The sequence below is a fragment of the Astatotilapia calliptera genome, chromosome 18 (genome assembly GCF_900246225.1).
Source record: "Astatotilapia calliptera chromosome 18, fAstCal1.2, whole genome shotgun sequence".
Taxonomy (NCBI): Eukaryota; Metazoa; Chordata; class Actinopteri; order Cichliformes; family Cichlidae; genus Astatotilapia; species Astatotilapia calliptera.
The window spans coordinates 18545601-18670150 of NC_039319.1; the positions used below are offsets into that span (position 1 = coordinate 18545601).

General features: G+C 40.6%; 8 protein-coding genes, 1 non-coding gene and 1 pseudogene across 16 annotated transcripts; 7 read left to right on the forward strand and 3 right to left on the reverse strand.

Moving 5' to 3' along the window:
• The first annotated feature begins 599 nt into the window (after positions 1 to 599).
• On the forward strand, positions 600 to 4412 carry LOC113010789 (cell division cycle protein 20 homolog; annotated as a pseudogene).
• Positions 4413 to 5525: 1113 nt separating this feature from the next.
• On the reverse strand, positions 5526 to 8995 carry LOC113011282 (elongation of very long chain fatty acids protein 1-like). Of its 2 annotated transcripts, XM_026150749.1 has the most exons (8): positions 8639 to 8995; positions 7994 to 8087; positions 7607 to 7797; positions 7431 to 7511; positions 7215 to 7271; positions 6999 to 7104; positions 6745 to 6884; positions 5526 to 6627 (listed from the first exon to the last, which is right to left on the reverse strand). In XM_026150749.1, exons 2-8 carry the CDS (start codon positions 8052 to 8054, stop codon positions 6319 to 6321), a joined length of 945 nt encoding a protein of 314 aa, XP_026006534.1. In that variant the 5' UTR covers positions 8055 to 8087; positions 8639 to 8995; the 3' UTR covers positions 5526 to 6318. The 2 variants fall into 2 exon arrangements, with proteins under 2 accessions (XP_026006534.1, XP_026006535.1); XM_026150750.1 differs by lacking the exon at positions 7215 to 7271.
• Positions 8996 to 13641: 4646 nt separating this feature from the next.
• LOC113009973 (bcl-2-related ovarian killer protein homolog B-like) lies at positions 13642 to 25724 on the forward strand. 2 transcript variants are annotated; one of them, XM_026148694.1, is made up of 5 exons: positions 13642 to 14296; positions 14717 to 15031; positions 15838 to 15966; positions 22784 to 22947; positions 24680 to 25724. In XM_026148694.1, exons 2-5 carry the CDS (start codon positions 14809 to 14811, stop codon positions 24803 to 24805), a joined length of 642 nt encoding a protein of 213 aa, XP_026004479.1. In that variant the 5' UTR covers positions 13642 to 14296; positions 14717 to 14808; the 3' UTR covers positions 24806 to 25724. The 2 variants fall into 2 exon arrangements, with proteins under 2 accessions (XP_026004479.1, XP_026004480.1); XM_026148695.1 differs by lacking the exon at positions 13642 to 14296 and adding an exon at positions 14321 to 14555.
• Positions 25725 to 26288: 564 nt separating this feature from the next.
• Positions 26289 to 35382, reverse strand: thap4 (THAP domain containing 4). The gene is made up of 5 exons (XM_026148696.1): positions 35126 to 35382; positions 28250 to 28403; positions 27816 to 27925; positions 27047 to 27150; positions 26289 to 26918 (listed from the first exon to the last, which is right to left on the reverse strand). The coding sequence occupies exons 1-5, from the start codon at positions 35148 to 35150 to the stop codon at positions 26802 to 26804; spliced, it is 510 nt and encodes a 169-aa protein (XP_026004481.1). The 5' UTR covers positions 35151 to 35382; the 3' UTR covers positions 26289 to 26801.
• A 66-nt stretch (positions 35383 to 35448) lies between these two features.
• Positions 35449 to 41108, reverse strand: agxtb (alanine--glyoxylate and serine--pyruvate aminotransferase b). Its single transcript, XM_026148693.1, has 11 exons — positions 40750 to 41108; positions 40130 to 40322; positions 39941 to 40005; positions 38306 to 38406; positions 38148 to 38218; positions 37977 to 38061; positions 37755 to 37853; positions 37502 to 37571; positions 36478 to 36573; positions 36139 to 36267; positions 35449 to 35810 (listed from the first exon to the last, which is right to left on the reverse strand). The coding sequence occupies exons 1-11, from the start codon at positions 41023 to 41025 to the stop codon at positions 35703 to 35705; spliced, it is 1293 nt and encodes a 430-aa protein (XP_026004478.1). The 5' UTR covers positions 41026 to 41108; the 3' UTR covers positions 35449 to 35702.
• Positions 41109 to 48031: 6923 nt separating this feature from the next.
• kif1ab (kinesin family member 1Ab) lies at positions 48032 to 72961 on the forward strand. Of its 4 annotated transcripts, none has more exons than XM_026149088.1 (49): positions 48032 to 48438; positions 49518 to 49689; positions 52985 to 53058; positions 53313 to 53492; positions 53613 to 53681; positions 53938 to 54116; positions 54199 to 54310; positions 54607 to 54684; positions 55748 to 55813; positions 55908 to 55925; positions 56011 to 56089; positions 56182 to 56260; positions 56597 to 56739; positions 56910 to 56948; positions 58007 to 58206; positions 58402 to 58481; positions 59332 to 59407; positions 59511 to 59590; positions 59685 to 59791; positions 59874 to 59957; positions 60092 to 60272; positions 60360 to 60432; positions 60538 to 60628; positions 60715 to 60863; positions 61279 to 61457; positions 61639 to 61776; positions 61860 to 61978; positions 62088 to 62173; positions 62308 to 62443; positions 62581 to 62764; positions 63098 to 63188; positions 63340 to 63458; positions 63544 to 63599; positions 63841 to 63949; positions 64069 to 64135; positions 64232 to 64316; positions 64415 to 64520; positions 64642 to 64665; positions 64776 to 64890; positions 64975 to 65108; positions 65400 to 65461; positions 65556 to 65701; positions 66828 to 67016; positions 67146 to 67217; positions 67884 to 67993; positions 68618 to 68737; positions 68869 to 69061; positions 69168 to 69286; positions 69533 to 72961. In XM_026149088.1, exons 2-49 carry the CDS (start codon positions 49584 to 49586, stop codon positions 69588 to 69590), a joined length of 5160 nt encoding a protein of 1719 aa, XP_026004873.1. In that variant the 5' UTR covers positions 48032 to 48438; positions 49518 to 49583; the 3' UTR covers positions 69591 to 72961. The 4 variants fall into 4 exon arrangements, with proteins under 4 accessions (XP_026004873.1, XP_026004871.1, XP_026004870.1 ...); XM_026149086.1 differs by having other exon boundaries at positions 58076 to 58206; XM_026149085.1 differs by lacking the exon at positions 56910 to 56948.
• A 3561-nt stretch (positions 72962 to 76522) lies between these two features.
• Positions 76523 to 80460, forward strand: espnlb (espin like b). Its single transcript, XM_026150000.1, has 5 exons — positions 76523 to 76552; positions 76907 to 77039; positions 77251 to 77369; positions 78568 to 78747; positions 78838 to 80460. The coding sequence occupies exons 1-5, from the start codon at positions 76523 to 76525 to the stop codon at positions 80458 to 80460; spliced, it is 2085 nt and encodes a 694-aa protein (XP_026005785.1).
• Positions 80461 to 83998: 3538 nt separating this feature from the next.
• LOC113011267 (ras-related protein Rab-6B-like) lies at positions 83999 to 90446 on the forward strand. The gene is made up of 8 exons (XM_026150728.1): positions 83999 to 84214; positions 86262 to 86320; positions 86906 to 86959; positions 87377 to 87482; positions 87636 to 87747; positions 87903 to 87996; positions 88691 to 88757; positions 89413 to 90446. Exons 1-8 carry the CDS (start codon positions 84145 to 84147, stop codon positions 89475 to 89477), a joined length of 627 nt encoding a protein of 208 aa, XP_026006513.1. The 5' UTR covers positions 83999 to 84144; the 3' UTR covers positions 89478 to 90446.
• A 521-nt stretch (positions 90447 to 90967) lies between these two features.
• On the forward strand, positions 90968 to 99701 carry aire (autoimmune regulator). 3 transcript variants are annotated; one of them, XM_026150985.1, is made up of 14 exons: positions 90968 to 91062; positions 93170 to 93357; positions 93525 to 93699; positions 95163 to 95303; positions 95456 to 95521; positions 95597 to 95740; positions 95882 to 95997; positions 96098 to 96219; positions 96297 to 96366; positions 97807 to 97941; positions 98066 to 98187; positions 98762 to 98840; positions 98957 to 99055; positions 99555 to 99701. In XM_026150985.1, the coding sequence occupies exons 2-14, from the start codon at positions 93211 to 93213 to the stop codon at positions 99636 to 99638; spliced, it is 1500 nt and encodes a 499-aa protein (XP_026006770.1). In that variant the 5' UTR covers positions 90968 to 91062; positions 93170 to 93210; the 3' UTR covers positions 99639 to 99701. The 3 variants fall into 3 exon arrangements, with proteins under 3 accessions (XP_026006770.1, XP_026006772.1, XP_026006773.1); XM_026150987.1 differs by having other exon boundaries at positions 99558 to 99701; XM_026150988.1 differs by having other exon boundaries at positions 95882 to 95976.
• Positions 99702 to 115605: 15904 nt separating this feature from the next.
• On the forward strand, positions 115606 to 115688 carry trnal-uaa (transfer RNA leucine (anticodon UAA)). Its single transcript has one exon. It is a non-coding gene; the product is annotated as a tRNA-Leu (tRNA).
• The last annotated feature ends 8862 nt before the right edge of the window (positions 115689 to 124550 follow it).

The following is a 124550-nucleotide window of genomic DNA, read 5'->3' on the forward strand; positions in this document are numbered from 1 at the left end:
TGACCAAATGCCAAGCAAACAAGAAAATGACTTTAAATCTAAATGATAGTGCATAATAAACAATAAATATTTTATTTGTTCAATACTAAAGATGTTTGTTTGAGGTGCCTCCTTTAAGCTGTGGTCCAGACCTGTGTACAGGTGTGTCAAGGTGACTGAAAACCAACGTGTACACATCAGTCAAAGAGCAAAGACACAATATATTATCAGACTATGAGAAGATTTTTGCTTAATCACTCAGCAAATATTTATATTTAAACTCTCCCTGAAATTAATATTTACCAATATTAGATTCTTAAATAAAAAAAATAAAACCCAATATTTATTTATTTATTTTACTAGCCTTCAAATACAGAAAAATATACTTGATAGCGGTCTCGTGTTTTAAAGTAAAGCGTCTTACAGGTCTTTAGTTTTGTGTCGCTCTTTAAATTATACCAGCGCAGACCTAAACTACAGATAGAGGGCGACACCTTTAAGTGGAGAGGTTTCTTTTCATACGTTAAAGAAAGTATCATTGACCAATCACGTAACGTATTCGTAAACGTCACCATAGCAATGCGCTGAGCTTACTGCAGCTTCTTGAACTAACCAATCGCATGAGCGCTCTGTGGATTTAAACGTCGTGGCGTCATACGCACGAATTCAAAATCGAGAGAGAGACAAGAGTTTGTGCTTCTCTGCATTTCACGTTTTCTCGACGAGGTGAGGTCATTGTGTTTGATTTTGAAATTGCAGAAATATACTTTTAAATTCAATCACTAGTTTTAAGTTTGTTTTTGTTTATTACGTGAAATCATTTTTAATCGGTTTAAGCGATGGTGCTAACGCGTTCTTTCATTGGATTCATGCTACACAATCGTTTAGCTTGGTCACGTTAAGCTAACGTTCAAAACAAGAATAGAAGCATAGCGAAGTTTTTCAATCGGACCTGACTTACTTTTAAAATGAAGACATTTTTGACAGATGCTATCCTAGCATTAGTCTGAGCATCGTAGCTGTCAGTAAGCCTTTTATACTGTTTTCAAATCAGATACGGACTTACTGTTATCTGTTGTGATGTCCAGGTCTATGAACGTTGATAAAATGGCGCAGTTTGGGTTTGAGAACGACATCCACGCATCTTGAAGCTGGACATGCCGATCACAAACGCTCCCATGGCGAGGTGGCAGAGAAAGCGAAGCTCATCAAACACATCCGCCCTGAGCGGCTTGTCGCGGGAAAGTCTGCTAAGTGTCCCTGAGCTCATCAAAAACACCAAGCAAACGCCAGGTAGTGTATTTGTCTGCATTTATTACTCGTATTCGGGGAAAGCTTTGCAATGTTAACCACTGGAAGTTTTTTTTTAAAATTATTTTTTATGGGTCATAGGCAAAACAAGAAACAAACCCCATCAAGATGGGGGGTGATCGTTTCATTCCCATCAGAACAGCAAGCAAATGATGTGGCAACTTTCCTTGCTGACAAAGGAGAATGGAGCCAGCGGACACAAACACATCAGTTACATCAGTAACCAGTTGTGTAACAACAACTTAAGCTTCTATTTGTACAAGTAGGATATCAATCAGTGTGGCTCCCTGTGTCTGAAGGAACCCAGAAAGCGTGGTCTGTGTCACTGAATGGATACAACGTTGAAGATGCAAGATCCTCCATCTTGGAGGGAAACCACTTAATGCACCAGAAGGTAGAAATATGTTGCATTTTATAAATATCTGCTGTATTGAAGGCAATTCTTTTATTCATTGTCGCTCTGTCTTGTTTACAGGCTACCAAAACAACCTAAAAGTCCTCTACACTCACACAGCAACCCCTGCCTCTATTAAAAAGTCCAGATACATATCTTCAACTCCTGACAGGATCTTGGATGCTCCTGATTCTTAGAAATGATTTCTGTAGTTGGGCCACTTAAGAGGATTTTACATCTCTATACAATTGACTTTATTTAATTGCAATGAATCTTTAAATGATGCCACAAATTTACAGAAAGGCAGAGAAATGGACGCTGATCAATAGATTCTAAAAGAGCAATCTTGTATGTTTTGGTTTGAAGTCCTTATTCGTGACTTGCATGCTGGAATATTTAAGTCAGACTTCTTACTAGGAAAGTTGGAGCAGCCCTCCAACCTCATAAGCTAAGATGGCAGTGCAAGTCATTTTTGTTTCCATTGTTGTCCATGACTGGCTGTAATAAACGCTATCCAGATCACGACAAGGCTCCGTCATGAATGCGCTGCAGCATTTAAGAGAGAGAGAGAGAGAGAGAGAGATCTCTATCTCAGAGCAACACCATTCCCAAGTTGTTTTCCTGTTTATATATGTTCCCGTTTAATAAATAGGAACCCAACTGAAATTTCAGTGTTGCATAAACATCCCTAGTTTTAGTAATTAAGAATAACTTTAACATGCAATATTAATTTAGGCTTTTTTTTCTCCCCCTCTAGATTTGAATCTACTTGATTGGAGCAGTAGAAATTTCTCGCTGTTGCTCTTCATAACAGTGTTTACCTGTGGATGCCACTCAAGGAGACATCCTTCTTCTCATGAAGATGGAGCGTGAAGAGGACTACATCTGCTCCCTGTCCTGGACCTAAAGAGGGAAGCTACCTAGCTGTTGGCACAGTGACTGCAAGGTTCAGGTCCGTGTGGAGATCATCGTGCCACTTGAGTCCAAATGAATATGGGACCATATCAGAACCATGTGTTTTATATATATTTTTTTATAAATTGTATTGATTTCCATTTAGTTGTGGGATGTTGAAAATCAGAAGCGCTTGCGCAGCATGGCCAGCCACACAGCAAGGGTTGGAAGTCTGAGCTGGAATGACCATGTTTGTCTCCAGGTAAAAATGTTTCTCCTACCAAAGACAGTGGTGATATCTCCCTGGTGTTTTCCATTTTTGCACTCAAGTGGTGTTTCTCCTCTTTCACCACCCCCTGCAGTGGCTCCAGATCTGGACACATCCACCACCATGATGTGAGGGTGGCAGACCATCACAATCGGCACCCTGACTGCTCACGCACAGGAAGTGTGCGGCCTGAAGTGGTCCCCCTGATGGGCGATACTTGGCTAGTGAGGCAATGATAACTTGGTGTGCATATGGCCCCGTGCAGCAGGGGGGCAGTGCTGGCAACGACAGCCAGCTGATCCGTTGCTGGAGCGAACATCAGGGAGCAGTCAAGGTGAGTAGCAAACAGAAGTTCAATATGCTAATTTTCTCTTTTCAGTTTCCTCTCCCTCCTGCTCCTTGTGAACATTTAATGAAGACTGAAGTTTAAATATTCTCGTTGCCACTTGTGTATGGCCTTTCATTGTTCTAGGCTCTGGCCTGGTGTCCATGGCAGCCCAATATCCTTGCATCTGGAGGTGGTACTAGCGACCGCCACATCCGTATCTGGAATGTAAACAGTGGCTCCTGTATCAGTTCGCTTGACACTCAGTCCAGGTAACTGCATCCTTCCAGGGATGTCAAACTAATTTTACATTGTGGGCCACATACAGCTCACATTGTTCTGAAAATGGCCCCGATCAGTAAAACTCCGTTTTCTGGCAGTGTAAAGAAGTTAAACATTTAAATCTCTGAAATCTCTTAATATAGAATAAAATTTCAACAGCATTTCTCAGTTTTTCTATATTGTAGAATAAAGGTCTCGCCCAAAATTTCCACTTTTTGTTAATGCATAACAGATTTAAATAGTTGTAGAGGATTAAAATGAACATTTCTGTATTTAATATTTAAGTGCATATAGTATTGAGCTACTATAGTGTGGAATGAATGGCGATGTGGAAGGTCTTTATCAATAGGAAAGCTGGTTCAAGTTCAAAATCATTTCTTTCACTTCAAGAACTGTCCAGTGGGCCTAATGGAGACTTTGCTTGGCCGGTTCTGGCCCTGCACCTGTTTGACATCCCTGTTCCACACAGTTCGGTTTAATGGTCATTCCCACTAAAATGTGTTTGACTACATGTCTCATCCATCCAACTTTTTAGATCTCATCCCTGGTGTTTGCACCCAACTACAAGGAGCTGGTCTCTGCTCATGGATATGCCCACAACATGTTGTTGTCTGGAAATATCCCTCTCTCAGTAAGTCGCAGAGCTCAATGGTAAACAAGTCCCGTCCACATAAAGGCACATCCAGTGAACTGAGACCTGCTGTTCCTCCTTTCTCCTGGTATAATTTGTTTTATTTTTCTTTAAGGGCCATGACGACAGAGTTCTGAGTTTGACTCTCAGTCCGGACTGCTCGACTGTTGCTACTGTTGCTGCAGATGAGACGCATTCGCCTGTGGAAGAGCTTCGAAATGGATCCATTAAGAAGAAGGCTAAAGAGAAGATGGTGAAATCAACCAGCAGCGTCATTCATCAGTCGCATCAGATAATTTTCTTCAATGAGATTTTACATCTGTTATGAGTTTGAGTTATTTGTGATATATATTTTTTCTTAATTTATCCACAATAAAGGAAACCACCTGGTGTTCTGTGATGCTCCAGTTGGTGGTTTAAAGTGTTAATGGCCGTGTGTGTGGTACTAGTGATTTTTGTCAAGTCAGTTTTTAAAATGTATAGCCTAGGTTTTTTTTTTTTTCTTTTAAAATCTGGATGTTCTGTATACCTGGGTTATAAAATAACACTTCACCATATCGGCTTCCCTTTGTGTTGCTTCATGGTTGCCAGGACCAGTTTAAAGTTTACTGGTGTGTTGTTTTTCAAATACATCCTGCTTATGATGTAGAACTAAATCTGCTGTTCATTGTCAGACTAGAGCTGGCTTTTGTTACATCACAAAAGTTGATCTATTATAACGGATCACTTAATCTGCTGTTATTCTGTAGTGTTTGTTGATAAAATGCAACCAACTTTGTAGATGTGTCTCAAGTATCTAAGGCCTGAGGATGTATTTCATTGAACTTTTTTTCCCCACTTAATGTAAATACAAATGCCCAAATATTGCCACAAGGTGGCTCACTCTGAATTCAGAACTGAGTGCTTGCATTTAAGTTATTTAAAAGGAATGCTGATTGGGTTCACATGCAGAATTTCCTAAAAGTATGTCGTCATATTGCAAAAATAAGCTGGTTTTGCTGTCAACTTTTTTTTTTTTTTTAAATTGATGTGCAACTGCTACGAGTACAGATTATGAAAGCTCATGTTTATAAATCATTGGCTTTTAGAAAGGTCCCATAATGTTATCTTTAATTGACCAAGAGTTAAAAACCAGCATAACAGGCCCAACCTCTGTTCCTCAGAGGGCACATACACGTTAAAACGGGTCCCCAATCCCAGTCCATGAGGGCCAGTGTCCCTGCAGGTTTTAGATGTGTCCTTGATCCATCACAGCTGGATTAAATGGATAAATTACCTCCTCAACATGTCTTGAAGTTCTCCAGAGGCCTGGTAATGAACTAATCATGTGATTCAGGTGTGTTTGACCCAGTGTGAGATCTAAAACCTGCAGGGACACCAGCCCTCGCGGGCTGGGATTGGGGACACCTGTGTTAAAGTAATCAATAGCAGCAAACATTGATGGGTTTCAGTATATTCAGACTTCTTTAGTTATAATTCAGAAACAACCAACAGCATAGAAAGCCTATTAACTTCAAGCACAGTGTGCAAAGAGAACAGACCATACAGAGTTGTAAAACAGACTGGATTAATACAGATGAACATGCACAGCAGTGTATGTGCACTTTAAAAACAACACAAAACTGTAATATACAGTATAACATTGCTCTCCCACAACTCTCAAAATTGAAATTTAGTTTAGGTGTAACACTTTTCGGTCAGTGCACACCATAACTGTTTTTCAAGTTACGCAGACCTTTAAATTTAGTTTTATTTCAAAGATAAATAAAAAATAAAATAAGAAAAAAAACCTTAAATATTTGACATTTACAGTGAAATTCTTTGTGGGGGGCTAACAGATAATTGCAGTTATTTACATGTTCTAGTCTTGTGTGACAACTGTGCCGTACTCCCAAGCAACAAAGCCCATGTTAGCAAAAACAGCAGTGTGGGTCGAGCCCGAGTCGAAGAATAACTATCAGTGACAAAAAATAAGCACCAATCTTCATACAGTATTCATCACAGTTACAACTTACAAACACAACGTGGGCAGGTAGAGATCACCATTCACGCCCCAAGAACACTGGATGTGCTTTCACAAAAGACTAGATTTACAAAGAAACTACAGTTTAGATGAAGCATACTGAAATTGATGTCAGTCCAATATGCCAGTAGATATGAATGATGAATTTAATGGTGTTAATTCGAACTGACAGTCTGTGTGTCTCTCTCATTTTCCAGGCAGGGTCACAGAGTTAGACTTCCTTGACTTTGCCCATGAAGATTTTGCCGTTGGTGCAGTGGTGACTGTTGCCATTCTGAAGGTGCTTTCCGTTGGCCACCACAGTGAACGGTTCGCTGGTTGAGCCGTTCTGTTTCGACTTTTCGGGCGTGAGGGGAAGTCTGTTGCCTTTTATGTAGGCCTGCACCCAAAAGTGGGAGAACAGGAGAAAGAATAAGACCCCATACATCCAGATCAGGTGGATCCAAAAGGGGACTTGATAGTCACACTTTTCCATGAAGTAGTATTGGCTGATGTGAATGGAGACCAGAATGAACTGCGTCTGAAAAACAACCACCCCTCCCAAACATTAGTTTTTGTAAAACAGTTGAGCTGTAGGCAAAAATCAGATATGCCATTTATTTGAATTTTTTGCTGTGGAAAATACAAAACAACGTACAAGCTGGATTGCGGTCATGTACTTCTTCCACCACAAGTATTTGTGGAAGCGAGGCCCTGCAGCAGAGAGTGCGTAGTAGGTGTACATGATAACATGGACTGTTGCATTCACCATGGCATGGAAGGAGCCCATTCCTCCAGCTTAAGAAGGGGGTAATAAAATATTATGTTAATGTACAGATGCAACATCTCACAGAAAAGTTGTGCTGGTCTTGCACTGTCAAACAATGCGTTTACATGCATTTGTAAGCTCACCGGGTGTCAGGCTGACGCCCCACCACCACGTCCAGGGCATAAAGGAGTGATGGAAGACGTGAAGAAATGTGATCTGACCTTGTTTCTTTCTCAGCACAAAGAATACCTGCAAAAGCACACATGGGATCAGTCACGGTTAACTGATCAAAAGGCCAAAATAATATGGGAAGATTTAAAAAAAAGAAAAAAAAAGAAAGAAAAAGAAAATGCACCTACTGTGTCAAGAAGCTCAATGAATTTGGAAAAATAAAACAGCCAGGCCACCCAAATCATCTGTGGAAAGGAAGAGGGCTGTGATGTCAGATATCTGACACTCAAGCAGAAATAAAATAAATTACATTTAAAAGACCCAAAAAAAAAAAAAAAAAAAAAAAAAATTTAATTATTAGCTTGAGACAATGAAAGCTCCCCTGTAAAAATTTACTGACTTACCCTAAGAGCCTGTGGGCTGGTGGAACGGTCAATAAGGTCGCATCTCCATGTGAAGGTGGTGGCCCATCCAGACATCATAAACTAAGTGTAAAAAAGAAAAAAACCACACCAGCAGCTTTTAGCACTGACATCACACCTGTAGTAAAAGAGCGCAAACAAATACCTTTTCGTCTTACCTCATACACTATGTAGGCATTCAACAGAACCATGGAAACATTGTAGATTATCATGGCGGTGTTGAGGTGGAAAGGTTTGCGATTTGCCATCACGCGAGGCCCCACGTACACGGAGAAGGCAACGTAACCCAGGAGGATGGTCGTCATGTGCACGGGGCTCTGCATCAGAGGGTAATCTCTGACTCTGGCATCTGGAAACCGCATACAGGAAACACAGGCATGTTTTAGTCCTTGAGTCATGGTTCCATACTGGAATATCTGGGTGGGTCCACCGGCACTTCAGGTCATACATACTTTTGTGCTGTTTCACACCTGATGATGATGACGAAATAAAATGTTCTGATTTGAGCAGATTGTAGGTGTGAAGAGAGAAATGAAGACACTTACCAGTTCTTGATTGTAGATAACTGTGGAACTCAACAACGCTTGTTATAGCCTCTTGCAGCATGGTGACTGCTTCCTCTTTACCCTTTCAAAACACCTGGAAAAAAACAACGAACAGTACAAAAAGACAAAGAGTCAGAGAACAAGAGATAAAGCGGAGCTGAAAGAGGTTGGTTGGGCAGGTGAGCAATAATATGACTGCTCAACCTGCTGACTCAATGACTGAACAAACAGGAGACAGCTGGATGGCCTCAACAAACACCCCTGAGTGCCCTCGGCTCCAATTTTTCAAACAGATATACAAGGAAAAAATGAGAGCGAATTTAAGAACTTCTTTCACAGCTCAGACTTTTTAAAAAGAAGAAGTCCTTCATAGATATTTTGGGCAGAATTGTGAAACGTGATTTCAGATGACAGGTTTTAAACAATGAAATGCTCATTGGGACTAACAGAGCAAGTCAAACAGGTGAGGCAAAGAACTTGGCCCATGTGGCCAAATGAGTGAATGAAATATGAGCAGATCATGAAGCTCAGGTAGTAAAATTGTAGAACGAGACACGATCATTTATGTTGTTTTGAACTAGTTCAAGCTTATTCTTCAGTTTTGACAAGAAGGTGAAAAGCTACAAGGTGTAACAAGTGACTCACCCTCTGAGCACTCCTGTATGCGAGGAAAGCAGCTCCTCAGCCACAGCCGGCAGCACTCAATCCAGTGAATTCAACAGATCTGCGACACCCGTGAGAGCGATCAGGAGAAAAACCAGAAGCATGAAGGGATTTTCCGTGGGTTGAAGCCTCCAGCTGTCCTCTGATGTATGATATTTACACAATTACACAGAAAACAGACCAACAATAGCTAAAATGCTTTAAGGAAAGACCGATAAAGAAACCGAGAGAGAGAGGGAGATGAGTAAAAGTGACAGAAGAGCTATGACAACTATGGGACTGGGCTCATTCAGCTCAATTTAAACCCCATGGCTCTACTTTGTAGTTTCACAACCACACCCTGTTTCAGTGCTTGGCTCCACCTCTCTGTCCACACTGAGACTGCCTGTGATTGGACTGCCTCATCAATAAGTGGTGAAGGCGATAGGGTGAAAGAGTTAAAGGCCCCCTGCATAAGACACCTACAGCCAAAGGCGACTACCTCCATTGTTACTTAATAAGTTCAGTAAAATGCAAGAAAACAAACAGAGTTATGTGAAAAAAGTGAACTGATATAAAAATACAGATTCCCAAAAGCCATGAAATAAATAAAGTAAAGAAGTACATGAGGATAACATAATAATGTTATCCTTCATACTTGATTTAGGTTAAAGGTTGCAAACCCACACAATACACTTACAAACCTAACGACACATTTGGATTTGCCCAACCCTTGCAGCTATTTGACAGGCCCTCTGGTGCCTCTGGTTTGACCTGTTCCCCAAGCACCGGCGATGCTGGGCGTGAGGCCTGGATAGTGTTAGAAATTTACTCGGCACCACAAGATTAGACGGAGAGGCAGGAATGAAAGGCATCCATGCACATGAAAGAGGGCGAGAAGGAAGCAGGGAGAGGCAATCAGTGCTGTCTGTTTACATATTGTATGACACTTTAACACTAAGTGCACTCAAGTGAAAGCATGAAAACATAAAGTGGAAAAAAAAAGTGAAATTCTTTTGGAAATGCAACGCATTGTGTCAGAAAGTAAAGACTTTCCAACATGGGCAGTTTTAGTTTCAGATAGAGCCCCTTAAAAACTCGACAGGTGGCTTCCTGAATGTGCCATTCACATTCATGGCAGGCACCATATTGTAAGTGTAATATCCTGATCTTGTTAACATATTAACAGTTCAGTTTCACCCAGAGACAGGGCTCTTACAAAAGTGAAGGACTTCTTCTAAAAGCATGCTAAATTCATGGGCACTGTCAGTTTCACATGCAGCCAGAACTCTATGCAATGACACTTATATGTTAAATCATCCATGCATTGGTGGAAATGTGACAAAACCTTGAACTTAAAATGATCATCCAAACCAAGTCTAACTGTGCAGGGTGAGAGCAACATGTTGCTTATTGGAGTGTTTTTGCCCTTTTTAAGCATAAGCTGACATGAATGTGAGACTTGGTGTTTTTGTCTCCAGCGACGTGGTCAGCTGTTTTCCATTGCTGCCATATTCCTAAATAATACAGCACACTCCCTGTCCATCTTGGTCCTGTGACTGTTAAACACTGACTTTAGTTTATCGCATATGAGCTAACAAACCGGCAAACAAGCTGACATTCAGTCCCACTGCGCAGCGCAGATAATAGTTCCCCTCACTTTGCCAATTGTGGAAAATTAGGCAGGATGGGCCTCATCTGGATGTGGAAAAATGAATGAATGGATGTGGGGGGGATTCTTTAAATTCTCAGCTCTGTGCTTTATGTAATAGCAGTGAGGATTGCTTAAGAAATCATATGGTTGCCCATGCTCATACATTCTCTCTTCAGTGATTCGGTCATTTGTGGAAGCTGGCACTCCAGAGCAGTTTGTGCTGTTTGTGAAGAAACACAGTCGAGTTCACATGTGGTTAGCAGTGGCCGAGTTATGTAATTCATTACGTTTATGTATATATACCCCAACATTATCATTTTTAATCCATTGCTTGTTTGCAGCCCATCTAAACAAAACTGTAGAGACATTACCAAACACTGGAGCTGAAAGGCACTTTTCTTTTTCTTCTCCCCTCCCCATGGATGTGAAAATTCAGGTTTGTGATACTGATCATATGTGTGAAAAGGTTTTTTCTTTCTTATCACTGTTTTCTTACAATAAAATCACTTATCTGGCAACTGTTTTGCTAATAACTAAGACAGGTGCCTGTCTGCAATGGAAGATAACTGGAGTCTGAGATCTTAAGTAACATTTCAATGGCAAGCTTTAGGTGAGGAATTTCAAAAGCCTGACAAAACCTTTTCATATTGTGGGTATTCTAGAAAAATCCATTCAGTATGAGTTCAAGCTTGGTTTTATTTATTAATTGTTTTGGATTTGTTCAGTTAATTTTGATCATGTAAACAGTATACAGGTTGTAATTTAGAAAAAAAAAATACTATACAAAATACTGCAAAACACATTATAGTCTCACTTTACTTATTCTGATTCCCTTTACATATAGAAAAGTATTTAAGTTGGACTTTTAATAAGTTATTGCAGGTGTCTGACCCTATAAATGTATTTATTTATTTTTTCTTTTTGATCATGCATTTAAATGTTAAAGCCTTGAAAACTACTTTATTGTGCAAAACTGACTGAACCAAGAAGCCACACCGAAAATCTTTTGAGATCATATGTTCCCATTCACCTGAGTTTGGACAAGTAAGTGCACTCCCAGTGAAAACAATGACTTAACTTTATAATGCTTCATCTAATCCTTATGTGAATAAAGCCTGCATCAGCAGCAATCAACATGCCAAGAGAGATAAACACTCTTTCAGGGAATCACCATGCAGAAGTCTAATCTGTTTGCAGATTATTAGCTTGGTTTTGAGGAGGAACGGCCATCATTCGTCATTCCTAATTTCTTTTTTTTTGTCTAAAGGGGGGTAAAAGTGCAAGTGGTGTGTGATTACTTTCTGAGTTACAGAAGAAGAAGAAATTCAAAATATGTGTGTGTTGTACATTTATGACTGTGCGTTTGTCTTCCTGAAACTTTAGTTTTCAATCCCCTCTGCTGAAGACCTAAAGGACAAGATGTTTCTTTTTTCCACAAGAGTATAGAATAACAAATAAATTACATAATGTGCAGCAAGAAGTTATTCAGACTGACTATGTGCCAGAGCTGTATCAAACTAAAAAAAAAGGTCCCCAAGTTGCTTTTTGTCTGTCAAGTTTTGCAATTATGTTTTTGGCATTAAAAAATGTTTTCTGTTTATTTTTTGTATCACTTTGGTTCTCGTGGGATTTTATTTCACTCCGAGGTCTTTCTCTAAGCTTTCTGTCTAGACAAACACAGTGACACGATGTTCCTTTGGCCTCTGAGCATTTAGTCCTCATGTCTGGAATATTTATACTGTCAGAGTTTAACTTGGCAGATGTTACATAAACATTAAGCATGTGTAGTGTGATCATCTGAGGCATGGTGTACTTGTTTGAGCAGGAGCTCATTTGCAATCCTCTGCTGAGATTTGACTTTGCAAATCATCTTTCTGTGCATTTTGCTTACAATAAAAAATCTTTCTCTTTATTCGGTTCATTTATAGGGATTAAAAAAAAAAGGAAATGTGAAAGGACGTAGGTTAAAACTACAGCTACACTTATACAAAAAAGTCAACATGTAAGGAAAATTACATCTTTAACCGATTGAAATATAGAATTATGATAAAAGAGAAAAAGCAAAGATACAAGAGACCGTTCATAGTTTCACATCCAGCTGTAGTTTACCCTTTTATAACCAGAGCATCTTCACACTAACATTTATCACAATACTGAATTTTTGTATTTGTTTTTTACAACTTTTTTTTTTAACAGTTTCAGTTTGCTACACTTAAAATCCAGTTTTCTCTTGAGTTCCTGTGTCCACATTGTTTGAATCCGTGTTTGCACAAATTGCTGTTTTGCTTTTATGTAATTCTCAGTTGTGGATATTTTAAGAGGATAAATGGCTCAGGTCTTCAAAACACAGGAGAAACAGCAACACTGCAGGGAAATTAATGAAGCCAGTTCAAAAAAAATCCTTTGGATTAGTTTTTATAATTTAAAACACACGAGCAATTTAAAAGCAAAGTAACAAATAACAGTTTTTCTTTTCTCTTTTTTGAGGATGACTGTTTGAAATGAATTAACAAAATATTTAATTTTACATACTTTAAAAATTTTTTTTACAGTCTTTTCAAATAAAAAAAACTTACATTTAACCAATGCCTTTCACCTGTTATTTTTCATATAGTTTACATTGTAATATTTATTCCTACTTAGAGTGCTTGTTTTCTAAAAAGCCAAACAAACTAAATAAAAAAAGCCACACACACACACATTTTCATATCTTGGTGAGGACATTGCTTTCCTTAGCCCCTTACTAAAACTGCAACCATCAGAAATGAATACCTAACCCTAACCCTAACCTTTACCCTGACCATAACCCAATTGTAACCCTAACCCTAAAAAAACAATTTTTGAGCCTCAAAAACGCTTTCAAATTTGTGAGTACCGGCATTATGTCCCCAGAAGTGACTGTTGTCCCCACAAGTATAATGGGATACTAATTTTTGGTCCTCAAAAAGATGTTTAAACAAGTACATCCACACATCCACACACACACACACACACACACACACACACACACACACACACACACACACACACACACACACACACACACACACACACACAGCAGAAAACAACAACAACAAAAAATATCTTGTCTTCTTTGACTGAATAGATGACAGAAAATATAAAGACATTAAGAGTTTTTTCTTTTGTGTTCCATGACTGTAGCAAATATTTCTTTGTATTTGTACTAAGTATGACAGTGCAATGACAATAAAGAGTTATCCTATCTTATCTCATTATCTTAGATAGATAAATAAATAAAAAGATCAGGATGCAATGCAGTAAATCTACATAGATATTACCAAACAACACCCACGAGCAGAGCGGGACATCTAGCGGCGTGAAGGAGCTCTGCAGGGGATTGACAGTGGCACAATTCTGGCTTCAGGAACAGTTACATAAACTTTGGCAGGTGATCGTCTCCTGAGTCACACCTGTGCTCAAATCACAGCATAATGGTGATTTGCATCAGTGTGTTGAAGGCTGAATATTAGAAGAAATTCAAACGAACTGGCTATTCTATTAAAGCCGAGCTAATCGCCCCTCAGATTTGTGAATGAAAGTAGTTACAGTTGAATTGTCTCCCTCTGTCCGCCGGGGTGAGAAGCTGCTTGTGGTGGGAGGGAGGCGGCGGCTGTCAAACTCCTTATCCGGGCTTTTCCCGGCTCTGAAACGAGCACACCCACCGCGCGCCAATGGCAAGGTGGAACAACAGGTAGGCGTCCTCCACCCGCCTCCCTCCCTCCCCTCCGTCGGTGCGTCTCGGAGAAGCAAGTGGACCCACTATCCGCTGCGTGGAAATGAGAGCAGAACTTCGCCCGTTGTTTGCTTGATTGTCTGGGCCGGTTTGTCTGCACAGTGGAGGAGTTTTTATGCGCTTGCTCTGACAGTCCAGCTTTGTTTGAAAGACCTCAGAGATTCGCTCTGAAACGTCTGCTAATTAATAAATCGGATAAATCGCGTTTGCGACATCAGGCGCAGGTGTTTGTCATCATGTGGATATGCTGATGGTAAGCGTGGTCTTTTTCTCGCGTGTTAAAGCGGTTCAGGGATTTAAAATTAGGGTTAAGTTGTGACTGCAGTGAAAAAAGCTCGATGGGTTTGTGCGTGCGTGCGTGTGTGTGTGTTATATTGAGACTGGGAAACAAAATATTTCCTCAGTCATTTTGTGGTATCGCCGTTTGTTGTTGCATAATCCAAGAAGTGTAGCAATAAGTTGACTATCCCACCATGTGACTCACAACAATAACGCCTCCATCATATTCTTATGTAAGTTTCTGCTCCTGTTTTAGAATCCAAATGTCTTTATACACTCACCCACCATTCTTGTGAATTAAAAAAAAAAGTGTGTAGTAGCAGCAGGGATTTTTAATCACCTGCTTCGTTTTCCTCTTATCTGACCTCTTTTCATCTACTCCTATTCCTCACAGCTGCCATATTATCTTCACCACTGAACTCTGAGCTGATTGGAAGGGGTCAGAAGCTCTCTGACTTACAGATCCCCCTCACCCTGCATGAGGACATGGAGGTCCTGCGCAGGTCTTCAGTGTTTGCTGCAGAGGTCCTGGATGTGTTTGACCGATCACTGACCGAGAAGGAGCTGGTGACCCAGTCTAAGGCGCTGTGCAGAGACTACATCTTGTCGAGGCTCAACCAAAACGGGTTGGGATGGTCTAAAACTGAACTCAATTTTTCTCCCTCAAACACAGCGCTGGCTGAAGTGTCTATGGTGCTTCTCTGTCTTGGTAAGTTTCCATAAATGCCACCTTATCGATGACCTCTGAACTATGATTGCCTTGCTTCATTATTAGTGCTGTCATGAAAATAGCATGACATAAAAAAAGGATAATGGGTATCTTTGGGATGTTTTTTCTTCTTCTTGTCCAACAACCATACTTAAAATGAAAGGAAATGTTGTGTTTAAGCATCTCAGAAATGATTGACATTACATTTCATGCATTTGCAATCTAACATGCATTCCATTTTCACGATCTGCCGATTAGCTGCTCAACTAATTGATTATTTGTTTGGCCCATAAAATGTCAGAAAGTAGCAACGGCTGTATTGAATTTACACCTGCTTTCAGAGAATGGTAAAGAAACCAGAAAATTGCGAATGATTAGAGACTGAATTTGCTGATCACCTACATTATGATCCTGTGTCTGGAGTATTTGCTACATTTGCAATATATTAAAGCAACACATTAGGCTTATACTCCACATGTCTATACAGCCTGTACTGAGCATTTGAAGCTCTGATGAGCTCAGACCAAATGATGAGTCGAGGATTATATCTGCATGTGTGAGAAGAGCTTGAACCAAAACCAGGCAGCAGCGGTCCAGCCCTCCTCTTCACATCTATCTTTTCTCAGCACACGGGTATCTGAGGGAACTCTTGTCACGTGAAATGTTTGAATTCAATATTCAAGCAGGTTAAAATGTGTGACGTGGTACACGTTCACCTGTTTTTAATCTCCTTCGCTCAGATTCACTTCCTAACAGACTTTTCTCCTTTTCTTTTTTTTTGTTTCTGCTCTCCCTCTGTTACCTAGGCGATGAGCTGGAGTGTATACAGCCCAGTTTGTACAGGAACGTGGCGCGGCAGCTCAACATTTCTGTTGCCATGGAGAACATGGTTTCGGATGCCTTCATCGGTGTAGCAACAGAGATTTTCTCAGCAGGTACAAGGCTGTTATGAAGCTCAGTGTTGATGATGCATCGCAGTAGAAATTAAAAGAGCACAGGAAGTGACCTTCACTGCTGACTGCTTATGGAGGCACTGACTGTGAACCTCTGCAGCTTTCACCAGGCTCATTCGGCTCAGAGTGAGTGGGTGCGAATCAGATGTAGGTGGAGTGAGACTCTATCTGAAACACATAATTAGTCTTACATCCAAGTTTCTATGTTTAGACATTAGTTTACTAAATTGAGCCCAAGTTTGGGATGTGGATGCTGAACATAAAAGGGCTTCTTGGTAGCGTTGTCGTGTCTTGCTAAGAGAACTCAAACATTTTTCTTTAATTAATATAGAGTAGTCCTGTGACAGATTGGCGACCTGCACAGGGTGTAACCTGAACTGGATAAGCAGTAGAAAATGGATGGATGGCTTAATGTAGCATAGTGTTAAAGTGTAAGCCAGCATGTCCAATCTTGGGCCTCTCAAAACGATGCACAGGAAGGAAAATTAATGCAGAGCGGCAGGGGATAATGGTGTTGCCTAAGAAAAGATTTTAGATTCTCTAGTTGGTTTTTGGCTTTTCTGAGTTTTGACCTTCCTGAGCCTACATGTTCTTAGGTTATCTTTGAGTTTTCCTCCATGTTGCTTCTGGTTTCTTTCTGTAACCCTACAATGTGTATGTTACGTTAGGGGTAGCATGCTTCTCACCCGCTGTCAGCCGGGACAGGCTTGAGTCTGGTTGGATGGGCATTTAAGAAAATAGAATGAAGGCCGGATGGCTGTATGAGGTTGAATTGTAGTCACTGTTAGTCTAAGAAAGCTAGCTGCTAACTCCATAGTGTGCTAACGAAGACGATTCAAAATCTAGGAGACACAAATCCCTGGGTGAGTTCCTTCAGGATAGTTATCGAGTGTAGATGTAGGTGTGCTGATCTGTCCGCTGTGGTGAAGTCTTCCAAATAAGGCTAAAGCTGAAAGAAGAATCATTTAGCCAATTATAAGATATGTAACATAATTCTGGTGCTTAATTTTGTCTGCATTTTCTTGATTTTTTTTTTTTTTTTTGTTCTTAAATTTTGTACTGATACAGAAGCAACTGCTGTTGTGCACAAAGAAAATCACAATCTCCAGCTGTGCTCTTTGGTGGTGTGATTTATTTATTTATTTATTTATTTATTTTTGAACTCTGAGTAAATCTTGTAATTGTGTCCTCACATAGTTCAGGTGTTGTTTTTGGCAAATAATTCATCTGGTGGTTGTTGTTGTTGTTATTCTTCTTCTTCTTCTTCTTCTTCTTCTTCTTCTTCTTATTATTATTATTATTATTATTATTATTATTATTATTATTATTATTATTATTATTACATCCAGTCTAACATAGACACAGCCTTACTTTAATACCCTTATGTAAAAATTTGCAGGCTACACCAGTGGAGTTCTGGGATGATACCAGCCATAATTTTTTTTTTATCATCAACAATTTTTATTTATTTCATTTTAAACTTCAATAGCAGAACTTAAATGCATAAATAAATAATTAAAAAACAACAACAACAAAAACAAACAGAAAAACAACAACAAAAAAAACCAAACAAAAAACAAAAACAAAGGGAAGTTATCCTATTCTTTCTTCGCACACCAATCCCCACACCACCACTCTGTCATTACTCCTCTGTTCTTCAAGTTACAGAAAGCCAGCTTGTGAAGATGGACCAAATACAATCATATTGATGCAATTTATCTAATAAACCATAAGTCACTTTTTCGTAAGACGCCAACTTAGCCATTGTCATTAGCCACTCTTCATAGGGAGGGGGTTCTTTTTCCGTCAATGTCTTAGCAGGACCTGTTTGGTCGTAGTAAGAGCCTGAATAACCCATCTTTTTGTATAACTGGAAAAACCTCCATCAGAAAGTTCTGTGGTTATACCAAGTATGGACAGTTTTGGTGAGATACCAAATCTCCTTTTCAAAACACTGAAAATTACCTCCATTATGTTTTCCCACCAATCCCGAAGTGCCGAACAGCTCCATAAGATATGTAAAATCGAGGCATTTTGACCATCACATCTCCAACATTCGTCCGTAGAGGCCAGGTTCCATTTATACAATTATTGCGGTGTTCGATGCCACCTATGGATTATCTTAAGTTGAATAAATCTACTGCCTGTTTCTTTATACATAGTATTAACATTTTGAAAACATGAATCCCGTTCAACTGAAGGATATGTCCAATGCCATGTCCTGGGCCCAGTAGCCCTTAACTTTAAGGAGCGGGTCAGCTGACCGTTCTTGCAATAAATGATAAATCTTAGAAGTGATACCTTTACCCAAGGATGATCTTGAGAGCACGACTTCCACAGGGCTGCCCACAGGACAACTCAAGGGGGTTCTCAGCCACTTCGATAATGAACTATGTATTTGAGCTTATCTTCAGAATTGATTATGCTGCAACTTATATAACTCCACAATTTTATCAAAGCTTAAAAAACATTTGGTCCCACAGTCAAATAAATCTGATACATAAATGATGCCTGCCTTACGCCACTGTAACCAGTCAACCGATGTCCCTCCAATTAAAATTCTTTTATTACTCCATAAGGTTGTCGAAGGAGATTTAATAAAGTCCCAGCGACCCGCCCTATGTAATTTACACCACAATGTCTTCGCATTTGCAATTATAGGATGGGTAAGTTTATGACTGGTATCAAACAGCTCCTTCCAAGGAGAAATACCGCCATTAACTTCCGTCTCTATATGGGACCAAATGGGTTTAACAGTAGATAACCAAGCTCTAAGTTGTTTCACATTCATCACCCAATAATACCATTCGAAATTAAGCAATGAAAAACCTCCTTGTTTTGCACTCGCTTGAAGTTTCTTAATACTTAAACAATGTGGTGAGCTACCCCAAAGAAACTGCTGGATCAAAAAGTCTAGATCTTAGTCTAGATCTGGAATATGTAATAAAATATAAAAGGTCATGGGTGCAGTCATCATCTTAATACAGCTAATTTTACCCCATATTGTGAGACGTACCCTGGACCATCTACCAAATTCCATTTTTATTCTTTCAAACATTGGCTCCATATTTGCTCGAACCATCTTAGTGTAATCCAAGGTAATTTGTATCCCCAAATACCTCAAACCATTCACGGACCACCGAAACTCCCACTGTTTAAATAAAGTATGAGGGCAGTGTCCTGACATAGGCATTGCCTCTGATTTATCCCAGTTGACGTGATACCCTGAAAGCAGCGTAAAGCTTTCTATACATTCTAATAGGGCTGGAATAGACTTCCCAGGCTGTGTCATAAGTAACTACATATCATCTGCATATAATAGAAGCTTATGTTGATTATTATCCATCAAAATTCCAAATATATTTACATTATTTCTCTGTTTTTGTGCCAAAGGCTCTATAGTAATAACAAAAAGCCCGGGGCTAAGGGGACAGCCTTGTCTTGTGGATCTCTGTAAAAGAAATAGATCTGATATGAGCCCATTCGTCAATACTCGCGCTGAAGGCGAATCATATATCTTTATCAACCTAATAAAATTGTCACCAAAACCAAACTTTTCTAATGTCTTAAACAGATAATCCCACTCAACACAATCAAAAGCTTTAGCAGCATCCAGCGATAGGGCCACTGTTGGATGTACTGAATCATAAACATAATTTTGCAAATTAACCAGCCGCCTAATATTATCTGAACCATAGCGGTTTGGAACAAAACCAGATTGGTCTGCATGTATTATTTTCGCCATTACTACTTTTAATCAACCCGCTAAGACCTTTGCCAAGATTTTTTGGTCAGAATTAAGCAAAGATATGGGGCGTTAACCACTTGGGTCTAAAGGGTGTTTCCCAGTTCTAGGAATAAATGTCCAGAGTGCATTGACTGAGGTAAGGAGATACCAGCCAAAATTTTTAAAATAAGTTGGCCAATAGGTGAAAATATTTTTGTTGTTTTTGTTATTTTAATTTGTGTTTATTTACTCTTTTTTTTGATAAGATCTAGTTGTTTGTTTTTTTTTTTTTTTTTTAAAAAAAAAGTGAACTTTGAGTCTTTGTTAGTTATTCCAAAGTTAATGAGCTGGGAACAGATAAACATCCTCTGCTTCCTCTGCTAAATGTCATCCTGTCTCAATCTATGCTGATGTAGCTTAGCAACATCTTCTTCCTTGCACCTATTCTTCTTCTTGCTCTTCCTGTGGAGGCTCCACAGCAGGTCATCTCCATCTCACCCTATCCCTAGCATCCTCCTCTGTCACAGCCTCTCCCATATTAAGTCATGTAAATAACACTGTGCCATCTGTGAAACTTCTCTGCGGTCTTGCCCTTTTCCTCCTGCCTGGCAGCTCCATGTTCAACACCCTTTGCCCAGTATATCCACTATCCTTCCTCTGCATGTGTCCAAGATTGTCACCAAACTGCTCTGCCTCAGCTCTCCCTTTCTGATGTACTTGTTTATTTAATAAAAACATATGGTCAGTGAAGGAAACGGTTTCCAGGGCCTAATCCGTGGATCGACTTCCTTCGAGGCGTGGACGTCTATCAGCAGAGAATGTCCCTTAGTCTGTAACACAGTCAAATATATTCTCAAGTAATATTCAAGCATGCCATTCAGCGTGTTAGTACGAGCTCGGGAGCAGCTTGGGAGAACAAGAAAACAGAGACTGCTTCAGGTTGTCTTCCCAAATTGACTCAACTTTATTCACAAGTACAACAGTTTATATAGAGGGTAAAATTCATGAGACAGCAGATTTATCAGTTTAAACCAGTACAGACCAAGATAAGGCAGCGTCTTCCTGCCCATGGGTGAAGAAGCATCCTTTGTGTAGTTTATCAGTTCAGCTATAATTGTGATTATCTCAGCGACATATTTTCAAGGCACAAAACGAAGAGTTCTTACATTAGTGAAATCTGAAACAAACCATTTGGCCTTCAACAGGCGTCTAAAAGATTAAGAAACTAATGTAGCTGAGGGAGTGATCTCTGTGGTATTTCAACCTTGTACCAGCCTGTGATTCTCACACATCAATTCTTGGGTCAAAGAGAAAAATAACTAAAACAAAGGGGCCTTATTGAATGACAGAGTTTTCCTGTATAATGTCACTATAAAACAATATCCAGTAAATGCTACCATGGTACTAAAATACCTAACAGTCAGCTATTCCTGTGGTTCATTAGATTAAAACCAAGGAGAAGATGGCTTAGGACAACAGCAGCTGGCTCTGGCTTGAATGTGGAATTTCTTACTTGATTCACAGTTGTTACCTCTGGATAAACAGCCCAAGTGGTTCTTCCTGTTATTCCTGGCTAGGAGTGATTTGTGCTAATCTAGTGACAACATTGCAGAACAAATGTGTCAAAAAGCCTGTTGGTTAAATTCTAGTTGAGTCTATTTGGGTGAAGTCGATCATGCTGGTCTTGGTCTTGTGCCTTTTTTTAAAAAAATTCTTTTATTTATGTTGTCTTGACAACAGATGTGTTTTGTAAACCGTCCAAAGAAGGAAAGACATTTTGAAGGATCCAAATAAAGAGTGACTTTATGTCCTCTGTATGCGCCTCGGGAATAGATTAGAGAGTCTGGTAAAACTTTGACGCGGGACCAGGAAAGATCAAACACAGACTTGGTTAATGACATTTTCATGCTTGTGTTCTGGATAAATGTCTGCTCTTTTTGACGTCACGAGGGTATCGTTTTTAGAAACGGCGTGGGATTCCTCCTCAAGAACAACAAACTGGTGAACCCAGGCAGCCCCAGCCCTCTGGGACGGGTTGGAACTTGACTATAAATAAAGAAAAAAAAAAAAAAGGCATGTGTGTTTTTCCTGCAGTCTCGAGATTGTTTTAAAACCACCCTTTAAGCTTTTAGTTAGTCATTACTTTGTGGTGGACATAAAGGAATGACATTTATATGGCATCTGTGGATCATATCTACATATCTTCCTTTGGAAACAGTCATCTGTTCTGTGGTCGCCTTCAGTAAAATCAACACGGCTCATCTCTCCTCCATCCATCTTCACCTGCCTCCCACTTCTGTTCTTTCTCTTTCCGCCCTCCTCTCCTCCAGCTTTATCCCCGGCAATCTTGTCTCTATTCTTGGCCCGCTTCTCAGTAGGGAGGGAGACATGACGTGCTCTGACAGCTTCCACGGACAGTTATCTCATTTAAGCTCTATCCTTTAATAGCCACACTCAGAGGCTGTGGCTCAGCTCTAAGGAGCAACCATGACAATGCAAGCAGGGCTAAAGGGGGCCAATGCCATTAAGCCCTGCACTGCATCAATGACGTTCGTTATAACAATCCCTCGTTGCACTGGAAACTTTGCCTGGAGTGGCCGGATGCCGTCATTTATCATATTGGACTGTTTTGAGGTCGGTGCCTCTTGGGTAACGGGACAAATACTTGGTCTTTTTCAGCTCCGCTGCTTCTGCTCCATTCACAGTTCAGTTTTGAACCTGTTGACCTTCCCGTATCTGAAACTGCGTCAGTGGCAGTGCAGTCTAAACCTGTTTATTTTACAGCCTGGCGTGGCCTTATCGATAGCATTAACACCAGTTTGTTGACTTTCATATTTACAAGGTGCACCAACTGCCCTCTGTGCTTCCTGTCAGGTCACAGAATATGAGGCTGGAAAGCGATGGGTGTTGCTTTGTGTGGGAGGGGATGTTTATAGTGGGGTAAAGATGGCAGTTTGATTTTCGGTGGCTGCAGATAAACAAAATCCAGATCAGCTTGAACTGTGGAAGCACAGATACACAGATATAGAATAATTAAACATAATCCACTGGTGTCTGTTTTTTTTCCTGTAGGCATAACATGGGGTAAGGTGGTGTCCATGTTTGCGGTAGCTGGAGCCCTGGCAGTGGACTGTGTCAGACAAGGCCATCCGGCTACAGTGCACATCTTAGTGGACAGTCTGGGACAGTTTGTCCGCAAATTCCTGGTTCCCTGGCTGAAGCGACGGGGAGGATGGGTAAGTTTCTGCCTCAGCAAAATTTTGGGCAAACATGAAATGCATAAAAAGTTGACATTTGAGATACAACAGCGATTTGCATTTGCTAGTTTTGTGTGTGTGTGTGCAGGGGTGGGGTGGGGATTTGAATTTGATGCACTGCTTTGTGCATGACAAACATGCTGATTGTCCATGAAGCTCCGTCAGCTTTCAGTCGTCTTTCAGCAGTCTGAGATATGGGGATGCTATTTGCTTACTCTGGCTTCCTGCTGGATGATTTGATGAAAAGTTTCTGCTGTAAAGTGGATCATTCTCATGCTTGATTTAAATAATATTCAAACTCTGTTTTATTTTACTTTAGTGTATGTGTGTCTGTGCATCTTCCGAGTCAGACAGTATTTTTACTCTTAGTGGACTGACAAAAGAGACAACAGATTGCAATAAGAAATGCCACTAGTAAAAAGGCATTATGACATTTAACTCATTTGATTTCCTCAGTAACATTAATTTTACAACTTCTTTCTTTCAGACTCACAAATTCAGGTAGAAAACAAAAACTGTAATACTAATGACATCTATAGACTAGAATTAAAATACTGAGATCCTCACATACTGGGGAAAATAAAATATGAAATTTCATTTAAACAGTTAATTTTATTTGTAACAATACAATGCAACTTTATTTATATAGTACATTTAAAACCGAAGGTACACCAAAGTGCTTCACAACAAAGTTAAAACATAGAAGACAAAAGGCTCTAAGAGAGTACCCCCCCCCAAAAAAAGTACAAAGTAAGAAATAAAACATTAGAGCATAGTTTAGAGGATACAATTACTGAGTATTCATAAATATAAGGTGGGAGTTTTTATACAGTGGAACATTAGTAGAAGATAACATAAGGGTAAAATAATATAGGGAATGTGCACTAACTGAAAACGCTCGGTCAAACAGTTTTTAACTGAGATTTAAATGAATAGATGGAATCAGAGGCGCGGATAGCAGCAGGAAGATTGTTCCAGAGGCTCGGGGCTGCCAGGGCAAAAGCACGGTCACCTCTGGTCTTTAGCTGGGATCTAGGCTGCACTAAGAGTAATTGTCCTGATGATCTTAGAGCTCCCCTAGGGTTATGTGGACTAAGGAGTTCAATGAGGTAGCACGGCGCAGCATTGTTTATGATTTTAAAGGTAATTCCAATAACTGCAATTTAATCACACATTAAGTGTGATTTTTAAGTACTAAAAACTCTGTTCTTCTCTAAAATGCATCTAGTCTGCTCTTTTCCAGCTCCTATGTCTATTCGTGGACTGTACCAGGGTAGTTTTGCATGATTCACAGTTCAAAAATAATCCTTACTGACCTTAGATCAGTTCTCGTAGTAGCTCCTCAGTTCTAATTCTCTTCCTTTCTTATGATTGGCTGTTCCCAATTGTGACTAGCCAGACCTGATGCAAAAGTCTGCTATCAGTGACATCATACAGATTCAAGAGTAGGAAAAAAAAACCCTCATCTGAAATGGAGTGTGCAAAGCATCTGATGCTTTTTGGCTCATAGGAATTACTTGCACAAACACCTCCTGTTCAATATGAGTGTCCACCATTGCTGCAGTGCATTCTGAAAGTGTATGTGTAAAATTTTTTATATATCAGAAAATAAATGGAAGCACAAAGTTTCCCTTTTAATATTTATACTTCAAGAAATTTAACAAGTTTGTTTGTTTGTTTTTAAATATCCCTTTTATCTCATTTTGTTAAGGTGGAGATCACAAAATGTGTGGTGAAAAAGGATTTTTGCCCTGAAGAAAACTGGCTGTCCTCTGCCTTTGAGTCCCTCAAGTGCTTCCTCACGACGATGTATGTCTACATCATGAAGGAGCCGTGAACGAACAGCGTGTGGGAGGTGGGACGGTGGGGGTGTCATGTGTGGGATTAAAATCTCAGACTTGTCAATAAAAAGCTGGAGTGGAGAGGGTCGCTGTGATTGATGGGGATTGAGCCTGCCGGTAGATTTCAGTTGCTGTGTATGGCCATCAGCAAATGTTTGACCAACAAATGTTTGTGTTCTCTCAGTGTCGGCAGAGCCCGTGAAGTGGTTACCCTTCATCCAAAGAGTAGTCACCGTGACATTTAAGGGCATATCACTCCGCCTCTATGTATTATCTTACTGCTTTAACCGGTGTAGTAAGCAAGGCTTCTCCAGTGTTGTAACGTGAGGCTGTTCATACTCCAGAGACAAACACTCAGACGTTTTAATGTGGTGTTTCTCAGAATATTCACACTTAAAGAGGCGAAAACTGTGTTTGTGATGAAACTGACGCTCAGCTGGCTGGGTCCTGTTGTGAGGTTTGAGTCTGGAAAAAGTGAGTTCACGCCTCAAGAGTAATGTCAGGTGGATTCAACTGTTTACACTTCATGGAGTAACTCTATTGTACTTCACCAAAGCACAAAGAGTCTCTTTACAAATATGATCCATTTAAAAATAATGAAGAGAAACGTTGGATCTCATTGCGCTCATTTTTGGCCAAAGAACTCGAGGAATGGTAATATATATATATATATATATATATATACTGAATGTGCATATTTTTGTGGACACTGATTTCCTTTTAGATTTGTAAATAGTCTATTTATGATTTTATTTTTTTATTTAATGACTTGTATTTCAAACCACTGCAGTATGAGGACGCCACTACAGCAGCTGTTTAGGATGATTGTGTGTGATGGGTGTCACTTTAAGTGTGAACTTATAAATGTGTCTAAAAGTTTTTATGAAACCTATAATAAACTTCAACCTTCACAGACGGGACTTTTGTGATGCTTTTGTTATAACAGGCTCATCCTTACCCTTGCTGTGAGGAATACGAGGTGGTAAAGAACAGCCCTGTAGGGTGACGAGGTGAGGGTGTTTATTGCTGCCTGGGTCATTGAGGAAGAGTTGGATTTGGTTAAAAAGAAGCGGCTTAGATAATTTTGAAAACCTGAGGCAGACAACTGGTGGAAAAAGTGTTAACAGGACCCCTTTGTTGCAGGGAATTAGTCGCTTCCTTTACCCAATTTGTCCCTCTTCTTACAAAGGCAAGAAAACGGAGTGAAAAATAGAATTTTACACGAGGATTTATAATATCACGCAACTAAAGACATCAGAGCTTTAACTGTTCCTCAAGGTGCTCCACAATCTTAGCTCTGTGTTTACATTATATGGCGCTTTCTATTTAAAAACCATGGCTGTAACAGTCATCGTGTGTCAGCCTGCAGTGTCTTCTCGTGTTTCCAGCGCCGATGTTGTGTGTTGCAGTGCATTAACACACGCTAATCAGATTTGTATCATCCATCAGGACAGAAACGCATTAATAGACTCAAACAAGCAAAGACAAAATGAGTAATTTAATTTATCCAGCACACGAAGCTCCCCCCACGCAGACATGGATGTCTGTGAGCACATATGTGAAAACAGTGGCCTTAAATAGTCCTTTTTTTTCTACATAGTGCCACTCAGTAAAAGAAAAAACCCCTGAAGCCCACATTCAAAGGACAGTGCAATGTCTCCAGCTGCTTTAGCTTACAATTTTATGATAGTGCAGTGACAGTCACATATAGTACTTCTATTATCTTCACATTGAAATAGCTTTACAGATTAAATATACACCATGAACATCCTGATATTGTCTGTGATGTTTAACTAGTGGTTAAGATTAAGTTTGATTATTTCAGTTCAACAGGTTATACCACAGCCTTTTTACCACATAACAGTATAGAGGTATATCTCTGTAGATTTGTTTATGTTTTTCTTGCACAGCTGGAATTATTGATCGAGTGTTTCCAGATATATTTTTATATCTGGAAACTTATTTCAGTGCATGAGAAGCCCTCCTGCTTGCTCAAGACGATCGACGGTAGGTGATGCGCAAGTGCTGCATCAGGGGCTGGTTGTCTGTTGCCATAGAAACTGTCTGCTCCAGCTTCCCGTCAGACCGGAGCTGAAACACTCTGCAAATCTAAAGAGGGGAAAGCGAGCAGGAGTCACTTTATTGATCACAAGAGGTTTGATGGCCAAGTGTCATATTTAATCCTCTTATTTCTGCAGCTCAGTGAGTGCGTCTTGCAGACTCGGGATTAGCTTTACCTGCTTTACGTAAGGCTCTTTTGCAAAAGAGGTTCGGGCTAGTTGCAGGGACTGCAGGCTCAGCTGCTGCCCTGTCAGCTCTCCCTCCTCGATTTCCACCAGACCTGCAGCAGACGACACAAGGGGTATCGTGTGGGTATTGAAAGAAGGGTAAATCACTGGAAAAAAATAATTAATTTGCCACAAATGTGATCTAATAAAAGCTTTTTATCACTGCAGTAAGCTTTGAAAAAATACTGTTTGAAATAGTTTTCTTTCCTGTGGTTATTGAATGTCATAGCAGGAAAACACAGATGAGTAAAACACATTTACTCGGCCCTGTAAGCTTGAATATCAGGAAAAGCCAGCCAAACGCAATCCAGACATTATTGTGTTGTTTTTTGCACTGAGAGACACTTTTGGTCCCCTAAAGAGGATTTATCCAGAGCAAAAAAAGAAAATTACCAGCACTGTAATAACATTTTTAAACATTTTGTCAGTTCACCTTCATTTAAAAATACTGGTGGCCACCAGTGCTGAGACCAGTGTTACCCCTCAGCCTCCTGGTGGACACATCAATGGTATCAGTTTCAAAATCCTGTGACGACAACACCCCATCAGGCTGTAGGGCCTACAGGCTGTTACTGGTGGTTACTGGTGATGACGAGCGAGGCTGATGCACATTTACAAAAGGTACATCGGGACTCATCACATCACATGACCTTTACAACTGAACCAGAGTCCAATCTGATGAAAAAAAAAAAAGTGAATACAATGACGTGAATTTCACCTGAGTTCTGTGCAATGATGAAGGCCACTCTGTTAGTCCCCGGCTGCATTCGAACAAACCCGCACTCTCTGTGCAGGGGCTTCTTAGACTCGGCATGAAATGCATTGAACCTGTAAAACACGACATCAGTGGGAGATCATGTGACGTCCGGTGACGAGCTCTTGTTATCGGCAGATTTTATTAATTTTATTCCAGTTGAATTTAAATGAAATACACAAACTTAAAACTTACACAAAAGACATTTTCCAGCGTGTTAAACTTAAGCATAATTTATGAGTCTGTTCTCTTGAAACACTGAACTCAAAGTCACACAGTTCACTCGTAAGATATTCTGACGTGCAGAACAGCCAGTGACCTTGCAGTTATATTGACTAAATGTTCCAATCTATAAATATCTGTTATTACTTGATTTGCCACTTCTTCATATAACCTACATGAAGTTGATGACTGGTTGTCCTACATGACTGAAATGCAGCGTCTCTGTGTAACGGAAAGGTTTTATGGTGGGGAAGGAGCCCTCTCCTGGTTCATCACACTCCCAGGTGCCCAGAAGCCATTCCAGAGGGAGGAGGGTGGGGTTCAGCTCCACTGATGGTTAAAAAGATAAAGCACAAGACACAAACAAACAAATTACGCAGCATTACTATAAAAAAAGAAAAGAAAAAAGAAGCTTCATCATGTAATCATGTAACAGAATCATTTTCTGAAGGATTCAAACTGGATTTGTTTGATTTGCTCCTTGGGCAGATAGACTTAAAATCTGAACCATCTTCAGTTAAAAGAAAAATGTCATGGCATGATAATGTTTAATACCAAATATATTTAACAGAAGCTCTCTTTAATCAAAAAGATTAGGATTTTTAAACTCTTTAAACTTCCACTAGAATTTTTTCTTATTACTTAAAAAAAACAGTCAGAAAGTCAAGCACAGAACACGTTTTTGTGTATCAGATGGGCAGAGATAAAAGCAAACTGCACACACTTTGTTAAGTAAAATAACCCACGCTCTTTGTTTAACTACGTGCAGACTCAAAGACCATTTAGAGGCAGGGAAAAAACCTCCGACAGGAACGTTCAAACTTGCATACATCTATTTTTAGGGAACCAGAAGAAGGAAAACACAACACTACATGCCAAACAGTAGCTTCCATCCAAAATGGCTTTAAAAGAAGGAGCTTTTTGGCCAGTTTCAACAAATGTGGAGATTTTGTAGCAAGAAAAAGAAGTCTGAGGCTAAATCCCAGGAAAATATGTCACATTTAGAGAAATGGGTATAATAGAGAGCCAGATACTTGGACAGGCAGACTTTACCAGAGAGAAATGTTCCCAAGCAAAAAAAGATGAGCTAAATTTGTCACGTCATTCAATGCAGTGGAACAAAGCATTAAAAACAAATTAAGATTTACTGAGACTGATAATATCCACAAATTACTCTTAATCAATTTTAGGAAGCATGATGTACATGGCATGCATTGTCTCCAAGCAAACCGCCAACAAACATGACTGGGTAAAGAAAACAAAACTATATCTATCTATCTATCTATCTATCTATCTATCTATCTATCTGTATGGAGAGAGAGAGAGAGAGAGAGAGCGAGAGCGAGAGCGAGAGAGAGAGAGAGAGAGCCTGAGAGGTTTTGCAAAGAATAATTGGAGAAACTCCCCAACAGTAGGTGTGCCAAGCTTGTAGCATCAAGCTCAGAGACTTGAGGCTGTAATTACTGGCAAAGGGGCTCAAGCTAACTTTTTTTTTTCTCCACATTTTTTTTCCGGGTAGAATTTTGAACACTGGATTTAATCCATGTTGTAAAAAGGCTGTAACTTGATAAAATGTAGAATAAGTGAAGTGCTGTAAATACTTTCTGGATGCACTGTAAGCAAAATTATTGTAGTCACCACATAGGAAGGAGGAGACATCTGTTAATTATTTTATTAACTGTAACCCTTATTTTCCAACTCTTTACAATGTCACAGCTTTTTAAGCTGTAATAATAAAATGATGATTTTAAGGCAAATGACTGGAGTGTAAATGTGCCAGTTTGTGAAGGGGAATATCCGCTGCATAGTGGAACTCTTCATGGTGACTCGAGCGCACTACAAATCTCTGGCATTACAGCAAAGCTGCTTTTTCCATAAACTCACCGTTTCCCATTTTCTTTGTGATGTTCAGCCATGTTTTAGATGTTACAACACCTCTTTATTTGAGCTTTGAGAATTAAAGTTTACCACCATCTTCTGATACCTTAGGGTATTTACAACCAGGTGAAACCAGTGGAAGAATCCATGGACAACACAATACTGCTGGAGGAACATTACCTACAAAACAACCTGAAACCAGCTAAGCAACAATTATTATGCAGAAACATGCATGTTCTATTGAAATTACACAACAGGGAATGAAAGCGTGGCAGTAAGGTAGCATGCATAGTGCTGTTAATTATCTGAAAGCAATATTCCTGGTGGAAAAAAAAAAGTTTTTCTTTAAACTAACGATACTTTCCAGTACCACATTACCAAATCAAAAGTCTCATAGTTTATCACAAGATAAACTTCACCATTACTGGCTATTTCAATTTGAGGAATTGAACAATGTGATGTGATCCAATAATATAAAAATTCATTTTAAAACACTACCTCTCAATCAAGTAAAATAAACTGCAAAAAAGGTTTTGATGATTTGGAAATAAGTGAAGCTGCATTTATGAATAACACAATATGAGAACATAATCTGGTCCCTTTCATTGGCATTCTGGATAAAGCAGAGGCAAGTCAAACAAGATGGTAAATGGAAATTTCCAATCTCACTAAAACCTCGAAGCACCTTACAATATGAGCCATTCACGTGTCACACAGGGACACTTCAATGTGAAGAAGGTCAATTCCTGAGCCAAAGCATAGAGGAGCTTTCTGCTTTAAGTTCTGTTTTTCCTTTGAGTTTGCAGTGTGAGTCTGGTCAGGTTTAAGTACCTAAACTACTCAGTAGGATTTAGTGGAGAAAAAAAGAAAAAGAAAACAGGTCATGGAATTTGATAAAATATGTCCTTTCAACAAGCTAAACGACATCCTACTGGTTTTGTGGACAGAAAGCCTTGAAGGTCATCTTCTTCTAAAAGTGCAGCTGAGGTGTATCATCATAGGGAAAGGGCTGAGCGTGGAAGAAAGTCAACTAAGGCTGCACGCTACGAGAGCGAAACAGTAAACACATCAAAAGAAATTCACTATTTTTCCATTAGAGACAAGAAGTGGTGGCTGGGGTACCACTGTGCCCATTCTGAGAAATGAATGTTAAACCAGTCTCTGAACGAAATCACTTTATTTACCTACACGCCCTCTCTTATTATTCTTGCTTGGTGTCTTAGGTCCTCCCTTAGAGGTGCGAGAAAAATACGGCAACGCAACAGGCATTTAACGTGTTATTTTAAAGCAACGTCAATTTGAAAACACAGCTAGAGTTAGTGCTCCTCCTAAACAATAGAATTTAATTTATCTTCACACCCATGCTACAGACTCTGTTAAGTGAACTGAAGAACCCGTTTAGCTGCCCTCAGTGTTCCAACTTAAACACCTTTGATTCTTCTCCACTTGTCTCTCTGGTTTCTAAAATTTACCAGTCCCTTATATAGTTTCACAGCTGATCTTATGTTTTACCAGCTCCGTGTTTTTTCACCTGTTCACTTGGTGGATTTCAACGGCACCATTTAAAACGTGCAGAAAATGCAGCACACGTGCCTCATGGGTCCACTTCTGCACCCAGAGTGATATCTTTTGTTTTTCTCGTGATTTGCCTTTGCAATCTGAGACAAATATTTATGTAGTGTCTCCTTCCATATGTGTGTATAGCTGCAATCGTGCATACTGGTTCATAATTGTGGTTTAAGGCAACTTTTTTTTTCTTTGAATTTGTTGTAAAGGTGGACTGACTTTTGTAAGTACCCTTTAAAATTTACATTTAACGGGTATTAGTGTTGATTTTAGTTTAGTGGACACAGTCTGTATGATGTTGTTTTTTAATGACATAGCAAAGTGACTTAAGCCAAATGCTGACTTGACAAAGTTGGTTGTCCATCCAGTTCATCTACTCTGGTCCCAACCCTGTTGTTCACAACCGTTATGAATTTCAACTGCAGGTTTGAGAGAACGAGTTGCAGCAAGAAAGCCATTGCTAAGATGCCAGAATAAAACAAAGGGACTTGCCTGGGCCATGAAACACCGCTATTGGAGTACTGAAGACTGGAAGAAGGTATTATGGACTGATGAATCAAAATTTGGAACCTTTGCTTCATCACACAGGATCTTTGTACAGCTTCGAGTAGGCAAAAGGATGGTTCCACAGTGTGTGGCATCAACTGTCAAACATGGAGGAGGAAGTGTGATGGTCTGGGGCTGTTTTGTTGGATCCAAGGTCGGTGACTTGTACAGAGTAAGAGGCACCCTGAACCCAAACAGCTACCACAGCATTCTGCAGTGCCCTTTGGTATGTGCCTAGTATGTGCCTACAGCAAGATAATGACCGAAAACAAACCCAGTGTCTGGGCTAGTAATCAACAATGTAATCAATAGTAATCAACAATAGGGCCGTAATGATGCACTGAATACAGATCTTGATTCAAATGTGCTGTATTCATTTAGTCTCACATTAGAGCAAAGAACTCCACATGCATTAATCAGCGCATGCTTGATTGTGCACACATGGTCAGCACTCGCATCTAAACTGCAAAATATTTACCGTTCAGCTGTGTGCAGGACCTCAAAGTTATTTCAGATCTTCGCTGCACTGCTGCGTCTCAGCGCACTAAAGGTCAGCTCTGCTGCGTAATTCTCTTTGGCCTCGTTGAGCCACTCCTGCGAAAATGCCTCCAGACCTGCAGGTCAGGTCACAGTGAGGTATCCAGGTCGAGCAGTGACCCACATTTGGGAGCTGCTCTCGTAAAGGGTTTATGCCTCACTGTTCCTTAGTAGTTTCTTGTGGGATTTCTGTTACTGAATCTTATATGTAGGAGGTGGTTCTTGAAGCTGAAATTTTCCATCCATTCGCTTCCGCTTATCCTTTTCAGGGTCGCGGGGGGCGCTGGAGCCTATCCCAGCTGTCATAGGGCGAAAGGCGGGGTACACCCTGGACAGGTCGCCAGTCTGTCGCAGGGCCAACACACAGGGACAGACAACAATTCACACTCACATTCACTCGCACATTCACACCTAGTGGCAATTTGGATTATCCAATTAACCTATCCCCACAAGCTGCATGTCTTTGGACGGTGGGAGGAAGCCGGAGTACCCGGGGAGAACATGCAAACTCCAGACCCCGGCCTGATGGTGGAATTGAACTCAGGACCTTCTTGCTGTGAGGCAACAGTGCTAACCACCATGCCACCGTGCTGCTCAGCTGAAATTTTAGTAAAAAAAACAAAAACAAGACAAGACAAAACAAAACAAAACAAAACAAAACAAAAAAATCCACCTCTTTGTCCAATGCTTTGCTGTTGTCATAGAAAATAAAAGGGCACTAATGCAGTCAGGGAGCCTTATTAGCTTTTAAAACACATTTATATATTTCCATCCAGGAGGAACGAGCCTTCAATAATAATAATGATAATAATGATAATAATTAAAAAAAAAAAAAAAATAAAAAATAAAAAAAATCACACTGCATCCTACACTACAGTTGCGCTGTCCTGTGACAAGACTTTGAAAGTGCATGATGAATCTTCTCTGAATATGCTACATCGCTGGTCAAACCAAAGCCCTGCGTGACCGGCTCATTTGGTTTAATGATGGAGGGCAAGAAGGCAGAAGTGGTGTCCCACAGGAAGAAAAAGAGAGAGATAACTGAAGCAATTTTGGATGCTCAGGGCTCTAGAGTGTGACCAATTTGGTTGCACATGCGACCTAATTTCTCAATGGTGCAACTAAAAAAAAAATCCTAGGTCCAACCGGTGCGACCAGCCGTTCAAATAAAAAAAGAAAAAAGAAAAGTATCCTAAACTGTGAAAGTCTCTGTGTGGTCAGACACACATTTTGCCCATATCGTGGTCTAAACCAGTCAGAGTCAAAATTGAATCGAATCGTACTGATTATATAAATCATTGACAATACCCAGTCCTAGTAAAGAGCCTAGGCTGTGGATGTAGCTGTGGGTAATGAGAAAAGAACGATTTATAACTTTTTTATTAAGTTAAGGCCCGATCCATGTGAAATTCACAGCCAGTGCTCTGACACGGAACCATCAACCTCTCAGGTTATGCCTAACACTGGTCTGGAGACGGCATCAGATAGTGAGCCACATACGATCGACTCCGAGCCAGACCCCACTGAAAGTAAAAGGGGGAAAGTGTATATGTAGTGTATTTCAAAGAGAGTGGTTTGACCCGTTTCCCTGGCTAAGATACAGTAAAGCTGACAACATGATGAACTGCTTTTACTGTCATGAGTTTGGAAAGACCATGGCAGTCCTGCTAATACGTTCCAAATCGAAACGCTAAAAACGCACAGTGTATCCTGAAAACACATTATATGATGTGATAAATGCACTACCCAAGTGTCCCCTCTCCCCATGCCTTTTTGCAGCAGGCAGCAGCAAACAGGCCTTCAGAGGAGTCCGAGATGATGATTACGTTTGACATTGCCTACAATATTGCCAAAGAGTGCCAAAGCACTTAAGCACAAGCACTTTTTCAGTAACTTATCTTTCTGGTAGAACTGTGCTCCAAATAAAGAATTACAAATCAATATTGTCTGTATGGACAGAATTTTTTTCAAGTGAACATGTAAAACTGTGGGGTTAAGAGATTCGGTTGAAAAATTTGGATGCACCTCACATTTGTGCTGGTGCACCTAAGAAAAAAGTCTAGAGCCCTGCACTAGGTGGCGTAATGTTGCTGCAAACGAAGGTCTTCGTTTTACAACAACCTCTCATGTAAATCGAAACCTTAAATCTAAACGCTGTTGATATGAAAGATAAAACTGAGGACTTGTCCTCGCAGGACCGTCACAGGAGCAGCTCGGTCCTTCCGGTGGTAGTTTGTTTACTGTTAACGAGGCTAACTTTGAAGTTAGCTTGGTTAAGTTAAAGATAGAAAAATAACTGTGCAGTTGGCTTGAGTTAAAGTGCAAAGAGAGTTCGAATGACACGAAAACAAAGATACTACCCTTATAAACGTCTGATCCTTTATAAGTAACATTAAAAGTCAGCACAGTTAGCTTGTGCTTACAGGAGCTGATGACGATTGAGAATAATACTACCAGTATTAAACTGTTAAAATGTTGTTGTTGTTGTTTTTTCAATTTAAAATAAAAATAAAAAAATAACCTACCCGTGTTATTGACAGGACAGGCCATTAATTAAGGAGGCTACAGTCGGTTTCGGAACAGCCAAACTTAGCCAGTACTACAGAAACGTCACTCCACGCACAGCGCGGTGTTGACGCAGAATGATGTAGATTTACGCAAGGCATCCTGGGAAACGTAGTATGCACAGAGAAGTACTCCCTTCTTTTTCTTCTTTCGTCTGCTCCCTTTAGGGGTCGCCACAACGGATCATTTGAATCCACCTCATCCTGTCCCTAGCGTCCTCCTCTGTCACACCAGTCCAGCTGTCATTCCTCTTCTCTCCAGAGCATACCATGCAGAACAGGTGTTTGATAAAATAAAGCTCACTTTATTGACATTTTCAGTGCACTCACCATGGGCCCAATAATATCTGTTTATTTATTTCATCATTAGCCTACTTATACAAGAAAAAACTGTGTTTTTCTAAAATCCCTGTAGTCATAAAAGCATTCCCAAAATGTATGCACAGTTCCAACTGTCCTTCATACGGACACTGAGTGTTCTTTTCTTTAAATTCCCTAATGAATTAGTACATAGTCAGTGGTTTAGGAATATAAGCTCTTAAGGCTTGCTTTTTTTGCAGTTTTTCAGAGCATCTGCCAGGGCGTGCAGTGCCATGTCAGCATTAGTCTTCTCACAGTTGTATCCCATCAATCCAATCCTCATCACCTAATTAAATGAGAGATGGAAAGCACATTACATGAGTATACTCTGCAGCAATTCAGCAGGATGATTCAGAAAGCTGCTCAGACACCAAAGTGATGACTTTGCTGTTGTTAAAAAGCCATTGTAATTAAACCTGTCACACAGTACCTGGAAATGGTCCTTAAACATTATATCTTTGTTTGTCTGGATTAGTTTGATTCAAGACAAGATATGCATGTTAATTTAAGAGAAAAGGACAACAGGACAGGAAGCTGAAAAGCTAGAACGCCCTGAAACTACTACTACACATCAGAATTAGTTACCACCAATAATGACTGTAAAATTAACTCACCATGCCAATGGAAGGGCCCAGTCCTCCTGTCATCTCCATGTGGTGATGTTTCATGATATATGTCAGCATCTCCCTCCAGTCGTAGCCTTCAGGGATAGCAATGGTGGTGACGGAGGGAAGCCTCAAATCCTGCAGGACACATATAAAAAATGGCTTTCGTCGCAACACAAGGAAAACTGCTCCAGTGAGTTTAAAAGCAACACAAATATAAAGCTAAGTTGTACAGTGTTGTTTTGTTTGTCTCTATTATTTTGTTTCATGTAAATATCCCCTTTATTCTCTCTGTGTATCTATGTTTTCATGGCACCATGATGCTATTTTCTTGCATTTCTGTCTCACTCTTTCGGGGACGAATAGCTTGAGGCCCAGATCCTCCAGTCCTCTGTACAGGTAGGCTGCTACCTCCTTGTGCTTCTTCCAGGACTCCTCCAGCCCCTAGAGGGAGACAAAGATTTATTGTGTTTAGAAATAAATAACTAAAAGGGTAGGGACTTGATCATTGATAGTGTTCCTGTCAGTAATACCAACTCAGAGGTTACTAAACAGACAACGATTATAACATTTATTTTGTTTGACTGGGATCACTCAGATGCCTGGAGTCTAAAAGATCATGTAACTACCAAAGGAAGCATGCACATTTTGCCTCACATAATTTACTCCATTAGTTAGCACAAACATAAAAGAGAAGGCAGTTCACTCACTAAAATACTGACTGTATAACATACTTTTCAGTTAGATAATTTCAAAAGACAACTCACATCCTCAGTTCTCAAAAAGCTGGGGCACTGTGCATTAATTGGCAACAGATCAGTAACATGATTGGGTATAAAAAGAGCATCTTAGAGAGCAACATATGTTTCCATGGCTTCATATTAGCAGAGCCCTGCAGTCCAGACTTGTGACTAAACATCATGAAACAAAAGACATGACAAAGAAGAGCCAGGACGGTCGAGGAGCTAGAATATGATATTAGACAAAAATGGGGCAGCCTTCCTCTTGGTCTCTTTAGTTGTCAGACGCTTATAGGCGGCTTTTAAAAGAAGGGATGCTACACAGTGATAAACAGTACCCTATCCCAATTTTGTTGAGACATGTTGCTGCCATCAAATTAAAAAATTACCCTCTTTTCATAAAATGGTCCATTTTGTCAGTTTAAACACTTGATATGTTTTCTGTGTTCTGCTGTGAATGAAAAATGGCTTTATGATACTGTAAATCATTGCATTCTGTTTTTATTTGTACTTTGCATAGTTTCCGAAACCTTTTTGGAAATCTGTGTTGTATACAAAGAATAACAGTATCTAGAAATTACAGATTTTTTGTTCAGAAATGTGACTGAAGAAGTTGGGAAATATCCCTTTACCCTCTCAGCAAGAATGGCCAGACTCTCTCTCAGGGCGAAGAATCCAGACACTGGACCGGTGTGGTGGTATCTAAAAGCCACATGACACAATGACACTTTTACAATTCAAGGTTTAGTAGCTTGAATAATATTTTTGAATTTTTTTTTCTCATTCTAGGAGTTTTCCTGCAACATTTAACTTTAAACTAAAGTTTAGAGGGTATTTGGAACTACCAACAATCAGCTTGTAATCAGTTATCTGCTGTGGACTTACACCCTTGCTGGTTTGCCATCGCAGCCCCAGTAGTTGGACAGATGTGTCATATCAAAGAGGTAGGAGACTGGTTTTGTTTTCCTGTTAAACATCTTGTGGCTGTGCAGAGGAGATAGCATTGCCTGAACTACTTTTTGCTTTTTTGTGTGTTTTTTATTTTAAATATTTGTAACAATTTAGGATAAGATGCATGCATAACCACTCCACCGTCTCCCTCCTTACCATGCTCTGTCATTAAAAGAGATGGGTGCTGTACCAGGAGGTGCATTCAGAGCCTTTTGAGAACCAGAGTAGAGGATATCGATATCTGGAAACACAATAAAAGACGGATTAAATCCCACACAGGCGCATCTGATGGTAGGAGAGGAAGTTGATCTTTCATCACCGCCTTACTTTGCTTGTCCATAAAGATTGGTGCCGCACCGAGTGAAGCGACTGTGTCGACCAGGAAAAGGCAGTCATGTCTGCGCGAGATGTAACAATGAGGAGTGAGAAATATGACACTATAATCTGTTATGCGCTGTTTTAGACTGATGTGGTGGGAGGCTCACTTTCTGCAGATGTCTCCAATGCCATCAACTGGGTGACACAGACCAGCAGAGGACTCCCCGTGTGTGAGGAAAAACAGGACAGGCTTGTGCTTTTTTATGGCCTACGGCGAGATGTGAAGACAAATTTAATCATGTGTGCATGGTGTAAGTGAATCTTAGTGATTTACCCAACTTAACCCTTACATACTGTTCAAATTTCATGCCTTCACAGATTTGTTTCAGCCACGCCAGGCTTTCCCTCATAATATACAAAATTTTAAAGTACAGCTCTATTTAGGATGTATCGATAGCCTGTCTGACATAAATAGATGATTAAACCTTAGTTAATGTTTCAGAAGTTTTATAGCACCCTTTTTTGTAGAAAAAAACATCTACTATCACATAATACCATTTCTCTAAGGCATGAAGACACTAACAGCCATAATGATTTGAATATATTTTATTGAAAGTGACTATGGTAAGAACATCCTGAAATGCTAGGATTTCTTATACAACTCTTTATAACCATTACAACACTCATCACTGCTATATGATTAAAAAATCTCAATCACTACCATATATTATATAATACCATAACAATGAATATTAACAATATTCATTTAACATTAATTAAAACTTTGAACACAAAATGTGCTTATTACAAACTAGTCTGTTTGTTCACAGCAGTGACAGGAGTGCGTGGGACCTGCACATGTGTTCACACACTCTCTGAAATGGCAGCTCAGGTGCCTTTATTATCTCATGATGCCCTTCAGGCCTATTTTGGTCTTGGTCTCTGTTCTAATCTCACTTAGGGCAGAATAAATAGATTTTAATAATCATGGGTGGCATGCTTGCAGGTGTAAATGTAACATATTTTCCATTATTTAGAGTTTGTCTTACTGTCCACTCAAAGTGCTTTGAACTGAAAGTTACACTTTAACTATTCATTATAACAAATACCTCATATACTTATGGCCAGTGTAGAGTCACCAGTTAACCTAACATTGATGTCTTTGGACTGCAGGAGTATCCCAGAATACCAAGGAGACCATGCAACATGCACCCCAGCCAGGATTTAAACCAGGAATCTTTTTTTCTGTGGGGCAACAGTGCTAACCACCCTATTTTAAATCTTGTGTCAAGGCACCATGTCTAAATTCACCCTCTGACCACTCTAGGTTTTTTTTCCAATTGTGCACAAAATATCACTGAATACTGCAAAGCTTGTTTTTACTACTTCACTGTTTTGAGATCCCCTCCACGATCCTTCACAGACCAGCAGGACAATTCTGGTGACAGTGTCAGAGGACAGTGTCATGGTCAACCTTTAACTCTGTCACCACTGGCCCATACAAAAATACAGACAGACGTGTATTTTTTGTGTCTTTGTGCACACAGACATGAAACACACACACTTGGCAAGTACAGTTTCACAATTTCAAGATTCCCTAAAACCAACGTTTTCCTTTATTTGACCAACACTGACATTTTACAATACTCGCTTTAGGTATATTCATCAAAGTTAGGGCAGAAAGAAAAGACTTGAACAATATGTAAGGATTAAAAATCTCACCTTTAGCATCATGGGCTCGGGCGGATATTTTTATTTTATTTTATAGTAATAATTTCTCCTTCAACAATATCTTTAAATACCTGCTCAATTTCCGTATTGGTGAAATATCCTCCAGGCGTTTTTACCATTCTTTGTACATTGGCACCTACAGATAAAAACATATTCTCTGTAAGCTACTGAATAAATACATAAATTGGCTAATAGTTAAACAATCGGTATCAATGTAGTGTACTTATTAAGTGTGCGTAAACCTGTGCGTAAACGCTTACCCATCCTCTCTGCAATTTCTGCAACGCGCTCTCCCCAGATCCCGTTGATGGCTATGAGCACGCTCTCTCCGGGCTCCACCGTGTTGAATACCGCACACTCCATAGCCGCGTGCCCGGAGCCGCTCATAGCTATAGTCATGTTGTTCTCTGTCTGAAAGGCATACTGGATTCCTTTCTTGATGTCATTCATGATCTGTGACACGAAGTGAAAATTGGAAATAATTTCAAGTTTAATTTGTCAGGAATGGTCACTGTTGACGCTCAGGTGGGCTGTGCGTAATTACGCACAAGCTTATGTCCTAAGGATACATTTGGTCTTTTGTTGTTGTTGTTTTTAAAAATAAATTTTAACATGAAAAAAAGACAGAGAAGAATTTTTGGTCTGAGTTATTTGTGTGCCAAAAACAACTTAAAATCAAAAATTTCAATCTAATAAAGCAATTTTAGTGGTAAAAATGATGATTAGGCCTTGCCAAAGCAAAGATGGAAAACAAAAATATCCACTGGTCACAAACTTACAGAGCTAGTCCAGATTCACCACATTAGGAAGCCGTTCCTATTTCCCAGATAAAAATAATTTGAATTTCCAGTATAAATTAACTCAAACAAAAAGCACTTACCTCATACATTTCTGGGTGCAGATGACCAATTATTGGTCTGGACCCTGCAGCTAAGATGCGTGGAGGAACGTTCGACGGTCCCGGTCCGAACAGGTAACGAAGAGGCACCTCCAGTGGTCGCAGCATGCATGCCGGCGGCGGTATAGTGACGGAGGACATGGAGCGGTCCTGGCGCAGCAGCACTGGCGCGCTCCTCGCGGCCAGCGGACCTTCGAGGGCCGCTGATGTCTGCTGGGCGAGCAGGGCGCCCCGGCTGAACAATGCCCGCTGCATCATGGCTGATGACCCGATACTGAGAAGCTTGCGCCCGGTGAGGTCACTTATGCGAGACAGTTAGACTGAACCGGAGTGTGTGACAAGGTGAAGATTTAAAACAAACAGGTCTTTGACCTGCTGGCCACGAAGTGTTGTGCGTCACACTTAAGGGTTGGCATCTTGTGCATGACGACACACCAAATAGCAATGCATGTAGTAATGAGAATGTACTGTTCTACACATTTATTTATTATAGCCTAGTTTTTGTAGCTTCCTGTTCTCATGCTAGAGATAGTGGAAGCTTTTAAACTTTTTTTTAACGTTTTAAACTTTAAACTTTAAGCCTCTCATATCATAATTTTATAAGGGCCTTTTAATGTTGGAAAAACTATATGTGGAGATTAAAAACCATTTTGGGAAACCTTTCATTGCATTAGTAATAAACGTGTGTGGGTAGAACTATTAAACATCCTAGTGACACAAGTTATTCAATACTGTTTAGTGTAATTTATACTTAAGTTATGTCTGGCCAAGACTGTCCTGTAAAGACTCAGAGGTCTACTACAGCTTTTACAGTTTGGATCCACCACAACTGGTTTTGGTGACTCATTTCTGGTCTAAATCAACACACTTGACTCTTGAACTATGTGGAAAAATGAAGTCCTACACTTGTCAGCTTAGAACCAGTTGAGGTGAGTTTGTAGGTTAGTTGATTTTGTAACTGCAAGTATTCAGTCTGTAAAGAGGAGTTTCCTCTCAGAGAGCCAATCTGCTCTCTCAGAGGAAGAAGTGGGGCAGGGAAACAAACAGCCACACACCTACCAACCCACCCACCCACCCATCCACTCATATGAACACAACATACTCCAACAAACAACTCGGGCTTATTATCTAATGTGTATGAGTATTGACATATGCTATTATGTGGGGTCGTTGTCTTGATAAGAAACAAAAATATAAATGATCATATGGTTATTACACAAGTGTTTTCTTGTTTCCAAACAGAACAGCAACCTATAGATTTACTGGATATCGGAAATCCAGATAAAGGAGGCAGGATAGAGATATTATATTTTTAAATTAAGAAAAAAAAGTTGTTATAACTTTCAGAGCTACTGGGCACTCTTCACTGCTTCCTCCAAGCTGAACCTCAACATATCTTATTTGTAGTGAAACAGCGTCTATGCTTCAAGCAACAGATGCATATTGGACAGCAATTTCCAAAGCATTAAGTTGAACATATAACTTGATCAGGAGTTGTTCTGTCTGACTTTATAAACGTTTCTACAAATTGACTACAAATATAATCTAGTGTTTGATTCCTTTGCTTTACTTTGACTAATTCTGCAGCATTTCTCAGTTTTTCTTCAGCAGGGTCAGTAGAAGGTTCTGGGTAAATAATTAAACCACTCGTAAATAGGTGGACTTGGTTTATCCTATCACTGGCCTTTGCACTGGACCCAACACTCAAAATCCACTAAAACAGAGCAGCAGGAGGAGGAGGAGCAGGGGAATGATCAACAAAATAAAGACTGTGAGCTCCTTCCCATCTAACCACAGTTAGACTTTTTGAAAATGGCTGTTTTTATGTTTACTAATAATCACAATACTTGCTAACAGTTGTGATGAGAAAGTAGACCCTTAAACATGATTTTTATCACAGTCCAGTGCAGCCAATAGCATGCTATATTTTACTTGAAGCATGTATATTTTTCCCCTCAGTCTGTACTTTACCCCATTCACTTCCCCAAAACATCATGGGTGACCAACTCCTGCACTGGGGTGGACCCTGATAAGTTCTGATTGATTGCACCCTTGATTCTGCTTATGGGTCAGACTCTGTATTGATTGTCTGATTGATTCAGGTGAGGGAGGTGAAAAGGAGAACTACACAAGTTTACAGTGTCAACACAAGTACAGGAAGTGCAGAATTATTAGGCAAGTTGTATTTTTGAGGAATAATTTTATTATTGAACAACAACCATGTTCTCAATGAACCCAAAAAATTCATTAATATCAAAGCTGAATGTTTTTGGAAGTAGTTTTTAGTTTGTTTTTAGTTTTAGCTATTTTAGGGGGATATCTGTGTGTGCAGGTGACTATTACTGTGCATAATTATTAGGCAACTTAACAAAAAACAAATATATACCCATTTCAATTATTTATTTTTACCAGTGAAACCAATATAACATCTCCACATTCACAAATATACATTTCTGACATTCAAAAACAAAACAAAAACAAATCAGCGACCAATATAGCCACCTTTCTTTGCAAGGACACTCAAAAGCCTGCCATCCATGGATTCTGTCAGTGTTTTCATCTGTCCACCATCAACATTGCGTGCAGCAGCAACCACAGCCTCCCAGACACTGTTCAGAGAAGTGTACTGTTTTCCCTCCTTGTAAATCTCACATTTGATGATGGACCACAGGTTCTCAATGGGGTTCAGATCAGGTGAACAAGGAGGCCATGTCATTAGTTTTTCTTCTTTTATACCCTTTCTTGCCAGCCACGCTGTGGAGTACTTGGATGCGTGTGATGGAGCATTGTCCTGCATGAAAATCATGTTTTTCTTGAAGGATGCAGACTTCTTCCTGTACCACTGCTTGAAGAAGGTGTCTTCCAGAAACTGGCAGTAGGACTGGGAGTTGAGCTTGACTCCATCCTCAACCCGAAAAGGCCCCACAAGCTCATCTTTGATGATACCAGCCCAAACCAGTACTCCACCTCCACCTTGCTGGCGTCTGAGTCGGACTGGAGCTCTCTGCCCTTTACCAATCCAGCCACGGGCCCATCCATCTGGCCCATCAAGACTCACTCTCATTTCATCAGTCCATAAAACCTTAGAAAAACCAGTCTTGAGATATTTCTTGGCCCAGTCTTGATGTTTCAGCTTGTGTGTCTTGTTCAGTGGTGGTCGTCTTTCAGCCTTTCTTACCTTGGCCATGTCTCTGAGTATTGCACACCTTGTGCTTTTGGGCACTCCAGTGATGTTGCAGCTCTGAAATATGGCCAAACTGGTGGCAAGTGGCATCTTGGCAGCTGCACGCTTGACTTTTCTCAGTTCATGGGCAGTTATTTTGCGCCTTGGTTTTTCCACACGCTTCTTGCGACCCTGTTGACTATTTTGAATGAAACGCTTGATTGTTCGATGATCACGCTTCAGAAGCTTTGCAATTTTGAGACTGCTGCATCCCTCTGCAAGATATCTCACTATTTTTGACTTTTCTGAGCCTGTCAAGTCCTTCTTTTGACCCAATTTGCCAAAGGAAAGGACGTTGCCTAATAATTATGCACACCTGATATAGGGTGTTGATGTCATTAGACCACACCCCTTCTCATTACAGAGATGCACATCACCTAATATGCTTAATTGGTAGTAGGCTTTCGGGCCTATACAGCTTGGAGTAAGACAACATGCATGAAGAGGATGATGTGGACAAAATACTCATTTGCCTAATAATTATGCACTCCCTGTATTTTGTCCTCTGAGTCCAAACAAAAAGTACACAGTTAAAAAACAGCCTTGCATGTGATTCAGGCATGGAAAAGCTTCACAGCCATTTGTCTGAGATCCCCTGCTTCAGTTAGTTGCCAACAAATTTTACAATTAGCTACACTCTGCTCAGCACCTCTTCTCTCTGTATGTCTGTATCACTCTCTGGGATGAGTCTCAAAACAATGATTAATGTGAAAGTAAAGCTTGGTGAAAGCATTCTTTAGGGATGTGTCCACTTTTAGGATGGGAATAAATATTTTTTCCTTATCAAAAAGATATGCAGGCAAAGCAGAAATATTTCCAGGATACTTGCATCTTGTTGTGCGGTCCTTTGGGTTCTTCATTCAGATCCAGCCAGAGTTTCAGGTCATAAATCCACTATGACTATGAACTGCTGAGACAGCTTTTCTGGATTAGCTTGCATCTCATCTTACTGAGTCACTTAGTGAATTTAAAATGACCTTTAATGTTTTCATTTTGAATTTACTGAACAAAAAAAGGCAATTTTCAAAAAGACATTCCTGTTTGTTTGTCATTTGGCATCCCATTTTATACTGTCTTTGCCATAGTTAGCAGAATTTGAGAGTGACCACTAATCTCAGCTGATATACCCAAGATATAGTGGTAAAAAAATGTTTTTCATTTACCTTTTAGGGCCCCAGCTGTGTGTGGGACGCTGGGATAAAGGCCTGGGCTCTCGCACCTTCACGCAGCTGACTGACCATGACGTAAATATACTCCATGACGTTCAATTTGTCCTAAAATTTTCTTCCCCTGGGCACCCTCTGTGTTCACCGAACATGTGACAAATCATGTGACACTTTTTGGCTTTTACTTCAGCTTTGTTAAAACTATTCTGACACCAGACGTCATCCTGCAGGTTTTCCAAAATTGTCATCTAACAATAATGCTACTCACACAGGCTGCCCTGCACCAGTTCTAACTACTCAGTTTAGCCTGCACTTGTTTAAACTGTCCAGTACTCTCACACAGTCTTTCAATAACCTATTATCATTCAATATGTTGTATTTTATAGTACATAAATCACCAAAATATCAACATCAGCAACAAATCCTGCACAGATCAAATGTCTGAGTAAAACAATGTAAAATGAATCACATGGACGTCACATGGAGCCCAACCTTTATATTTCTAGTTTTTCAAGCTTGATGTTCTTCTCCAGCCTCTTTAGGGTGCAGGCAAATTGTGTGCTAAACTGCACAGAAACAATTTGTGTGCTTGATCATATTTGAGCTATTTGAAAGATTGAATTTGAAAATTATCTGTTTTCTAAGTAACTGAGTTTATGCTTTTTCCGGTGACAGTGGGGGGGACATTGCTTAAATTTGTTGAGTTAGTATCTTCATAGCACATTGAAAATGAACCTATTTAGTATTGTTGTGTAATGCAGCAGTCTGTCAGATGAGTTACTCAATAATCCTGGGTGAAAGGGAAGTTTTGAGCAATAGTGAACTGATAATTAACAGACCTATAACAGATTCACTCCAAACAAAGTGCAAAAAACATCGAAATGACAGTTGACTGAGGTGCATGTGGCCACCAGTAGGTCAGATGTCAACTGCAAGAGGAGAGGACAACTTTCATGAGAACACAAACATTTTGTCACACAGTCAACAGACAGCACATGTGTGAGCATGTTTGTGATTCTGGCCCACATGGAACCTCATAGGTAAACAAGATGATGTACAAACAAGAAAATAGAATTAAAGTTTCACTCAATGGACAATGATTCATCTGATAAATGACCAGCACTGACAGACAGTCTCTTGAAACAGACTCAGATTGTTCCAAAATAAAGTCCAGTCACATGTTCAGCTGACAAATTATAGGTATGTAAAGATTATTGAGGCACAAATATCAAACCTCTTTCAGAAAGTTACAGAAATTGTGAGACGTCTCTGCACCATCATGACCATTTCAGAGCCACTGGAGCTGAAGCTTTGCCTTAAAGGCATTTCTGACATCCTGGCATGAATACTGTGGCAAGAAACAGGAGATAATTTAGTTATAAAAACACAACTAACTAACTATAAGAAATTATTTGTCAGCATGTCAGTATGGATGGGTGACAGTGTATGTGGAAATGGAAAGAAAGAACCCCATTGGCTGACAACGCTATTCAGTGGAGCCAATCAGTTACAGGCAAATATGTGATTTGCGTGCCCAGACGTGCAAACACACACCCACGTGTCTAGTTTGCTATCCTCCAGTAAACTCCTGCAGGACAAAGTGCAGCATATCCAAAACAGACAATTAGACCCATGATTTTCTAACATTGTAGTGGAACAATACTGACAGACACTGACATGCGGTTTCTGCCACTTTTAGCTGCTGTGTAAATTAGCATTTTGTCCCAAACTGGAGTGCAAAAGTTATGGTCCAAATGAAGGACGCTGGAGGCAAACTTAACAACAAAAACAAAAAAATCATATATGAGGCCGTAAACACAGCACAAAATAGAGAACACAGAAAAAACAAAGCAATAAACAGACAAACACAGGAGATCACAGAGTGACTCAATCACAGAGAGAGGCACAAGACACTGAGACAAGGGAAGACAGGACTATTTATACACAGAGCGTGATTAGGGAAGTGCTGAGGGAACCAGCACAAGTGCGGACAATGGAGGAGGAGTTGGAACAGGTGGTGACCAGGGCGTGATGGTTCTGCAGTGATGTTACCTGCTTGTTTTCTGACTTCCTGGTTTTTATAAATCCTAAATTTGCAGTGATTTTTCTGCACACCTCATTTACCATTGTAGTCTGATTGAGCAGAGAAGAGATGGTATTATTGTGGAGTAGAAACTAAAAGAATTGTAAGCAAGGCACAAGAGACAGCTATCTAATAAAATAAAACAAAACTGGAAATGACCCAAAAGATAACTAATAAGCATAAACGCGAGAAACTAACACCTAATGTAGCGACTACAGGAAAACAAACAAAATGTCGCTGAGAGTTCGAGGTTGGGTTTTGTTGACTTTGTCTGACACGCTGCCAAAAAAATACACACAAAAAATAACACAAAAATGATTTATTCAATGAAATTCAACTCATAATAATGTGCACAAAATATATTCAAAATAATCACAGCAACCAAAATGAAATAGTGGTGAACAAAAAAATATGGACACACCCAGGAGTCTATATAACTCCACCCTTTTGACCTGGTACCTTCTTACCAGCCTGAGAACAAAGAACATAACAGAAAGTCATCCAATCCTCCCATTAATCACTCCATCTGTCAAATCTACCAAATTACCACTGTCAGATGCTTTGGTGAATAGAGACTTCCTTTACATTCGTCTGTTTGTTTCGTTGTACAATTTCTGCTCAACTTTCATGTAAATTTTGTGCTTGAGTCGAGCTTCGTGTCTGATTTGTGTCTCTCCAAACCTCCAGACTCACGCTTTGTCAGTCATATTTGCGTCTCTGAGCTCTCTCCTCTCCATCTCCTCTCCTCTCCTCCTGTGCTGCATCGCTTTGCCTCGTGGCCGCCCGCCACTGATGATGCTGAAGCTGATGTCATCACCGCCTCCCAGCATCCCTGGCACAGCTGCACCGCCATTTTCCCTGCTTTCAGACTGCCTGACGGACAGACTGACGGCCGGCCGTCGGAGCATCCCGCACCCATCCTCCTGTTTATCCGTGCGGCACCCCGCTCCTCCCTCCACACCACTCCAAGTCTCCCACTCTTTTCTAACTGACGCACCGCTGCTGAAGCTGAGGCACGGCGGATTATCCATGTATGGGTGCGTGAGGGGAAATGATGCTGTAGGCTAACCAAAGGATAGAGCGAAGGACCAAAATACGAGCTGCAGAGGAGAATCGGAGGAGGCACCAGAGGATCCTGCCGCTGTTTTGAATGGGAAGGGGGATCCACCATTTGCGGCTGTCGAGTCTGAGTTGCTGAGGTAAGACACGGCGTGTTTTTTCAGGGCAATAATGGGTGTCACGCCTCGGTGAGGACAGGGTATTTTTGCGTGTTGGTCATTTCGAAGCTTTTGTGCGCTTAAGAGACGCTGCGTCAGGGTGTTTGGGGTATGATTCTGTGTTTAAAAAAACAGTCAAAAAACACAAATCTGCCATCTTACTGAGTGAATTGGACGAGCAAAGGCGTTGATAAAGGCTGGGACTGTCATGTAAGCTGTAATAATGTGTGCTGACCTCCTTTCTGACGCAGTCTGGGATGAATTGGTGTCTGAGCTGTGTATGTTTACGCGGCCTGTCGTCGAGGTGCGGCAGGCACAGCAAGATGGAGGAGACATTATTTACATGGCTTAGGAAATATCCAGGAAATGTCATCGGTTAAAATTCTTCTCATCCTCAAATTTATAACGTATCAATAATGGCTTATTGTTTGGATGTTAAGCAAGATTTCCCCCCTTGTTGATCGACGGGGGCTTGGATGTGACGGTGGATGTGCGGTGTGCTGTCTGGAAGCAATGATACGTTTATGAATTATTGTAAATTAGCTCATTAACTAAGAAAAAAAATTGTAGGGGTTAGAAAGAAAAAAAAAGGAATATCGAGCTTATTTTGGAAGGCGCAGTGAGAAGCGCCTCATATTTCAGGGTTGTGCATTATTTTCATTGATTTGAAGCAGTCAGGCCTTCATCCATGGCGGTGTTGCTGGCAGGGAATAAGCAGCCATTTTACTGTAGAATTGCAGAGACGCTGATGATCATCCTGCCAAATGTTGGTCCAGCCATTTAGTCAGTAGGAACTGGGTGTTTCTGCCTGAAGACAAACTGACTGTGATTCAGGGCCTAAAAATGGAAAATGGTGTCATGTGTATGTCTCAGCTGTTTGTGGCTAAGAAAGCTGCATCACCATTATTAAAAAAACAAAATGACAAAAAAACAAGTCAGAAATATTAAAAGATAATGTTTAATTCCTGGATTAAATTCTATAATATGGAGTCTTAATGATTTATGGTGTCACATGTGCTGTCACTGCTAATGAACTCCTCTGTCATTGTCTACCTGTGCAGGTGCCAGGTGCGCACTGGCCACGGGGATCTCCAGCTCTTCTGCTCACTCACACGTAGACCTGCAACATGGCGGGGGCTTCCGTGAAGGTAGCGGTGAGGGTCCGACCCTTCAACTCCAGAGAGATCGGGAAGGAGAGCAAGTGCATCATTCAGATGTCTGGGAACACCACGAGTGAGTATACGAGAGTTCAGCTGGTAGCGCCGAGACTTCTCAGTGAAGATTTAGTCAGACTGACTTTAATGTTTGAGAGTTTAATTATGCCTTTTAACTGAGAGAGGTGCTTAAAATGTAGTTATTGTGCAAACTTATAAAGTCGATTTACACATTTCAAGGTTAAAAATAATCCTTATTTATCTTACACTAGGTGTCAGTTTATCTGCTTTCTGAAACTACACATTTTAGCTCATTTGCCTTAAAACCAGCCTGTTAGGTCTGAGCCATCATAACCCTAACTCTATGAATATATAATTTGTTTGTCTGTGTGTGTTCTCCCCAGTCTTGGCAATCAAGTAAAAAAAACCAAACAAACCCAAAACAGTTCTTCTAACTGACAGCCATCCAAAACTATTCACATTTGTTCCAGAAGAGTCATTTTTCTTTTCTCCAAAATACAGAATTAGGGTTGGGTGCACGCTTGACTCATCACCAATGATAATGTAGATCTCGGAGGGTTAAGTCCACCCTCCCTTTTAACCCAGCTTTCTTCTGATTGGCTGCCCCTCGCAAATAAAAGGTTGGAACAGCAAGTGGATAAAGTATCTTTGCTCACAGCCTGTGATGACCAAATCCAGACTATCCCCTTTCAATGACATCATACAGAACCAAGAGTAAAAAAAACTCTCAGCTCTGGTGCTCTTTATTTGAAACTGTATCCACACGAGCATCCAGCCATGTAAGAGAATATGTATGACCAAAAAAATAGGTAAAAGCATTAAAGACCCACTTTACTGAGGATCTAACACTGAATATGTTAACCCAGTGGCACTGCTTTAATTGAAGTTTACCTCTATTACTTAATTATTCATTTCGTCATTGACATTTTGATTAATTAACTTTATAGTTCTCTTTAAAAAAAAAAAAAATCAAAGCCCTCAGGTGTAGGTGTAGAAATGCAGCATGAGGTGGAAACTTAAACCTGTGGTTCACTTAGACTGAAAAGCACCAGAGAAGCACTGTGATGTGCATTTAATCTTTAAAGAAGAACGCCAACTTAGCTTTTCATTGTGGAACAATAAGTGTGTGTTTTAAGAAAGGTAAGTGGCCTTTTTTGTGGAAAAAAAGACAAATTATTATTAATTGCAGAATATTTACATGTGTTTTGTCTAAAAGATCAGTCGACTGAAAGCTCTATACTATATAACCACCAACTTTAAGTCAAGTTGTGTACTTTTTCAGGACAAAATGCAAACAGAATACTTGGAAAAATGCTGCAATCTCTAAAACAAAAATCCCTTAATGTAAGAGATTAAAAGAAGCATTCAGCATTTCTGACTAGTTTGTATGAGGTGTTTATGGAGCATTTTTGTTCTGTTTGTGCTTCAGAATAACAGGCTTTATGTAAATGTAGGCATAATTAATAACAAGAAGAATATTGAATATTCATTTTTAATTGGCCAGTAGGATAAGGCTGTTCTTAGCTTCTTAATTTTACAGTAAACTGATTATATAGCGCTCTATTTTTAAAACAGACAGAGCATATGACACGTGTTTATGTGAATAATTACAGCAATTCGATTCAGTGATTACGAGGTTGCGTCTGAGGTGCTTCACTGAAAGTCTGAGTTGTGTTTAAAGTGATCCTCTGATGCTGTTTTGGTCTCATTTCTGTGACCCACTTTGAAGCATTTTTAGTGTTTCACCTCGTCTCGCGGGCCGCATTGTCCTGCGGCGGTATAACAGCGGGCAGGGAGGCATGCAGCATTTTGGCAGCTCGAGACGGAAACAAAAGCTTCAGTCAGGCCTGAAACTCGTCAGTGTGTGTAGGATGTAGCGACAGCCGCGGCTCTCTTCTCTCATCATACGAGCTGCATGGACCAACAAGGGCCCGTTGTTCTGGTCGAGTCCAGACCCGAGGTCAGCTGATGTAAGGGTGCAGGAGAGAGCAGGCGCATGTCAGCCTGCTGTGCCTGTTTTTAATGACCTCATTAAAAGCCAGAAGATTCAGGCTTGCATTACTTCAGCTCGGTAACTTCACATGTATCGAGTGCTAAGAGCCTTCGCTCCTCTTAACAGGACTGCTTCACTGACGCTGCTGCTTTATTGAACTCGTCCACAAGGGGTGATACGGTTTATTTAATTTGCGGCCAGAAGAGCAGCTGCTCCTCCTCAGAAAAGAGAGCTGTGGTGTATAATTGCAAAAGCTGTTATTGAGCAGAACTGTAAATCCTATCTGATCCAGAATGTTCTCATTTTTTGTGTTTTTTGGTAAATATAATTCAAAGTGATAGAAAAAAATATGCTTACTGGACACTTTACTAGTACCAAGTTGTTGTCAGAACTGCCTTAATGGCCTGTGGCATATATTCAGCAAACTGCTGGAAACATTTCTCAGGAATTTTGGTGCCTGTTGACACGGGCCAAGGAAATATCCCCCACAACTTTATATCTCCAGCAACCTGAGTCAGGTGTATCCATGCTTTCATGTTGTTTATGTCAAATTCTGACCCTACCATCAGAATGCGGATATCGAGACTCATCAGACCAGGAAACGTTTTTCCAACCTTCAATGGTAACAATTGTCCCATTTTGGTGCACTCAGTTTTCTGTTAAGCTGACAGAAATGGAAACCAGTGCAGTCTTCTGCTTTTGCAGCCCATCTGCTTCAAGGTTCCCCATCTAACCTTCCATTCAGAAATACTCTTCTGCATACCTTGGTTGTTACAAGCTTTTATTTGAGTTACTGTTGCCTTCCTATCAGCTCGAAGCAGTCTGGCCATTTCCCTCTTTGACCCTTGCCATTCACTGAATATTTTCTATGTTCTGGGCCATTCTTTGTAAACTTGGGGACGATTGTGCGGGAAAATCCCTGGAGATCAGCAGTTTCTGAAATACTCGCACCAGCCTGTCTACCAACAACAATGCCACATTCAAAGTCACCTAAATAACCTTTCTTCCCAATTTTGATACTCAATTTGAACTGCAGCAGGTCATCTTGTCTACAGACATAATTGAGTTGCTGCTCACTGCTCTGGGTGGAAACAATCATAAAAATAAATAAAAGAAGAAAATCAAAGCAAACCCACGAGCATTTAAACACAGCATGCATACAGAGTGTGGGTACGCGACAAAATTAACCGGTCACAAAGACTGTGTGATAAAATACTGATATAGATTCATAGCAGATATGAAATGTTTCACAGTTTCCTTCTGGCTTACTGTATGTAAACTAAAAAAGCCAGATAAGGAAGACAGAATGAAGAACATTCAGCTTTCGATGCTTCTAACTGATCTGTTTTGATCTTTTTAGCAATCTTGAATCCAAAACAGCCGAAAGAAAACAAGAGCTTCAACTTTGACTTTTCCTACTGGTCACACACCACGGTGAGTCTTACAGCTTTCATCAAAGGAAATACATCTGCATTAGAATATAGAAGGCTCTGCTCTTAAACAAGTCCCCAGTGACTAATCCCTCTAACTTTTCTTTTCTTTTTTTTTTTGCCTGCAGCACACTGTTTGATATTTAATGTGTGTTAGAATAATGAATATTCATGCTATTAAAAAATGCTAATTTTCAACCCCCCCCCCCCCCCCCCCCCCCCCTCTTCGTTATCACTCCGCTATCTCCATGTCTGCAGCCTGAGGACGTCAACTATGCCTCCCAGATGCAGGTGTACAGAGACATCGGAGAGGAGATGCTGCTCCACGCCTTTGAAGGCTACAATGTGTGTATATTTGCATACGGGCAGACGGGTGCAGGCAAAAGCTACACCATGATGGGCCGACAGGAAAAAGACCAGCAGGGAATCATTCCTCTGGTAAAGCAGGAAGCAGTTTTAAATACAGTTTAATGAAAGACAATTTTGTGCCGATTTGACTCCAACACAGAAGTTTGAAGTCCTTAAGTTGTAAAGTGACAGTGGCATTTTGTTTTCTAGCTGTGCGAGGACCTTTTCACCAAGATCAATGACAGCAATAATGACAACAGCATGTCCTACTCAGTGGAGGTGAGTCATGCTAAACTCTGATATGCCTTTTGGCAGGCTTTCCTGTTTGCATTTAAAGAAATTTTTTTCAGGTAGTTTGGCTGAAACATGTGAAACAGAAGCAGGTTATATTGGAATTGTGTTGTTTTATCAGATAGTCAGAAGCTAATTCATTCATTTTTAATCTTATATTGTTCCTGTAGCAGCAAGTCACTTATTATAACGAATTAATTAGTCATTAAACATCTTTTATGACTGCCTTCTCTTCTCCCTGCAGGTGAGTTACATGGAGATCTACTGTGAGCGTGTGCGTGACCTGCTGAATCCCAAAAACAAAGGAAACCTGCGTGTCAGAGAGCACCCGCTGATGGGACCTTATGTTGAAGATCTATCAAAGCTAGCCGTCACCTCCTACAATGACATCCAGGACCTGATGGATTCTGGAAACAAGGCCAGGTAAAAAATTTAAGATCAGTTGTTTAGATTTGATAATTGTTATTTTTAAAAACCCATGAGCATGTATTTTTGTTTTTTTCAGGACTGTGGCTGCTACCAACATGAACGAGACAAGCAGCCGCTCCCACGCCGTCTTCAACATTATCTTCACTCAGAAGAAACACGACATGGAGACGGACAACACGTCAGAGAAGGTCCGGTGCAAATCACCCACAAACGAAGATTTTATTTTTCCATTCTTCTGACTACAAACAAATCAATAAGGAGAGTTGAGGCAGAAATGATTTTATGACGTTTTATGGCCTGTTAGGAGGCCGCGTATGCGGTGCTGCTATCTGTTGAACGTGTTTCTGTATTGACTGGTAAACCACACTTTACTGCCAGCTCTCCTTTTCAGCTCCGGGTGGATTGTGTTTGCTGCGGTGGATATTTAGTCCTTTTCAGAGAGGGTGAATTATTTTGAAAAAAAAAAAAATTATTGTCTTCTTAGGTCAGCAAGATCAGTTTGGTTGACTTGGCTGGCAGCGAGAGAGCAGACTCAACTGGAGCTAAAGGAACAAGGCTGAAGGTGAGATGATGTTGCTGTTTCAGTGCTATGCAATGGCAAGCAAGTCTTTTCTTGAAGAAGTTGTTCATTTTCATCTAATTTCTCTAAATATTTGTAAAATTTGACAAAATAAGTATTTAATATTCCCTTTCAGGGGGTTTAATGGTTTTACAAATGATTTTGAGTATTTCATTACAGATTGTAAGGTTAAAATGTATTTTATAATCTTCTAAAACAAAGGGCACACCAAGAAAAACACAATAAGTAACGCACCACAAATGTAAACATTGTGGAAGAAAATGATCATGGAAAAGTAAAAAATGAATAAATACACAAGGATAAAGAAGCAAAGTAAAAAACTGATTGAAAAGCTCATTGCCTATATTTTAAAACAGACTCCACAGTTTTCTACAACAAAATAAGAAACATAATTTAAAGTTGAACTCATAAATATGCACTGATTGGTACCTAATTACATCTTTCAACAAACTGATCCATTTTCATAAACGTAGAATTAATAATACATAGCAGCGGGTGCTGATTTTGGACACGGCCACGTTGCTTACTCTGAACTCTCTACTCAGATTAGCTGTGGTTCTTTGAGCCCCGTTCTCCATGTGTCCGTAATGGCTTCAGCTTCATTCTTCCCCGACTCAGATGTCCCATCCTGAGCCTCTCCATCCTGCAACAATTTGCCAACTTCAGTTGGAGTCTTCTATATACTCATCTCTCAACCTTATCTAGCTAGCTCATGTTATAGCAGCATTTATATAAAAAAAATAGTATAAACAATATGTGTCACTATACACCCAGGCCTGTTGCCATTGTTTAGTGCAGCATTTTACATTGATTTCATTTGGGGGTCAAATTTACTCCGCCATTGGTTCAAGGTATAAATGATTGAACGCCCCAATCAATTTCATCTTCTTTTGAGTTACATGACTTTTAAAATGCCAAATGAGTAAAAAAGACTCCTTTGGTGGTTTTAGTGCTAATTTGAAGTAATATATCTAAAATGTACTCATGATTAGATGGAAAAATACATGAAATGGCTGATTTCTATATTTTGTGTGTGTGTTTGCAGGAAGGAGCAAATATCAACAAATCCTTGACCACTCTGGGAAAAGTGATTTCTGCTCTGGCTGAACTGGTATGAACTTTTACACTTTGCTAAAAATCTTACTTTAAAATCCTATTTTGTGTGTTTCAATTACAAATGCTGGTGTTTCTTCTTCTCTTTTTAGGACTCTGCACCAAACAAGGTTAGTATACAGCGGCACGCAGGGTATATGGAGCATCTTTTTTTAGGGTAAACTTCAAATATTATTGTGATTCCTTTGTTGATAGAACAAGAAAAAGAAGAAGGTGGAGAGTTTCATTCCCTACAGAGACTCGGTGCTCACATGGCTGCTGAGGGAGAACTTAGGTATGCAAATGCAACCAGAAAAAAAGAGGTTTTAGCATAAGAAAAAGATTTTCTGTGTTAGTTAATGAAATATATTTGTGTATCTGTTTTAGGAGGAAACTCTCGCACAGCCATGGTGGCTGCCCTTAGCCCTGCTGATATTAACTATGATGAAACCCTAAGTACCCTTCGGTAAGGAAAATATATTAAAGCTCTGTTTTTGGGATCATTAAATTTGACATTTTTCACTATAAATGCATTTTAAAGCTAAAGTCACACTGTCATACTGCAGGGTCAAGCAAATAAATAGAAGTGCTGATTAGATTAGATTTTAAACTCTGCATACATCTGCAGAAAAGTGGAGTTCATGTCGCTCTGTCGGGTAAAACCATTAATGGACACTTCACAAACGTATTTTTCTGTTCAACCAGCTGTGAGACACCATCCTCACTTATATTTCATATTATCTGCTCACTGTTATTCGGTACAGAGAGGCTGAGGAATGATAACTTATCGACCACCTTTTAGGTACGCCGATCGTGCCAAACAGATCCGCTGTAACGCCGTGATCAACGAGGACCCCAACAACCGGCTGGTGCGCGAGCTGAAAGAGGAGGTGGCTCGTCTCAAAGACCTGTTGTACGCACAGGGCCTGGGCGACATCATCGAGAGTGAGTGTCACAGCAGCTCACGCACACGTGGCACACACGTGCACAGGAAGCTGGTAGTTAAAAGCTTTTGTGCAGGTTATGTTTTTTCTCTCAGTACATTGGAGACAGAGGATTAACTTGGGATGTGAGCGCCACTCTCACACAGTCTCTTCTCTCCTCTGTCCTATCAGCGTATCGCTGCACTGGTCCTGTCATCACTGGTTTGAAATGTGTGTATAACTGTAGCAAGCCTGCGCTTTGCAGCTAAAAAGAAATGAATCCCGAGCCGACTTTCCTCCTCCACCACACCAGAGACCAAACTAACAATCCTGAGAGAGTGTACATGGAGTCAGACGATGCACAATTGATTAAAAAAATAAAACGAACTTTACAGAACAACTAAAATTATCTTTGTAGTTAAATCTTGTTAAAGCTGTAATCCATTGGCTAAGAGAAAAAAATGGCCTCCTTTCTTTTTTCCATGGTGTTACATGTTTCTTTTACTCCCCAAACCTCGAAATACTTTTAGCCACAAAAGTATGTGACCCCACAGTGATACTTTGTTTAAGAGATGCCGATAGGAGAACAGCGGAAACTGTCAGATTCAGGGTTGTCTTGAATCTTGCTGTTATTTAACAAGATTAGTGACCATGGAAGAAAGGACTGACTGAGAGGATGCCATTTTAGATTGTGTTTTGCAGTCTGGTCCTCTGTGTGTGGAGCTGCTGCATTCGATGCTCTGAGTCAGGTGCTTAGAGGCCTGCACCGCCGGGATCTTTGCTACAAACGCTGTGCTAAACAGCTTAAAAACATCAGTTCTTCTTTCACGAAAATAAAAATCAACACTCTATATTTGGTCCTCATGCATTGTAGTGATGTATCTATTATTTTTTTGAGTACACTTTGTCCTAACCATGCTTGCTTGCGAGCTTGTTGTGTGTGTTTGTGTGCAGTTCAGTGTCAGAAAAGAAAATCCCTCTGGTATTTAGCATTCAGTCTCTGACATTGTATGCCGTGTCAGTTTGAGTTGCTCTCTTTTTTTCTCCGTCTGCGATGGCTTTGGAAAGCAAATACGTCTGCTTCTTTGATCCATTATTTGAGCTTTCTCTTCTTTTTTTGTTACCCTCCCTGTTGTTCCCTTATTTTATTTTTTTTCCTTTTAAATCCGTATCCCTGCGTGGTCCTCTCAATCCTTGATGTCTTTCCTTGAATACCTTGCGTCTGCTCCTACCTTCCTTCCTTCCTTCCTTCCTTGCTTTCTTCCATGCAACGCCTCTCTTTCTGGCAGACCTGTGCGATTACAAGAACTTTGTGAATAATCGCCAGGCTGTCAATCAAAGGGGTGATCTCTCCACAGTGACCCATGCCATGACGGGAATGAGCCCCTCACCCTCGCTCTCAGCCCTATCCAGTCGAGCCGGCTCCATCAGCAACCTCCACGATCGCATCTTTAGCCCGGCCAGTGAGGAAGCCATTGAAAGGCTCAAGGTAGGAAAAAATAGGGGATGACGATGCATAGATAGAAAAAGTTCACCGGAGCAAAAGTGGATCTGGGTTGTGTGAGTGGGAATGAAGGGAGGAGAGGGGCTTAGGCATTTGGTGGGAAGACTCCTTGATGAATACGAGAATGAGCAGAGGTAATACTTCCATTTTGAGAGCAGGCTGTTTCTCCATCACCAACAGGAAACCGAGAAAATCATCGCAGAGCTCAATGAGACATGGGAAGAGAAGCTGCGCCGTACTGAGGCCATCCGTATGGAGAGGTTTGTCCAAGCTCTTTATGCTGTTTGATATCCACGAATGCAAAACCACCTGAAATTATCATTAAATTTAACATTTGCGTATCTGCCTGGCTTTTCAAGGCAGTGCACCTACAAGTAAAAAATCAATTGTCCATTTTTGATTGGACTTATTTCAAGGACATGTTACGGCAGTGCGTATGAGTGTGGCAAATTACACATTTTCCTAATGAGCAAAAAATCTCTGTTTTGATGCCAGGAGGCAGCACAGATTGTTGTGTCGGGAATGCATCTCGTGTAAATATCTACCAAATCAAATTGCCTAAATTTCTTTTTTATTATACATTGTGGAATTTTCAATAGAAGTTCACAATGTTTTTGGCCATATGACAAAAGCAAAACTAATTATTACACCATGAGATTGAGATCTCTGAAAGCTTTTAGTGAAATTTCCCGTTCATATCCCTCTGAGGATGAATTTCTCTCACTGGCAAGTGATCCAAACGTCCTTCCTCACAACTGAAAAATAGTTCCAACATTAAGGCTGTATTGACATCGTTCCTGAAGGAGGTGCTTATACAAGTCAAATGTGTTTGTATAGCATTATCAAGCATAATTCAGATTGTTTTACAGAGGACTACAGACATGACATGATGTGCTTTTACCCAAAGTTTTGCAAATCATGGAACTCATCGATTACAAAAAACAAAGAAGCACATGAAAAGTGTGAGATTTTATACAGTTTGTATAAGGAACACAAAACATTATGCATTGCATGGATAGACTGTCAGTTTAATGAAATAAAAAGAAATAGCATTATTGTAAATTTCCATCTGAGTTCATGGATTGACTCCAACTCTGATTAACTCTGTAGAGAGGCACTGTTGGCTGAGATGGGCGTTGCCATGAGAGAAGATGGAGGCACAGTCGGCGTCTTCTCCCCCAAAAAGGTACAGGTCCTCAGTCTGTGCCACGCACTTGCCAAACAACTTCTCAACCTCTTGAACGATCAGACCAAACTCACACAAACACTGAAACATATTTCTCTTTCAGACGCCTCATCTGGTGAACCTCAACGAGGACCCACTGATGTCCGAGTGTCTGCTCTATTACATCAAAGACGGCATAACCAAGTAAAGAGTTCTATAAGTTCAATTTGACATGAAATCCATCCGGATACTGTGCAGTTTTTAGTAATTTCGATATATGTTTTTAATCTTCCTTCAGGGTTGGCCGTGAAAATGCCAAAACTCGCCAAGACATTGTTCTTAGTGGCCATTTTATCAAGGATGAACACTGCACCTTCAGCAGCACCACTGGCCCTCAGGGAGAAGGTAAAGTCTCTCCCTGTAGACAAATCTGCTAAAAAGATCCGTCTTTCCAGTCACACGTACATTTAACGCTTTTCTGCAACAGGATGCGTCATTCTCGAGCCGTGTGAGGGAGCAGAGACTTATGTCAATGGCAAGAGAGTGACCTCACCTATTGTCCTGAGGTCTGGTAAGTATTAGATTGTCTTTGATTTTCTAATAAATTTGGCAAGTCCTGAAATATGTGTCTATTTAAGCAGCGGTGTAATTTTTAATGCTTGAGTCAAATGTTTCAACATTCATGCTTCCTGCTGCATCTTTAAGGAAATCGCATCATCATGGGCAAGAGCCACGTGTTCCGCTTCAACGACCCCGAGCAGGCTCGTCTGGAGCGGGAGAGGACGCCGTGCGCCGAGACACCCGTGGAGCCCGTCGACTGGGCCTTTGCTCAGCGAGAGCTGCTGGAGAAACAAGGCATCGACATGAAGCAGGAGATGGAGCAGAGGTGGGTGTGGTCGCATGACTTGTTTTAATGGTATGAATATATGTCTTGGGAAAGTTCCTTGGTGTTGATGAAAATGAAATGTTGCAGGCTTCAGGAGCTTGAGGATCAGTACCGCAAAGAACGAGAGGAAGCCAGCAACCTGCTGGAACAACAGCGGCTGGTGGGTGCTCGCATGATCGCCATCGATCATAAAAAGTACTAATCAGTTCTAGGTGTTATGTAAATCCGCACCTCCTCTTGATCTGTACTGCATGTTTTCTTCCAGGACTATGAGAGTAAACTGGAGGCCCTTCGGAAACAGGTGGACTCTCGGTACCTGGAGTCACCTGAGGAAGAGGAGGAGCCTGAAGAGGAAGGTGATACTATCACTTTAATTTTTTTTCTTTTAGTTTTGGCATCAGACTTTCATTTTATTCACATCAAGTTCTCGTGTACCCTCCAGTGCCGTGGACGAAGCGCGAGACCGAGCTGGCGCTGTGGGCTTTCAGAAAGTGGCGTTTCTATCAGTTCACGTCCCTCAGGGATCTGCTCTGGGGCAACGCCATCTTCCTCAAAGAGGCCAATGCAATCAGTGTGGAGCTGAAGAAGAAGGTTAGATTGTTGTAAGATATATGCTTTGGCAGTGCAATGATATTTTTTGTGCTATGTTTCATTGCACATTGTGTTAATTTTGTTGTAAACAAACAAAATGCAGGTCGTTGCTCTATGAGGTCTGAAAAACTCGAATTTTTCATTATTTCCCTGACTTTAAATATGTGTCTTGTACTCATTGACATTGACATTACTTTGCATGTTGTTATTATTAGTTATTTATTTTTAACTAATAAAAAAGGCACATGAAGGATTTAGGTCTTTGACAGATGTCATATGTGCAGTTAAAGTATTTAGAACAAATACTACAATTTCTCAGCTGTTCAATTTTCTCATTTTCGTTTTGGATTACTCAAATAACTGTGAGCTGCTGTTCTAGTCTAAATTATGATGCAATCTCGTGTTTTCTTCACAGGTGCAGTTCCAGTTTGTCCTCTTGACAGACACTCTCTATTCTCCGCTGCCCCCTGACCTGCTGCCTCCCAGTGAGGCTAAAGAGAGAGAGAGGCGACCGTTCCCTCGGACGATAGTGGCCGTCGAAGTGCAAGATCAAAAGAACGGAGCCACACATTACTGGACTCTGGAAAAACTGAGGTACTCAGAGGTTTTGAGAGTCTGGCTTGAAGCTCGTTTCACGGTCACAATTTAATGGTCATCCCTGTAGAAAACAGTGCAGTTCTTTTAATTCAAAGCACTGGTCAAAGTAGCTGACAGTTGATACACATGTCTGCATATCAGCAGATACTGACCTGTTGTTTTCTCCTGGCCCTTGTAGACAGAGGCTGGACCTGATGAGAGAAATGTATGATCGTGCTGCGGAGCTGCCCAGCAGCGCCGTGGAGGACTGTGACCACGCCCTGACAGGAGGCGACCCCTTCTACGACCGCTTCCCCTGGTTCCGTCTGGTCGGCAGGTCAGTAACATTCACAGATTTAAGTTCTTTTACTGCACAGTGAGGACGCCCACAAACCCATCATCACTTTCCCTCCTCCTCAGGGCTTTTGTGTATCTGAGTAACCTGCTGTATCCGGTCCCTCTGGTACATCGTGTGGCCATTGTAAGCGAGAAAGGAGAGGTGAAAGGCTTCCTTAGAGTGGCAGTGCAGGCCATCTCAGGTACAAATAAAAATTAGCTGTCAGATGCTGCACACGTCCTCTTGTGTTGTTTTGTCTTTCTGGAAATGCTTGTTAACTATACTGTTTGTGCTTTTGTGTCTCTATTTAGCTGATGAGGAGGCGCCTGATTACGGCTCTGGCGTGAGGCAGTCAGGCACCGCCAAGATCTCCTTTGAAGACAAACAGTTTGAGAAGGTACGTCTGGGCTGGTGTTGTGCAGCTGAGTCCTTCTTGTCAGATTAAAGTGGAAATTTGGAGCCTGAAAAAAGAAATTCTAGTGTTCTGCTTGTAAAAAGAGGCAAAAGCTGATGATTTTATGTTCTGTTTAGTTTCAGACTGAGTCGTGTCCCGCAAGTCTGTCGCACTCCAACACCTCACAGGAAGAGCTGCGAATTGTGGAGGGAGAAGGACAAAATGCTGAGACTGGAATCTCTGCAGATGAAGTTAACAACAACACCTGTGAAGGTGAGGGGAGGGCGACGACAGGGACACGGTGGTCTTACTAGAAATACCTCATGAACGGAAATATATTTCCTAGCTGGCACATCTAATGTCAAAATGTCAATGCGTTTCTGAGTCTCAGCTTCTTCTGTGCCACGCAGCCACACTGGATGCTCCTCTAAGCCCAGTAAAGAGTTTAGGTCTGGGTCTGGATCTTCCTCTGGACCTGTCTCCAGAGAAAGCGCTGTCCCACCTCAAGATCGGCAGCACTTTCACCTTCAGAGTTACCGTCTTACAGGCCTCGAGCATCTCTGCAGAGTACGCCGACATCTTCTGCCAGTTCAAGTAAGTTAAAGCAAAGTTCCTGGAGTAACATCGTCTACCTGATGTGAATTTCATTTAACAGTTCTCGCTGAATGCCTCTCCTAGTTCTCTCTTTTGTCTTTATGCAATTAGATACAAAGATTTTACAAATTTTACCTTACAGGTCACATGAATTAATGGTTAAACTCTAATCAAACTTAATGTATTTTCTAATTTACGGATTAAAGTCTTTGTCATTTGAGAAGCTGACAGTGAAATAATCTGTGCTGTTGTTAGCCAGATGCTTTGGGTGATATAATGTGTAGGAAAAACAAAAAGGCAGGTCAGCTGATGAAATGACTTCACTGTTTTCAGCTTCATCCACCGTCATGACGAAGCTTTCTCCACTGAGCCGCTGAAAAATACCGGCAGAGGGCCGCCACTGGGCTTCTACCATGTCCAAAATGTAAGCAGCATTAAACGCTTATATTAACAAAGACAACTGATTACCTACTGTTCACTTCCTCTTGTTATTTGACATATTATGTTAGCAGTCCATTTCTACAAACAGCTTTCTCAAGGGTTCATTCGAGTATTTTTCTCTCTGCCTCCGATAGATCACAGTGGAGGTGACCAAGTCCTTCACGGAGTACATCAAGACTCAGCCCATCGTCTTTGAGGTGTTTGGACACTATCAGAAACAGCCGTTCCCTCCACTCTGCAAAGATTTAATCAGGTCAGGAAGAAATCTGACCGGGTGACTTGAGATAATTTGATGGAAAAAAAGTTTTTCTCACAGTTTCATGTTGGGGTTTTTTCAGCCCACTGAGACCTTCCAGGAGGCAGTTCCCTCGGGTAATGCCGTTATCCAAACCAGGTTAGCAATGACATTTCAGCCACCACAATCTAACTTCTATACATTAATCTAATGATCAAAAAAAGGGGAAATTAATAAATGAATGAATGAATGAGTGCTCTGCAGGCTCCTCTGATTCTGCCTGTTTCCATTTTAATGAAATAATTATTTAATTCAATCATCTATCGATGATTACCGTGTGTGCTTGATTTAATATTCTTAGCAACAAATGAATGAATCTGCATCCTCTTCATTCATCCAGTGCCTGCCACCAAGCTCAACACTCTGACTCGCTCCACTGCGGGACCCTGTCACGCCAAATACGATCTCATGGTCTTCTTTGAGATCTGCGAGCTGGAAGCTAACGGAGAGTGAGTCCTGTCTGTTCCTGTTGCTGCTTAAATATGCAAAAGGGAAAGCATACACATGCATCTCACTTGTTATAATGTTATAATACGTGTCTAAAAATGGATTATCCCTCTGCCTCCAGTTATATCCCGGCTGTTGTTGACCACAGAGGTGGGATGCCCTGCCATGGGACGTTCCTTTTACATCAGGTCTGACCATGTTTACCTCTGCTGTCACACTGCTAAGTTCTTCATTTTAACCACTGAGAAACTAAATCCGCTCCTCATCTTCTTGCGACTCCACAGGGCATTCAGAGGAGGATCAGAGTCACAATTGCTCACGAAACAGGAAATGATATTGAGTGGAAAGAAGTGAAGGAGCTCGTTATTGGTGAGTACGATATACGTGGCCACGTTTGTCAGATTTTTGCAGGAAGAGCTCAAAAATCAAAAAAATGACCAGTCTAATTGTCACTTGTTTGCCCGCAGGTCGTATTCGAAACACGCCCGAGGCTGATGAGACCATCATAGACCCCAACATCCTTTCCCTCAACATCCTGACCTCTGGATACGTCTGGCCAAAACATGATGACAAGTAGGAATTTGTTTTTCCAGTCTTCCTTCAAAGCATTTTTCTCTTTGTTTGCTGAGTTGAAACTGTTGAAAGCTGGAGAGAAAGGTTCATAACTCACCTTATTTCTCTTTGTTAATCGCAGTGTCTCTCTGGGAGTTGATCACAGGTACCATGTTTTTCCATCTTTGTTTCTTAAAAACAACATGCAACAATGTCCATTTGTTCCTTAAGCTTTTCATGCAATGAAAGGCTAGATGCTGTTTTTCCTCTCTGTAGAACTTTCTACCGATTCGAGGCCGCATGGGACAGCTCCATGCACAACTCTCTGCTTCTGAACAGAGTCACACCCTATGGGGAGAAGATCTACATCACCCTCTCTACTTATCTAGAGGTGGGAGAGTGTTCGTGCATTGTTCTGCAAAATTGTAATTTTTTTTTTACTTTACTTTATTAATGTTTTGTATATTTGGGCTAGATGGAGAACTGTACTCAGCCGACAGTTATCACCAAAGACTTCTGCATGGTGTTTTACTCCCGTGACACAAAGCTGCCGGCATCCCGCTCCATCAGAAACCTCTTCAGCACCGGCTGCCTCCGGCCCTCTGAGAGGTACTGGATTAAGGATTTTAACTAGGGCTGTCAAACATAAGGATGGGGGGGCCAAAAATGGTCTGACCAAGACTCCAATCCAGCCCACTGTACAGCTTTAAAAAAAAAAAAAAGGATATTTTCTGTGACTTAATGAAAACTTTCTATTTAGAAAGTTGGGAGGCTGTGATTACACATTTATCATGTAGTTTCACTGGTTTGGCACCATTTCAGATCAAAGTTCTAGGTTGATGCATGCTTCAGAGTTTAAGATTTAAGTTTACGACAACCTGCTCTGCTTTCTCTCCTCAGTAACCGTGTCACTGGAGTCTATGAAATCACTCTCTGCCACGTGGCTGACAACGGAAGTCCAGGTGCAGAATAAAATATAAATCAATAATAAATGAAAATGGCAAAAACGTTTGTTTGTCCTTTGTCGTTCTAAATGCTTCTGTTCCCCTTCGTCAGGCATGCAGCGTCGTCGCAGGCGCGTGCTGGACACCTCGGTGGCTTACGTGAGAGGCGAGGAGAACCTGGCTGGATGGAGGCCCCGCAGTGACAGCCTCATCCTCGACCACCAGTGGGAGCTGGAGAAACTTAGCTTACTGCAGGAGGTCAGTGGAATTATTGGAATTATATTATAGTTTATTTTTACAGTGCTTACATCATAATAGTCTCTTATATCTTAGGTTTTTCTTTGGACATTGGATGCTTTTGCACTCTTTATCAGTCCAGTCCTGGTACCTCATCATTGTGACTGGAGTGGGTTTTTTTTGTTTCGTTTTTTAAGACTCTTAACCCGGAACTATGAATCATTCAAGCATAAAAAGCAACTAACCCAAGTGATAAACCGGTGTTTACATATATTAGACAACTTAGGAAAGAAATAATTATAATATTTGTGTCTTTAGGCATTTTGTTACTAGCAGCCAGTAACAGAAGCACTTCATTTGTTCCCATCTCTTTAGTTGATAGCAAGAAAAATCCCAAAGATAACATGGTTTCACAGGTATGAAGTTGTATTTTGCACCAATAAGATTAATTCCAGGGGGCCACAGTAAAACTTGGGGTTGTGTGCAGTGTGCCCGTAAAACATTTTGAGGAAACTGGACATGTGGAGGCCAGAAAAAAAAAGAAATGTCAGGCATAAAAACTATCTACAGCAAATGAACAGTGAAAGTCAGAAAGTCATGCCCTTATGAAATATGAAAAAAACCAGCAAAACCATTCTTAATGAAGGGAAATCTGGTAACAGATCTCGTAGAGCGATGAATCCAGATTAGACATTTGTGGTTCAAGTTGTCGTCAAAATGTGTGCAGGAGATCAGGAGAGAGGGACAACACTGAGTGTCTACAGCCATCTGTAAAACACAGTGGAGGCTCTGTCATTGTTTGGTGCTGAATCTCATCCAGTGGTGTTGGAGATCTTGTTAAAACTGATGGAATTATGAACTCAGAGAAGCACCATCAGATTTTCATCCACCATGCAATACCATCTGATTGGCAACAGTTTCATCATTCAGCACAGGATAGATCCCAGACCTCAATGTTATTGAAGGGGATCATCTTGACAATAGAGCAAGAGCCAGCCAACATCCAAAGAAGAGCTTTGAATATCCTTCAAGAAGCCTGGAGAACTATTCCCGAAGATTAGTGAAACGACTGCCTACTTGACATGTGCTAAATAAACTCCTGTTGGACTTTGTCTTTCAAGTGAAATTCCCTTACATTCTTCTAAAGGTGGAAAAGACCAGGCACTATTTGCTGCTGAGGGAGAAGCTGGAGGCGACTCTGCATGCGGGACAGGATGCACTCTACAAAAATGGCGACATCATCGACTTTGCAAAGAGTCCCGTCCTCAGCCACAGCCCCAGCAGCAGCCCCGCCCCCGACAGCCCCAACCAGAGGCAGAGGGAGCTGGCTGCTAAGGTGACTGCTGCTCCCCTCATCTCTATTTTACACCTCGGTTTATTAGAGATTTATTTTCTTTCTATTTTTACACACAGCTTCATTCAGCTTCATGCTTTTAAATTGTTTTTTATATTTTTCACTTTCCAGTGTCTGCGTCTGCTGATGCACACCTTCAACAGGGAGTACAGCCAGGTGAGCAGCAGTGCCAGTGAGAGCAAGGTGAGCCCCAGCCTAGGCCCTCTATAACCCAGTCCTTTAGTCCTTCTGAACCTAATGTTTACAGCCTTCACTAAATATTTAAGCCCCGCAGTCCTTCTTTCCAGTCACTCCCTCTGCTACATCTGTTCTCATTCTTTCATGTTTTTTAAACACTTCACGCTTCCTTGTTGCAAAGAATTTCATACTTTTCACCTCTCCTCTGTCTCTATAACCAGATGTAATGTTTAACCTGGCTTAAACATTACTCAGAGATAGTTGCTGGATAAAACATGCCTAATATGACAACCATTTCTTTCAGTGCTGACTCAGGTCTACTGATTACTCTTTTACACCATGCATCCCCTCCTACTTTCCTCACCCCTCACTGTCCCTTCTTCTTAGACACTGTGAGGCTTCCACTTACTTAATAACTCTCCTGCATGTCCTCTTTAACATCAGCGAGGGGCTCTTAGACATACCGAGGATTTGTACCACAGTGCTGCTTCTGTAGTACATTGCTAGAAGATGACAAACTGATCAAGCTGTTCTCTGAATGCATGTCTGTGTCGTTTGTGCTTAATTGTTTGCTGGATTGTTTTGTCTTTGTTTGTCTCTCTTCTTGTCTTGCGTGTCCTTGCTGTTGCTCTGGTTTCTGTGTGTGCGTGCTTGCACATGTGTGCGTTTTAGCTTTCTGAGATGTCTGCGTCTCTGATGAGGGAGTCATCCTCTTCTACACTGAGCACGCTCACCCCGTCCTCGACCTGCCCCTCACTGGTGGAGGGACATTATGACATCAGGTGAGGAAAAAATGTCATTTTGAATACATCTTACTCGCTTTTTGGTGCTTTGTTCAGTGAGCAGTAAGTCTCATGTGGGGCCAGGTAGTATCAGTAAAAGCAAAATGCTGTTGTATTTTCTATAATGTGCAGAATTTGTTTTTTTAGAAACATTTATGTCCTCAGTTTTTTCAGTGTAGGCTCTTAGATTACGAATGGCAGGTGATGAAAACACCACAGAAGACTTTTTTTCTGTTTTTTCAACAGTCACAACATTTAGCACAACTATGCAAAATAATTACTGCACTGTAATAATTAGAATTCAGAAGAAGGTACGTACACACACTGGCCACTTTGCTAGGTACACCTGTTCGACTGCTCTTTAGGTTAAGTTTTTTTCAGGGAGGGGAAATTTTTTGAAGTTCAGCTTTGTAATTCATTCTCAACTGTCAGAAAAGTGCACGAAAGCTGCCCTGTAGATTTTCATAGGAAGTAACCTGCTTACAGAGATACACCTTGTTGTTTTGTTACACATTGCAAATGTGTTTTAAATCAGAACTAAGAAAAGGGGCTTGAAATGTTTTCTTTTGTGTCTTGACCGTTGCTCCCTTTTTGATGCAGTGTGAACATGTTTGCGTTGTCTAGACACACTGATCCCAGTTCTGGAGCATCCACACCGGACCTAGATCCGTACAGCCCCGTGGACAGAAAGAAAGTCCTCAGAGGATGCACCTTTGTTCCCGACATACAGGAGATTCGTGTCAGGTCAGATCACACTTGATACGTTTAATGCACCACCAGCTGCAATCACATGTTAGGAGATCCTCTGGATTATTTTCCTTAGTATTCAAATCGTAGGCCAGTTATTCATTTTGTATTTCTTTCAACATGCGCAGCCCTATTGTGTCAAAGAAGGGCTATTTGCACTTCCTGGAGCCTCACACCAGCGGCTGGGTGAGGCGTTTCGTGGTGGTGCGCCGGCCCTATGTGTACCTGTACCGCAGCGAGAGGGACAGCGTCGAGAGAGCCATCATCAACCTGTCATCTGCAAAGGTGGAATACAGTGAAGACAAACAGACGTTACTGCGGGTATGCTTCACTTCAGTCGTGAAACTCACTGCAGAAAAGACATATGACCATTTAACCGATAAATCTGAATGAGGTTTAGTAATCCCGGAGTATTTCCTGTCTTCAGACTCCCAACACGTTTGCTGTGTGCACCGAGCATCGTGGGATTCTGCTGCAGGCAGCCAATGACAAAGAGATGCATGACTGGCTGTATGCTTTTAACCCTCTGTTAGCAGGCACCATCAGGTGAGTGGTGGAGAATCTGTGAAGCATACAAATAGTTTACTATGAGTGAAAAGAGACCCAGAGTTTATATTTTGTCCACCTCCAAACACCCACACAAAGTTTTGACATTTTAATTATTCTGTTTTTTTCAGGAAATGGTCACTTATCCCCTAAAAATGAAACCTATTATTATAATTGTTTATTAGATGGTATTTTCCCCTTTATTTATCTTTCCTGCCTAACATATTCTTACTCTCCTTCTGTCAGGTCAAAGCTCTCCAGAAGAAAGTCGGTCCAGTCGTACCCATCGGCTCAGCGGATGTGAGAGTTGAAGGGGCCTGGCGAAAAACAGCGAACAAAACAATACAATCTAAAAGCTCAGCTCAACATCCTGCTTAATCGAGCATAGACCATATAGCAAACTTACACATAGAACCATTTAAATATCCCTCTATGTGATGACCGCCCCTGTCACTCACTCGCTCATCCACAAAGCCGACAAAAGCATTTTTTGCCGTCACCACCACACTAACCCTGCATGGTGTGCTCCCTTCCGACCTTTAGAAGAATTCCTAAGAAAATCTAACCACCCAAAACCCGTTACATAACTTACCTCTGCTGGGCGCTGGGACTAGTTCAGATTAGTTTTCATGTTTCCTGTAGATGTGTCATCTGTGAGGCTGCCAGTTTCCAGCAAAGACATAAGTCTCAGCTGTGAAACAGACATTGAACATCAACCATTAACGGCATCAAGTGAGGGGAGGGGTAAAAACATCTTATTGGATGTTTTCTCTGTGTAGGTGTGTTAAGTGCAGCGATGATAGCTCCATATCCATCCTCCATACATATAATGTACATAATAATGTACATTGGCTTGGTGCTCTGCAGCATAGAGTATTTGTTTCACTGAAGAGGTTTCAGATAGCAGAGATTCATCATTGCTGTTGCTCATCATTTTAACCTTGAAGTAGCATGAGGGGGGATCCAAGCTGTTGTTTCTGTGTCTTTTTTTTAAGATCTGGTTCTATGAAAACACGAGATCGTTTGCTAGATTAGGATGGCCCGTTCAGGAGAGATAATACGTGTCCTCGCCTTGTTATTGATATGTGCTTCGTCCTTCCTTTATTATTATTTATATTGTTTTTTCTACATAACCCCTTGCAGGTATAACCCTGAAGGAAAATGTTTAATGTTGCTGTTGAAGCTGCACTGTATTTTATTGTGACAGGACCACTGACAGTTTTGTTGCATGGCACTTTATTGAGTTAATGTCTCGTACCATTTACTCTGTTATTTTAACCAAAGCGTTCTTTTGCTTTTTGTAATCGTTTCACTTACTGTGCATTTGTGTGCAAAGATAGTTATTTTATTTTATTTTATTTTAGTGGGATTTTAAATGAATAGTTTGACACTTTGGGAAAATACTTTTCCTGCTGAGACTCAGATGAGAAGACAAAAAGCGCACTTATGATCCTGAAGCCAGCAGATTTTTTTAGCCTAGCTTGGCAAAAAGGTAGGAAACAGAAAGCTTGGCTGTGGCCGTTAACAAAAAGGGAAAATAGCACGTCTGAAGCGAACTAAATAGGACTCGTTTAATGGGTGACTAAATCTTGCGTAAAGAGCTGCAAGTATCATGGAGTAAAACGCAAATTAGTGAGCTTTAGAAGTGCTAGTAGGTGATTTTGTTGCTTGAGTTAATCAGTTTTCACACAATAAATCCACATTTCTGGCAAAAAAAGGTGAATTTCCCAAAAGGTTACACTATTCTTTTAACCAATGAGTCGCACCAGATTTGATCTAATTGGGAGGACAACTGTACTGTGTGTGGTTGTCATTTTTATTTTTATGGATCAGCAGAGTTGCTCCGTTCGATAAGCTGACTTGTGAAGACTCCTCTTGTAGCTCAATAGAAAGGACAAAGTTATAATCGACCGTGGACCTTCAGTCTTTTTAGGGCGGTTGCTTCAAGTGGACGAGAGCGTTGTCCTAGCACCAGATAGTGCCTCCCTTTCTTCACCTCTCTTTTCTTTCTCTCCTTGATCCTTGTCTTTAGCATTAATGCTAAATAAAGTTACTCACATGCATTCATGATTAGCTTTTATGTAAAGTTATAGTAAATGCTATTAATCTTTGTTTTTTAAGTTTTCATTATGTATATCAATGTTTTGGAGAGTGAATATTATCAATGATCCTCTATAGCATATAGTTATTGCCTGTAACAGACTGTAAATGTTTCCTTTGACAGCAGTCTCCCTGCCAGCTTTTGTACCGTAGCTGCTCGGTATTTGACAGCCTGACGCTTGTGTCGGACATCGGTAAAGCATGACTGACTTGATGTTGTCATGACAAGGAATGGTTTGTAGGTCTTTAAAAAAAATCTATCGATAATGTTGCTTTGAAATCTAAAACATCTTTATCTTGTTATGCAAGAGTGACAACATTGGGTCAAATTTACCGAGTAGGCATATAATGCATTCAACACAGGCCTGGTCAGCCAGCCGGTCTGCCTGTCTCATTTCCATTTAAATGCTAATGATCAGTTTTCTACACTCTGTAAGCAGAATTTAGGACTTTGTGTGCCACAGGCCAGCCAACTTGTTGAGCAACACAGCCTAAATCATGTACAAGTTTGTAGAAAATCTGACTCTAGTTAAATTTTGCATTTTATTGCAGTTTTATTTTGCTTTTTTTTTTTGCCACTTTGGGTTTTTTTTAATGTTACTTTGTCTGTAAACAAAGAGTTAATTGAGTTTATTTATTGTTGAATGTGTTGGGTAGAACATGTTGTCTGCTGGTACAGAAGACAAATGGAAAGTTTTATTTGTAAAATATCAAAGCATAAATTATGTTCTTGAAAATTAATGCACTTACGCACAAAGCATCTTTATTTAATATGATTTTTGTATTAAGCATTTAGAAAATCTAGAGGACTTAAAAAAAAAAATATATATATATACGTCAAGGTAGTCGATACACAAACACTGGCACATAACTTTCAAGGCTTCCAACCCTAACAGTTGAAGAGTGTCAGAAACACTTTGTGAGGTAGTTTTAGTGTGCCTGCCAGTGATTGTTGAACGGCACATCAGTCGATCGTTTTGTTTTTCTTTTCCTTTGGCTGTTTTAGCTGTCACAACTCTGGATCAAAGCATGCAGGTCCACTTATCTTCCGCTTTCCCCTCTCTCCTGCCTTACCGCTTGCTAATGACAACAGCTTTCCACTCCTGAAAGTGCTGCTTGTAAAGTATGTCATCCATGATCCCCGTAATGATTTACTGGAAACCTTCCTCTTGGCTCGTGTCTTGTATATAAATGGAGATTTCTGTGTTTGGGTCTCATTACACAGATGATATTAACTCTCTTTTACTCTGTATACCATGATGAATAAGAATAATTGACCTGCTGCTTGGTTAAGTGTCACTGCAGAGTACAGAGTGCGGATCAGGAAGCAGTTTCGGACCTCTCGGCTCAGTGTGAGTAAGACGGTCATCCTGGACTGGGTACGTGACCCCAAGTCTGTGCTCTTGCTTGGAGTTGCTTGACAGAAGCAGAAACAGGTCGCAGCCTGTGATAAAGTCTTAAACTCAGTGCTCACGTTTATCTTTTGAGTGTTCTGGAGTTCTTTCTCATGTCTGTGGACACATAACAAAAGTTGTCAAAAAAAGAATCAAGCAAATAAATAAATGTGTTGAAAAACGTGTCGGCATTTGAATCTTGTGTGTTTGATTGTTACCGTGCACAGTTTAAATCAATAGTTGAGTGTGGAGTTCCCCTGGGATCTATTCTTGGTCCCCTGATGATCTGGTTACAGTGTACTGTAGGAGATCATAACTACAGTGGTAACACTTCACTGTCATCTATCTAATACTAAGTCGTGTGGATACATAAGAGATGTTTTCCTCAAAGCTTTTATTTTCCAGTTCCATTTATTTGACATTATTATCAGTTCTTGGTCTCATACTAAATACATTTATACAAGGAATAGGTAACTGATTTTAAACTTTGATATACCATAATATGCAGAAGTCTTGAGCCACCCCTAATTGCTTTTGATTTTGCTTCAGTAGCCAGACTTTCATATCATTTTTAGTCATCCAGTCCTTGTGGCATTTTGTAAGCCACTTAACACTGACTGAGAAATCATTTAAGCATAGAAAGGGTGGAGGGATGAGCCATTCTTGTGTCTACACATAACATAAATAAGTTATAAAGAAGCAGTTTTGAATATTTAGGCACTTTGTTACTAACAGCCTGTCACAAAAAGACACAGTTTGCTCCCATTTATTTAGTTGAATCTCTGAAAAATGTAAAGCACTGTTTGACAGGCATAAAATAGCAATTTTGCAATTACAAGGTGATTTCCAAGGAGCTGCTAGCAGAAAACTCAGCATGGTGTGCTGTGTGTCCTTACAAATTTATGGAAAACAGAAACAAACCAATTTAGTAGGTTATTTAATTTCAGTTTGTTGATTGCTTATCTCCAGCTAATCATACTTTTCTGACTGCCATGTGTCATAATGCTGTATATAACTGTACTTGCTCTGTCCAGTTTTGGCAGGTTGAACGTCTAAAGAGCCAGAAACATGTCCAATAAAACATGACCCCAGTGAGAGACTGTTTTTGCTGACAGTGCAACCTGATAAATGAATAACATTATCATAAAGCTTTTCTATGTTCTTTTACATAATAGTTTGTACTTTTGCTCAGGGTGAGCACATCTGCATGCCTTTGTGCAGCCCTCCATTATTGATCATGTGCTTACCATGTGCAGCAGGGCCAGTCAGGCTAATCCCCTAATAATGGAGGCAGGAAATCTGGGCTACACACAAAGGCCCTCGACTGGTTTAGCTGTATGTCACCAACACCAACCAGTATGTTAATAAAGGTACTGTAGGTACTCACATGTTGTGTTGTGGTTCTCTTTTCATATCATCATGCCACATATATATGCATATGCATGCACGCTTTGCACACTTCCAAGAAATTTTAAAGACAGCCGCTGGTTAATTGAGGTTAACTTCTTTTTCAAGAAGCTTAGGCAATAACTCGATTCACAAATCTCTAAATACTGTGGGAGTGACAAAATATCCACCGTAACCTTGATATTTACAAAATGAAATGTACTAATTACATTACTTATACATATATTGTCATATCATAGGTGATCATAGAATGCATATTTTTTGTAGGCAGGGTTTAGTGTAAGGTTACAGACCCTTTCTCCATCTGTCAGGAATCTGGACAGAGGACACAAATGGATGGTGAGGCAGATTAAATTGAAAAAAGCAAGGCTTTGTTTGGGCTGATGAAAAAGCCAAAAAAACAAAAAGTTCAAAAGAAACATGAAGCAAAAAGGAGGAGAATAAATTTCCACTGGCGCACTGACAGGGCAGCACATCAGATGAACCAACAAAGAAAGGGTGGTAAGCACAACTAAACATACACAGAGACTTGATCAATTCAGGAACCACCAAAGTTCAAATCTACCATGAACTGGAAACTGCTGGAAAGCCAGTGTAACTGTCCACAGTGAAACATGTTTTACATCCTGATGGACTGAGAGGGTGCTTGACAGAAATTTGCACCTGCCCACATTTATACATGAACTGGTAACAGTTAGCGCAAGAAAAAAGTTTCAGAGTCAGACGAACCAAATATTGAGCTATTTGGCAACAATGACAAGATGTATGTTTGGAGTAATAAAGGTGAAGCGTTCAAACCTAAGAACACTGTACCAGCTGACAAGCATGGTGGTGGTAGCATCATGCTCTGGGGCTGTTTCGCTGCCAGTGGTGCTTGTACACTGGATAAAGCGGAAGAAAAAATGAAGGAGGACTATACTGAAAATTTGAGGACTGTGCTGGGTCAGTGCCAGGAAGCTACATCAACTCTGCCAGTTCTGCTAAGAAGAGTAGTCAAATATGCAGCCAGAAGTATGTCAGAAGCTTGTTGAGTGTCTGGTTCAGGTGCAATTTGCTAAGGGATGTATAGATGTATATACTTTTAACCCTATGTGGATTAGAGACCATTAAAAAGAAATTCACACTTGTGCAGCCAATTCTTGTTTTTCTTGTTTTAATTGTAATCCCAAATTACCATAACATTCATGCCCATGACGAGTAACTTCTGAGGACAACTGTACATTCATAGAGCCATCAGTCTATAGGCTACTTCCAGGTCCAGGTCACCCTATCCCACTGCTTTAATTATGCACACCAAGAAGGACCCCCATCTGTGTTTTTAGTCCAGGTGATGTTGTTCCTTGGTCTTTCTATTTATTGGCAGGTACTGAGTGAAAAGACAACCATCAGTTTCTGGGTTCTCTGTGTCATTATTCTATTTTCTAATATTTATTTATCTAAAAAAAACAACCAAAAGAAAACTTTCATCCAACTTTCATCTTGTGTCGGATTATTGGACTGTCAGGACTATATAGGTAGGTAAAACATACATTCTGAAAAACAAAGGCTGATTAATACAGCAGGAAAATAGAGAGTGCATAATAAGAGTGTGACACCTTTTTGAACATATATATTTTTCTCCACTGACTGTATTTAACCTTAGATGAGAAATCCTAAATTGAGAATTTCTTGTGTTTTGTTTGCTTTTTTTATAAGTGGGGTGAAAGATATACAGCAGTCACTTATAAACTGGTGAAAGTTGCAATACAGTGTCAGTATTAAAGGAATTGATATATTGTTTTTAGAAAAGGCGCGAAATTTGGTGCATATACAAACAGCTTTTAGAGGATAGAAATACCAATAACAACAGGCTGTCTACATTTTTCACAAGTATTTTATAAAACCCTTAGCTACTAGGCTGTAAAAGTCACTCGTTGCTTTCAAAAGGGTACAAACATTGTAATTATCTGTGTAGTATTTAGCGTATTGGATGGCATGAAGCAGGATATCATGTCTCTCCCAACTCTAACATGCTTTCTCCTGCACTCTGTGTGGGCTACGCTACATTCGCTGATCAGTTTCCAGTTTCACCGCCTATTCTTCCAAGTTCTAAGAGTGCGGCCTGCATCTTTACATTAACTGTGAATGTGTGCGCATGTGTGTGTGCCTGTGTGTGTGCCTGTGTGTGTGTTTGTGCTTTAGAAGGTCTTGGTGTTTTAGCAGATTAGTTGGGAGCTATTTGCTGTTGTGTGGTCTGTGTCACATTTCTGCACTGGTGGCGATCCTCTTTTGCTGGTTTTACCTTTCTGTATCTACCCTTGTCATTTTCAGAAAGAGGCTATTCTGCATGGAGTGAATGAGCACAATCAACATGGAGAACAGCAAGGTGACCAGTCGTCCATGTAGAGCCTAAAATGAAAGTTTTTACCTCAGAACAAACGTGCAGTGTTTTTAAGAGCAGTCACTGGCAAATAAAGTCACTAATTGCTGCAGAGTGTTGTAGACATAACTGAAAAGAAGCATTTGTGTTCAACTACTGTGGCAAATGGAAATACCTATTCGTTTCAGTTCAATTTATATATTGCCAAATCACAACAACCTTTAACTCAAGGCGCCGTGAGTTTGAGTTTGTTTATTTAAATAAAAAGCAAAACAGATTTATTGTAAAATCCTTTTGCTACATGTGTTGAACTGCCCCTTAAAGCACTGCTCATCCCCGCTGTGTGCATGTCCCCAGCAGCCAGTGAAGGAGGTGCCCCCCCTGCCTCGCCACCCAACCCCTCTTCCTGTGACCTCTTCCTCTCTGACCCCTGCTGTCACTTCAAAACACCACACCACAGGCTCCATCCAGCATGTGCAGGTGGCCTCATCAGGTGACTAACACATCCAGCATATTTGCATTTATTTATGTATTTGTTAAAGTAATGTAAGAATATGAAAATGCAGCCATTACATGTGTAACTGACAGCCTTGTTCCTGTTCTTTTCTTATAATCATGATCACACTAGATATCTGCAGGTAACACAGGATTTCACATACAGATATATATGTAAGTATATATAATGTTTGTTTACTTGTTTACAGTGGTGACATCGTTCAGTCATCTGAGGCCTCCAGAGAGGGACCTCACACCGTTCTCTCAGATGAAGTCTGTTAAGTCTCTGAGGCATGCCGGCTTCACTGCGGTCTTCACTGGACAAGCGGTGAGCTGGCTGGTGCATTGTTATGTACCGTACTGTACTGTGTTACATATCAGTGTGGCTGTAGCTCAGGAGGTAGAGCAGGCCCTCTGCTAATTGGACGGTTGATGGTTCGATATCTGGCTGTTCCAGTCTGCATGCCAAAGTATCCTGAGCTAAGTACTGAACCCCAGGTTGTTCTCTGATGTTGTTCCATCTAAGTGTGAATGTTAGCTAGAAAACAATTAAGCAGATATGTGTGTGTATCTATCTATCTATCTATCTATCTATCTATCTATCTATCTATCTATCTATCTATCTATCTATCTATCTATCTATCTATCTATCTATCTATCTATCTATCTATCTATCTATCTAAACATGTTGAGTGCTCGCATAGAGTAGAAAGGTGCTATGTAAGAACCAGCCTGTTCGTATATAGCACAAAAAATAACAATAAATTCGTTGTGAGCACCGCCCCCTATTTACACAATAACCCAGTCTAAAAGTTGATTCCCTGGTGCTGCTGATGGAAACCTGGAATGGACACATTCATCCATTTTTTAATCATCCATCCATCCATCCATCCATTCTCATCTGTCTTCTGCTTCCTATTTAGGGTTGTTGGGGGCTGGAGCCTATCCCAGTGGATGCTGGGATATTATTCACAGATCATGATCTTCATCCCACGGAAATGACAGCAATTTCCTCTACATAACACCGTGTGACGTTAACAGAATGTAACCTGAAAAGTGAAGTGCCTTAAACTGAATTCTTCCAAATGACCAACAGGGGGCGACTCTGGCTTCAAAAAATCAGACTATCGTCTAACCTAACCCTAACGCAGACTGAGTCTATAGGGGAATGATATTATTTCGAACTGTGTAGGACCTTAGTAAACACATTTTGCCAATTATTGTTTTTAGACTTTATTATAACAGAAATATTTATTATAACAGAAAAGCTGAGAACTGAGGGGGAAGATACGCAGAAAATGACAACAGTGAATTGAAATCCCTGCCTCTACAATAGCCTTTCGAGAAATCAGTTATCTGTGCAACCCAGTGAGCTAAACCAGCAGTCTGATGAGTCTGACATCATCGTGAAAGAATAAACTGTCTTTATTAGGAAAAATGTTTATGAGGATTTAATTTCAGGGATTTTATCTTCAGAGCCGGAGCTCAGTACTTTCCCTCTGTCTCACATTATTGCGCGGTGACAGAAGCTTGACGGTGGGGAGGTGCCGGAGGAGTTACCGATTGTCGACGTGATCCTGGCTGACATTGACTCCCTCGTGCCGACACATGACGAAACAGGCCGTCCTATTGCCGAGTGGAAACGACAGGTGATGGTGCGGCAGCTGCAGGTCAGGCTACAGGATGATGAGGAACAGAGGAGACAGGTACTGTCCAGCTTTTATACTGCACTGTGTATACAAAATTCCCAAAGCGTTGAGCTACTTGCTTAAAATCCATATTGTTCCCTGTAACAGGACACAGCTAATGGCTACATGCCAGTTGATGGCTGGAAGTACTCCCAAGCCCACAACGCAGTCTTGGGACCCTTCGGTGAGCTCCTAACAGAGGATGACCTGGTGTACCTGCAGCAGCAGATTGAGTCTGTTTCACATCAGAAACGCTGCCAGGCGTATGAGCTGGAGCTGACCAGGCTGACTGAGGAGCTGAGGGCAATTTTACCTTATCCTATTGTCAACATTTCCCTCAACAGAGAGGTTCTGCAGCAGATGGACTCTGAGGGGAAAATGCAGCTGACTTTGCCAATCTGGTGCAGCCGTGTCTCAGAGATTATCAAGAATATGTCTCTCCTGGTGGCTAATCTGACTCAAATCACAGAAAAAGATGGTGAAATGGGGTTAGTGGAGGGCATGGTGGAAGGGATGAAGGGTTTACAGAAGATAAAAGGTAACCCAGGAATTGAACTGGGACAGGGATTAGTGCAACCAGGTCTAAACTCAGAGGAAGCCCATGTGGAGGCCTCCAGTGTATGTAGGATACCTCACATAGGGATGGCATCTGCTTTTAGCCATCGTTTGGAGAGCAACAGCTACAGAAGAGCACAAAGGGAAAAGGTGGAAAGGGAGATCCAGCAGTCTGGAGTCTCAGTTAGAAACCTCAGATCAACCTTTGAGGGTCAGATTGGTAGCATTTATCCCTTTGCTGGGGTTATAAAAGCAGGAGGGGGGTTGACAAACCAGGCTGTAAATGGAGCTTCAAGCAGAAAGAACAGCAATGTCAATACAAGCTTCAAATGTGAGGTTGACCAACCTGACACTCCTAAAACAGCTGCACCTGTAATGGAAACGACCAGCTTAAGAAAAGAGCGAATCGTGGTGCTATTCCTGAGCCACTGGAAGAAATCTGCATATGCTATTACAGTGAGAGCAGCAAGGCAGAGGCAGGGACAGGCTGCAGCGCCAGGAAGAGTGACAGAAGCACAGCCCCAACAGAAAATCCCCTCTATGTTTCAGTTCTGCCAACAACGAAGTGCTGTGGATAAAATGCTGAACTCCTGGAGAAATAAACTAGAACTTAGAGAAGTGCAACCTTTACCTTCCTTTAGCGTTTCACAAAATCCTCCACTTTGTGTAACCTACTCCCCAGAACAATTCCTTCCAGATGTGGATGGTGTTGCAGTGAGCCATGACAGCTTGACCCTCGATCTCTTTATGCTGGGTTACTTTCACATCTTAGAGCAGGATTTGTCAGCTGAGGAGAGGAAGATGAGGCACCTCCTTTGCTTTGAGGTCTTTGACCGTGTTGGCAGTTTTCCTTGGGAGAAGGTGCGGGACTTCCATAAGGCTGTCCTCCAGGAGATCCAGGCTGGGAAGCGACAGTGGAGCGACGGCTTCGAGGACATCAAATTTCACTTCTTTGGTGATTCAAATCCATGTCACTGTCCACCACCATCATCATCATCATTGCTGCCAGATTCCAAATTAGTACCCAAAGTTATAGTTCAAAGTGCTACTCCAGATGAGCGCTGCAGTGACACAGACTTCTCCTGCTTCCACAATGAAGACATTTGTAAATATATTGACCGCAGTTTTGCTTTCTGGAAAGAGAAGGAGGCGGAGTTGTTTGACTTTGAACAGTAAGTCTGCTTGTTAAACGTGATGCTTTTGCACAGATTGATGTTGGTGTGTTTGTTTTGTTGAACTAATAAATTTTGTAGCAGTATTAAAAGGTGTGACTGATAAATAGATGTAGTTATTGTGTAGCTAGAAAATAATGTAAAAAAAAAGTGATTTCCCATGTTGTAACACTGACAAAGTTACAGCAAACATTTCATACAGTTTACATAATTTGAGAGATCATTGCAATTTGTTCGGACTCTATTTAAAAGGACAGTGCAGTAAAAATACATATCGAAAGGAGTTTGATGATCATGTTAAATGTGTCCCAACACATGAAAACAATATGTTCTCGGCTGTGTAAAGTGACAGCATCTCTTATTAACAACACACACTGTGTAAAAGTCGGCTACCCTGTGTTAGAAACCAGAAAGTGCTGAGTTTGAAAGGCAGGGAGGATCTGATAAAATATGTAGATGCAAAAGATGCATGTGCCTCTCAAACCGCAGTTATGTTAGAACGGAAGTGCATCTCCTGTCAGTTCTAAGATTTTATGTATTGGGACTTAATAGAGAAATACAAAACATGACACATTACACTGTAAACATTAAGCCAAGATGCAGGAGAAATGTAGTACACTGTCACCATCTTCAATGGAAATAAGAGGTTAAGTAGCAGTCACGTGCTACTAATCAAATACACTTAATTAACTGATAATCAGCCAGTGTGAGCGCCTCTATAAAAGCAGAGGTTTTGGCAGTCTGCTGCTTTGGAACATTGAGCATTGAGGTGTTTGTTATTACAATGCCAAAGAGGAAAGAAATAAGCAGTAACCTTAGAATAGCGACTATTGTTGCCCATCAATCTGGGAAGTGTTAGTTTAAGGCCTTTTCCAAACAGCCAATCTTCCCAGGAGTGGATGTTCGAGAAAATACAGCCCAAGGTCAAATTGCAGAAAGGGTTGTCAAGAGAAAGCCTCTCCTTAAAAAGAACATGGCTGCATGGCTTAGGTTTGCAGAGTTGTATCTTTAACAATAAGCTTAGGACCGCACAGCACCACGTTTGGCAAAAACCAAACACAGCATAGCAGCACAAACATCTGGCTTGAACGACGAGTCAGCATACAGAGAGGAGTTGCAACAGCTAACGGACTAGTGTAGAGTCAACAACCTGTCTCTGAATGTGGACAAAACAAAAGAGATGATTGTTGACTTCAGGAAAGCACACAGAGATCACTGTCCACTTAACATTTATGGATCCTCTGTGGAGGTCATCAAGAGCACCAGATTCCTTGGTGTCCACCTGGCGGAGAACCTCTCCTGGTCCCTCAACACCAACCCCCACAGACCCCTCACACACACTCTTCACCGTGCTGCCTTCTCGCAAGAGGTATCGGAGCATCCGGGCCCTCACTGCCAGACTGCCAGAATCACTCGCACACATACACAAACAAACAAAGGCAGGCACGCACCAAGTTCCTTTTGCGCAGTACTCAGTATTTTGCACATTTCCACTGCACTGTCTTGTGTCTGTATCATCCTGTTATGTCTAGTGTCTTGTCTTGTTTTTTTGTTTGTTTTTTATTTGCAATTTTTGCACATTGCACTTTACATCGACCTGTGTTGATTGTCTGTTACATGTCATATGTAGCACCATGGTCTCGGAGGAACATTGTCTCGTTTCACTCTGTGCTGTACCACTTTACATGGTTGAAATGAAAATAAAAAAACACTTGACCTGACTTGTCTCATGGCCACAAGTCACGGGCACCTTGCAGGGATTGAGCTGACTGTGAATCCTCTGTATGCCTCTGTATCAGCCATTTCTCTGAGAGCTAAAGTTTGGCTAAAACTGGAGTCACGTAACAGACAATGATCCCAAGCACAGCAGCAAATCTGCAACAGAATGGCTGAAAAAGAAAATAATCAAGATGTTGCAATGGCTAAATCAGGTTGCGTGGTGGGACCTTAAAGGAGCTGTGAATAAATGAATAGCTGTATAATGTAATGAAATGCAGTAATGTAGTCAAGACGAGTGGACCAAAATCCCCCCACAACAATGTCATACAGAAAAAAGCACTTCACCTTCTTGCTGCTACAATTTGACTTTTTTATTAAATAAACAATAACACCCTGCAATATGTCCAGTGTTGTTGTTCATCTTAGTTTTTATTTACCTCATTTTATGACCAGATAAATTTTTAGTCATATCACAATAGGTAAAACCTTAAAAATGACAGAGGCTGGACTTTCTTTTTACCACGACTCTATGTGCAGACGTGATGCTATAGACAGAGTGCCCCTAACACATTTTCATTAGCTATTCGGCTTTTAATCTGAAGTGATTTTTATTAATTTGTCAAATATATCAAAGGTACAATGATGGAAAACCCCTCAAATACTAAAGTAACAGTATCTTCATACTGTTTAGGGCAGGAGTCTCCATGGGCTACAATGTGCTCTGCAAAGAGCATAAGAAGGAGGAAGAGGAAAATCTGGAGAGTTGGAGGTAAACACTGGAGAGAAGAGGAATGAAAGTCAGCAGAAGCAAGACGGAATACATGTGTGTGAATGAGTGGAAAGCTGAACATTCAAGGAGTAGAGGTAGTGAAAGTAGATGACATTAAATACCTGGGGTCAGCCGTCTAAAGAAACAGACAGTGCACAAGAGACAGTGAAGAAGAGAGTGCAGGCAGGTTAGAGTGGGTGGAGACAAGGGTCAGGGGTGATTTGTGGATTTGGATAGCAGCAAGTATGAAAGGGAAGGTTTTCTTTCTTGTTGACAGCGGCACCGACAAAAAGACAAGAGACAAAGTTGGAGGTGGCAGAGCTGAAGATGTTGAGATTGTCACTGGAAGTGAGCAGGATGGACAAGATCAGAAATGAGTACATCAGAGGGACAGCTCAGGTTGAGTCGTTTGGACATTTGCAGAATGAGGAACAGTGGATATACTGGACAAAGGGTGTTAAATATGGAGCTGCCAGGCAGGAGGAAAAGAGGAACACCTCAGAGAAGATCCATGGATGTAGTAAAGAAGGACACACAGAGTTTTGTTGAGAGGAGCATGGAGCAAATGCACAAAATGTGTAAAGTTTAGCGTCATAAATGACAACAGACTATAATCTTCTCATGGGAGAAGTCATGGCAAACGAATTTCTCATGTTTTTGTTTCAAAAATGAATAAAATTATTAAATTGTTTATGATGTTTCAAACAGGATAACTGATCACTAACTTCTTAGAACTCAGAACTAGTCATTAGCAGTGTTGCTGGGCATTTTAATTCATACTAACATCCCATTTTAGGAAATGATACTGAATATACCTTAAAGTTACATTTAAATGTTTTATATGGCTGGTGAATAAATAAAAATTACATTTATTAAATAAATGTATTTTTAAAATCGTCTCTTAGGTGTTTCTCTTATTTACCTTAAACTAAAAATCATGGGCGTTTTTAATTAGTTTATGTCCAAGAAAAAACAAAAAAACAAAACATAGTACAGCTTCAGGCCCAATAGAAAGGTGAGGGACTGCGATAGGTGAGGTCGCGCAGGCGCACAAGCTTCCTAAATTGACAGGAGGATGCTGAGCTGCATTCCCATCATTCTGTGAGTAGAGGAGGATCCCCTTGCGCAGGCATAGCGGGCGAGACACCGAGCGATAAAAACATATAAAAATAATCCAAGTCGAGCTGTTTATCTGCCACCATGTCCGCTGGAGGAGACCTGGGGAACCCCCTGAGGAAATTTAAACTCGTGTTTTTGGGAGAGCAGAGCGGTGAGTCAGAGCTCGGGCGGGTTTGGGTCATCCTTATCAAACATGCGCATATATCGAGGGCCATGTATGCAATCCGTGATCATTTTGGGAAGTTTAAAGTGAATCCAGAAGATGTTTCTAGTGGCTTTGCTATATTAGACGCCCATGTTGCCCCTGGCATAATTTGTAGCTGTGGAAATTTTGATTAACCTTTGAAGAAAAAGAAAGAGAAATGGCTCGGATATAAACGCAGATTCTTGTATATCACCTAGAGTGCTTTTTTGTTGTTGTTTTTTACTTGCCGCAAAGTGCCATCATTGGAAGCAGGCGCTGGGAATTGTGGTGTTTTGATGTGCTGCAGTGACCAACAAATATGCCCAGCCTTTTCCAGATAACGCTATATTTCCCCACACATCGCTTATTTCTGACACAAACGACCCTTTATTGTGTTATATGACAGCGTTTAACATTTCCCCACCACTCGATGGCTATTATTTTTTTCTTTTTAAAGAAGAAGATAATAAGCGGTCCCCCATGTGTCAGTTCGGGACACACCCAAGGCTGGCGATGTCTGTAGCATCTCTAAACCTCGCGGTCTCCGATTCGGTCCCATAAATAATCAAATAAAAGAAAAAAAAAAAACGAGAGCTTGACAGCGCCACGATAATATACCAGGACTATTTAATTCAATAATCCGTGTATTCAGGGTGTTATCGGCTGTGTATGTGCGTTGATGTGATGGCACAAATTCAGGAGGAGCGGATCGATAATGGTTTAGCGCTGTAAAGCTGCCCGAATACGTGTTCAGACATCAGACATCCAGAGTGGCAGCAGAGGAGCTCTTATCCCATCAAAAGCACGAGCAAAGACTAGAAAAACACATAATTAGGCCTAATATGACAGAAGCTTGGCCTGTTTGTGTCTTACATTGTGATGCTTTAGTGTGTGTGTGCGTGTGTGTGCTGCATGTCTAAGACAGAGCTGTGTGTCGACTGAAAAAAAGCCTCACGGTGTGTTTGCGTGGCCTGTACTGCAACGTTGCTGTCCACGGTGCTGAAAGGAGGCCTGGTGTGGCCACTGCCCATCGCTGGCTTCAGGAGTACTGCTGTCTGCGTACTGTGCATGAGGCCCTTCTGGAAAGAAAAAAAAAAAGTCCTGTCCTCACTCATGTGCGGATCTGATGTAAAATGGTGCTGCTGGGAGGGATGTAAATAAAAATGGAGATCACTAGGCTCACCTTGATCCTCTGAGATCAAGTCTCCTTCGGCATCAGTCCAGTGAGCATTAACAGCCGGTCTTTTTGTTACCGTGGTCACATTTCTGGACACAGTTTGTGTTTTCGTTGCAGTCACCTCTCACATTATTTTCAAGGATAAAAGACAGGATGGGAGGGGGAAGACTACTTATTGTATTTAAATTGTTCACCTTTGGTTGTATGGTAAAACTATAGCACTGAGTAGTGTTGGAAATACACAAAAAAGAAAGGAAAATGCAAAGGAGAAAGAGAAGGCGAAGAAAATACACACATAAATCATGACTAAATGGGAAAACACATAAACGATTAGCACAAAACATACAGACATTTCACAAAAAACAATGTCACAACATGAATTTGAGATTTTGGTTCTTATCTGAAACCTTGAAGTGGAATAACATTTGAATTTCACTTTAGATGTTTGCATTGTTTAGAGGCGTACATGTTTCTGTGAAGAGGAACATTTACACATTTGATAACAGGAAATCTAAGATAGCAGATTTTTCTTACTTTGAACTGAAATCCATTTTGCTGCCCTTATTTTGAGCTATTCATTGATTCATACTCACATATTAACTCAGGCATATTTTTGGTGAATTACCGGGCAGATTTTGTTCCAGTGAGTCATGGATTTTTTCTCCCCCCCTCCTTAATTTCTTTTCATTTTTACTGGCTTGATAACTGGCACTGGTTAAATATTCATATATAACTGTGGTGTTGTCACATCAATGAAGCAAATTTTCATTATGTTGATTGAGATCATATATCGATGTGTCCGGACCCTGAAACCAACCTGTGTGTGCTCTGTTTTAGTGGGGAAAACGTCTCTCATCACTAGATTCATGTATGACAGCTTCGACAACACATATCAGGTGAGATCTGGAACAGATCCAGAACCTAAAAACAATTTAAATTATTAAGCAGCATTGATTGATGGCGTTGCTGATTAGCATCTATACGAAAGAGGTATTGGTGGTATTGCTTATAATTGTAAAAGAAATTCAATTTTTCTTTTGGAGGTTGAAGGTTAATATGGGACCGTTATTGCAGCGAGTGCTTTTTGGTCAAAAAAACTCAGTATATTAGATTTTCACAAATTATGTCCTGATCTGAATCATGCCATTTATTCAAACATGATTAGGAACAGCATTGCAGCACTATTAGTTTCTTTAAGAAGAGAAAATATATCATTCCTCCTTCGCCTTTCTCAGAAGTTTGGTACATAACAAGTCAGAAGGATTGGGCCCTGAGGGCAGCACAAATTAAATTAGTGTTTCAGTCAGATTCAATTTCTGTGCTTGTTGGCTCCCTTTTTCCCCCTTTCTTAACAGCTTTATGTATTTGAACAAAAATCACTCTTCTAGAGACAACAGATGGTGCAGAGAAACATTTACATTTTAATGTCTGGGTTTTTGCTGATGATTTTCTCCCCCTCTTTTGCTCTTTCCTCTCCACAGGCGACCATTGGAATTGACTTCCTATCGAAGACAATGTACCTGGAGGACCGGACAGTAGGAAACCTTGATCTTCATTTTTAAAATTCTCATTTCTAAATACATGCGCAGATGACTTGAGGTTTTAAGTAGGAAACAGCCCAATTTCTTCTCTGCTTTGACTAATCCTTGATTTGATTTGCTTAATTATTCCCTTCCGTCACACACTAATGTGATTATGTTATGGTTATTTCTGGTAGTAACAGCTTTGGTGAGCTGACTTTTCTGGCCCTAATAACTCAAAGCCTTACCCATGGATCATCTGCTTTAGCCAGTATTAATACTTTTTCTTTGTCAGGATATTATTGTGCTCTGCCAGCCTGCACAGGAGCTGATACTGGCTTATCCTCCTGGAAGTGTACTTATAGACTATGTGTGGTGTGGCAGTTTATGCTGAAGGCGCGTGTGTGTCTGTGTGTGTGTGTACACATGCAGGTAAGGCTGCAGCTGTGGGACACAGCTGGACAAGAGCGTTTCAGGAGCCTCATTCCAAGCTACATACGAGACTCGACGGTGGCTGTGGTTGTCTATGACATTACAAGTAAGCGGAAAGCTGTAGCCTGTGTATGATATACATGATACATTTGTATGTTTCTGTGTTAAACGGACAAACACTTGAGTAAAAACATATAGTTTTCTGTTGGGTTTTTGAGACAAAAAAGCTGTATGTAATAAGAAACTCTGGGCTCCACAGATGTAAATTCATTCCAGCAGACCTGCAAATGGATTGACGATGTCAGGACAGAGAGAGGAAGTGATGTCATCATCATGCTAGTAGGCAACAAGACAGACCTGGAAGAGAAAAGGTAAAGGTGGTGGCTTGTAATCATCTCTAACATTTAGCTACAGTCTTCGACATGGAGGTTTTGTTCATTAAATGAGCAAAAAAGCTGTTTGAAGCAACACGTCAATGCCGAATAAATTAGTCCGAGATGCTGAGTCTGGCTTGATTTTCCTGCAGGCAAATCACGATCGAGGAAGGAGAGCAGAGAGCCAAAGAACTGAACGTCATGTTCATCGAGACCAGTGCCAAGACAGGCTGCAATGTCAAACAGGTGATCCCTGCAGTTTTACCAGATTTCACAGCATTTTTGCCATCACTTGATTTCAGAGTCTCTGCCAATCCCCAAATCCCTCCAAGGTGAGCACGCCACCACACAGATAAATCAAATGTTTAAATATGGACAATGTTGCTAAAATGTGCATTCCGTATTTAGTTCTTGCTGGCTAAAGATGAATGAAAAGAAAAAACAAAAGCTAGTTTACCGATATCTATCTAGTACATTTACTCAACTACTGCACTGAAGCACACATCGAAGGCACTAACATTTAATGTTACTAGCTATACCACTTAACATCCAGCACAATTTTGGAAAATATCAAACTTTTTACTTCAATAGATTGATCTTACTGCTGTAGTTATATTTTAGAAATTCAAAATTTTAAAGTAAATCTTCAAATCAGGCCAGCTTCAACAAGCGCTATAGTGGACATTTTTTGTGTTGCATTGCTACTTTTATTCAATACTTCCTTCATCACCTTCAGCATAGATATTAAGTAAACATCAAGGCTAGTATTAGTCAAGGGGTAACATGATACAAAAAAAGCTCCCATCTTCCCAAAAATAATTTTTCACACATCTTGTGATGCACTCCCCCTCCCTCCCCCCTCCCCATTTTTAAGTTTTACAATTTTTTCATGCCCGCTGCCTCCTGCTCTTTAACCTCCTCCCTCTTGTTCTCCTCCTAGCTGTTTCGTCGAGTTGCAGCAGCCCTACCTGGAATGGAAAGCCTGGACGATGCAAATCCTGAAGGCAGTATCCTTTACAGCCGCCGTGACTCACCATGCCGATAGCCAAACAGCCCAGCAATAGGCAGCTTATTTTTAATCTCTTAGTGGCTGCTGGCACACGTACAGATAGACTGCCGAGGAATCAGCCATTAAACCTTTTATGCTTAATAGAGGAGGAACACACAGAGCCAGGAAGATGGTGTGGATGCACAGGCACAGCACCACATAGTGGCTGACAGGGAAGTGACAGCAGAGGAGGGTGTGTGATGGAGGATGGTTGTGTAAGGAAGGTGAGGGATTCTTATCAATAAATGGGAATTATTATATGGAAACTTACAAACCAAGAAACATTTAACTTTAAAGAAGTGCCCTTAAATTGTAGTATAACATATGGATTTGTCTATACTATGAAGCTCAACATATTTTGGTTTGTCTACAGGTCTTGAGGATTGTGGGGAAAACATGGGGCAAAGTTTTTGGGGCCTCAGATGGAGCTGCATAACATTGGATCAGACAAAAAACTACAACTATGGAGGGGAAGGAGATAGAAACAAGTAGTTGTAGCATGCAGGACCTGAGTCCACATTAGCTTATGGGAATCTTTGACTATCATTTGTGGCATGTCTAGGCCAAGTAGTTTACTTCGCCATGTGACTTTTCCTTAACGTGCCAATTTCCAGTGATTGACATCAAGCTGGACAAGCCAGCGGAACCAGCTGTGCCTGAGGGCGGGTGCTCATGTTAATGCAGAGCTGCACTTGGACAGCTCCCTTCACACCATAGGCTTGTTGTGTTGCTTACTACTGGTTAGCTTCCAGTTGACTTCTCCAATTGGATATAGGATGTGGGCCTTGTATCTGATTGGACAAATCAAATGTTATCTTTCAGTCTTGTTCAGTTGTAAAATATTGTATACTTTGTCAATATGTAAGTGACTGGAGGAGAAAAGGGAAGAAAACAATTGTTGCAATGAAAATGAACACACACACACTGAAAAAAACAGTTTGGAGAAAAATGAGGAAACCAATGGAGTTCTTTTCGCTGTTATGTTTTGTATTTTTTATATATAAAAAGGGAAAGCACCAAAAATGATGCCTAAACACAGAAGGAGAAATAGCAGGAGGGTCGGCCATTTTTCTAAATAGCTGAACATGTCTGAATGTCTGCAGCACGCATGCACGCTGATCTGATCTTTGACCTTTGGCCTGCCCTACAGGGTCTCCGTGCTCTGGAAGGAGGCTGACTATCTTAGAATGTTTTATAGCATCTCTCTATAGCATCTCATGACAAGACGTATCTCATTTGATATTCCCACAACTTCCAGTAGGATCACCTAACAGTAGCTGTGAAAATGTGGCACTCTATCTCTCTATGGGTTTAACTTTTATAGAACAAGCTGTACTGTGGTTAAAAAAGAAGTAATAAAGAGACAACTTACTATCACAACTCCCTAACCCTCCTAAAAGTCCTCTCCTCTTCCTTCTCTCCTCCCGCTATCCTTCTGTCCTTCCAGTCTCCCCATCCCTCCATCCCGGTAATACACATATAACAATCCACTGTAATGCACCGCACTGTATATAATAATGTAATATGTATGTTGTGAACGTCCCTCTGTAGAAGTGGTCCTTGTTCACCAGTATGAATAATGTAATAATGTTTAATGATTAATAAATTACAAATTAAAGGGCTTCACTCTCCTAACCATCAACATTTACCTGGTAGCACAATTATCTACTCTTCTATTTTATTTACTTTCTGTTTTTTTCTGAGAAAATGTGAGATATGGCAAGTTGTTGGGAGTTTGCACAAGCAGGTTTAAACCACTACACTAGTTACATTAAATAGAAAACGACAGAATATATTTAAAGTAATTAATAATTAGTAATTAAATAAAATACACAGCTTCATTTACACAGCAAATATTTTTCTTGGGAACAAATGGGTTAGTAACACTTAAGATACGCTAAGACAGCGGTCCCCAACCTTTTTTGCGCCACGGACCGGTTTATGCCCGACAATATTTTCACGGACTGGCCTTTAAGGTGTCGCGGATAAATACAACAAAATAAAACTAGTACCGGTACCAAAAAAAAGAAGATTTATTCATAACACACGTGAAAAGACCCAGGAAAACCAAGTTAACGATAAAAATGATAACAAAATAACGCTGAAAACCGATAAAAACCCTGAAAACCATACATTTCACACCTGAGCCTCAACTCTCGTTACCAAACGACTCACGGACCGGTCCGAGGCCCGGGGGTTGGGGACCGCTGCGCTAAGACACTGATAGCATCTAAGTTTAAGCTATGAACACAACTGGACCTTAGGTATGCAGCATTTACTTACAATATTTAGTGTTTAGTTATGTTGTGTACCAGGTTTTTGTGTTTTTAATGACTAAATATGAAAATCTAATGAGCACTTCATGTGTCTTATGCAGATATCAGTTGTTAACTGGTAGCTAGCCAATTTAGCTGTTATCTAACTCTTAACATTAACAATCAAGTAAAAAACATTAAATAGTGTAGCCTCACCAGTTTGTTGTTTTTTATGAGTACCCTTTTGTGACATTGCCTGGTGACATAAATTGAAATTATATTTGCTTTACCTCATAGGAAACCTCAATTGACATTTTAGCTACAGTTTAGCTTAATTAGCTAACTGGTTGGAAAAGAGACAAACTATGGACTATTCCTAAAACATGAAAACATTCATAACTTCCTCACAACTATGAAATGAAAATGAACAAAAGTAGTCTCTGAGAATAAGAGACTGGACCAGTATAATCTCAGACCCTTCCAGATGCCTGTATTACGCATTAGCTCACCATACTCAGGGTGTCTCTCCCTTATCTGGAATCACTTAGCCTAACATTGGCAATCAATGAAGATGGTTTTTCAAAGGAAGATGAAACAGATGAGAAAATATGAAGTCTGAAAGCAACACAGCAGTGTATGAGAGTAAAAAAAACCCAAGAGTAATATCATATTAACAGTATGTGGATTAAGTGCTTTAGTCTGTAAGACTGGAAAACAGCAGCAATATTAATAAAGTTTTTCCAGGAATGAGAGCCGGTGAAAATGCAGATTGTGTAAGTTAACAGATTCATCAATATTAGCAGCTCTATCATTAAGACATGGGAGAACCTGATGGATTATAAAAAGTATTACATTAAATCAGTGTTTAAAAGCAGCTATTAGGTACTAGTTGATCTCTAACCTGAAACTACAGGTAGCATATCATATTAATTATAAGTCACCTTACCCGTTACCATATATCCTGGTAAGAAATGATCCACCTTCACAGTACTGTAAACTCAGGGTTAATCCTGAAGTCACCCAGATAAGATTAAACCCTGCTTCATAATACAGGCCTCAGGTCTCTGTATCTCATTTACAAACAAACTTTCAAAGAATCTAAGACTTGAATTCTTCGCTGCGGGAGATTTTATACTGACCTTGTCACATTTTTGGATGACCGTTTCCATCTCATATGGTTTGGCACACAAACCACAGATGATTTTTTTGGCTACTAAAGCAGTAGCTTTTTTTAATGCTTAACTTAGTTGGCCATCTTCTGGCTTTGGCTTTGCAGTGAACTAAGGGACTTAGTGAGCATATTTCTCAAGCTACCCAGTTGTTTCCTAACCTTATTTATGAGTTAAAGTAATTGGATACTCTAGCATTTAGACCTAATGGATATTTACATGACATGAAATTGAATTAGTGGAAACTGCAGGCAAATGCTGTCTAGTAAATGACAAGCCCGAAGCCTTAACCTTAGATGAGTTTTATTTTACCATTCTCTTGTGTATTTGGAGGAGAGACCGGTTCCTCTTTGTTTAGGCCTTTTTAGTAGAATAATGAGAATTGGAGGAACAAACTAACAGAATAACAACTGCATAAAGCATAGTAGGCTACCAGTCATGCAATCAGTCTGTCAGTCATTAAACTGTTTACAGTGTTAATGTTCTCCTGTCTGTGGCGAAGTCATAATTATCACACTAATGCGGAGTTCCCTGTGGTGAGTCAGTGTGTGAAAACCTGACAGGTGAGGGGAAGTTGAGGTGGAAAGAACCTTTTAAGAAGAAAACTGTCACACATCAGGTCACTTCACTCTGCTCTCCTGATGTAAGAGGACAGGTATTCCCCTGGATGAAGGCCGTTAGTGCTGTTAGTGGACAAATGAACTCAAAAGAGACCAAAGGTCCAGGGCTGGCCTCCCTGGAGGGAAGTCTCAGAAATGAAAGGCTGGTAGCTTCATTTTTTTTCATAGAGTCATAGATGCGTTATTAAAAGCACAAACACGGGATGAAAAAAAATACAGGAGTTTTTAAGATATGGCTTATGCATGTATGCAGTCAGCATGAAGCAGTGCACCTTCCCTGTGAGGGACACACCCCCCACATCTGAAATTCTTCATCTGTGGTCTCAGACCGTGTCAAGTCATTTCTCACTTGCACACAAAAGAAGATCATGTCAAGAGTCGAGGCGTTTAGGGACACAAACCTCCGCTCGCTGCTGAGGGAGCTGCGAACTGACATCGCTATGGCTGTGGATGACCCTTTCCCCCTGGTCTATGGTTTGGCGGACAAAAACATCATCACAGAGCAGCTGCTGAAGGTAAGAAACTGAACAGAGATTGGATATCCGTATTAATTGTGTAAACCTTAATTTTGATTTGAAATAATTTTTTTATGCTACTTTAAGCAAGTATCGGGCTGCTTCCATTAAAGGATATCAGTGCTGAACTTTCAGTCTTCAAACTCATAAACTTAATGTGTCTATAGGAGACTCTGGAGAAAGAGGCTAGAGAAGGCATCCACAAGGCCATGTACTCCCTCCTGTCCTGGGTGTTGGAGCAGAGCAGATCCACTGTCCAGGCCTTCTTGAACAACTTATCCAAAGACTATAATCTGGACAGCTACCCCAGGCTGCAGACCCTGCTCACTAACCTGGATTCCCGTATGTGACACACAGTTTACGACAAAACATTTGTCACACACAAATAAATCTACATCTATACACTTGTTATAGGCATGAATGTCATAATCATTTTGTCATGGTGATTGACACGATAAGTTCATGATTCCTATTAAGGAATAAACTATTGTTCTCCCACGGTGGAATGATTGTACATCATACATCTATTGTGACTTCAAAATGACAAGAATTGAGTGCACAAGTTTTACTTTATGTTAGATTCACACAGGCTCAAATATATGGATCCGTACACCCCCATTAATATTTGGTTAAGTGCCCCTCAGCAAGATGCACCTCGACCAGATGCTTTTGGAAGCCATCTGGCATAATTCTGATGGGATGTTTGAATGGTGCTCTTGGCAAATTTGGAAGATTTTATTAAAATTGGCTGGTTTCCTGGCATGAACCCGGCTTTTAAGCTTAGCCCACAAATTTATTGGGAATTTTGGAAGGTCAGTATCTTAATGTTGGCTTGTTTTTATCTATGCTAAAACCATTTTGTGTGTGTGTTTGGAAAATTAAATTACGTCCAAGTTTCAACCATCTAATTCCCAATTTGAGGTGAAGTCAAAGAATTTGGATGTAGTCCTCCTCTTCATTATTCCATCCACTCTTGAAATCTGTCATTACCACTGGCAGCAAAACAGCCCCAGAACATGATGCCACCACCACGCTTGATAGTTAGTACAGTGTTCTTAGGTTTGAAAGCCTCACCTTTACTCCTCCAAACATACCTCTTGTCACTATGGCCAAGTAGCTCAATCTTTGTCTTGTCTTTTGCCAGACCTTAGTAAAGTGGTCACCTGAATAACTTGTCCCTATGTACAATTGTCTGAATTTATCTTGGAATCTGCAGCTGTTTAAAAATGGCTGCAAAAGACAACTTGTGTAAATCTAATAGTCTCCTTATTAGAGTTCCTTGGACTTTCCAGTCTTATTGCCAACACAATGAGTGCTGTCAAACAAATCCTTTTTAAAGAGAACTAGTGGCGGTAGTCAACCAGTTAATAGGTGAGTATATGTATGTATTTTGGTCTGTATGTATACTTTTGAACCCATGTGAATTAGAGAAATATAAATAAATAGTTTCTAGTGCTCACTATTCTTGTTTAGATTTTTTATCTGTTTATTTAGAGTCAATAAAGATGATGTACAGTTAAAAGAACAGTTCAAAGAAATCATGAAAAGACCAAAATTCTATGACGTTCCTGCCCATGATGAGCGTCTGAGGATCCTCAGAAGAATACTCTACTGTACCAGTGTCAAATAACATTCAGCACAAACTGACATTCCTCAGATTTTTTTCTATTTTTTCTTATTAATTTACAAAAGCAATAAAACCTCAGTTGCATCTGTTGCACCAGAGCTGAAAACAGTCTCTCGGGACAATTTTCTGTCACATTTAGACTCTAATGGTTTACATTGTTGCTGATTTTGTTTGACAGGAAGGGAGACTGCAGGTTCCAAACATGAAAACAGACCATCTGGAGGTCACAAACCTCCTCACAGTAAGAAGAGGAGCCATGCGGATCGAGAACTGAGCTCCCAGCGGTCACAGTATCATGCCAAGACAACCGATGGAGGAGGTCATCTCCCATACTGCACTTGCTTTGTATCATAATAGGCTTATTTTGGCAATCAAAAGATACATAGGCTTCACAAAGAATTAACCTGGAATACTCTAAAACGCACATGACTTTGCTGTCTTCATTATAAGGTCTTATCTACTCTGTTTAAGGAAGTAAAGTGAAGCTCTACAGAGTGAAGAGTGAAGCTCCTGGCTCCAAGCTGCCATCTGAAAACAGTAATTATCATAAAAATAAATATATTAAATACTTTTATGCCACGAATACATAACCAAACCTATTTTCTGCTTCAGGTGTGCAAGTACTGTCTTCCACAATCCAGAGAGGAGTCCACCTGCCCTCTTCATCCTCGTCCTTCTCGGTTCCCTCCACGGATCCCCCAGTCAACCATGATAACCAAGAAAAGGTGCATGTTATGCAGGCATATTGTTTGGAAGGTAAGTCATATAATGAATATGTGAACTTCTTTTTTCAGAAAACTGAAGCAACATCAAACTATGAATGTGAAAACACAGACCTAACTAAGCTTTAACCTTTATGCAAGATTTTCCCCTTTAAAACCCACTGTCATTTAACAGGGGCCACCAGAGAGCCCATTAAAGCTGGTGGGGGTCCGTCAGAGGAGACAAATGCATCAAAGTCCAAGTCTGCTAAGAGCACATTTCACCACCAGGTGGAGTCAGCCACACGCATGGTAGACGCTGTAATCCCCTCACTCTTAAATAAAGTTGCTTGTGCTTTATATGAATGTGGGTGCCTGCTTATCTATGTTACATTTATCGGCCTGTGTTTAGATTCATTACAATGATGATGAGTGTACAGTGTGTAAGGATGGAGGGGAGCTGATCTGCTGTGACGGTTGCCCTCGAGCTTTTCATCTGGCCTGCCTTGACCCTCCACTCTCGTCCATACCAAGGTGAAGAATAATGTGCTGGTGTGCCGAGATGTTTTTTTTGCTTTGAGAAAGAGGTTATAACGTTACATTATCTGCAGTGGCTCTTGGCAGTGTGAGTGGTGCCGTGGACACAGGGTGAAAAAAGAGAAAGCACAGCTACCCTTACAAGTAAGTTCCTGAAGGAAGGAAGCAGGAAATGTGCACATACTGAATCCACTGAATAACCTACAGTACTGTGAAAAAGTCTTCAACGACCCTCATTTCTTTATATTTTGCTAGGAAAATGGGGAATGGTTTCAGCAATTTGTTAAAACATGAGCAAACATACATAGAAATGCAGTAATGCAGTCAATATTTGGTATGACCTTTATTCTTCAACACAGTCTGAACTCTCTTAGCCAGCCGTCTGGTATTTTCTTTAAGTAGTCTTCAGGAATAGTTCTCCAAAAGTTCTTCTTGAAGGTTTTTTTTCTTCTGATTTTAGCTGCTCTGGGCTCTGGTCTGGCTAATCCATGACTGATAATGTTGCATTGTGTGTTTTTTCAATCCAGGTGTGCATTCACTGCATTGGCAATGTGTTTGGGATCATTGTGATGATGAAATATTATCCTTTTCTCGATCAGACACTTTCCAGATGGCACTGCATATTGGATCAAAATCTGTTGCTACCTTTCTGCATTCAAGATTTCAACATTTTTGACAAGATTCCCAACACCACTAGCTGAAATGCAGCACCAAACCATGACAGAGCTTCCACTGTGTTTTACAGATGGCTATAGACACATTGTTGTACCTCTATCCTGACCTCCTCTGTACATGATGTGAACCAGACGTTTTAGATTTGGATCACTCCAGGACACCCGTGGTCTTTGGCTTTCTGTCATTTAAAATTTTTTTATTTAGCATACCTCTCTTTTTCCCTTCCTTAAGAACTGCTTCTTGACAGCCACTGAGACCATTTGCATCTGCTGCAGATAGTTTTTTGGGCCTGACATTTTTTCTTTTGTCCTCCACTTGTCGATTGCTTTTTAAGGACACACTGCGCACCATGCTGAGATATGCCTGGTTTTTGGCTATTAGCTTTTGGGGAATCATCTTGTTGGTGCAAAAATGTGCTATCTTCAGCATTTTTCATAGATTCAGCAAAAGAAATGAACAAATTATGTGACTAGACTGAAAATGAGTAAACAAAAAGCAGCTGAAGAAAACTTTAAAAGGCCTTTGGAAAGCCTGGAGAGCTATTGCTCAAGGCCACCAAAAATTCCTAGAAAGTCTGGGAGTCTTGCGAGAAAAACATAAAGAAGTGAGCAGCGGCCCAAGCCTCTGAGTCACCCCTAGTACTGACTAGTACTGTGTGGTCATTTTTAAATGTGAGAATCTTTCTGCTCATAGCAACTTATATTTTCAGTACGTTTCATGTGTAAAAGAAAACTCATGGCTCTCACACCCTGTCTGGTATTTCCAACTTTAGTAATTTGTATTTACGTAGTTCAGGATAATAAGTCACAGTAAAACTTGAAGACTTGTTTACAAAAAAAAGTTTTAAGGGCTTTGGTAAACACTGATGCTTTTTCTAGAACTGATCATAGTCTAAATATTTGCATTCAGGCTCTCTCAGCTCATCCTCAGCAAACAAACACAAACTGCAGTAACTCCATCACCGATGTCTCATTCTACTCATCGCTGTCATCCTCCCTCACAAGCGTTACGGCGACGACGAGTGCGTCAGGTGTCAGAAACCAGGTGACCTTCTACATCATTCAGCCATTTTTTTTAATCAGTTCAGCTTCCATCAGCCTCATCCTTTTTCCGCCTCTGCAACATGTAAAAATAGTCACACTTGATGCATGTATAAATTTGTCTCCAGTGCTCGGGTGGAGAGCTGGTTGGCGTGAGGGAGGTGTGCGGTATTTGCCACCTCGGAGGAGGAGATTTGACCCACTGCTTTCAGTGTCTGAAGCATTTCCATGTAAACTGCCACTTTTCCAAGTAAGAAAACCACTAATTTCTTCTTCTGACTGTAGAAGAAAGATTTTTAGGAGATGACAGAGAGCGTTTCCCCTGAGCTCCTGAAATCCTAATCTCAGCATCATCTACATTAGAAGAAAAAAAACATTCGGGGCTCTCTGAGAACTTCCTGTATGTTGGTATTGACCACCAGTGTGCATTAAGGGTGTGCGCTTTCAATAATCTCTCTTGGGATAATGGTGGCTAATGGACTGTAAGTGGAGCCCTTGCAGCTGAGTAGTGAGCAATGTGAGCGAGGTTCACAATGATTTTACACAACGATAACACAGATACAACAAATTAAAGCCGAATCCATGTGATAAGCTCTCGTGGCTCCTTTTTATGTTGATTAAAAACACAGTATTAACTAAAACCAAGCGATAAGAAGAAAAAGCTTCCCTTTTTTAATTAATTAGGGCCCCAAGTTTCATGTAAACAGTTTATTTTCCCAGCTGGAAGGGTTTGAACAGCTTCCTGTGTCAGAAATGACATATTGATTGAGAGAAACCTTATACACCACGGAAATGTTCACTCAAAGCATTTGTGTGTTTCTAAGAGGGAGGTCCATCTGCCTGTCCTGCTCCAGACTGTGGGGCAGCTCTGCTGAGAGAGAGGCTGAATCCAGAGGCGGGCAGGTGTGTCTCCACATGTACACACCTTGAAAAAGAATTTACAACCTTTATTATCTTAATACCACCGAATACTCTATGTAATCTCTCCTGTGTGTGTGTCTGTGTGTGTTTGTCTTCAGCTTGCACCTCTGGCTCAAAACACACTTAGTCATGATCAAAGCGCCTCCCTCTCTGAGCCCATCCACCATAAAGATGAACTGGACTCCATCCTGGGAGACGTGAGTGGAGATCAGTTACATGTCGATATCACAGATGCAGGCAGGGTGCAACAGTTCACGTCAGACACAAGATGACTGTTTCCTTATCACAGAGACAGTCAGTGAGCTGTCGGGGTAAACAAAAAGCACCGAGGACAAAACATTAGGCGATTTGGAGCAGCTTGTCCTGATGTTGTTAGCTGTGATTTTGGGCCTGAAATATGTGCACAGAAGTTTCACAGATGTGTACAGATGTGTGAGTTCTTCTTGGCTTCACTGGGCTCACAGTCTTGATTTGGGTGCCTCTGTTTTTAGCCCCTACCTGCTGACTATTTAAATAATTTACAATTCAGAAGCTAAATTTTTGAGTTACAGTGAACTCTAAGAAGGTTTGCATTATAGATGGCAGATTGATTGATTAAAGGATTTATATTTACCTAATATGTTACTAAATCTATGACAAATAGACAAATAGGTGTTCAGCAGTTAATCCTATTGTGTTTTCTTCTCTTCACTGCAGCAGAGCTCCATTGATGGCATCTTACAGTGGGCTTTCCATAACATGTCTCGTCCTCTTCCAGGCTCTCAGGGATGCTACCAGTGACAGAGAACCAGGAATGCAACACTGTAAATCAGCAATGATGAAATCAGTGTGTAGCTGATTAAAATGAGCTCACTAAATATGGGTGCTGATTATTTGCTTCTTTCTCACTGCTTGTTAAAACAATTCGGTGACTTTTGATTGAATGTTTCATACACGAGTCATGTTTTCCACCCAAAAAAATATGAAAGGTTATGTGAGAATAAATCATAATATGAAATGTATAGAAATGGATAGTTGAACCCTAATCATGTATGTAGAAGATCTGAATGTACAACACGGTGAACCTTGAAGCAGATGGTCTACAGCAGCAGACCAAACCAGGTGCCACTTCTGTCAGCTGTGAACAGAAAACTGAGACTACAATATTCACAGGTTCACCAAAATTGAACAAAAGATTGGAATAACATTGCCTCATCGTATGAGTCTCGAATTCTGCTGCAACATTTAGATGATAAAGTCACAATTTGGGGTAAACCACAATAAAGCATGCATCCCTCTTGCCTTGTATGCCTGCCATGTAACAGTTCAGGCTGCTGGTGGTGGTGGTGAAATGGTTTGGGGGACATCGTTTGCACACACTGGGTCCCTTATGGACAGTTGAACCTTGTTTAAACATCACAGCCTACCTGAGTATTGCTGTTGGCTTAGTTGCAGCATACCCATCTTCTATGACTGCTTCCAGGAAGATAACACCTGTCACAAAGCTCAATTCACCTCAAACTGGTTTCTTGAACATGACAATGCTCTCAGTGTACTCAAATGGCTTCCACAGGCACCAGATCTCAATTCAATAGAGCCTCTTTGAGACATCATGGATGTTTAGCACACGAATCTGCACCAACTATGTGATACTATCAAGTCTGTATGGACCAGAATCTCAGAGGAATGTTTCCAGCAGCTTGCTAAATCTGTGCCATTGAGAATTAAAACAGTTCTGAGGAAGAAAAAAAAAAAAAAACGGGTCCAGCCAAATACTGCCTAATCAAATGCACTTAATAAAGTGGTCATTGAGTGTATATAACCCAAGCCAAGCTCACTGACCTCAGTGCTGTGTGTATGCACCCATTTGCCTCCAAGTTTCCATGGATTTCAGTGCACTTCTCTGATGACATACTGCTTTATTGTGATTATTGATGGAAAATATGCACTGTGCAATAAAACCACTGGCCTGAAACTCCTGATTTAACATTGGACCTGTGACAAGTTACAGCTGCAAAATTAGCTTGTAATGCTGCTCTTGCATTAGCTACTCTTGGTCTTAACTGATAAAATAAATGTAGTTACATAGTTAAATACCAATACCAGCCTTTCCGTAATGCTTTGCCTACTCTTTAATCTTTTAGTTCTGTCTTATTTTCCCTGAATACTAACCTCACGACTCAGCACTTGCGTGGGAGACATGGCAATGGGCCACTGATATCTCTGCTCATACAGATTGACCCTAACAACTGTTTGTCAGACTCGTCATACGCACATACGTATCTGCATACACACAAGTGTGTGCATTTTGGCTCTAAAGAACCGCAGGTGCTGTACTTTAATGTGTTTATACACACAGGGAAACTAGACAATAGTATGCTAATTTCAAGTCTCCGCACCTTATTTTTCCCTGCAAATCACAGACAGATGTGCTTATACAAGAAGAAAGTGTGTTATAGTAAATTAATACCCACATGCACACATGCACAGTGGTGAAACACAAAGAAAAACAGACAATGTAAATGTCTGCATGTGCCCAAAGTCATTTTCTCTCACTGCTTTGGATCTGCAGTTGAATTTACATTCACACGTTACGCCACATGGTTTCAATACAATGAGGTATGCATGCCGAGAAATGCCTCGATTTAACAGGAATTCCTTCAGGACTATATCACTTCAGTGAGGAATGTTGTTTTTGTCATGCTATTCATGAGTTTTAGCATGACTGCCAGAAGGATGGAGCTCAGCCAGGCAAATTTTTCTCCCCTCGGTATTCGGTTGCCATGGCTCAGAGCTCCTACAGACCCAAAACAGAGGATGAGAAACATGTTCTTTTCAGTGTGTGTGTGTGTGTGTGTGGTTGGATCTGTGAATGTACAGCTCTGTTTATTTATCAGCCTGCTTTCCAAATAGTTCATGAAACATCTTGCATACTTGAGGCCTCTGTGCCTTTGTAGGCAAGTCAATATCTGACATGGAGAAGAGAAAAAGTTTGCGAGAAACATTTTATGCCTGGGAATGTCAAATTCTGGCACTGCTGCAGGTTTTCCATCTTAATTTTTACAGTGTAAGTAATGTTTTTACTTGAGGTTTACTAACACACCATCCTCCTGGGGGTGGGTGCAAGCCACATAAAAGACCACATGGAAGAAACTGATAAAACATTCAAAGAGCTTTTCAGTCCAGGGGGGGAAAAAAACACCTTCTCGCCACTAGGTGGATCCCACCTGTTTTTGAGGCTTTGTACGGGAACATAATTCTCACCGCAGCATGATAGCAGGAAGTAGGCTATTTTCTCCCACAAAACAATGTTTGAGCTTGTAGCGAAGTGGGGACTGCCGAGATTTGATCTTAGGCTAAGGCACCATTTCCCCATACAAGTGATAACATTACAGCAAAAATAGATTTCAGATGGAGATACTCTATTGTTGATTCTATTTATGTCACAGCTGTAACTGTTGGTGACTTGTAAAATCAGCATTACGAAAGGTGCATGGTGAGTTTGTGAAACATTTTCTGCTGTTTCAGACACTGAAAATACCACAGGCCACCGAACTCAAGAAATATTCATGCCCAAAATTTAAATAACAGGATTACATGTAAATTTTCCATGTAATTTAAGAAATCTGCTAAGAAGTCATATTTTTGTGTAAAATCACACAGATGTTTGGTGTGTCTGTTATCTACTGAGTAGTGTTGTGTTATAATGGTCTGATTGTGTCTCATCTCCTGTGTTGCATCATATCTCTTCTCAAGTTTTACATACCGTTTTTCTTGCTTCACGGCATTCCTATATGACGTCTAATGAGGAGGAGAGGTCACAGACGTTATCTGGAGTATTAGTAATGTGTTGTTTAAGGCTTAGGTCATGGCCTTATTATGTCTGCTTCTCAAAAACCTCAAACACTGGACCATTGTTTCGCTATTGGTAGCAAGCTAAACAAATATTAAAGATGTTTCTTTATTCTAAGCCGCTGTAATTGTGTCACTGTTTCATCACACTTGTATGGGAATGTTTTAGCGTTTATTTGGCGAGACTGGATGTTTCTCAGATGAGAGTTTTACGTTTTTGAAAGTGGTTGAGCAATGATTACAAAAACAAATAGGCGCAAGAATCGTGTCTACACCCACTTTTCTGTGTCAGTCAGTGTGAAGTCAAAAGGTTAAATTGTCTAAACACACGCATCCTGTTACAACTACGTTCATCACAGGCCAGGAATTCTTTGGAAAAATATGATAAGTGAAATTCCCACGCTTTGGGCATCCTCTCTCTTTGGACAAGTTAAAGTTGTGGGCAGCTTTCCAGCGTGTGTCCCTGCTGGGCCATGGCAGTCCAGGTCTAAAGAGCTGAAGCCTCTGCGACTTCCAGTCATGACCCTTCGCTCTTTGTTCGCACTATTGTTATGGGCAGGAAATTGCAAGGGGCCCTGCTCAGGTTTGGCATGAAACTTCGGAGCAGAATGTGCTACTTCTTTAAAACCCTGAGTAACAGCAGCACCACTGCGAATAAAAGAAACCATTTTAACACACTGAGTAATGAGCAACCTTTTAAATGACTAAACTAAGATTGTATAACGATGACCCATGTGAATGTGGGTCATAGTTGTTTATATAGACCTAAACACCCATAGTTTATCTTCTGATAGGTGTTAACTTCCCCACAGGCATTTTTATTTACAATCTCAAACGCTCATTGTCTTTCATTTGTATGGACTGCTAGGACTGTAAGCTCTGCCCTCTGATTACTGATTTTCTGCCTCACTGACCACTTCATTAGGTAAAACTTGCTAGTACCAAGTTGAGCCCCCTGTCTCTTTCAGAACTGTCTTCAGTCTACATGCACAGATTCAACAAAGAAACATTCCTCAGAGATTTTGGTCCATATTTACATTATAACATCACACAGTTTTTCCAGCTGCACATCAATGATAAGAATCTCCTGTTACACCACATCCCAAAGGTGCTGTATTGGATTGAGATCTGGTGACTGTGGAGGCCATTTGAGTACAATGAAATCATTGTCATGTTCAAGAAACCAGTTTGAGCCTTGAGACATGGTGAACTTTCCTGCTGGAAGCAGCTGTCAGAAGGTAGCCACACTGTGGTCATAAAGGGAGGAGAACAATACTCAGGTAGTGGTAATGGGGCACAATATGTGTGCCACACATTACCCCACCAGCAGGCTAAATTGTTGATGCAAAGCAGGACGTATTCAAGCTTGGCCAAAACCCTACCACCTGAATTTGAATGTAAGAACAAAAGTTTTAACACTCATCATATCAGGCAATGTTTTTTGATCTTTCATTGTCAGTTTTAAGAACATAAACTGTTGCCTCAAACTCTTATTTTTTAGCCATTCTGTACTTAAGTAAGAGTAAAGATACTAGTGTTGAAAAGTACTCAAGTAAAAGTGAAAAAGTACAGTCTCTGAAATGTACTCAAAGAAAGTTAAAAGCAGCTTTTTGGAGGACATGTCTACTAGCTATTGTTGTGCAAAGCTAACTGAGCCTTGTGATATATTAATGTATTAATGTAATAATAAAATAGTATCAGTAGATGGGAATAATAAAAAATAATTACTCAGGTTGAATCATTTAGTAGAACAGCAGAGCAGAGAAGAAGTAGGACAATTAAAAAAAAACGAAGCTCTATTTTCTTTGCCACTAAACAGGAAAATGTGTACAGTCAGGGGTTACAGTGGGATTCGGTGGGTGGGGGAACTCTAAAACCAGTTTTAATGGCTCAGCCTGAGGAAAAGAACTAACAATGATTTCTATTGAGAGCTCTTAATGTATCAGTTGTGATCAGCTGCTCTTCTTTACAGATTTATACATCTGAATTTAACAAGGTGTAAGCAGATGTTTCATGAGTTCGCCTGTTTATGCTGTCTTATACTAGACAGCCATTGCGTAACAGTCACACACACTGATGTTTACTTTAAATCCATTACAACACAGCAAAGTATGTGAGTATTTTTCATGCAACATAAATCTACCTCAGTTTGCCAAAATGTCACAGTGGACATAGATGGCTTCTTTCACTCCTCTTTCAAACCATCTGTTTGTTGTGCTGTTTGTTGTGCCATGCGCTTGTGAAGTGGCTGACAGCCACTTCACAAGCGCATGGCACAACACAGAAGAGCCACCTCCACAGGACAAGACTCAGCAGTCCATCTGCATCTTAAGGATAAAGGACACTCTTTCGAGGATGCCAATGTTCACATTTTGGACAGAGAGGACAGATGGTTTGAAAGAGGAGTGAAAGAAGCCATCTATGTCCACTGTGAGCGACCATCTTTGAACAGAGGCGGGGGTTTACGACACCAACTCTCTGCCATCTATAATCCAGTTTTGAGTTCCCTTCCCAGACGCCTTAACGCCCACTCACATCCTGGGCCATCTGACCTCAGGAATTCGCATGATAAGGTGGGGCCAGGTTTCACAATGAACACACCCGAAACTCTGGCTGATTGGGACCCACGCCCAGTTTCCCACCTTGGCTCAGGCGATTAGAGGATCATCAGGGGGTCCTTTTGTCCCTCTGTGGGGGGTCACTCCCACTAGGTTTATATCTGGGACTCTCCACCATTTGACCTTAGAACTGAAGAAGCTTCTCGGATGAGAGGTGAAACGTCTTCAAGCAACTTAAAGAAGTCCAGACGCTTTTCTTTGCAAGCTCCTTTGACTACGATGACCTGGATGACTGAGAACCTTCACAGACAACAATGTTGCAACTTTGTGCGGGAGCAGGACGGGAAGAAAACACTATCAGCAGCACCAGAGAGGAGGAAGACATAGTGTGGGAACACAGGACCTGCACTTTCAACACTTTTATTAGGCCTGGGTCCAGTGGACCCGAACACCTTGTATGTAATGTAAATGCGTGGGGGGAGGTACAGTATGAGGTCATTGAAAATTAGTTCGGATTTATGTTCTTCACAGAAAATAAGCCAAAGCCAATGAATTTCTGGTTGAAAAAATAATTAATTGTTTAATTTTTCTTTTGAGAAAAACTGAAAACGGGTTTCACAGACCCGAACACCATACAAGGGTTAAATCTAACCTCATTTCCTCCTGTCCTGTCTTTCTTATCTTTCTCCATCTCTGAGTGAAGTTAGCGTCTTTCTTTTCTCTCCCTCTTCCTCCCTTCTCTCTTCTCTTCAGCGAGATGCTGAAGTAAAATAAGAAAAAGAAAAAAGACAACACGAACCACTTTAACCCCTGACTTTAGCAAAGGCTTGTGCCTCATTGATCTCTTTTTTTTAAATATGACATCCTCTGGTGATTAAAACACGAACAGGACTGCCTTTCATGTGTTACTGTTCAGACTTAAATCAGTTTAATGTTTGAAGGCCTGTGGGTTAAACCAAAAGTAACAAGCCTGTTTTGAAAATGTAGAAAGTACAGATATTTGTTTAGAGAGTAAAAGTAAAAAATAGTCAGGAAAAAAATATTCAAGTAAATTACAGTACAATATTCTACTTAAGTGCCACAACAAAGTATTTGTACTTCTTTACTTCCCACCTCTGGCTTTCAGAGAGCCTCTTCTGCATACCTCGACTGTAAAAAGTGGTTGTTTGAGTTACGATTGCCTTCCAATTAGCTCAAAACAGTTTGGCTATTGTCTCCTTATCTCTGGCATCAACGAGGTATTTTTACTCAGGGAACTGCTGCTCACTGGATATTTTCTACTTTTCAGATATTGTTTTGAACCGCCGAGATGAATGTGTGGGAAAATCCCAGTAGATCAGCAGTTTGTCAAATACTCAAATCTGGCACCAATAGCCATGCCACATTCAGTATCACTCAAACCACCTTTCTTCCTCATACTCATTCTCAGTTTAAACTTCAGCAGGTTGTTGTAACGATGTCTACATGCCTAAATGCATTGAGGTTCTTCCATGTGAATGATTGATTACATATCTGCACTAACAATCTGTTGAACAGGTGTACCTAATAAAGTGGCCAGTGATCGCAGTGTTCACACATATATTAAACAAGTTAAATATTGTCCTTTCTTTGGTTAAATCTAAAGCCGAGGGTCTAGTTTTCACCACATATGAGCTAGTTAAAGAGAGAAAAGACTTCCCTTTTCTTCACTGAAATGTAATCCTTCACTCTCTACTGTGTTTTGCACACAGGGAAAAATGTCTGATTTATGACTGCATAAAGCAGAAGGTTCTAATAAAAAGTTATACATGTATTTAAATGCACAACAGCTGGGTAGCTATAAGACTAGCACTCAAGAGATATGACAGTAATGGAGGGAGAAGTCAATTACATTTGCAACTGTGGTTGAGTTTTTCTCTTCATGATTTTGATCCTGTAAGCGGTAAGGCTGTTATGTGGAGCTTGTTTGTGGACTACATGGGCTTTTGTAAGTGTGGATAATCATTTTTAGATGGCTGACCTTTTTTTAAAAAGTGGTGCTGCACTTCATTTCCACAGGCGAATCAGATCGATAACAGAGTAACAGAAATGATATTTTTCTGTTATAGAAACTCTTCTTTCAAAATGCGGCTCTTACATTAACCACAACGAAACCAATGACTGTTCGTTGGTGGCTTCAGGGGCTTTGTGTTCATTTAAAACTTGTTCTTCCTCTACTCCACACTGGTTTTGCAGGAAGTTCTTTTTTCCCACAATTTCCAAGTGCTTGTTCATAGGGAACTGTTAATGACAATCTGTCCAGCATGTACTCCACCTGTCACAGGCCCCCTGGGACCCTGAATTGGATGAGCGATGGATGAATGGATGGATTAAAAAATGTCTGCATGAACCAGCTAAAACACTAAATTGCAATTTACATGTTTCATTACCAATAATAACCCAATAATATTATTTAAGTATTAATAATACTCACACTAAATCAATACTTAATCAACTCTAACACTGTGGATCTACAAAATAACACGACTGTCTAAATTCATTTAAGATACCAGTGGCACAACTTGCAACCTGACAGGTTTCAGTCCTCTGTGTGATATCATAAGTAGTTTATTATGTGAAAAACTTCACGAGTACTTACTATACATCTGTTTGATTAGAGTAAATATAAATGTTTTCTGTTACTTCAACTTCTCTGATCTTGGTCTCAGTCCAACATTCCCGTGTTGCATAAGAGCAGTCTAAAGTCAAAAAGTCTTATTTGTTTTCTGATATTCTCTGAGGTAAATCACAGCACGATATCACACACACACACACACACACACACGCACGCACGCACGCACACACACACACAAGCAGCTGTATCACATGCCTCTCCAATTTTGCCAAAATAAATTTGCCTCTTTCTCCCTCCTGACATGAAGTTTCCACTCTTAGTTAAATGTCACGGCCACTTTTCCTTCCTGCTTTGAGTGATGCTCAAGCTGTAACCTAATAGTGGTTTTAAGTCAGAAACAATGATTTCTTTGCCCTTTTTTCTTCACTGAAACAATGCCATTTCTTTTTTCCTGTGCACAAAGCAGATAACATGCTGAGCAACCACGACACACAAGAATTAAAACTGACATGCTTCTGGGCGTCCAGCTATTTTTACTTATTGTCTCACTAATTTGAAGCGGTTTGCAGCAATTTATTAAAATTCATGAAGTCAGTATGTGTGGTTGAATCTCATCTCTGTCTCGCTTGTTCTGTTTAGAGTAGTATGGTCAGCTCTGAAAACATCTGAACCCTTGGTTAGGATGAAGAAAACTTCTCAAACTGTTGCTTTTCCTCTGCGTGTCCCCTGAGGAGGCCAGATAATGATATGCTGGTGGGGCAGATTGCAGGGTTTCCATCGGTCTGGAACTGTAAACACAGCGGAGAAGGCTCGTTAGGACATTCCAGAAATGTCCTCAACTGGGGATTCTTGGAAGAGCGCTTCGGCTGTTTGCATTCTTGCTTTGGGACAGCAGTGCTAACAGAGTCTCCTGTGATCACTAACTCCTCCTGAGTGAGAATTATATGGGGGAGAAAGAAGGGGAACAGATGCTGGGCATTCCTCTGCACACTGTGAGCTGGCCATTGGTGACACGTGCTGCACCCAGTGAAAAATGTTTGCTGTTAATGTTTGCTCTTATTTTTTTGCTCGTGTGAGTGTTGTGGATGAAAATAATATCTATTGAACTTGTTTAAAAATATTCATGGCCTGACTTCTTTTAATTAAAAGCACTGATGACATGAGCACTCACTTTGGGTGAAAAGGGGGTGATGTTTTGTCTCATTTATACTAAAAGATGTCCCTCAGCTCCTCCAGCTAGTGCAACTTGCTAATAAGCTGATCCTTTTACCTATACACAACAAGAATTGAGTCACCTGTTGCTTAGTAAGATACCACTGGGAAGTCTCAAGCTGAGCATTTTTGCCATCCCATGGGTTTCAATCTGGGTGCTACAAGCGAGGAGGCCATTGTAATAGCTGGGTCTAGAACAGGGGTCTCCAACTCCAGGCCTCGAGGGCCGGTGTCCTGCAGGTTTTAGATCTCACCCTGGGTCTACACAACTGAATCAAATGATTAGTTCATTACCAGGCTTCTGGAGAACTGCAAGACACGTTGAGGAGGTAATTGAGCCATTTGAATCAGCTGTGTTGGATCAAGGACACATCTAAAAACTGCAGGACACCAGCCCTCAAGGCCTGGAGTTGGAGACCCCTGGTCTAGAAGTACACTAGTGTCTGATTGGATCTAAGTGTTGTACATTTCACAATCACTGGACCAGTCCATGGATACACAACATTACTTTTCACTAACTACACTTTGGACCTACCTTCAGCAGAAAGTTTAACAGGAGTGATTATTTATGTGTTTAGTGCACAGAGACACCTTTGTCCCTGCTTAAGAAACTGAGGGCTATCTACCAATCAGAAGGATGGTTGTTCAATCCCTAACTCCTCCAGTTTGCATGTTGCTGTACCTTTGAGCAAGATACAGATCCCTGAAGTGCCCCCAGAGTGTTCGTCTGAGTATATGAATGTTAGTTTAGATGCTTAAGCACAGAATAAAAACACTCAACTTGTCAATCACAAGGCAAGCCAGTGATAAAGCATGCACAGTTTATCATCCATTCTGAGTAGTGGCAGGCATATCTTCTTCTTTAGGGGTCGCCACAGCAGATCATCTATCTCCATCTTACCGTATCCATGGCATCTTCCTGCATGCCCTGATTCACTACATAGTCAACATCTTTCATCTATCAACTATCCCCCCTCTGTACATTCACCTTGGCTCTCTAAGTTTGTTTCCTTTACCAGTCATGAGCCCTACATTCACATAGTCACCACACTCACCTCCACAGTCCTGCCTTTCCTTCTCTCTCTCTTCTTCCTTTGTCCTACACCAGCAGAAGGAGTTTTCATTAGCACCCTGTTAGCCAACAGCACCACAGCTGGTCATTGTTAACCTGACCTCCAGCAGATTCAGTATGAAATCTCATTCTTGATGATCAGCTTGTTTGATTTGGCAAAGATTTTATGCTGGATCCCCTTCCTGATGCAGTCTTCCCCGTTTATCTGTCCCGCTTGGGAACTGCAAGTACACCGGAGTACACCGGCTTATCAGCCCCCCTGGCTGGATTAATAATGGCTGCACACTGTAATTACAAAGTATCTTTGGTTACTATATCCATAATCTGACATAATCATTTATGTCTTTCTCATCATTAATTTGAATAGATGTTTCAAAACAGCTGCCTGGACGTGTTACTGAGCTCTTGGTGAGACCTGCCAATAGAAGGGCTATCAGGAGATTAGAGAGCAGCGCTGCAGGATTTACCAATGCCACAAAGGACTAGAGATGTAATCTAAATCGCTACATGAGAAATTGAGAGAAAGCCACAGTTCCTTTGTTTTGTTTATGGTTCACAACTTTACATTTTTGGTTCAGCACACTGAAAAACTCCATTATAAAGCATGAGTCAAGCGTAAGTGAGTAAAATACACATAGTCTGCTGCAAACTTGTAAACACAGCAGAACATTTCGGAGTTAAAAAGCAAGTGAATATTGATCCTAAACTCGCAGTGCTGTGAGAAAATCACGTTATGTTTACAGTTCACTCTGCTGCCTTCACGTTTAGAAAATATAAATTCCCGTAAAACCTCTGGGATAAAAAGGCTTATCTAAAGAATTTCAAAGTTAGATTTACGTGATTTTCCCCAAACTTGAACAAACTATAATTACAGACACCAGTTTTTAAATGTCTGCAACAGGGAGAGCTCCCAGGCCTCCAAAAAAGCCCTTTAGGAGTTGAAACAAGGTCATCACAACACAAACATAATCTCAGTGTCATATGGCACATTTGGAGAAAATGGCATTATAAGTTAAAGGTCTTGTTCCAAGTAAATTCAAGCAAGCGCAGCTGGTTGGAGGTTTAAAGAAGCAGACATATTTGAGACTCATTCTAAAGGATCATTCACAATTAGGTGTTATATAGTAAATGTTAGTGATTCTTACAGCTAAGTAATCACCTGGTTCGGTCTTATAAACTGAAACACGGAGGAATGACGTTTTCTCCAAAGTAAAGCAACGTGAATGTAAGCTAGGATTCGATTAAAAAGTCTGTTTTTGTTCAAATGATTAAGCCCACATCGCTGAAAGACTTGGTAAATATGTACATAATGGAGACAGACGTAATAACGTTCAATCAGCCTGACAAACATGTTACAGATTGTACCTTCTTTTTTTTTTTGAGAGAGAGAGAGTATAAACTACACAGTGCAAGCACAGCTGATGCTCACAGCTTTGTCTATCTGGGTCAATGCACAGTATGACAAGTTTAAATAGAGTCAAAAATTTTCCATTGCATATTTCTGACCAGTTAAATTCATCACAGGAGGAGATATTTCCCCCCCTTCGCTTCTCCATTCAGCCTTAAAAATAGACTTTCTGTGCAAAATAAGACAATGGTCTTCTTTTTGTCAACACAATACAGCCTCTGTGTGTCAGCAGACACGTCCAGGCCTGGAGTTGCTACCATTAACATATCTGACAGCTGAATCATCATCACTTACTGGTAGTAATGCCAAAGCTGAAAGTCATCACGAAGATAATGGATGATACTGTTAGAAATTCTTTGATTTGCAAACAAGCTACCACAGAGGGAGTTAACTCCTTGAAAAATCTTTATGATATGTGTTAACAGTGAAGGCGTGATAACTGTTTCCTTATCTCTTTAATGGAAGTTGTAATAACACAACATTCCTATCAGTTCCTAAAATCATGAAGTACCATCCAAAACAACTTCAGATAGATTATCTTTTACTCCCCATCCAATTTTGGTTTTATGTGTTTATTTTTATAAACCAAATTAGGTCTTATTTCCCTTCTGACACGCGTTTAAACATTAAACCTCTAAAAGAAAATATTTCTCATTTTGTGGAATAAATGCTAAAATATGGATAAGACATATATTATGCTAAGGTTTATTCTAGCACTTAACAAATAGATGTAAAAAAAAACACAAGTTAAAACTATAAGAAAACAACAACAACAATAATAATAATAAGTATAATTATCATGTAATACTCTGAAAAATACTCTGAAACTATTAAATCGTGTTTTTAAACCACAAACTAATAAAGTATGCCAAAGGTATTCAGTGAGAGACAAAGTTGGTAGCGTAATGTCTAATATTACCCAATATGCAGTGAAGTGTTGCACAATACTGAATAAACTCCACATTTATTGCACAATTCGTTTGTGCCAGTTGTAAGAATATGAAGAGCACGTAAACGGACATGATATATCTGCACTGAGAAGAAAAGCATTAAGCCTCAGACACCTGCCGTGTCAATTTATACCATGTTTTATGCTGGGAAACCATACTCCATAAATACCTCCATTTTCTGTCTATTAACCAAATGACTTTTCCAATTCAGGGTCGTGTAGGGGCGGAGCCTATCCCAGCTGTCATGAGGTTAGAGGTGGTGTACACCCTGGTGGTCTGTTGAGCACAGGGCTGAAAGACTGTCAAGCACTGATGATCACATTTCCATCTAGGACCAATTTTGAATTCTTAGTAAACCCAATGTGAACGTCTTTGGACTGTGAGAAGAAGCACAGGTCCACACAAAAGGCCGGGCTTGTTCTTTATGTGGAGCTGCAGCAATAATCACTTCACCACAGTGCCGCCACCTATGGTAAATGGCCTGCATTTGTATAGCGCTTTTCTAGTCCATAGGACCCCAAAGCGCTTTACACTACATTCAGTCATTCACCCATTCACACACACTGGCGATAGCAAGCTACATTGTAGCCTGTCAGTGCCCTGGGGCGCACTGACAGAGGCGAGGCTGCCGGACACTGGTGCCACCGGGCCCTCTGACCACCACCAGTAGGCAAACACGGGGTTAGTATCTTGCCCAAGGATATTTGGCATGCAGCCAGGATGCAGCCTGGGATCAAACCACCGACCTTCTGATTAGTGGCTGACCTGCTCTGCCACCTGAGCTACAGCCACCCCTATGAATACCTGCTCTGCTTAACTTAGAGCTAAGGGCTCAAATAAAGCTTCCTATCACTCCATCACACCCAATGCTTTTCACACTGCTAAGCCAGTCCATCATCTACCTGCTCATCCTCTCTTTTCACCCCTTACTGAACCCTTGCACACACACACCCCCTCTCAGCATCCCCAGCCTGCATTCCCCTCATTGCTTCTCGACCATGGAAAGCCCCTGGTACATTTTCAGAGCTGCTGAGCTTGTACACAGACACAGAGCCCTCTCTCTCTCTTTCCACGGTGCTGCTGGCCAAAGCCAGCCATCAGATCACATGCTATCTGCAGCCTCAGCAGCAGAGGAACGCAGCTATTTGCTGGGGGCACACATGCTGAGGCTTGAAATGAATGACTGGCATTCTGGTGACCTCCCAGGATGGCAGTGGCCTGGTGGGGTGGAAGACTGTTTTAGGATGGGATGTCATGGCTTGTTGCAGTGTCATTCGTCTGTGGCAGGCGTGCTGTCTCTGGGGCAGAAGGCTGCAAAATATTTTCACATCTTAAAAGGGCATCTTGGGCTCAAAGCGTAACAATGATCAGTCTGATTCACTTTCACCCTGAAGATGGTGATGACTGGACCTAAATGGATCTATTTTGTGGCTTTTTTTTAGTTTGAGGCTGAACCCTGTAATAAAACTCAAACATCAGTCACTAAACAAAATGATCTATGGCAGGCTCCCTTTGTTGTAAAACTTCATGACCAGATTTAAACACTTGACTTATCAGGATTTAGTCAAGTACCAGAAAATACAGTTAACTTATGAGAAGCTTATATCTTTCAGTGCCTCAAAGATAAGTGAAAAAAGAGAAGTAGGAAAAATAAGGGGATGGGAAACATCATTACAGCAAGCATGTTCTTTGTTTCGGATCAAAATATCACAATAGTTTCATTTTGCCTTTAGGACGTAGAAAGCAAAACAGAAGGCTGTATGTGGTATCCATGCATTCTGCAGTATCTGACACCTTTGGCTGGTATTACTGATAAGCCTTCTTGCATCTGTGACTGCAAATTTCTGTGCAGACCACAACACACTGTCCTGCTTCTTGCTGTTCATGGAATTATTTGGACCTGCAGTTCCTCTTCTCATAATACATCTCTTTTCATTTTTGAATTCTAGCATAGACAGTCACAGAGCAAAGTACAATTCACAAGAAGACCTCTCAGATATCAGCAGAAAAATGTGGATTTTCCAGTTTTGCAGACAGAACTCGGAGAGTTGGGTGCCTGTGCTCTCTTTGAGAAGTCACTCGAACATGGATGGCAGTTGGAGGCAGTTATAGCATTTATAGCAAGCTTAAAATGCTAAAATAAATAAACAGATTTCCATTCAAAATACATAAATAAATGGAATAGATGTGAGCACAACTTGCTATAAATTATTCAGATGAACAATAGCAGCTGGGACTAAGTTGTGTTTTTGTAACACTGCAAACCTCTGTGCAGAGCGAAGGGAAACTTAAATTCCCCAAACAAGGGGTGTGAGCCATTGTTTAAGATGAAGTTGGCCATCTACTTCAAGAATCTGATATACAGAGATTCTAGGTTAAGCTGCGATTTACTCATCAGCTTCCCTGACCAGGTCGCAGTTTACATCAGTTTGTTCCTGTCCTTTTAAGATAGACTGCTGCACAATGACACCAAAGAAAAAGATAAAACTGATTCAATACAACATCTATAAAACAGTGTCATAATTACCTTTTTAATGTAAAAGGAGGGCAGTTTCTGCAAGCACAACAAACACTGATAACCCTCTCTGCATACTGCATACTGAATACTGCATACTGAATTTTGACACAGTTTGAGTCAAAATTCAATCTTGAATCAATAATAGGGGCGATCGTGGCTCAAGAGTTGGGAGTTCGCCTTGTAATCGGAAGGTTGCCGGTTCGAGCCCCGGTTTGGACAGTCTCGGTTGTTGTGTCCTTGGGCAAGACACTTCACCCGTTGCCTACTGGTGGTGGTCAGAGGGCCCGGTGGCGCCAGTGTCCGGCAGCCTCGCCTCTGTCAGTGCGCCCCAGGGTGGCTGTGGCTACAATGTAGCTTGCCATCACCAGTGTGTGAATGTGTGCGTGAATGGGTGGATGACTGGATATGTAAAGCGCTTTGGGGTCCTTAGGGACTAGTAAAGCGCTATATAAATACAGGCCATTTACCATTTACCAATAGTCCCAAGATACGTAAAGTGTAAGATCGTACACGTTCCACAGTTTGAGCCTTGACGTTTGTAGCGTCGGGTGTGCTGGTATTGCAGGCCGTGTATATAATAATTGTACATGAGCAGCAAGCTATCCATCAGGGTGGCCGAGTGGTTAAGGCGTTGGACTTAAGATCCAATGGACAACAGTCCTCGTGGGTTAAAACCCCACTCCTGGTAGAATGTAACCAATCTTTGAATGAGTTTCATCTGTGTAAGGGTGCTTTTGCTCCATTATCACCTCTTACTTCGGTGCTGCTTTTCTGCATTTAATTCAGAACCACAGTGTTGCGGTGGTGTTTCCTCACAGAAAGAAAGTCCAAAGTTCAAATTCACCACCAGACCGAGGACTTCCTGTGGGGAGTTTGAATGTTCTCACTGTGTAATCTGGCTTCCTCCCACACTCCAAAAATATGCAGTTAGTGGGGTTAGGTTAATTGGTGACTCTAGATTGGCTATAGGTGTGAATGTGAGTGCAAACGGTCGTCTGTCTCTCTGTGTTAGCTTGTCTGACAGCAATTTAACTGTTTATTAGCCTTTTGTAATTTCACTGAAATTAAATGATGAACGATGGCGTACAAAAAGTCTTGACCCAGATATCTGCTCGATACACTGGAAGCATCAAAATACAGGCCATTTCTCTGGAGACTAAATCAGGATACCAGTAAATGGGTTAGATGCATATCAGAGTGTTATCTATCTTCTTCCTGAATTTTTCCTAAATTTGGAACTATTTATTTATGATTTTGGACCATCTACCTGATTTATTTTAGCAAGCACTGTGCCAGATATGGCTGCACTACACATCTGTTTTGACATCTCTTCATACTGTATCCCCAGTGATTCATATATGTAGTCTGTTTGCTATAAATGCCTGGAAATTCCCTTCAGTGCCATCCAACTTGCAGCAACATGCTGAGCTTCTTCCCTTTAAACAGATAGGCAACCAGTTTTTATTATCTCTACTATCAATCTAAACAGGTGTCAAACAGGAATGATGTTATATGTTGCTTGCCTGTTTACTTCGACATAATTTCATCAGTAAACTAAACTCCTAACATTGGAATTTGAGGTGTTGCGACATACAAAAACTGGGAAACTTATCATCAGCACTTTCCTGAGAACAGGATGCTACTTGAATGCAGCACACCTTCTTTTTGTCTCTTGTGTAATGTGTGAATCAGGAAGCCATGCCACTCCAACACTATCGCTTACATTCCCCACCAATCCTGACATATCAGGTGACCTTGTCAGCTATTCCGTCTTATTCTTTCCCACGAATCTAACAGTGCAACATGCATCCTGTCTTATCCAGTCCTTTAAACTCTCTGTCTGCCTGATACAGCCATCAAAGACTTATATGATCTGAGTCCAAAGATATGAATATGCTTGAGGGAACAAAAAGAAAGTGATAATGATGCAGAGATAGACATAGAGTCAAGCATCTTGTTGCACAGGCTTCAGATAAACTACAACACTAATCTCTCTGTCTGTGTTGATATGGCCTCTTTTTAAAACTATGACAACTTCATTCGATAAAATATCTTTTAAAATGACCTCCAACTGCAGTTTAGAATAAAGCAGATAAAAAAGTCTTTAAATAGAATGTGATAAAGACCATTTCATGCCTGTTAGCTATAGCTTTTTGCAGGATTAATTTGTCTACTTAGGTTCTTGATGTGCTTAAAGAGCCATAGGACCATCACCAATGGTGATTTCCATTTTCAGTTAATCAAGTGATTATATCTAGATTAAAAGATTACCTCAGTATAAGATTAGTTAAAGAAAATAATCCCACTGCGGTCTGCTGTTGCTCAGACATTGGAGAAAGTGGTTTTCATTCGGAGGTGAGAACTGGGATGAGTCACAACAAATGAGAAGGTTTAATCCCACCTCTTATCACACAAACTGTTGACAAGGTGGATTTTTTTCTTCTTGACAGTCTGAACCATTTGGTGCATCTCAAATTACAAACTTCCATATTTACACTTTCTATTTTGAGTGCGTACTGTAATTGTGTTCAGACTGGCAAGTGCAGCTACATGCCGTGTACTACAAGTATCTCTGTGGGGTAGTCATAACATGCAAGCAGTAACACTGTACACTGTACACTTATCACCCTTATCTTGAGCTAGCAACAAGCTAGCACAAGGTGTTATGCTGCCATTAGCAATGCTAGCTGGCAAATAGTAACAGATTTTAGGAGTCAATATCACTTGTATTGTGTTTTTGTTTAGTTTTTATGCACATTAAACTGTTTTCAATGTATAAAACATTAATGTGAGTGGTCACACACTCTTACAATCCATAAGTGTTTGGAAATATCATGGTAGCTAGAGCAACAATGGTCAAATATTGTGACTGCTGCTTGTGGCATGTGCTCAGTTTCACTTGGGACAGCACTATTCTGTCCAGTTACTACTCAAGTAATGACAGTGTTCAGAGTGTACCACGTGGAAGTGTTTTAGCATAACTATCTAAATAAAACGGGATTTCTAACCCTTCCTGATATTTAACCTGTGCACACAGCTCAATAAAGTATGAGAAACATCAGCTCTGACTTTTTTTTGTCTGTTTTATTTCACAATGTTTTATAGAAGTCTGAAGTCAGTTATTAGGATGGTTGAAAAGTTCAAGTCAGTGTGGTATCCACCGCATTTATCTCAACATATAACTCATCATCTTTAATGGCATACTAATACCAGAATTTCTTGGGTTTATAGCCATCAAGTTAGGTAAATTAACAGTACTTTGAACAAAGTTTTATAGTGTTACAGTGCAAGCAGCCTGGGACGTTGCAGACCACTGAATCCTGCACACAAACAAAAAAAGCCACATGATCCTTGGGGTTCTTGTAAAAAGAAAAGTACCATAATGTTGTTCCACCATGCAATACCACCTGGAAAGCATCTGATCGGTATCTTAATTTTTCATCATGACAATGATCCCAAACATGTTGCTAATGAAGTAAATGCATAACTGGATTTTTTTTTTTTTTTTAAAAAGCAAACAAACAAATAAAAACACACAACAGAACACTATCACATGGGGATTGGCTTCCCCAGAGCCTGGAGCGTAGCTATTTTGAACCTCAACATTAGCTTTGAATATCCTTCAAGAAACCTGGAGAACTATTCCTGAAGAATACTTACAGAAATTAAAGAAAGTTTGGCTAAGAGAGTTCAGGCTCCAGTGAAGAATAAAGTTGGCCTTAACAAGTATTAGCTGTTAAGCTTGTGAGAATTGCCATTTTTGCCTTTTGTATGTTTTAAGCTCTCTTAGACAAATTCTGTTACCATGCATTAATGGAAAAGCATACAAAAGATACAAAATTATGTAATTAACAACCTGATTCATTATTTTCTGCTGCATCTAGTTTCCATTTTCCTAGCAGAAAGTAGAAAATGATCTGTGGCTCAAGATTTTTGCACAGCAGTCTTTCAAAAACACAAACACATGCTAATTAAGTCTTTTTAAAATGAGTTTCTGGGTCATACATCAGAGCAGGATGTGCTTACTGCTGTTTAGGAAGTTTGGACATGCTTGATAAAAAACAGGAAACAGAAAATCCAAGCTATGCAAGTTTACATGAGTGGCAAACTCATTGTATCCATGACAATTTCAAAACTGACAGTGTTTTGAGAAGCAAACTGAACTTTCAAACAGGAACAAGCCCAGAGTTATTTTCAGCACTGTAGCCAGGCTGACAAACAGTCAGAGCTTCTTTGACCTTAACTAGCTATGAACTTGTGAAATTCTTTACAAATAACATTTTAACCTGTCTTTGTCTCCTCACCCACATTTTAAGTGTTTCCCACAGCAATTTTAACCACTATACCTATTGGTATTTACTTAAAGTATTTTTACCATTAATTAAGGTTTCAATTTCTAATATAATCAACCTATATTTAATAACATGCTATGCACGACAAGCTTTTGAGGTGGCAGTAACTAGACCGTAGTTACAAAGTCATGACTTGATTCGGTTGCCAGTTAATTAGAGACTTATTTCTAACCTTCTCTTGATTTAAAAAAATCTTTAAAGAGAAGCTGTCATACAGTTACCTGATCATCTGCAGAGGAATGATTTATTTCAAGAGCTTCAGTCAGGAGTCAGAGCTCATCGCTGCACAGAAACAGCATTACTGAAGGGTATGAATGAACTTGCCAATGCCTCTGACTGTGGACTCATCTCTGTGCTTGTCCTGCTAGACCTCAGTGCAGCACTAGTGACTGGTAACCACAATATTCAATTTAAAGATTAGATCACACCATTGAAAAGATCTGCATTGCAGTGGTTTAAACCAGCGGTCTCCAACCCCCAAGCCACGGACCGGTACGGGTCTGTGAGTCGTTTGGTACTGGGCCACGAGAGTTGAGGATCGGGTGTGAAATGTATAGTTTTCAGGGTTTTTATCATTTTTCATCGTTTTTATCGTTAACTCAGTTTCCCTGGGTCTTTTCCCATGTGTAATGAATAAAACTTCTTTATTGTGGTACCAGTACTGGTTTTATTTTGTTGTATTTATCCACGAAACCTTAAAGGCTGGTCCATGAAAATATTGTCAAACATAAACCGGTCTATGGCGCAAAAAAGGACCGCTGGTTTAAACCATATCTATTTAGTAGACTCCAATTTGTTTATGTAAATGAAAATTCACACGCAAAACTTACTCATTGAGTTTCACAGTTTCAATACACATGCCTCTCTTAGGCAACACTATTAGAAAACATTGCATAAATTTACATTTCTATGCAGATGATACCCAAGTTTATCCCTAAAGTCAGATGATACAAATAAATTAGCTAAACTGCAGAAATGAATTAAGCCATAAAGACCTAGATGACCTTTAGGTTCATGCTTCCAAATTCAAATAAAACTGAAGTTATTGTACTTGTTCCTAAAAATCTTAAAAACATTGTGTCTAAACAGATATCTACTTTAGATGGCATTACCTTGGCCTTGAGTAACACTCTGAGGAATCTTGGAGTTAGATTTAAATAGGATGTGCCCTTTATATGTGCATATGAAGCAAACATGTAGGACTGCTTTCATTCATCAGTGATGCTGAATGTCTAATGCATTCGTAATGCTAAGTTGTTTCTTGATCCACTGAATGTTTCTTCTTCACTGATCAATTTTCACTCTGTGTTTATACACCACTACTGTATTTAATCATTAGCCATTATTAAACTATCTCTGTCTGTCCCATCATAGTTTTAATTTGGTCCCATCTTTCTCTTCACCCCAAACCTGTCATGGTAGATGGCTGCCTCTCCCTGTGCCTGCCGCTGTCAAAAGCTTTTTCCTGTTAAAAGGGAGGTTTTTCCCTTCCCATTGTTCTTGCTCATAGAAATTGTGTGATTGTTGTAGTTTCTTTACTGTAGGGTCTTTACCTTATGTTATAAAAAACATGGAGGCAATTGTTGTGACTTAATACTGTATAAATAATGAATTGAAGGTTGAATTGTCTGTTAAATAGCGTCAAATTGTTACTATAATAAGTAAATACACTACTATATACTGTTCTGTTATAAGATCTGCTTTTCCATCATTTCTTCAGTGTTTATTTTACTTTAACATTGTTTAAATCTTTGAATTTATTTATTTTATTTATCTCTTTTTAGAAAAGCTCATGAAGCAATTAGATTATCCAGCAAAAATAAAGGTGTGTGTACCTTTAAGGACTCCCCCACAGAGGTTTGCCTTCCTGCTGCTCTCCTTTTCACAAAGAGATTTTTATACTCTCTTTAACACATGCCTAAGATGAGTAAATTTAGACTCAGACTGTTTCATTTGTGCAACTGGTAGTTTGACTAGTCTCACTGTTGCCTCATTTGTGCTCATGTTTCCACGAAAACCACAAGAGGAATATGAGTTTACTGTAAATAGCAACAACACAATTGTGTTTCATTTTACTGGGTGTTCTCGGATAGTCTTCAGTGCCACTCTTCTTTTCACAAACAAGGAATAACTCATGAAATATAAGTTTTGTCTGGTTCGGGGTTTCAGCGCCTACAGGCAGACAGACACTGAGGAATTTTTGTGGCAGGCCACTTTAGATGTTCATCTCCTGTAATGACTTTTTGAAAACATCCATAATTGTCAAAGGGTCAGCCTCACATTCCTCAGCAAGTTCACAGGAAGTGTGCTACAATAGGGGACAAAATGACCAGAGGCGTTGTCCACCAGCAGACACACACATGCTGACACACAGGGAGGGAGCAGAGGAAGTAGTGAGGTGGTGTTAAATGACTTGAGCGGGCTTTTAAATAGGTGGAGACTATGCTGCTTCACAGTGTGGATCTGAAGGTGGAAATGCTAACATGTTGCACTTTGCTGACCAGTTGGCTCCATGTGAGTGCCGCCCACAGAGACACAATGTCTGCGTGTTCTTTCTTTTTTCTTCTTTACCAATATGTATGCTCATGTCCACAGCATGAGGCAATGTGTGTGTTTAATTAAGGAGGTAGGACAAAGACCATCAATAGAAACTCATCCAACCTATAGATTTTTAGGTCTAATTAGATCATTTGCCTGAGGTCAGTGGCCACACACTGGTCGACAGTAAATTACTCATGACTGTTGTGCTATGATTGCACAGATTTCTTCATCAATTCACTCGCAGTTTGCAATTGTTTTTTCTTTTTGATGGGGATTTTGGTGGGAAAATATGGACTATAGAGAGGCAGGATAGCATCTGTTGCACTCTGCGCCTGCTGCTTGGAGATATGAATCGCCTGTTATGACTAAAATGTCTGCTATTTAAAGGCCCCATAATAAAAGCCAGAGTCATGTCTAAAGTCCTCAATATAGCAGCCGTTAGGCCCTAGCAGGTAATAAATAGTAGCTCAGGCTTGTCTTTTGGCTCTGACAGAAATAAAGCCTGCCATAAAGATTTGCTTTCTCCCTCGAGGCGGAAAGCGTATCCCTTTAAGGAAACAAACATGGATGCTCCAGGCCTGTAACAGACACATTTTAAATTTGTATCGTGGTCAGGTCTATCCCAGCTTTCTCAGGCCTGTCTTAGTGGTAATGTTCAGATTTGGACTGTAAAGCTGTGCCACTGCATGGCATCCTCCGGGCTTTTGCTTGCACGATGTTGGGTACAACGAGTCATTATGTTTGTAGTAGTGGGGCTACAAAGACTCGGGATTCCAGGGGACAGCTGTCCCACACATGTACCACACAGGCACACGCACACATTTAAGGCATGTAACAGCTTCAAAACATGTGCACCAGCAGAGTTTTTATCAGAATCAGAATCAGAAAGGGTTTTATTGCCAAATGTTGAGCAGGTTTACAACATTAGGAAATTGTCAGCCCATGGTGGCCTGTAGTGAATACCAGGAGCCTAGATTTCTACAGCCCAGAGATAAAAGGTTTTCAGGAGACCAATTTTAGGAGATTTCATTGTATTTCACAGTGCAATGTTTTAGACTATTTCATTTTTACACAAAGATTTCATAAATAGCTCTAGTTATTATTCATGTGAAGCAGTTGCAATAAGCTACGCTTTGGTCTAGTAAAAAGTTAAAGTAGAAGTAGGAAAGTCAGTGTGTTAATAATAAAAACTCAAGGTAAAGCTTTATTTTGACAGCAGGCCTTTTACAAATTTCCAACAAGAATTATGCAAAGGAATTAATAAAAATTAACTGCTATTTTTTCTTTTTTTTTTTTGCAAATGCACAGTGTTTACACAGCAAACCTCCAAATGACCCCTCGATGAGCATTTTTTATTTAAGATTGATGAAGCACTTCCTCCCCCCACCACTACATTTATTTTTCAGTTGGGACGCGTGTCAAAAGCAGATAAACACATTTGAAACCAAAATTTAATTTAACATAGAAAACTCACAAAGTTTCAGATGTTAGAACTGAACAGCCATCCATTTCCTTCTGACTATCCAGCTCAGGTTCAAGGTTGGGGCTGTCACAGGGAGAAAAGTGGTGCTTATCATGGACAGGTTACCAATCTGTCACAGACCTAACACATAGAGACAGACACCTATAGTTGCCAGTTAACCTAACCTTATGCACATCTTTGAACTGTGCAGTATACAGAGTAAGCCCACATGCAAACATCACACAGAAAGGCCCAGGCTGGATCAGAACCCAGGACCTTTGTGCAGTGATTGCAGCAACAATGGTAACCACTGCACCACCACCACGGTGTCTCGCTTAAATAAAAACTTTGAGCCTGGCATGGCTGTTGGCTGGTCTGAGTATTTCAGGAACTAGTGATCTACTGGGATTTCCCCCCACAACCATCTCTAAGGTTTACACGGAATGGTCTGAAAAAGAGAACATATCCAGTGAGCAGCACGTCTCTGCGTGAAAATGCCTTGTTGACCCAACAGGTAAAACAGTGATTCAAACAATCATTAGCTTACAACCAAGATATGTAGAAGAGCATCTCTGAACTCACAGCACAGCAAACCTTAAAGTAGATGGGCTACAGCAGCAGAAGACCACACTGGGTGCCCATCTACTGATGACCTCTTCCAGCAGCACAGTGCACCATGTCACAAAGCTCAAATCATCGCAAACGTGTTTCTTGAACATGACAGTGACTTCACTGTACTCAAATGGCCTCCACAATCAGTAGATCTCAATCGTTTGGGATTCATTGGAACCCGAGATTCACATCAAATGTGCATCAACATGGACCAAAATATCTCAGGAATGTTTCCAGCACCTTGTTGAATCTGTGCCACGTAGAATTAAAGCAGCTCTCACCGCAAGCAAGGGTTCGATCACATGCTATCAAGGTGTAACTCATGAAGTTCATATAGCTTTTGTGCTTCCACTCAGATGATGTCTTCAGGCCTTGCTTATTTCAGCAAAACAATGCCAAATGACACTGAGGATGTTTTCCAACATGGCTCCCTAATAAAACAGCCTGGCCTGACAGGAATCTGGGTCTGACACCCATTGAGAACATCTGGCATATTATGAAGTGAAAAAAATAAAAATGTAATCAAGTCAGAGTGGTTACAGTTCATTTTCAAAACTAGAGCTCTGTGGAATTCCTGAATGCT

Bases quoted from the DNA above. Each gene is read 5' to 3' on its own strand.
- kif1ab (XM_026149088.1), top strand. From the start codon at position 49,584: ATGGCGGGGGCTTCCGTGAAGGTAGCGGTGAGGGTCCGACCCTTCAAC. The intron at 60,629-60,714 runs GTGATACTATCA...TGTACCCTCCAG, and splicing joins GGAGGAGCCTGAAGAGGAAG to TGCCGTGGACGAAGCGCGAG. The intron at 65,702-66,827 runs GTCAGTGGAATT...ATTCTTCTAAAG, and splicing joins AACTTAGCTTACTGCAGGAG to GTGGAAAAGACCAGGCACTA.
- LOC113009973 (XM_026148694.1), top strand. From the start codon at position 14,809: ATGGAGGTCCTGCGCAGGTCTTCAGTGTTTGCTGCAGAGGTCCTGGAT. The intron at 15,032-15,837 runs GTAAGTTTCCAT...TCTGTTACCTAG, and splicing joins TATGGTGCTTCTCTGTCTTG to GCGATGAGCTGGAGTGTATA. The intron at 22,948-24,679 runs GTAAGTTTCTGC...CATTTTGTTAAG, and splicing joins TGAAGCGACGGGGAGGATGG to GTGGAGATCACAAAATGTGT.
- thap4 (XM_026148696.1), bottom strand. From the start codon at position 35,150: ATGGCCTGTCCTGTCAATAACACGG. The intron at 28,404-35,125 runs GTAGGTTATTTT...TTTAACCATCAG, and splicing joins CTGTCCTGTCAATAACACGG to TGGAGCTGAACCCCACCCTC. The intron at 26,919-27,046 runs GTAAAGCTAATC...TCCCCTCTTTAG, and splicing joins AAGAGCCTTACGTAAAGCAG to ATTTGCAGAGTGTTTCAGCT.
- aire (XM_026150985.1), top strand. From the start codon at position 93,211: ATGTCAAGAGTCGAGGCGTTTAGGGACACAAACCTCCGCTCGCTGCTG. The intron at 93,700-95,162 runs GTATGTGACACA...TTTGTTTGACAG, and splicing joins GCTCACTAACCTGGATTCCC to GAAGGGAGACTGCAGGTTCC. The intron at 99,056-99,554 runs GTGAGTGGAGAT...TCTTCACTGCAG, and splicing joins TGGACTCCATCCTGGGAGAC to CAGAGCTCCATTGATGGCAT.
- LOC113011282 (XM_026150749.1), bottom strand. From the start codon at position 8,054: ATGCTGCAAGAGGCTATAACAAGCGTTGTTGAGTTCCACAGTTATCTA. The intron at 7,512-7,606 runs GTAAGACGAAAA...TTTTACACTTAG, and splicing joins ATGCCTACATAGTGTATGAG to TTTATGATGTCTGGATGGGC. The intron at 7,272-7,430 runs GTAAGTCAGTAA...TCCTTTCCACAG, and splicing joins CCAGCCCACAGGCTCTTAGG to ATGATTTGGGTGGCCTGGCT.
- LOC113011267 (XM_026150728.1), top strand. From the start codon at position 84,145: ATGTCCGCTGGAGGAGACCTGGGGAACCCCCTGAGGAAATTTAAACTC. The intron at 86,960-87,376 runs GTAGGAAACCTT...GTACACATGCAG, and splicing joins TGTACCTGGAGGACCGGACA to GTAAGGCTGCAGCTGTGGGA. The intron at 87,748-87,902 runs GTAAAGGTGGTG...ATTTTCCTGCAG, and splicing joins ACAGACCTGGAAGAGAAAAG to GCAAATCACGATCGAGGAAG.
- espnlb (XM_026150000.1), top strand. From the start codon at position 76,523: ATGAGCACAATCAACATGGAGAACAGCAAG. The intron at 77,370-78,567 runs GTGAGCTGGCTG...GCGCGGTGACAG, and splicing joins CGGTCTTCACTGGACAAGCG to AAGCTTGACGGTGGGGAGGT. The intron at 78,748-78,837 runs GTACTGTCCAGC...TCCCTGTAACAG, and splicing joins ATGAGGAACAGAGGAGACAG to GACACAGCTAATGGCTACAT.
- agxtb (XM_026148693.1), bottom strand. From the start codon at position 41,025: ATGATGCAGCGGGCATTGTTCAGCCGGGGCGCCCTGCTCGCCCAGCAG. The intron at 38,062-38,147 runs GTAAGGCGGTGA...TTGTGTTTCCAG, and splicing joins AATCTTTATGGACAAGCAAA to ATATCGATATCCTCTACTCT. The intron at 35,811-36,138 runs GTGAGTTAATTT...TCATTTAATTAG, and splicing joins TGGGCCCTTCCATTGGCATG to GTGATGAGGATTGGATTGAT.